Genomic DNA, 144,179 nt, shown 5'->3' on the forward strand with positions numbered 1-144,179 from the left:
ACGCAAGTCATAATACACCATACAGAGCTAATCGAGACTTTAAGCTACTGAATGGAATGCTAATTCTCAAAATGACCGATCGGGTCGTTATAAATACTTACTAGCCCAGACAAAGATATATGAGGTGTTATTCCTTTTTTTCATTTATTCTGTTTTTTTTCACTCTCATTAATTTGGTATTTTCGGCTAGTACATTTTTTTGTTTATAAACAAGTGCACCTATTCGGCCTTTCTATGGTTTCAATCAAAAGCTACCCAATCTCTTTCTTTACTCTTCTAGCTACTTAAGTGCTTTCGGAGGTAAATGTTCAACAAGATTTGATTAAGAACAAAAGGGATTCGGCTTGTAATGTGATTGCCAAAGAAAAGGTCTACAGGCTCAAAAGGGTTGACTACGGATAATATTAGCGCTGGTAGGCAAATAGGCTAAATGGTCAATCAAAGAAAACCTATATCACTTCCCAAACTTACAAGACTTAATCATTTCGCTTCGAATCACACATGGAAAAAGTTCTAAACTAGAAAGGACGACATAAAGTACACCAAAATATCACCTCACTAAATGAACATTACTCACTCAGGACGACTCGGACCTGACTCTCCAGTTAAAGTAACGATCACAGTCATCATAAAATTTCAGGACACGAAATTAATCGCACGAGTCAAAAATGAGTCTCGGTGTCAAAAGAAAGCCACACATATTGTCACGGTATATAATTATAGAGATCATGAAGAAAGTACTTAGTTCAAATGCTCTGGACCTAAACCTCGATATAAAACATGCCAAAACCACAAATTACTCAAGCTTCTTCTAATTCCATTGTTAGTTCAACCAGAAAACAAAATAAAAGAGAAAAAAAAATATTTTTATATTTTTTTTTAGACTTTTAGTCCCTCAAGAAAACTGTCTAGGTAGTCCATTGTCGGAAAAAGTCTACAAAGTTTTTACAAAGTTTTAAAAATCTACCTAAAAATATCCGGTTCAAGAAAATGGCATTCTCGGGAAAGAACTATGATTTAAAGAAAACCCGGGATTAAGCCACTACAAAAAAAATAATACAATTATACAATTGCAATGGCCATAAGTGTGATCATGAAATTTAAAATATATCACTAGAAATTAAGTACACCCCTACCCCACACAGAAGAATGTGCATTGTCTTTAGTTACACAATATCACAAAAATACAAATAAGCAAGATCAAAAGTAGAATGGGTGTCAGAAACTCCCTCAAAATCACTCGGGTCGTGGTGAGGACCAATAGTAAACCTCGGTCACAACGGCTAGTCCTGTATCTTCTTCAATAGTGCCTTCAGTAAAACACTCAAATCAACTATCTGGATCCCCTCTGCATCCGTCTGATGGGTGGCGTCGGGATGGACAGTGGTGGCGTGATGGAGGAAGGATGGGTATGTGCGTGTTTATATTTAAGTGAAAAAGAGAAAGAGAAAGGGTTTAAGAGAGATGGTGTGCATGTATTTTCAGTTGTATCCAGTCCTAGTCCCGCGAAGCCATGGGCACTTTGCTGCCCATTATATTTTCTTTCTCTTTTTCGGTCCCTGTCTATTGAAGTGAACATCGCTTTACAGTCCGGGACTTTTCTTTCCAGTTCTTTTTTTCCATCAATTTTTCTCCTATTTGATCACTTTGCTATCCGGGACTTTTCTTGTTTCTTCTGCTCTGGTCCCGGGCTGGCAAAGTGAACCTCGCTTTACAGTCCAGGACTTTTCTTTTCAGTTCTTCTTGTTCACCAATTTTTCTCCTATTTAATCACTTTTCGCATAAGTTTGTTCCTACACATTAAAAATACGTAATGAGTATATTTTCACTTCAAAAGCGGTGTGAACTCTCGCAACTCACACGAGAACTAACACACAAACATACTCAAAACATGCATTTTTCACCCTTTATCAATTTTTAATTTTAAACTTTAAATAATGAATTATTCATATTTTTAGTTTTCTATTTGTTTATTTTGTTGCACTAATTCTTTAGCATTTATAAGATTAAAATTTTACTATTTTTCTATAAATTATGTCCGTCCGTACTGAAATAGTTATTAAGATTAGATTGTTGAATGTCTTATTAGTTACTCCTACTAAATTATGACTTAGAGAATTGAGATCATTCATTGGTATTTTCACATACCATTTTTTATTTAATCTATCTTTTCTTAAGAATAAAAATTCAGTTACTTTTTCTTAACAGTATGATCACTATTTCTCTAATAAAAATATGAGATTTGGATGTTTTCGATCCTTATCTGTTAAACCGATAAGGATCGATAACTGACTAACTGATACCTGATAACCGATATCTTATTAATTCGATTACTGGTTTAACATATTTATAAACTGATAACTGATATGTCGAACCGATAACATAAATAAAACTGAACCGAACCGAACCGATAGATATTCACCCCTATTTACTCCTATGGTTTATCTCTTTTTATTTCACTGGAGTTTTCTTATTACGAGAATAATATAGTGTTTAAGTTTCTAGAATCCTTTATTTGAAGTGAATAAAATATTTAAGGACACCTAACAAAAAAAAAAAAAAAAAGATCAAACTTGTGTGAAGGTTTGGAAAATATGGTTTAACGTATAATGGGTTTGGAAAAAGAATTCCTTAAATTTGAAACTTTAGCACTTGACATGTACTTTTAGTTTTCATTAACTAAATACTTTTATATTTGTTGAATTTGATATATTTAAATCGTTAAAAGAATAAAGTACTTCTTAATTTTATTATATTTTACTAAAATAAAAACGAAAAATTTAATTATAGTCTTTTATAATAAATATTCAAAATTATTTATTTACTTAAATATGTAGGAAATTTATCTTGAAAAGAAAATCCTAGTTTAGTAAATTTAATCTGGCAAAGACTCCAACTGCAATAGTACCATTATAGACATTTTCTTATGTCAAGAGTCTACTTTACTGAAACTTGTTACAATCGTTCCAGCTTGTGGAACATTAGTGTGAGTAATCGCATGTAGCATTTGGCTTGGCGTATTTTAGTAATTCATCAAGTATTTGATCTTTGGCCAATGAAGACCTCTAAATATCAGTCTTCTCAAATTTATATTGGAAAATTTCACATGAAAATCACAAGTACCTGACATAATTTTCTTCTATCAAGTTTCATTTGGAATTTTCAATATTTTCACGTGGAAGTTATTTATGGGATGAGATTTTTTCTCCCACCAAATGTGGGGGATTGTTGGGATTTTAAGCTTGTGTAGTTTAAAGAGGGTGAATGAGAAATGGAGAAAAAATAAAATATTTGAGTTTTCCTTGGGAAAGGGACATTGTCCCATATCGGAGGAAGAAAAGGCTTTTGATGGGTATTTATATAATTGCTCTTCTTCTAGCTCTTAAAGAGTTAAGAAAAAGGCAAGCCTCGCGCTGTCGTCGTCGCTCGGCTACGGCTACGGCTACGGCTACGGCTACGGCTACGGCTACGACTTCCTTTCAATTAATTAATTAATTAATTAAATAATTAACGAAAAATTCAATCCGGAATAACCCATGACCCGCGACCCGGTTCGGTCAGGCCCGTTTTCTTTCTCGGATTATTTTAAATATATTTTTTCCGCAATATTTCAAACACCCCTTTTCAACAGCCATGGTTGTTTCTGAAAGGTTGCAAACCTTTTCAGAAACAACAACTCTATAAATAGAGTTTGAATCCCAAAATCTTTCCTTACGAAATTTTCTGAGCTTCTTCTTCTTCTTCTTCTGCACAATATTTTTCAGTGTGTTTTACGACCATTGAGTGGTTCGCAGTTCATCAGAGTTTTGGTACCTATACACTGGTGAGTTAAATCGTTCTATCCTGGGAGGATATATTCCAGCACCTCGGGTACTTGAGAGGAATAATTTCCTTAAGGACACACTGTGTATTCAGTGGGCTCGATTTATTCCTATACTGTTTTCTTGTTTTCGAGAATCTATTTCGTTAAACAAGTATTACTAACTTTCTGTTTTGTTTTTTCAGAAAGTTTAATTATTTATTACAGCAATACAGAATAATAACAATCTTAAGGAAATTAATTTTTTTATATATTTTGTATTTTGTTTGTAGAGATTAAAACCTGTGTGGTTTTCTACTCCTTCTGAATTTTACTATTCTGATTTGAAGATATAAAAACTTCATCAGAGTATTGAAAACCTGTGTGATTTTCTACTCCTTCTGAATTTTACTATTCTGATTTGAAGATATAAAAACTTCATCAGAGTATTGAAATTCGTAAAACGATTTGAAGAACATAAAAACTTCATCGTTTTTCTGTAAAACAGTATATAAAAACTTCGATTTTATTTATTATACATACTGTTTTTTTTGTTAATAACAGTATTGTGTACTGTTCTGATTTTGTCATTAATTGAACTCTTCTATTGTTTACAGTGAGAAATGGCAATTGACAACGGAAATTCTTCTGCGACTATTGCGGCAACGACGATAGCCTCGTCAAGCCGAACTGCTGTTCCACTGGCAGAGAAACCGGGAAAATTTTCCGGAGCCAACTTCAAAGGATGGCAGCAAAGGGTGTTCTTCTGGCTTACCACACTTGGTATGCAGAAATTCACTAGTGAAGAACCTCCAGTGCCTGCTGCGGACATGCCGGACAACGAGAAATTCATGATTGTTGAGGCGTGGAAGCAGGCAGATTTTCTTTGCAAAGGCTATATCTTAAGCGCTTTAGAGGATGACTTGTACAATGTGTACAGTGCGATGAATACTTCGAAAGAATTATGGGATGTACTTGAGAAGAAGTACAAGACTGAAGATGCATGCTTGAAGAAGTTCGTGGTTGCCAAGTTTCTAGACTATAAAATGATAGACAGTAAAACTGTTGGAACCCAAGTTCAGGAGCTTCAACTTATTTTTCATGACCTTATTGCTGAAGGTATGGTCGTGAATGAAGCATTTCAAGTGGCTGCAATGAATGAAAAATTGCCTCATTCGTGGAGAGATTTCAAGAACTATCTTAAGCACAAGCGCAAAGAAATGAAGTTGGAAGATCTTGTGATTCATCTCAAGATTGAGGAAGACAACAAAATAGCTGAGAAGAAGTCTCGTGGAAATTCAACGATCATGGGAGCTAATATCGTTGAGGAGACTGCTCCAAAAAGTAAGAAGAGAAAGAGGTCTTCTGGACAGACTAAGGAGCAGAACAAATAAAAATTCAAGGGCAACTGCTACAATTGTGGAAAAATCGGTCACAAAGTCCCTGATTGTCGTCTCCCGAAAAAGTATAAGAAGAAGGGACATGCCAACATAGTGGAGAAGAATTATAACATTGATGATCTGTGTGCAATGCTTTCGGAATGCAACCTAGTTAGAAATCTGAAGGAGTGGTGGATTGACTCTGGAGCCACTCGACATGTTTGTACTATCAAGGAAGCATTTGCGACTTACTCTACTGCTGGTCCCGAAGAAGAGCTTTCCATGGGAAATACTGCAACAGCCAAGATTGAAGGTTATGGGAAAATATTCCTGAAAATGACTTCCGGCAAGGTGTTAACGCTCAACAACGTTCTTCATGTTCCTACTATTAGGAAGAATTTAGTTTCTACTTCTTTGCTTGTTAAGAACGGATTCAAATGTGTATTTGTTTCTGATAAAGTTGTTGTAAGCAAGAATAAAATGTATGTTGGAAAGGGCTACCTCACAGAGGGTCTCTTCAAACTAAATGTAATGGTTGTTGACAGTATGAATAAAATTGCAGCTTCTTCTTATTTATTGGAGTCAAATGATTTATGGCATATTCGTTTAGGACATGTCAATTACAAAATCTTGCGAAAGTTAATTAATTTAGAAGTGTTGCCTAAATTCGAGTGTAATAAATCAAAATGTCAAATATGTGTTGAGTCTAAGTTTGTAAAACATCCTTATAAGTCTATTGAAAGGAATTCAAATCATTTAGACTTAATTCATACTGACATTTGTGATATGAAGTCGACACCATCTCGAGGTGGGAAAAATTATTTTATTACTTTTATTGATGACTGCACTCGATATTGTTATGTTTATTTGCTTAATAGTAAGGATGAAGCAATTGAAGCATTTAAGCAATACAAGAATGAAGTGGAAAATCAATTGAATAAAAAGATCAAAATGATTAGAAGTGATAGGGGTGGAGAATATGAATTTTCATTTGCAAAAATATGTTTGGAATATGGAATTATCCATCAAACTACTGCACCTTACACACCTCAATACAATGGAATTGCGGAAAGGAAAAATCGGACATTAAAGGAAATGATGAATTCTTTATTAATAAGTTCCGGATTACCGCAGAGTTTATGGGGCGAAGCTATCGTTACAGCTAACCGAATACTCAACAGAGTATCCTACAGCAAAACGCAATCTATTCCATATGAAAAATGGAAAGGAAGAAAACCCTACTTGAAATATTTCAAAGTGTGGGGGTGTCTAGCAAAGGTACAAGTTCCTTTACCTAAAAGGGTTAAAATTAGACCAAAAACTGTTGATTGCATTTTCATTGGATATGCTACAAACAGAAACGCATGCCGGTTTTTGGTTCATAAATCTGATAATCCCGAAATTCACATTAATACGGTAATGGAATCAGATAATGCTGAATTCTTTGAAAGCATCTATCCGTATAAAACTGAATGTGAGTCATTAAGTGAAAGACCTAAACGACCTCGGGAAGAACCAAAGGAAAATACTCCAAGTATAGAAGATCCAAGGCGTAGCAAACGTCAAAGAACATCTACTTCCTTTGGACCAGATTTTGTGACATTCTTGCTTGAAAATGAGCCTCAAACTTTTAAAGCAGCTATGTCATCTTCTGATTCAGCGTTTTGGAAAGAGGCAGTCAATAGTGAGATTCAATCAATTTTGGATAACCATACATGGGAATTGGTAGATCTTCCTCCAGGAAATAAGCCTTTAGGTTCGAAATGGATCTTTAAACGGAAAGTGAAAGCTGATGGCACTATTGACAAATATAAGGCAAGACTTGTTGTCAAAGGTTATAGACAAAAGGAAGGCCTTGATTACTTTAACACTTACTCACCAGTAACGAGGATAACATCTATTAGGGTGTTAGTGGCAATAGCGGCCGTGTATGGTTTTGAAATCCATCAAATAGATGTTAAAACAGCTTTCTTAAATGAAAAATTAGAGGAAGAGATTTACATGGAACAACCTGAGGGTTTTGTGGTAACTGGTAAAGAAAAGAAAGTGTGCAAACTTGTTAAGTCACTTTATGGACTTAAACAAGCACCCAAACAATGGCATGCCAAATTTGACCAAACAATGTTGGCAAGTGGGTTTAAAATCAACGAGTGCGACAAATGTATTTACATTAAAAACACTCCAGGTCATGAAGTCATTGTTTGTTTATATGTTGATGACATGTTGATAATGAGCAAAAATATGGCAGATATAAATTCTACTAAGCGCATGTTGGCTAGCAAATTCGATATGAAAGACTTAGGAGTTGGTGATGTGATCTTAGGAATCAGAATTCACAAGACTCCACAAGGTCTAGCATTATCACAGTCTCACTACATTGAAAAGATACTTGACAAGTTCAAGTATTTAGATTTCAAAATTGCCAAGACTCCAATTGACGTGAGTTATGCACTTCAAAAGAATGAAGGTGAAAGTGACTCACAATTGGATTATGCAAGAGTATTGGGAAGTTTGATGTATATCATGAATTGTACACGACCAGATATAACATGTGCTATTAGTAAACTGAGTCAGTTTACAAGTAATCCCAATCACATACATTGGATGGCAATGAAACGAGTTTTGAGGTATCTCAAACATACCCAAAATTACGCTTTGCATTATAACAAATATCCCTCTGTGATCGAGGGATATAGTGATGCAAATTGGATCACTAGATCATCTGAAGTTAAATCCACGAGTGGATATGTTTTCACAATTGGGGGTGGAGCAGTGTCTTAGAAATCATCCAAACAAACGTGCATCACCCGTTCTACAATGGAATCTGAATTCATAGCTTTAGATAAGGCCGGTGAAGAAGCTGAATGGCTCCGGAATTTCTTGGAAGATATTTCATTTTGGCCCAAACCTTTGGCACCTATTTGTATACATTGTGATAGTCAAGCGGCAATAGGCAGGGCAGGGAGCGTTATGTATAACGAAAAATCTCGTCATATACGACGGAGACACAATACCGTTAGACAACTACTCTCTAGTGGTGTTATCATAATTGACTACATAAAGTCAAGAGATAACGTGTCAGATCCACTTACAAAAGGCCTATCTAGAGAGGCAGTTGAAAGATCATCAAAGGGAATGGGGTTAAGGTCTAGGACAAGTCATCATGACGGTAACTCTACCTAGCAGACTGGAGATCCCACGAGCTAGGTTCAAAGAGATCAAACAAAGTTATGAATGACGGTTCAACATTGTCAAATAACTCAACCCATTCTCGTGATGAAGACAATGTTCAGAAATCGAGGTAAAGCATTAAGGCTTTTTGATGAGTCAACAAAGCTTAAAGGTTTTTTAATGATTTGCTAAGTCTGGCAGGATATGACCAGATAGTGTGTCTATAGGATTACACGTTTAGAAATCACCTATGTGAGTGTGAAGTGTAAGCCGCTTTAAGGGGAATGAAAGTAAAGGCCCATTCTCTAAGCACTCATGAAATCAGGCGGTGTTCATGGCTGAAACGAACACAACCGTGAGAACCATAGATGGTTAAGGATTGATTGTGTGACTTATGTTGTCTAGGTATACAACAAAGCTCTACGGTTCAAAGATATCAAATCTACCGATTAACCGAGTATATCCGATATAAGTTCACTACGGAAAGTTCAAAGGGAAACCTACTTATCCAGATGCAATTAATTCTTGCATGTAAAACGTCCGTGCATTCCTTTATTTTATAGCCATTCCCCATTCATGTGGGGGATTGTTGGGATTTTAAGCTTGTGTAGCTTAAAGAGAGTGAATGAGAAATGGAGAAAAAATAAAATATTTGAGTTTCCCTTGGAAAAGGGACATTGTCCCATATCGGAGGAAGAAAAGGCTTTTGATGGGTATATATATAATTACTCTTCGTCTAGCTCTTAAAGAGTTAAGAAAAAGGCAAGCCTCGCGCTGTCGTCGTCATCGCTCGCTCGGCTCGGCTTCGGCTTCGGCTTCGGCTACGGCTTCGGATTCGGATTTGGTCAAAGATCGATTGATTGATTAATCTTTTTGGACAAAATTCCTTTCAATTATTTAATTAATTAATTAAATAATTAACGAAAAATTCGATCCGGAATAACCCATGACCCGCGACCCGGTTCGGGCAGGCCCGTTTTCTTTTCCGGACTATTTTAAATATATTTTTCCCGCAATATTTCAAACACATAAATTAACGTATTTGAAAATGTTGAACCGTCATTCATAACTTTGTTTGATCTCTTTGAACCTAGCTCGTGGGATCTCCAGTCTGCTAGGTAGAGTTACCGTCATGATGACTTGTCCTAGACCTTAACCCCATTCTCTTTGATGATCTTTCAACTGCCTCTCTAGATAGGCCTTTTGTAAGTGGATCCGACACGTTATCTCTTGACTTTATGTAGTCAATTGTGATAACACCACTAGAGAGTAGTTGTCTAACTGTATTGTGTCTCCGTCGTATATGACGAGATTTTCCGTTATACATAACGCTCCCTGCCCTGCCTATTGCCGCTTGACTATCACAATGTATACAAATAGATGCCAAAGGTTTGGGCTAAAATAGAATATCTTTCAAGAAATTACGGAGCCATTCAGCTTCTTCACCGGCCTTATCTAAAGTTATGAATTCAGATTCCATTGTAGAATGGGCGATGCACGTTTGTTTGGATGATTTCCATGACACTGCTCCACCCCCAATTGTGAAAACATATCCACTCGTGGATTTAACTTCAGATGATCCAGTGATTCAATTTGCATCACTATATCCCTCGATCACGGAGGGATATTTGTTATAATGCAAAGCGTAATTTTGGGTATGTTTGAGATACCCCAAAATTAATATTTATAAATATAATGCCATAACATTATTCAAATATTTGACAAAACTAATCTATTAATTCTAACTAGAAAATGAATAACATGAAATGTGAAATAACAATTATAACACAATTTCAAAATCCAAAAATAGTTTAACATATGTCAATTTACAACGTATTAAAAATAAGTTCCAATACAACTTAAGATTATAAAACATAATAAGTTTATAACCTCATTCAACAGTGAAATTCTACTTTAAGAGCATCACACATTGTATGCGAAGTTTGTTAATAACTCATTATTTCTAATATTAGGAGGTGTAGTTTCAAAAATTAAAATAATAATGCATTTACGCAAAATGAAGAAAATAAAATAAATAAGAAATAAAATATACGGGCAATTACACGGAATCACAAGAAGTAAAGGTAGAGAAATAAAAGATAAATAATGTATATTTTAAAATTTAAAAGTAAAAATAAAATAAAAAGAAATTAAAATAATGAAAATAAAAAAGTTATAAAGAAAATAAATTAAAATAAAAATAAAAAGGAAAGAAATTAAAAAGCAACTTTGTAATTATATTGTGTAATTACTATCAATTCTCACATTCCTTGAGAATTGAAGAATATAATTATACATATTTAATTACACCTAATTTTATGCTGACTAAATAATTATTTGACCGGATAAATATGTCAAACTGTATAGTTAAATTCAAATTTAATTTTTAGGTGCCTTTCCAAACACGTCAGATGCCATCTTGGACCTCTCATAACTTTTCTGTTTTAGTCATTGCGTCCGCGTGTTTCTCAGTGCAAGTAAAATAGGGGACATAAGACAGAGCATAAACAATGGAAGTCCAAGTCTCAATAGAGTTTGAACGGGTTTTGATTATTCCTTTTCAAGAAGATGAGGGTTCCACGAAAACGACATGCTAATATACTAGCTTGTAGCTAGTGCTCTATTCCCTTTGTAATTTTTGGTTTCTTACTGGGTGTTTAGATATTTGTATTTGGTCTGATTAAATTTGAATTTAAACCGAAAAGTTTCATATTAAGAAATAAAGCACTCTACAACAAAAATAACTCCACTATTATTAACCAGATTTATACATGAAAATATATAAACTTTTATAAAGGTATATCATCAATCTATATGCTACCGTCACTATGATGGCTTGTCCAATTCCGTTATTAGACTGTGAACAAAAATACTTTATGACTTATAAGAAGTGATGATTTAATTTTTCGTATATAAGCTAAGAGCCCGTTTGGTTATAAAATTTTTTTTAATTTTTTTCGAAATCATTGTTTGGCCATAAAATTTTCAATTTTCACTTGAAGATCAATTTTGGAGTCGTTCGAAAATTTGAAAAACTCCAAAAAATTATTTTTCAAAATTTTCACTCATATCACTCACAAAAATTCAAAAACAACCCAAAACTATATTCATGTCCAAACACAACTCTAATTTTCAAATATCATTTTCACTTGAATTTTTTTTTTTTTTTTCTTTTTTTTTTGGATTTTTACAATTCTTATGTCCAAACGCCCACTAAAACTCTATGCACTAAATCATCTATTATATAATCAAGGACGGACAAATAGCCCCCGTCCCGGCCCCCACCATCTTAATAAATTGTCACGACCCAAAATTCTCATCCTCAGGACCGTGACGTCGCCTAATATTTCACTTGCCAAGCAAGCCAACGTAAGATTAGTTTTAAGCCATATATTTTTTAAACAAATCAAATTTAACTGATGGCAATTTCTAAAATAACTGAGATAAAACTGAAATAAAGTGCGGAAAGCCATAACAACTGAAATATCGAAATACATCCCCGAATCTGGTGTCACAAGTGCACGAGCTACTAGAATAATACCAATAAAGGTATGAATGAAAGTAAAGTTGTATGAAAGAAAATACACAGCTAAGATAAGGTAGAAGGGGACTTTAGGACTAAGAACGTCGAGCAGTTATACCTCAAGTCTCCGTACTAATAGTCAACCCGAGTAATCTATTGATCGTCGCTGGGACCGACTCCAAAATCTGCACAAGAAGTGCAGAGTGTAGTATGAGTACAAGCGACCCCATGTATTCTATAAGTGTTGATCCTAACCTTGACGAAGTAGTAACGAGACTAAGGCGATTCACCTACAATATAACCTGTACGCAGTATAAAATAATGGCAGAAAAGAAAAATACGAAAACGAAATAAATCAGTTAGCTCATGAAAATAACTCAATCCTAAAAAAAAAAACTAGTAAATACCAGAAATACCAATCCTTTGAGTCTCGTACGAAAGAACCGAAGCCAACACAATACAATAAGGAATAGAAAAAACATAAATTGTTGGGGCGCACAACCCAATCCCACCGTACAACAGTATCCTCCCTTATTCCACCATATAAATATCAATAATAATAATAAGTAAATATATGTTACGGCGCGCAACCTGATCCCACCATATAATCAGAGTCAATATCATAATTCACCTTTATTTTACCATATCAATCCACCCTTATTTCACCGGTTGCGGCGCGCAACCCGATCTCAGCGTATCAATATAAATCCTTTATTATTCCTCTTGTTGCGGCGTGCAAACCGATCCATAAATAAATCAATAAGTGCAATAAATTTAACAATTCGAATCACAAGAATCTCTACGATTAACGAATATGAAAGCTACAAATCAAGAAGGAATCTCGTACCAAATCATGAAGAGCTACAATTAATACTGAACAACAAAGCAAGTCAAATATATGACAGTGTAAGGATACAAGTAAGACAATTAAGGCAAGTATCAATTAAGCATTGGAGCATGAAAGGGGTTAACATTTGTAATGCGAGAATAATAAATGACAAGTAGCACGTTAAGGCATATGAAGCAATTAAGGCATGTAACAATCAAGACATGGAATGCTATAATTAATAAAATACAGGTAGACATGAAAATAAGTAATTGACGGCGTATAGACACTCGTCACCTCGCATATACGTCGCTACTCATGAAATTCACATAGCACATAGCTCAAGGGTTCCTAATTCCCTCAAATCAAGGTTAGACCCAATACTTACCTCACTCCACAATCAACTCAAAGTTCAACCACGGCCTTGCCTTTCGAACAAGCCTCCAAACCAACCAAATCTAGCAAATTATTAACCAAACGATTTAAAATAAACCTTTGAAACCACCTACGAATGAAAGAGGTTCAATTTAGATCATTATTGAAAAAGTCAACAAAAGTCAACCCCAGGTCCGCTTGGTCAAAATTCGAGGTTCGGATCAAAACCCGATCATCCATTTACCCCTGAGCTCGGTTATGCAATTCGATTCGAAATCCGACCTCAATTCGAGGTCTAAATCCCAATTTTACAAAAATTTCTAATTCTACCCAAATCCCTAATTTCTACCATGAAAATTCTAGATTTGATGTTGAAATCTTATGAAATGTAATGGGTAATTGAAAGAAATTAGATTAGAGTCACTTACCAATGAATTTAGGAAGAAAAGCTCTTGGGAAAATCGCCTCTAAGGTATTTAGGGTTGAGAATTTGAAAGAAATGAGCTAATTCCCATTTTCCCTTCTTTTGTCCTTGCACAGATTTTGCGACCTGGGTTCACAAATGCGAGAAAGCCTTCACAAATGCGAAGATCCCCCATCTCTGCTACCATCGCACATGCGATAGTTTTGTTCGCAAATGCGAACTTGGACTTCCGCAATTGCGACTATTTAATCGCAAATGCGAACTACCCTCCCCCAATACCACTTCGCAAATGCGAACTACTTGTTCGCGAATGCGAACCTGACAGAAGACACGAACGTTCGCAAATGCGAACACTGATTGCGAGGTCAGAGACCTGCACCAGAGCCAGATTGCACCAGCTATTTTCCTAAGTCAACAACCACTCCGAAGTCTATCCGAAACTTACCCGAGCCCTCGGGTCTCCAAACCAAACATGCACACAAGTTCAAAAATATCATACGAACTCGCTCGCGCAATCAAACACCAAAATAATACCTAGAACTATGAATCAGACACCAAAACGAATGAAATTTTCAATAAAACTTAAGAACATACAACTTTTCAACCAGACGTCCGAATCACGTCAAATCAACTCCGTTTTACACCAAATTTTGCAGATAAGTCATAAATACTGAAGTGAACTTATACCAAGTTTCGGAACCCGAAACCGGACTCGGTAGCAACAAAGTCAAACTACGGTACTTGGAATTTCTTTAAACATTTAAACTTCTAGTTTTCAACAATATATGATAAATCAAGTTAGGGACTTTCGAATTCGATTTCGGGCATACACCCAAGTCCCAAATCACGATACGGACCCACTGGAACCGTCAAAACACTAGTCAGGATCCGTTTGTTCAAAACGTTGACCGAAGTTAACTCAAATGAGTTTTAAGGCACGATTTCACATTTTCGTCAATTTTTCACATAAAAACTTTCCGGAAAAAGACACAGACTGCGCACACAAATCGAAGAAGGTTAAACGGGGCTATTCGGAGTTTCGAAATACAGAATTGAGGGTAAAAACTATAAATGACCTATCGGGTCATCACATAAATATATCTGGTGGCATGAGCGTAGAATTAACGAGTGATTAGTGTTGAAATCTAGAGACAAAGAGAAGTGAATTTAAACATATATAAATCTTTGTTCAACAATAAGTATATGAAAATCCATTTCTAACAGCCGTTTGTTGTGTTAATAAATCATGTTTTCCTTCCAAAAAGTTGTCCCTTGCTGTTGTGTGCTTGACCTGCTTTATACTTCTAAATGCTTTTCACATGTAAAGAGACATCCTCAGTTTTTTCTCCTTAGAAACAAAAAAGGGACCGCCAATTAATTTCTTTTTCTCCATCGTCTCTACGAGAAAAGGTTTCTTTATTGGAAAATTTTAGAGCATAGCCATCAATAAAAGTCGATGCAGTTAACCTAAAATCAGCCAAAGGTAAGCTCAACAAGGAAACCATGCAAAATAGTATTATTTAAGTCCCCAATTTTACGAAAGTTAATTTAACTAAACTTTGAAGCTAAATTTAATTAGAACTCAAAATTTTAAAACTAAAGTCTAAATATTGCACAACTATACAAAAAGTAGCATAAATTAGAATTCTTGTTAGGTTAATACAATAAAAAATACATTTTAAAATATCGGGGTCAAGTTCATACTTTTGAATTTCAAGAAGCGAAAAAACAATAAATAATTTGGACCGAGGGATCGTACCAAATAAAAAACATATTCATCAAAAGAGTGTACCAACCATCTGTATAATATATTCTTCAAATAAAAAACTAAAGTAAGTCTCATGAATTACATCTGATTTCGTCAAACACCTATTTTTGATATTACCCTTAAAACCTCTTGCTAACATATATTTATTAAAAGTATGTCACCAAATTATCTTCGTGTTTGGGACAAAGGCGTAGTAATTTTTGTCCCTTATTCCCTAATCATGTCCAAAGTGTCTCCCAAGCTGCATATACACTGTTATCTTCCAAAAACAGGCTGGTATTTCCATACTCATTGCTGCTAATTTCTTGAAATTCTGATACTTCCATGCAAACTAAGGCTAGCAAATTAGAATTTTGGCATTTTAAATTCAAGATTTCTGCTTGTGACTTGGCGAATTCTGCTTGAAGCTCACTTATTTGCTTTTGCAATTGGCAAATAACACCAGCACAACCATAAACTGGATCTCTGATTCTGGCATTTGCCTCATACACCATACTGTTCACAGCATCTGCTCTTTGTTCCTCTGGTAGCTCCTGCAAATTTCGAGGTTTTCAATATTCATCAACTTCAAACAATTTCTACTTTCTTTAAAAATTAAGATTAAAAAAATTATTGATAAATTGAAATTTGAGTTTAATGACAACCTCAATCTATATCAAGAATATTACTGATTTCAGCTATTTAATTAGTTGTATGCAACTGATCAAATAGGATATCTGATTTGTGTTACAAGAATATTATTAGCACGTCTAAATGGTAGAAAAGGCCGAGCAGAAGAAATTATTTATAATGTACGTAACACAATAAATCAAACACCATTAAATTTAAAATGAGGGGATGGAAATCTCAATCATTTTGTGTGCGTGTGTGTTGGGAGGTTTTTTGGGGGGGGGGGGGGGGTGATCTTGTTAGCTTATCAAAGTTGATCTTAAAGAAAAGGTATAAATCATTGTAATTAAAATTAGATCATGGAAAATTATAGCTACGTGTAGAATGTGAAAAAGAACAAGGCAAATGATAAAAGAAGTCTCACAACACTTGGCTAGCGTTTGGCCATAGATTCCCAAATTTATTTTGAAAAATCTGATTTGGGTGAAGTTTGGTTTGAAGATGAAAATGTGTTTGGACATCTATTTTGGGTGAAGTTTGGTTTAGAAAAACATGAAACCGACTTATTCCCACAAGTTCTAAAAACTATCACAAATACCCAACAATACCATTATCAATAACATTCATTATATTATCGCAAACCATAGTCCCGAGCATAAATAAATTTGATACAAAATTATCATTTTTATAATGAACTACATGATACACTATTAGATGACCGAGAAGACGAAGCAACATCGTTACAAAATAATAAATAGTGGGCTCTTTTATAAAATATAAAAGTTTGGGGCAATTTTTAAAAAATATAATAGTGATATTTTGGCCCAAAACCAGCTATTGAGCTGGTTTTAAGATTTAGGATTTGAGATTTGGCCAAAATATAGGCAAAATCTATGGCCAAACATGTGGTTGACAAATAAAATACAAATTTATTTTGTCAAAATCTATGGCTCTTTAAAAATGACCAGTTTAAGTCCAAAGAAGAAATGACCAACTAAAAGAAAGCATCATTATTGCAAATTAAAAAAAAGGAGGGTGGGGGGCAAAAATCCAAAAACGCCAAAAATCAAGAAAGTTCAGCTGTGTACTTGTGTCTATGTTCACATCTCAACACATGATGAATGAAAGTGAAAAGAGTTCTTAACTTTTATAACACTGATTATAATTATATTTATAAAAACAAAAACTAGTAACCGGAAAGATAGGTTGATTACCCTCCGTCTCATATTAAAATATACTATAATATAAAAAAATTCTTTACACTATATGTAAATAAAGTTAAAATCCTGCAAAAATCAAGAATGAAGCCAAGATATAAATACCTGCAACATTTTGATGATGTTGCTAGCACCAAAAACTCTATGAGCAATGGTAAATTTAAGGGGATCAGTGGGAGGAAAATAGGGTGCCAATACACATTTGTCAACACATCTCCTGCGCAGGATTTTGCAAGCAGCACAGGGAGTAAGAATCACTGGTGGTGGTGGTGAAAAAGGAGGAGCTGATAATATGCTTTTGGGAGATAATAATCCACTACTTGTTGTAGTTGCAGAAACAATATTAGGTGAGTTTTTTGAGGATGCAATTAGTGAAGAAATGGTGGTGGTTTTGTTATCACTGCATTCCATTTTGATGGGATGGAGGAAGTGTAGTTAAATAATGAACTTTATGTGGAGTCTATAATGATCACTTTGGTGAGATTTGAGAGTTAGTGTGATGACAATATATATAGAGAGATGGAGGAAATTTTCCTAGGGCCGATTGGGACTTTTTTGAAGAGTTTAGCTTCTATTCATCTTATAGATAATTATAGGTAGATGTTCATAAAAAGTGAAATTAGTAACTTGAAAAAATGAAATATGTTATCCGTTTCAACTGGCTGAAATATGTCGGTATTGGAAAAAAATAATTATACTGTTAATATATAAAAGATTAAATCCTTTTGAGAAAAATAAGTTTAATTTTTTATTAATTCACTTACATTGGTTGAATTTTCGTATTCTATAAAGTTAAGTTGTCGTACAACAACACATATTTTTGCTAGCAAGTATGATATATAACTTAATTAGAATTAAAATAAGATAATAATCTGTTATGGTCGATTGAATTGCAATGATCCAAAGAAAATTAAACTTACAAGAAAAAGTCTCCTTGGGCATTTTTCTTCCAAATTATTGAAAAAAACTTTGAGTGACCACAATTTCCTCATTTTTGAGGAATAATGACGTCATTTTGTGTCATTGGTTGACGTAATTTTTAAGGCAAATCACTAACATCCTACTATAGTTTGAACTTGATTTTTTTCTCAATACATATATTTTAACCAGCATCTGTATTTACTTTTTTGTGTCTCAATTAACAAGTTTAATTAGTTGCAGCTTAAAGATTAAAGAAAGGAGAATAGTTTCTAATTAGATAGATACTTGAAATAAATCTCGGATAATTTGTATTTGTATTAGAAATAGAAATATATCTCATCAAAGAAAAACCAAAAATTATAACATATAAGAGAGAAGAAGAATGCGGGAAGCTACCAGCTATGTCCATTTATAAGTAGCTTATTACAAAAATTGATCAATTCATAAAATATTACTAATTAGCCAATTAACTACTTGTAGCCAAAAAATATTAAATTTTTGCTTTCTTTCGAGTGTGTGTTATTAGGATAGATTAGGTACATCTTTAAAAGCTTGAATCTCAATTCTGGGATGATTTGGTGGAGTTTTGAGGTGGTTTGAATTGAAAATTCGAATTAGAATATGAACATGAAAAAAATGATATGTGTATCTCGTTGTGTATCATTTGTATATCACATATGTATCATATTTGTATCAAATATGTATCACATGTATACCTATGTGTGAGATACATGCGTGATACATGTTTGATACATGTGTCGCAAAAGAATTTTTTCAACTCGATTTTAACTACGAATTTTGATACCAAATCAATCCAAATCACCTCCAATCTTTCTCAAATTTTGTATATTGACTCATCTATATGTTTTTAATGATTTTCAACCATATCCGTTGAAAATGTTTCTTTTTTTGCTTAGATTTTTGAAATCTTGTATATATATTTTTTTTGTATTTCATCACTTTTGCTACCTCCTCCATGAAATTTCCTTTCCGTCTTGCATCTAATGTTGTTGATCATGCTTAAAAATATGAAAGGAGATCTTTGCGTGTAATTCTTGGAGAGAAGAATCTTATTTATTTGGATTTTCAATTTTTATATGTGCTTGGTTAGTTTTGGTAAGTTTATGATTAGTGGCTAGGGGTCGGTAAGTTGGAACTTATTTGAGACATTTTTGTAAGATTTCCTAAGAATGCTTTAGTTGAGTTATTGCATATTTGCCGGCACATTAGCTTTAAACGATCCTTACTTATAAGGTAATTAAGAGACCAACAACTTTTTAAAATGGAATTCCACATATTTTTAATATTTAGATTTATTTGAGTTTTGAATTATGAATAATGGTTAAATATAGGACACAAAAATCAAACATATTTTAACTCGTTAGAAGCACTAATGAAGGAGCAAAAGACCACGAAGTTGTTGATTGACTGATAGTTTTGTAGAATGGATATGAGAAAAAGGTAAAAACTTAGGGCTATATGATATTGATGATGTACCTATTTATATCAAACCAATAATTATCGATTAACTATAGTTAAATGATATATATTCTCATTTTAATTAGTTAGTGACTCTTAAGAGTAACTCATTAATTTAATGTAAACTGTGTATACGTATAAGTACTTATTTGAGAAAAAATGGTAAAATTTAAAAGTTCTAAGATTAAGAATATTGGACAAATCAAGATAAGCGGCAAAAAGGCAAGAAGAAAATCTCAACCTTTGTCACTGTTAGTGGTGGCAAAATAGATAAAAGAAAATAGTTATCCACCCATATTATCAATTAAAAAATAGGTTGGATAATGAATCTTTTAAAAATGGGTCAAATATGGATAAGAACCATATTATCAAATTAGAAAATGGATAACTTTCACATTTGTAAAGCATAAAATTGGGTGTTCTTCAAGTTTGGGAGACTAAAAATTATTCTAAAAGTGATCATTTTCAAGAAGTTATGGATAATATGGATATTCATATTATCCGCCAGTTAACCCGTCTTTTATCCTTATTAAATATGATTCAGGTCGGATAATTTATCTATTTTTACATTACCGATTTTGAGTTGCCCATATCCGACCCGACCCACCGGTTTGCTACCCCAAGTCACCACCAAAATTGTAGTGGTATGAATATGATTTCTACACTCTTAATAAAAGGTTTCGAGTTAAAGACTTAGAATCATGGGAATTAAAAAAAAATCGGATAGGAAACGCCATTGCCCTTTTATGGGCTCTACGCGGCAAAAATATATATATTTTTAAAAAAAATCTCAACCTTAGTCGAAAATGTGGACCGTCTAAATGTGAAAATGCTAAAAAGTGATGGATATCATTTAATATAAAATTTTCTATTATAGAACAAACCAACTTTGATTATTTTACTTATTTGTGAAAGCCTAACTATATTTGATTTCAGCTTTTCTTTATGTATTTCTGTTAGTTCTTTCTTTTAAAATAAAATGACTACTACCTAATATTCGATCATGTGATATACTTTAGTGTTAATGTAAGTCAACAAGACAAGTATTCTCTCTGAAAAAAAACATTTTTTTTCTTTTACAACTTTTTAAAGGCTCATGACTCTAGGCGAAATAAAATAATACGTTAAAAAGATTCCACTAGCGTCAGAAATCCAAGAAATTCTGTTTTATCATATACAGAATAATTCAAATTGGTTGTGAAGTGATGATATAACATTAAACTGGATAAACAATTCAGATGCACTTACCGTTCGTGATCTCAAAATTCTATTTAATACTAATAAGAACTTAAAAAAATTCATTTTATATACAGAAAAATTTATTCTTAAACCTTCTCCTCTTTCCCTTATTTACCATTGTCACTAAAAAAAACTACTCCAATTTACATTAATGTAATAATAATGCATGACATTTACATCTAATTGATGAAGTTAGAGTTATGTGTACCAAACACTTTCATTTTTAGCTGGTTGTTCGTCTTCTTTAGAGAAGCAAAATTCATAAATCATTTATTTTACACTAATTTTTAGTGACAAAATTAACAAATTAAAGATCAGCATCATATCCATTAATCTAAAAAATAGGTCTACAGAAAATTCAACAGAATTAAAAGTAGTTCAAGAAAATTTAATTTATTCAACTTTTTGTTGTATATACTATATACATGTGGCTCTTAATTAGCTCTATGTTTTATTTCCTATTTAGGGAAATTCCATTTTTCATTTTTCCTAGTTTCAGAATGTCATGACAGGACATGACATAAATTCCTCGATTAGTGCTAAGAAATTAATATAAGGAATGTATTTATTCTTCACCCCTACACCCCAAACTAGATTATTTGCATGACCAGCAGAATTCCATTTGGCATTTATTGATTGGACAATAAATAAATAAATCTTAAAAGCAGTTAAAGAATGCCACGTCGTCAAAAATTTGACCTACCGGAATTAAGTCGATTCCGGTGCCGACTTTTTACTAAGGAATTATGACTATTCAGATGCAGCCATATAATAATAGCTAATTAAACACCTTATTCTTCCAGCTACCATTTACTAACTATATTGATGACTTGGCCATTTTTTGAAAAGGACTTAAACGATTCTAGAAATAGAAGAAAAATACGAAAAAAAAGAATATAATTATTATACTATATTACAAAGGTCTTCACGTAGTTAAAGACTGTTGAGGCTCGTGTTTAACGAGTATAGTGACTGTATTTCTACTCCTGCACAGCTCGATCACTACCCTGATGGACTCGTTTAGTAGCGTACGCAAGACTTTAATGAGGTGTATTATTTATTTTTGCAATTCATTTCATATATGAGTTTGGGTTTGAAGATATAAAATATTAAGACTTTATTTCCTATTTTATCTTGGTATATATTTACTCGCACTATTTTTCAACTTGTATCGAATTGTACATATTTATGCTATTTTATTTATAAAGAAGGCTAAAATCTTAGATATTTCCTCAAACTTGGCACGATTTGTTGACATGATGGAGTACTTAGCTTCTGGTCCAAAATACAAACTTAGTGGCTAATCATGTAATAGAGTATTGTATTTATTTTTTGCCATTTCGGTAAAGAGTAGCTAATGGATCAAACTGTATGGTTAGAGGTTCATTTTGTATTGGGCACCCGACTAAGGCCCACTTTATAAATATATGGTGTTGGGTCTAACAGGATTCATCTGGCCATTTTCTCTCATTTTCATTTCTCGGGTTGAGCAAATTTCCTCTCTTCTTCTCTATCAAACCCTAATGAAATTCCCCCATTTCTGCTCGATCTAGATTGTTGTCATGGTACCAGAGCAGGTTTTCTGCCTTTACTCACGCTCATTCATTGCGCATCTTACCCCTCATTTGTTTCACCGGCATTTGGTGGTTTTCCGATCATCGGTGGTTGTCGAGACTTGAGTTGATTGTTCGATTTTTCTTGGGGTTTCTTCATTAATTTGTGGATTTTCATCTTAACGTTTGGATTATTTCCAATGTTCGCGTTTAGATTTGGTTTCTCTAGTGTGGTTACTTGCACGGTGAACGTGTTAGGGTTTGACTTGATTAACCAGTGGTACTCTTCTCTCTAAAGTTCGTTCTTCTCCTGTAGCGGAGAAGGCTGGAAAACTCATTCTTTTCTCTTGATCTTGATCTCTTTGAATAAAATTATATTTCTTTTGCTGTCGTGTTATTGTGTTGGTATATCATTCATTTGCATGTTTTCTGATTGAGACTTATCATGGGAACACCTGATACTTTTTTCCTGATCCTTCCAGTCCTTTGTTTGTCCATTCCACTAATATCCCCAGAATTTCCTTAGTACATGTTCCTTTTTTCGGAGAGTGGCTTTGGGGGGTGGAAAAGGAAGATTAGAGTTGCCTTGTCAGCTAAAAATAAGACAGCCTTTGTTGATGGTACATGCTCTTGGCCAAATATTAGTGGTCCTTAACAGACGATATGGGACAGGTGCAACAATATGGTGGTATCTTGGATGACTACTTCCCTCTCCCCTGAAATAGGAGAAAGTGTTCAGTAATCTGAGAAAGCTCAAAGTATTTGGACACAGTTACAAGGTAGGTATGAGACTGCAAATAGAACAACGATAAGTGAACTTAAACGAAAATTAGCCTATACTTCTTAGAGAGCATTGGATATAGCCTCCTACTTTAATAAGTTGAAGAAACTTTGGGATGAACTAGGGGTAATTTGCACCAATCGTGCACAAAGGTACATTTGTGCTGTTATGCGTGGTACTCAATAGGAGGATTAGGAAATAGGCTTTTCCAATTCCTGATGGGTTTAAATGAGATATATGTGGGAGTTAGGAGCAATCTACTTATGATGCAGCCTCTACCAAGTCTTGATAGTGCATATAACATACTCCTTAATAATAAAAAATAAAAATAAGTTCAGTCTAATTTTTAGGGTTTATTCATTATCTTTCAATGTTAATACCAATGCAAAGGTTGGTCCTAATCTTGGTGTCAGTCCTGTTGTAGCTTTCAATACTTCCCTTCCCAGGAAATATCCATAAAGGATAAATTTTGACCAGAACAAGCTGAATCTATTCTGCAAATACTGTAAGAAGTTTGGCCATTTAATTGATAATTTCTTGAAATTTCATTGGTTTTCACAAAATTCTAAAGTTTTCAAAGGGAAGAGAATTGTTGCTCATAGTGCTGCTGGTTTTGAACATGGTAATCTTGAGCACAATGGTCATGATTCTGCTACTACTTTCACTAAGGGTCACCAGTCAACTCATATTGTTCCTGCTGCTGAGAGTTAGCATTCAGTCATCCCAGGGTTGACCAAGCAGCAATATACTTAGTTGATTAGCCTTTTGCAACACTCAACTTTGGGAGAGTCTTCTAGTCCTCCATCCAATCTTTTGTATTCTGCTAACTTTGTTGGTACTATGCTAACCGAGTCTTATTTCTGATTCTAAATTCTGCATGCTTATACACATTGATTTTGTCATCTAGATAATAGGTTGAGAGGCAAATGATCATATGATTTCTAAGAATGATCTACTTACTAATATTGTGTCTTTATCTATACTCTATCTTGTCACCCTTCTTAGTTGTGTTATTCATTCATTCTCAATACAACTTAATTTTTGTTCTTAAGTTAATAAAATAATTACGTTGTATAGTCCTGTTTACTGCCACCTCCTGTCTATTGCATATGATATAGGCCCCTTCTTTGAAGATGCCTTTAGAACTTGGTAAAGAAGAAGCCGGGTTATACAAACTCTCTTGGAAGAGACCAGGAGACTCAGTTCCACTTGTTCTGCATTCTACCCCTGTTACATGCAATAATATCTCCTCTTGTAATTCTATTTATCTCATGGCTAGATAAACTAGGCTTCCCTTTACTGAAAGTTCAATTAATGCCACTACACATTTTCAACTAATACACATTGATACATAGGTCCCTATCACACACCGACATCCTCTGGTTCTAAATACTTCCTTACAATAGGTGATGATTTTTCTAGAGCTACTTGGACTCATTTATTAGGATCCAAAAGTAATTCATTTTCCTTAATCAAGGCCTTCTTAGCTAGGTTCACACCCAATTCAATGTGTCAGTCCAAACTATTAGGAGTGATAATGCTTTGGAGTTGGGTTCTAGCCATGATACTTCTTCCTTCCTTGCTGAGCATGCTATCATTCATCAAACTACTTGTCCTTACACACCACAACATAATGGTGTGGTTGAGAGGAAATATAGGACCCTTCTTGAGGCATATAGGACCTTGCTTTTCCAATCCAAACGACCAATTAGTTTTTTTTTTTTTGGGGGGGGGGGGGGGAGGGAAGGATTATCTTTTAACTTCTACATACTTGATTAATAAGATCCCATCCAGACTTCTTCAGAACAGATCTCCCAATGTATTTTTGTATGGGAAGCCTCCAGATTATTCTCATTTAAGGGTGTTTGGCCTATTCCACTGTCCCCATTCCCCAGAGGGATAAGCTCCAACCTAGAGCCTTTCCCTATGTCTTTCTAGGGTACTCTTTTGCTAAGAAAGGTTTTAAACTCAACAATCTCACCACCAAACAATGTTTTGTCTCCAGAGATGTCATATTTCATGAGTATTACTTTCCTTTTACCACACCACCTCCTTCATTTGTGCCTCCTCAACTATCTTCCATGCATGCTCAGCCTAGTGACACCTATTTTCCTACCTTCACCTCTTCTACTTCTAAGTCTCCTCATCTCCTTCTTCTTCTACATCTTTCCCTGTTTATCCTCTTTCTCCCTCGACTGGCTCTACCTCTTTCGCTGGTTCCCCTTCTCCTATTCTATTTAATACTGATATTCTTTCCCCCTCTTTGGCTTCTCCCTCTCCTGTACTTAGGAGGTTTTCTATACAATACACTACTCTTTCTTATTTGCAGGATTTTTTCTGCCAACTTTTCTCTTTTTCTGGGGTCGGTTATTCCTCTCAACCCTTAGAGATTAAAACTACTAGTTACTCTCAAGCTTCTTTAGTTCCAGCATGGCATAATTCCATAAGAAAGGAATTTAAGGATTTAGAATCTAATCATACTTAGGATGTTGTTCCTCTACCTGCTGGTAAGAAGCTTATAAGGTGTAAATGGGTATACAAATTAAATATAAGGCTGATGGTAGTGTTGAGAAGTACAAAGTTGGGCTTGTTATCAGGGGTGACACCTAGGTTGAGGGTATTGATTTTACAGAAACCTTCTCCTATATGGTTAAGATGTCCATTGTCAGGTGTTTAGTGGCTGTTAAGAAACATTGATCTCTCTCCCAATTAGATGTTATCAATGCTTTTCTCCATAGGTATCTAGATGAGGAGCTTTATATGAAGTTGTCCCGGGGATTGTTTGTGTCTACTCCCTTTGCCCCTCTTGTTTGTAAGTTGAAAAAATCCATTTATGGTCTCAAGCATGCTTCTAGGCAATGGTATTCTAAATTAAACTAAGCTTTGTACTCTAGGGGTTACACTCATTCCCTAAATGACTACTCCCTATTTGTTAAAGGTAGCCCAGGAAATTTGGTTCTTCTAGCTGTCTATGTTAGTGATATCATCCTTAGTAGGGCTGATACTGCTGAATTTCTTCTTTAAAGTAGTTTCTGGATTCTCAATTTAAGATCAAAGATCTGGGTTCTCTTCACTACTTCCTGGGCATTGATGTGTGTCCTATTTCTGGTGGGTTGTTCTTAATCAAAAGAAATTTGTTGCAGACTTGCTTCAGCAGTTTGGCTATGCTTCTGTCACACTTGTGGTTTGCCCTTTGGAGTTGAATACCAATTTGCATGCTGATTCTAATGACTTACTTCCTGCTCCTGAGTCATATAGAAGTCTGGTGGAAAAGCTGCTCTTCTTCACTCATACCAGATCTGATATTTGTTTTGTTGTCCAACACTTAAAGCCAATTTTTGAAGTCTCCTAAGGTCCCTTATATATCTGATGCTCTCTATGTTCTTAGATATCTCAAGGGCACTATGGATTTGGGATTATATTTTTTTGATTCACCTAACTTCTCCATTCATGCATATTCAGACAGTGACTGAGCTGCCTGCTTGACACTAGGAGGTCAGTGACTAGGTTTTGTGTGTTCTTCGGTGGTAGTCTCATTAGTTGAAAATCGAAGAAGCAACTTGTTGCCTCTTTTTCTTCTGCTGAGGCTAAATGCAGGGCTCTAAGTAAGGTGGTTATTGAGTTAACTTGGCTCTCTAGACTCTTGGTTGATTTTGATGTTCCTGTTTTAGTTCCCTTTTCTATTTTTTGTGACAATCAGGCTACTTTGCATATAGCCAAGAACCATGTATTTCATGAAAGAAACAAGCACATTAAGGTTGATTATTTGAAGTGAAGAGCTTTTTTCTACTAATGAGTACATATATGCGGCCTTAGTATTAGAAGAATATTTCATCCGGACAAAGCTTGGCGATGGTTTGATTCAGCTGTCTCATATTTTCACTTCCAAGCAGTTAGCTAATGTACTCACCAAACCTCTACCTAGCACTTCATCAGCAATTCTTGTCCAAGTTGCAGGTGGTATCCCCCTCCAACTTGGGGTGGGGTGTTGACATGATGGAGTATTTAGTTTTTAGTCCAAAACACAAACTCAGTGACTAATCATGTAATATACTATTGTATTTATTTTTGAGCATATCTGTAAAGAGTAGCTAGTGGATCAAACTATATTAGTTAGAAGTTCATTTTGTATTGGGAACCCGACTGAGGCCCATTTTATAAATATATGGTGTTGGGTCTAGAAGGATCCATCGAGCCATTTTCTCTAATTTTCATTTATGAGATTGAGGAAATTTTCTCTCTTCTTCTCTATCAAATCCTAATGAAATTTCCCCATTTCTGAGTTTGTGTTTTAGTCCAAAACACAAACTCAGTGACTAATCATGTAATATACTATTGTATTTATTTTTGAGCATATCTGTAAAGAGTAGCTAGTGGATCAAACTATATTAGTTAGAAGTTCATTTTGTATTGGGAACCCGACTGAGGCCCATTTTATAAATATATGGTGTTGGGTCTAGAAGGATCCATCGAGCCATTTTCTCTAATTTTCATTTATGAGATTGAGGAAATTTCCTCTCTTCTTCTCTATCAAATCCTAATGAAATTTCCCCATTTCTGCTCGATCTAGATTGTTGTCACGATTTTTTAGTTAAACTGGAGATACTCAAAAGTATAGCTCGCGACCACATAGCTCCCTTTCTTGCTCATATCTTATGTTGTTATCTTGCAAGATAACTAAATTCAAATATATATATATTGATCGTTGCAATCTAGGTCTATATCCTTTGTATGCTTTATACTTGTAAGTACTCCAATATATAGAACATTCAAACCTCTCTATAACAACATCCCCATATAACAGTCATTCACTATAAAATTCATGTTTTTCCCAGAATTGTTTTTTTAAATTATATTTTATATTTCTAAGCTTTTCACCTATAAAGCAACAACTATATTTATAGCAGAACGTTCTTTGTAAAATTACTCATGTATAAAGGCCATATAGAATCTATATGATTACTAATAATAGTTCTAAAAATATGCACATAGTCTTTTTCATTGAACAAAGTTCCATCTTGCAAGATTTAGAGATTTACACATGATATTTTTTTTATTGGACAAAAGCCAAAGAATATTTATAGAGGAAGATTCAACTATTATGCACTTAGATTGCCATCAAGGGGAGGCTATCAGATATCCTTTTGCTGAAAGTTTGGACATAAATTTTTGTCAATTCAAGCGTTATATCACTAGTAAGAGAGTGAAATCTACAAAATAAGCTAACGATAAAGTTTCTTCATCAATTTTGAAAGAATTTATTTTTTTAGTAGCTTCAGAATGTGTGGCTTAGAATTAACTCTTTGTACATTTATTTATAGATCTTTAATATTGTAATAATTTTTAATAGTTAATTCGTAAAATATGTATATATCTTTTGAGATTTTAAATTATGTTTTATATGTAACATTAAAAAGGAAAAAAAATGGATAATTTTTGTCTATAACAACAAAAAATATTTAAACGTCAAATGTCATTATAGGTGTATAACAACCATTTACTATAAAAACCAAAAAATATCGGAACAAACGAGGCTGGTATAGAGGAGTTAGCTTGATACTATTGTTTTTCAAACTTTCACTTCCTAAACCCTTGTTGTCAAAATAACCAACATCAAGTTCGTTCAATTGCCTAATTTGGAAACTTCTTTTGTAGTTTTATGTAGAAAGAGTATAAGAACCTCCAGCAGAGATTTAACTACCGGCCAGCTCTATCTATGGACCCGTGGGACATAGACTTTGGCTATTTGTTTTTATTAAAATAAAGGCTTAGCATGACTATATTGCATTATCTCAGAGAGCATAAATTACCTGTTTGATATTTAAAATAAAAATAGTCATTTTATCATATGACGACATTCCTAAGACTGGCAAAGAAGGTACAGAAGATCATGAGCAACATGCCTCTGACTTTTGGCATGAGACAGAATTAAACTGATGAGATGTTGCAATCAACATCTGAATACCTTTTTAAATTAAAAGAAAAACTAATAGTAATTCATAGTTTATGACCTCACTAATTCAGATTTGTGTTACTTAGGACCATTAAAAGTAAAAAAACGTTTATTTATATGGAATTGTGCTATTTCTGGAGCTCGAACGCAAGGCGAAAATCCAATTCATTCCACCACACCTCGGGCGGTCATCTGAACACCTCTTTAATATGCAAAATATAACCAAAATCACGCCATTCCTTAATATCTTTTAGAGCCCATTTAATTTATTAGCTTATTATTCTATTCTAAGTAGTAGCAATAAAATAACTTTACAAGAATTCAGATAATTATAGGAGTAATAACAATTATTACTTGGTTCGATTTATAACTCTGAACTCTTTTTCATTTTGAGCTGAAACATGCGGTAATTTATTCTTTTATTCTTTTTCAAGATAGCTTGTCTAAGCTAGACTAGTGACTAAGTACTGGATTTAAAGCTTTGAAGTCGTAACAATTTTGTTTTTTTTTGTTTTTTTTTTCCCGCTTTTATTCACTATCTTTTGCTGAAGTTCTAGCTTCCATATTTGTGGTATATTTAGTCGTGAGTTCCATTGCATAGTTGGATTCGTATTCTGATCCTTCACACGTGTTTCCTACTAGCTAAATGTCACTCATTGCATTATGATATGGACCTTCCAACTTATTGGGATTTCTCTATTGTTTGTCTTTACTTTTTTTCATGGAAAGAGAGAGGGAAACATTGGCATTATTACCTAGGAGTTCAACGATATTATGTATTTTGAATGGTAATTTTAAAAGTATAATGAATTTAGTGCCAATAACTTTGAAGGATGAATTCATCAAATTTAAACTTTGCAAGTTATATATAGACCTAGAGAGATGTCTCAACTAACCGTAACTATTAAAAGTCAAGAGTATATAGTATAATCTATTTGAGAATAACAATTAAAACATATGACCTCATTCATGGCATCACAAAGGGGTCCCAATCCTGTTGGAAAAAGAGATTTTCCATCTAATAAGTAAACTCAATTCTTCCGTCTAGAGCAATTAATTCCGAGACTAGTCAATAGTCTTGCTTAGTTGTAGAGGAATTTTATGAGTAAACTCAAGACTAGACTCAATGCCCGGACTCCCGGTTGATAAGAATGTCAGACTTTCAGAAGAAGATGCTTTTGAACTTGCTAGAATCTATCATCTTAAGAGCCCGGTTGGATTAGCTGATTTGAAATAGCTGATAAGCATTAGGTGCTGAAAAACACTTTTAAGTGCTAAAATTAATTTATTAAATAAGCAGTTATGTGTTTGGATACAAGTGTTGAAATTGATAATAAGCAGTTAAGTGTCTGCTCGGAAGCTCTTGATTTCACCCTCGCGTTGCTCGCTGAGAAGTTTATACACGTTTCTTTTCTCAGCAAGCTCTTTTTCTTTGGCCTCGAGTTATCTCTGCGCGTCTCGGTACTAGAGGAAGGTCTCGTGATGGAGCACTGAGACCTACAAATACGAGAAAAGATATTAGAATTATCAAAAAATTAGTTCAAATATCATAAGAAAAATTGGAATCATGAGGGATTATCACGAGTTACCCGGTCCAGCGCCTGTTGTGCTTCGTTGAATAGGCATGGCGAGTCTACCTCATTCATTTTAGCCTGGTCTTCCTTAGTCACCGGACATTGAAGGTAGTTGGCTATCCCTACAGAGGCGGAAAGAACCCGGGCATCCTCCAAAACGGTAATGATAATTGACCGCTTCCGACCAGGATCTGCACTCGGGGCAGGGATCCGGCTGACCATTCTCGGGCTCGAGTTAGGCCCACCTGCCCCGAGGACAGACTTTTTATCGGTACCTCTAAGTCACCTAACCCGGTTACATCCTTTGTGGTGGTGAAATCCACGCCATCAAAAAAATAATGAAGGGGATCGTCCACTCCATGGGCCCCCTCGTTGGGTCATTCTTTTACAGTTTGGGCCTCGTTGTACATCGACTCGGTAAAAGAGGGTGACTCGGTGATGTCTATTACACCAAGTGCCTTCTTTCGGGTACTCGGTAAACGGGTTGGATTAGGTGCCTTCATGACTAATTGGATTTTGGGTCGTGATAGAGACCAAGAATCAAAGATCTTTGATCAGTTGGAGAATACAGTGCAGAAGATTCAGAAGTCTACCCCTCAACACTTGCAGCAGTACCAAACTTTTTACCTTTTGTGAATTTGAAATTTAGTGAAAAACCATGTAATTTGTAGCATTTTTCAATTGTATGGCCAGGTTTCTTGCAATACGTGCAAGACAGAGTAGCCTTAGGCTAATCAAAATTGGATTTTTGATCGCTTGGATCAATGTTCACCCTTTGTGTATATTGTTTTGTAGATGAAAGTTGAGAAGGGAATCTTTTAACGTTGGAATTTGCATTAAAAGAGGGTGACTCTAAGTTAAACTGGGTATTGGGGACAGCCTGTCTCTGTTTTTCATCTTGCAACAAACTGTTGTAGACATTATCAAGGAATGACAATGGTTGTATCATCAAGATGTTGCTCCTAACCCCCACATAAACCTCATTTAAACCCATAAATAATTGGTGAACCATATCCTCTTCCTTCTCCTTCTGGAGACCCTCCTTAGCAGTACAAACACGAGAATTTGCATGGCTGGTACACATAACCCCAATTCGTCCCAGAGTTTTTAAGTTCGTTGAAATATGAAGCTATGTCAAGAGTCCCTTGATAAGTATATGCAAGTTCTCTCTTTATTTCAAACACCTTAGTTCCATAACAGTCCCATACCTATTATTCAATTATTTCCATATGCTTTCAGCGGTTTCAGAATATTGTACACTTTCAACTATATTTGGAGAAACTGAATTGATTAACCAGGATATGATCATATTATTGCACCTGTCCCACTGCCTTTACTGGGGAGAATCCACAGCAGGCTTGGAGCAAGACCCGTCGATAAAACCTATTTTATTTCTAGCAAACAAAGACACGATCATACTCATAGCAACCAAGGACACCACTGATACATCAGAAGGATGGAGAAATATTGGACTAAAGGGTTCAGGAGTATACATAGGGGAGGAAGAACTCGAGTTTGGAGTAGAATTAACCATGATAACAAAGTAAAATAACAAAATTTTACAGCAAAGAATGTTATCAATTCATGCAAGAGAACAAATAGAGATGAGTGTACCACACGCCTTCGCAACCTGAAGAAGAAAGGCCTTGAGAAACTTCAGTTTGAAAATAAAACTTAGCTCTAGCGAAGACCAACAAAATTCCGATAATCACTGAAAACCCTAGCTTTGGCGAAAAACAAGAGAACACCGATAAACACCAGTAAACTCCGACCAAAACAGAATCACACAGTTGAGGAAACTTCCTCAATTCGAAAATTGAACAAAAAACTAATGAAAAACTTTAGATTCTGAAACTCGGCCAAAATTGAAACGATGATGATAAACCCGATAAAATTGGATGAGGGTAACATCGGTCAATGTAGAATGTCGGGGACTACCATATTACCCGCTATGATACCATGTTAAGACTAGAAATCAACATGAATGAGCAGATTTTCGATTAGGGTTCATAAGGAAGAAAAAGGGGAAAGTCGTCTGAGAGAGAAAAATATCTTCTGATCACTTAACCAAATGAAAAATGGAAAGAATAGGCTAGAATGTCACTTAGCCCCTATATATATTTGGGCCTTTACAGTGTAAGAACAAAAGAAAAAGAAATGCAATGCTGATACAAATAAATAACGGGCTAGGCCCAATTGCTCCAACTCTTGTGTTGGCCCAGTCTTCGTGGCCCAAGTAACTCCAACAGTTCGGTCTACTTCTAAATAAGTACTCCGCTTTATTTAGTCTCTTTGTTCATGCAAGTTTACTAGTTGATCGAGGTCACTAATGTATTATTATTTCAGGACACTTTGTCAGGTTGTTCCTTAATGATCGACCTTGTGATTCTCGTTATAAAATGTAGTGCCCAACAATTTAAAGGAAGGGTGAAATCACAATTAGAAATTCGGGAAAACCCGACCAAAATCGGTCGGTAATGGCCAATAACCATCCGAAACGCGACCATTTACGCGTGGTCGGTATTTTGAAAGTCGGAAGAGCATACCGGCCAAAGTTGGTCGGAAATTACCTAACAATATTAGTCGGTAAGCTCTACACGACCATCTGATAATTTAATTGACTTACCGACCAATAATGGTCGGAATATTATTTTAATAATTTAATATTACCGACCAATGTTGGTCGGTGTATTAAATTTATTTATTTTGCTTACCGACCAACTTTGGTCGGTATTGGAAAATTTATATTTTTAATAAATAATTAAAATTTATAAATACCGATCAACGTTGGTCGGTAATCTGGATAGGGCGGCCAACTTACCAACCAAAGTTAGTCAGTAATGTTGAATTTTTGAGAATTCAATGTGCATTAACTGACCAACATTGGTCGATATTTTATAATTTAATTTTTTTATTAGTTATCAACCAAGGTTGATCGATTTTCTGGGACTAATTTTGGCAAAAAATGCCTATTTTGGTGGCTATACCACCTGCCAAAAAACAACATACCAATACTCCCAATTCACATCAAATAACCCCCAATTCACTACATACAACATCTAATTCACCACAAACCCAATCAAACATCCAATTAATACTTTAAAACTAACAAAGTTCAATTAAACATCACAATCCAAAACCAAGCAAAAACTAAGTAATTACAACAAGTTCAAAATATTTCAATCTAATTCAAAACTAGTTCTATTAGTCTAGTTCAAAGTATATCAAAGTATTGGTCAAGGGGTATTTTCTACAACATCATCACTATCTGATGAACTTTCATCTACAAGATGGTATAGAGAACAGTCTTGTGGAGGATAGGAAGAACGATCACGGGGAGGACGGGAGGAACTATCACGGGGAGGACGGGAGGAACGATCACGTGGAGGTCGAGCCTCTGGTATGACTCACGAGACTGGGGCAACAGAAAAGCTCCCGTAGAAAGGAGAGTTATGATCTGAGCTTGCATACCAAAGAATTGAGCATCTCTAAGCCTTTCTATTTTCTTGGCCGCTTGTAGTTCGGATGTAAGCCTTGTCACTATCTCTTGCATAGCCAAGTGGCCCTCCCTATTAAGTGTCTCGCACTGTGAGGAAATTCATATTCCTTGCATTCCACACATATAGCGATAGAATTGTTTCTCAAGATGCCCGTATACTTTCCCCCTTTTTGGACCACCAACAGCCTCCAACCATATTCGTTCAGCATCCTCGTCCGAAGGTTGGGTTGGCTCGCCCGATGCACCAGCTGGCTGACTACGAATGAATTATACCACGTTACTTTGGTAGCGACCCTACGTTATTTTAAATTAAATTAATATTTAAAAATTCTTATAAAAGTAAATTATAACACTTATAGAAAATTGGAAGCTTACATATGCAGTCTTTGCTCGGTTCTCGACCCACCTGTCTGCATTCCCCTCTTTCTTCTTCTTTAAAATATGTGTCTCCTTAAAGTAGCTCATCATGGCTCATTGGACGCCCATACTTCTTTTCCTGAAAATAAATTAATTTAGTTAATAAATAGAATTAATTACTCCTTCAATTTGATATGATGAAAGTGACATTGCAAGTCTAATAGAGTCATCAACCCCTTCTACAAAATCCTCTCACAATCCCCGCCGATTAGGATAATTTCTAATGTACATCCAAGTACGATGTTTCATTTATACAATAAAAACAATTGAGATATTTTCATAAGTATTAGAACTACTTAATTTATTCTACAATTATAAATTAATTAAATCATTTTTAGTTAATTAAGATAATTAATTTTTACTAATTAAATTATAGTAAATATAATTAATTATTATTCATTCAGTTTAAATATAAACTATAAGTTCAACACATACCCAAAATGTTCAACACTTATCCCTAAAAGTTCAATTCTCATCCAAAAAGTTCAACCATTACCCCTAAAAATTCAATTCATATCCTAAAAGTTTAACCCATACCATAAACAATTCAATTAATATCCTAAACAATTTAATTAACCTCACAAAATATAAGCTCTATCCGAAAAGTTCAACACTTACCCCTAAAAATTCAATTCATACCCTAAAAGTTCAATTCACAAGAATAAATCCTAAAAATACAATTCAATTCAAAGTTAAACATTCAATTTCTAACTAAACTACTCAAGTCAATACAAACTTAAATATTGAATTTACACCCTAGGTAATCAATTCAATTCAATTCAATTTTAACATGACCTAAACCCTAAATTTCAATAAAATTCAAAGTTAAACAATCAATTTAAACAATAATTAACTAATTCATAACTAAATAACAAAATATTAAAATTATACAAACAATGTAAGTTGCAAATCAAAACCTGAAATTTTTAGGAGGTGGAGGGGGAGGGGCAGTTGCGGCAGTGGAGGCAGTAGCAACGACAACGACAGCGGCGGCGGGAGGGGGGCAGTGGAGACGTGGGTTAGGGAATGGGATTTGTGTGAGAAAAATAGATAAGGAGTGGGGGAAAGGTGTTGTGTGTGTGGGGGAGAAGAGAGTAGGGAGTTAGAAAATTTTGAGAAGAGAGTAAGAGAAATAAGGGGGAAAGCCCGTTTTAGAGATGTGGAATTAAAGTTACCGACCGACGTCGGTCAGTAAAGTCGGTCGGTACACTTAAGTGATCGTGCGTTGACTGTGTTTGACCATTAACTGACCGACTTCGATCGGTTATTTTTAAAAAAAAAACTAAATTATTTTTTTTGTGTTATTATTTCTTAAAACATTATAAACTATAAGCATAGATTTTATTCACATATATATTTACTATAAATAATTATAAACTATAAGCATAATCTTTATAAATAATTATATTAACTAATCATTTTTAATCAATTATAAGCATATATTTTATTCACACATATATATAATTAATTCATCATAATAAGAAAATAAAGGTATATATATGAGACATTTATTTTATTTGAATTCCGCATTTCGTCTTATATATTCATTCATTTTATAACTAATTACAAATTATATAAATTAATAAATTCATCTATCTAAGTTAATTTTCTAAGTTATAATTAAGTATATAAGTAATTTTACACATACACACATTATATTGTAATTGATGATCAATCACATACATTACTATGTACGAAAACTTTATCAATTGATGAATTGGTAAACCAATATTATTCTATTTTAAATATGTTTAGTCGATTGTTATGTTAACTCGTTTAATTAATGCTAATAACTTCTTTCGTTTATTTAATTTGTGATCCATATATACATGTCAAAGAAGTTTAGTATTCTTATATAGTTCATTCATTCATCACTAATAATGCATGGCATAGATTAATAGATATAGGTCGAGACTTTTATTTTTAATATTCATCGATATAGGTCGAGACGTTTTGTTTTTAAAATTCATCGATGCATCTAAGTAAGTTATAAGCTGACGAATCACTTTAAAAATAGACATATTTGATGATGATCAATATACTAATTAGATTATTGTTTCTTCACAAGTCTATCCCCAAAAGAATTCGGCCCTGTGGCCCTAGCGCTTCGCTATACCTACACACACATACACACACACTCCTCGTTGTACTACTTTAACTATATATAGCTTGTTATAGTATATGTTAGTGTATTCATTATTTGTATTTTAAAACAAAGTGTTAACAGATTATATTTATATTATTTAGATAGTAAATATTAATGTGATTCAAAAGTTTGACCATGTTTGACCTATGAACCGACCGAAGTTGGTCAGTTATTTTCTACAAATTGCATTTACCGACCAAAGTTCGTTGGTAAAATATTCTCTTGTAATAACCGATCGACTTTGGTCGGTAAATTCAACTATAAAATTTATAAAATATTTTAAATAATAATATAATTATTAATATTTAAAAATATGGGTCCATATTTCCGACCGATGTTGGTCGGTAATCAAAAAGGTGCTTTGACTAAGCAAGTCTGACCATTGCGGTCAAAGTTTTGACCAATATACCGACCAATTTCGGTTGGTATATAATTTAAAAAATACATAAAATATTTTTTTGGTAGTTTCTGTCCGTTTTGGACGATTTTTCGGTCGCTTTTGTTGACCGACCAATGTTGGTCGGTATGGCAAGGTTGAAATTTTCCGGATTTCTAGTAGTGAATTTTGGGATCCGCTCTAGTCGAGTTGTTAGATGTCTCTCTCCGGAATCGCTCCTCTATCTTAATTGCTGATATATTTGCTCAATTTCAATAGATGAAAAGGCACGTTGGGAGATGGAATTCCTAGATTGTTCTCTATATGGTTGCAATTTGTCCAGATGGTTAGTTTGATAGGGAGAAAAAAGGTTAGTCCTGAAAATCGAGATAATGAGCTGAAAAATATAATTTTTGTTACGATATAAAAATAATTTAGTAAAACATGAACAAGAAATGGAGATAGAGAGAAAGAAGAGATTTTCTTCTTCAACTGTGTATATTTTTCTATCTATTACAAGGTCTTTATATAGGCATGAAAAGTGAAGAAAAATATATCATTGAATATGTCATTAAATATGTCATTAAGCATTTGAGAAGATCATGGAGGAAGAGTAGACATCCACCATAATTTAATTTTTCTTATAATACTCCTCATTGGATGTCCATAGATAATGTGTCTCGTTAAAACCTTATTAGGAAAAAACCTTATGGGAAAAAAATCTCAATGAAGGAAAAAGAGTGCACATGTTTATAAATACGTCTTTTGGTTGCCGCGTTAAAAACCTTGCAAGGAAAACCCACTGGGATAAAATCTTGTAAGGGAAAAAAAGTACAACGCGTATTAACTCCCCCTGATGAGAGCATCAATTCACATCCTTGAGCCTTCGCATCCCAATATTGTACACTAGTTTCTTGAAGGTTGATGTTGGTAGAGATTTGGTGAACAAATCAACTATATTACCACTTGAATGGATCTGTTGCACATTGATATCACCAATCTTTTGAAGATCATGTGTGAAAAATAACTTTGGTGAAATGTGCTTTGTCCTATCCCCTTTTATGAATCCTTCCTTCAATTGGGCTATGCATGTTGCATTGTCTTCATACAAAATTGTGGGTAATTTGTCACACTTCAAACCACATTTGTTTCGAATAAGGTGTATTATAGACCTCAACCATACACATTCTCGACGTACTTCATGAATAGCAATTATCTCAGCATGATTAGATGAAGTAGCCATGATTGATTGCTTAGGTGATCGCCAAGATATGGCAGTGCCTCTATATATAAACATATAGACTGTTTGAGATCGAGCCTTGTGTGGGTCAGATAAATACCCAGCATCAACATAACCAACAAGATCGGGACTGCAATCATTGCCATAAAATAATTCTATATCGGTAGTCCTTTTTAGATACCGCAATATGTATTTGATTCTATTCTAATGTCTTCTTGTAGGAGCAGAGCTATATGTTGTTAAGACATTAACTGAAAAGGTTATGTCAGACCTTGTAATGTTAGAAAGATATATTAGTGCACCAATTGCACTAAGATATAGTACTTTGGTACCAAGAACCTCTTCATTATTTTCATGAGGTCGGAATTGATCTTTATTTATATCGAGTGATCTCACAACCATCGGGGTACTCAATGGATGTGCTTTATCCATATAGAATCGCTTTAAAATCTTTTTAGTGTATGTTGATTGATAGACAAAAAATTCATCTTTTATACACTCAATTTGTAGACCAAGACAAATTTTTATCTTTCCAAGATCTTTCATTTCAAATTCTTTCTTTAAATAGTCTACTGCTTTAGGAAGCTCCCTAGGAGTTCCAATGATATTTAAATCATCAACATACACGACGATTATAACAAATTTAATTCCAGATCTTTTTATAAAGACGCAAGGACAAATTGAATCATTCTTGTACCCTTCTTTCAACAGGTACTCGCTCAGGCGATTATACCACATGCGCCCTAATTGTTTTGATCCGTATAAGGATTTTTGAAGCTTTATTTAATAAATTTCTTGGAAACTTTAATATGCTTCAGAACAATTTAAATCCTTCAATGATTTTCATTATACGCATCTCACAGTTTTTTTGTATTGCCAGATTAAAACCTGAAATGACGACATCTACCATAGGAGAACATGTCTCTATATAATCAATGCAAGGATATTTACAAATCTTCTTGTGACACAAGTCGTCTTTATGTCTATTGACTTGACCTTTTTTTCGCACAAGAACACATTTATACCTCCACTGGCTTTATACTTTCAGGTGTTGGGACTATCCGTCCAACTTCATATTTTTCAGGTGAAATCAATTTTCATTGCGTATTTTTTATTTGGCCAATCATTTATCTGTCCAAATTTTATGACAAATTTGAGCTCAAGATCCTCGTCAATATTAATAATATTGAGCGCTGCATTATATTAACAATATCGTCGACGGTCATTTTATATCGGTTCTACTATTACCCAATAAAGACATAACTTATTAAGATCTCTTTATCTTATTATTTTCAGGTACCCGAGCCTCTCCCATGAGATCTTATGAAGTGTTATGTCGTGGTGCTCTTCTAGAGCACTTTCCTCCTTATTATGATCATCTTGAACATTTTCTCCTCTCCTTATTCAAGGAGTTTTATCTTTGGAACCGATTAGTCTATTATGCTTCATGCATGCCATAGACTCTATTCATTATGAACTTTATTTTATTTGGAGCATTAGCAGCTGAATATGACATTTAGCTTTGGGTCAGCAAATACGCCTGACAATATTTTGCAAATGAATTATCACTTGAACTTCAAGTTCATATTTTCTCGTATGAGGATCTAGATGTACTCATAATAATTCATTATATGCATTACTTTTTTAGCTGCCCATTTTCTCCCCCTATTGTTGGGATCACCAACACATATCCCTAGCCTTATTTGGAGATCCATCTTTTTGCATTGTGGTGGAACAATTAAATCATATAGCACATTCATATTTATAGATGGAAATTATTTGGTTCCTGACCTTGAACCGATTATGATAGAGAGAACTTATCATAACTTGGCTAGATACGTACAAGTATTGTTGTATATTAAATAATACATCACATACCAAATTTTATTTTGGCAGTTTTGTTCTCATAACCAATGGTTTAGATATAATTGGAGGCATACATTTTCTGCTAAACCAACTTGGATTTAAACCAGTATTATCAAGATAAATCATCAAAATTTATATTCTGGAACTATGCTCTAATAATTTGGGCTATGAATCTTGCAAAAGCCAAACTACAAGTTGAAAACAAATGCACATGTGACCATAGAATAGATGCATCTATTAAAATCATCTAATAGTAAACAGTCCACATGGAAGGTGACTGGGCCCATATATTTATCACCTTTTATTCGTTCCAGAAATCAAGGGATTCAATCCCAACCTTAACTGGTATATTATCACGACCCAAAATCCTAACCTGTCGTGATGGCGCCTCTCTCGATACTAAGAAAGCCGACAACCTCAATAAACTACAATTTCTTTTAGGTTTGAAAATATAATATTTAAACACAATCCACAAGTCTCGCAAATACCGATACAAATACTCCCATAAATAATGAAACATGCTTCGACACGCAGCTCGATCCCATCAATATCCTCACAATTAGGCCCTCGATCTCACTCAGTCATCAACCTCTCCAATCTCTCGGGCTCTCAGAAATCATGATAAGCAACCCAACAACAATGATATGATGCATCAATAATGAATAAGAGAGACTGAGGTAAAAATGTGCAAATAGAACTGTGACTGAGTGCAAAGCAATAATTTAGCAGATAATTTCACAAGTACACGACCTCTGTGGTTCCCAACAGTGTAAACATATGATTTAAACATGATTCATAGATCAATTTCTCTAATATGGGGAAAATATACGGATATCAACAGATTTTTCAACTACACAGTTACATGGAATTGACCAAGTCATAATTCCTACGGTGCACACCCACACACCTGTCACCTAGCATGTGCTCACCTCCAAATCAATCACATAATACATAATCCGGGGCTTCATACCCTCAGGACCAAATTTAGAACTGTTACTTATCTCAAGCTTCTTTATTCTGCAATGTCTTTTCCTCGTGAATTGGCCTCAAAACGCCTCGAATCTAGCCACAAATAATTTGATTAAGTCAATAAAATTTATTGAAATTAATTCCATAAGAAAATATTAATTTTCCATCAAAATCCGAAATTTAGTTAAAAAATCGCATGTGGGGCCCACATCTCAGAATCCAACAAAAGTTACAAAATCTGGAAGCCCATTCAACCACGAGTCTAACCATACCAATTTTACCAAAATCCGACCTCAACTCGACCTCCAAATCTTTAAATCTTCAAATCTTATTTTCAAATCCCTAAGTTCAAATCCCCGATTTACACCTCAAAAATATGTAATATAGTCGGATTATTCGATGATAATTCAATATTATGAAATAGAAATGATCACAAGTGACTTACCTCAAGATTTTTCATGAAAACCTCGCTCAAAATCGCCCAGCTCGAGCTTGAAATGCCCAAAAAGGGCAAAAGCTCGGAACCCCTCTATTTTTATACTGCCCAGGGGTTTCCGCTTCTGCAGGATTTTGTGCGCATCTGCGGACACGCTTCTGCGAGGAGCTGTCCGCTTCTGCGAAGCTGCCTCACCAAGCGCCCTTGCACTTCTGCGATAAAACGCCCGCAGGTACGGGGATGCTTCTACGGCTACCTGTCGCTTCTACAATCGAAGCCCCAGCCACGCCTGGACATATCTACGATGGAAGGCTCGCTTCTGCGAGCTCGCACCTGCGATGAAAATTCCGCAGGTACGATTACATCAAATGGAAGAAACCTTCAGATTTTCTTCTAAGTCCAAATTCGATCTGTTAACCCTCTAAAACTTACCCGAGGCCCCCGAGACCTCAACCAAATATACTATCAAGTCCTAAAACACCATATGAACTTAGTTGAACCATCAAATTACCTCAAAAAATGCTAAAGCCATGCATCATACCCCCATTTCAAGCCTAATTCCACTACGGACCTCCAAATAATTTTCCGGACACGCTCATAAGTCCAAAATCACCATACAAAGCTATTGGAATTAATATAATTAAATTCTGAGGTCGTTTACACATACGTTAATATCTGGTCAATTTTTCCAACTTAAGTTTTCAATTATGAGACTAAGTGTCTCATTTCACTTCGAAATCCTTCTGGACCAAAACCAACTAATACGGTAAGTCATAAAATAACTGTAAAGCATAACTTGAGCAGTAAATGGGGAAATAAGGTTATAATACTCAAAACGACCAGTCGGGTCGTTACATTCTCCCCCTCTTAAACAAACGTTCTTCCTCGAACGAGTTTAGAATCATACTTGGAGTCTCAAATAGGTGTTGATATTTGCTCTGCATATCCTGCTCAATCTCCCAAGTAGCTTCTCCGACTGGCTACCTCTCCACTGTACCTTTACTGATGCTATATTTTTTGACCTCAGCTTCCGAACCTGCCGGTCTAAAATAGCCACCGGCTCCACATCATAAGTCAAATTACCGTCCAGCTGCACTGTACTAAAATTCAGAATATGAGACGGTTCCCCGACATACTTTCGGAGCATGGGTACATGGAATACTGGATGAACATCTGATAAACTAGGTGGCAAGGCAATTTCATAAGCCACCTCTCCAATTTTCTTAAGTATCTCAAAAGGCCCTATATACCGAGGGCTCAACTTGCCCTTCTTCCTGAATCTCAACACACCCTTCATGGGTGAAATCTTGAGCAGAACCTTTTACCCAATCATGTAAGCAACATCACGGATCTTCCGGTCGGCATAACTCTTCAGTCTAGACTGCGCCGTGTGAAGCCGCTCCTGAATCAATTTAACCTTATCCAAAGCATCCTAAACCAAATCAGTACCCAATAGCCTAGCCTCACCCGGCTCAAACCAACCCACCGGAGACCGACACCATCTCCCTTATAAAGCCTCATACGGAGCCATCCGAATGCTCGATTGGTAGCTATTATTGTAAGCAAACTCTTCTAGTGGCAGAAATTTATCCCAAGAATCTCCAAAATCAATGACACAAATGCGTAGCATATCCTCCAATATCTGAATCGTGCGCTCGGACTGTCCGTCCGTCTGAGGGTGAAATGTTGCACTTAGCTGAACCTGTGCACCTAATTCTCGTTGCACTTCTCTCCAAAACTGTGATGTAAACTGCATGCCCCGATCTGAAATGATGGACATTGGCACACCGTGTAGGCGAACAATCTCGCAGATATAAATTTCGGCCAACCATTCCGAAGAATAAGTAGTACCAATTGGAATAAAATGCGCAGACTTAGTCAATCGATCCACAATCACCCAAACAACATCAAACTTCCTCAAAGTTCGTGGAAGTCCAACTACGAAATCCATGGCAATACGCTCTCATTTCCATTCCGGAATTTCAAGTCTCTGAAGCAATCCTCCCGGTCTCTGATGCTCGTATTTCACCTGTTGACAATTTAAACACCGAGCTACAAACCTAACTATATCTTTCTTCATTCGCCTCCACCAATAATGCTGCCTCAAATCCTGATACATCTTTGTGACACCTGGATGAATGGAGTACCGCGAACTGTGAGATTCCTAGAGAATCAACTCTTGCAAACCATCTACATTAGGCACACATAGTCTGCCCTGCATCCGGAATACACCGTCATCCCCAATAGTGACTTCCTTGGCATCACCGTGTCTTTAAGGACAAGCAGGGATCATCACACTGGCGTTCTCTTATGCGATCATATAAAGAAGAACGAGAAACCATACAAGCCAGAACTCGATACGGCTCGGAAACATCTAATCTAACAAACTGGTTAGCCAATGCCTGAACATCCAAGGCTAAAGACCTTTCTGCTACCGGTAAGTATGCTAAGCTGCCCAAACTCTCCGCTTTACTACTCAAGGCATCGGCCACCACATTGGCCTTTCCAGGATGATAGAGAATGGTGATGTCATAATCATTAATCAACTCTAACCAACTTCGCTGCCGCAAATTAAGATCCTTCTATTTAAACAGATGTTGTAGAATATGGTGATCGGTATAAACCTCACAATGGACATCGTACAAGTAATGCCACCAAATTTTCAAGACGTGAACAATAGCTGCTAACTCAAGGTCGTGGACCGGATAATTCTTCTCATATACCTTTAACTGTCTGGACGCATAGGCAATCACCCTACCATCTTGCATAAGCACTGCGCCGAGACTAATACGCGATGTGTCACAATACACAGTATAAGACCCTGAACCTGTAGGCAACACCAATACTAGAGTTGTAGTCAAAGCTGTCTTAAGCTTCTGAAATCTCTCTTCACATTCATTCGACCACCTGAACGGAGCACCTTTCTGGGTCAATTTGTTCATAGGTGATGTAATAGACGAGAAACCCTCCACGAAGCGACGATAGTAACCGGCCAAGCCGAGAAAACTCTGAATCTCAGTAATTGAAGATGGCCTGGGCCAACTCTGAACTGCCTCTATTTTCTTCGAATCCACCTTAATCCCTTTACTGGACACTATGTGTCTCAAGAATGCCATCGAACTAAGCCAGAAATCACACTTAGAGAATTTGGCATATAGTTTCTCATCTCTCAGCCTCTGTAATACAATACCCAAGTGTTGTGCATGCTCCTCTTGGCTACGTGAGTACACCAGGATATCATCAATAAATACCACGACAAATGAGTCAAGATACAGTTGGAATACGCTATTCATCAGGTGCATAAATGCTGCTAGGGTATTGGTTAGCCCAAATGACATCACAAGAAATTCATAGTGACCATAACGAGTTCTGAATGTCATCTTTAGAATATCTGAATCCCGAATTTTTAACTGGTGATACCCATATCTCAAATCAATTTTGGAGAATACCCTCACTCCCTGAAGTTGGTCAAATAAATCATCAATACACGACAAATGATACTTATTCTTGATTGTAACTTTGTTCAACTGCCTATAATCGATACACATTCGCATAGTACCATCTTTATTTTTCACAAACAGAACCGGTGCACCCCAAGGCGACACACTAGGTCTAATAAACCCCTTATCAAGAAGCTCCTGAAGTTGCTCTTTCAATTCTTTTAACTCAGCTGGTGACAAACAATACGGAGGAATAGAAATGGTCTGAGTGCCCGACACCAAGTCAATATCGAAATCAATTTCCCTGTCGGGCGGCATACTCGGCAGGTTCGCAGAAAATACATCCGAAAAGTCTCTCACAACCAGTACTGAGTCAATAGTATGAGTATCTGCATCAATATCTCTCACAAAAGCCAAATATAACAAATACCCCTTCCCAACCATACGTTGGACTTTCAAATAAGAAATTACCCTGCTTGGAACATAATCTAGAGAACCTCTCAATTCGACCCTCGACAACCCTGGCATTGCCAACGTCACAGTTTTTGCGTAACAGTCCAGAATAACATGACATGGAGAAAACCAATCCATACCCAAGATTACATCGAAATCAACCATACTAAGCAATAAGAGATCAACTTTAGTCTCCAGTCCCTCAATAGTTACCACACATGACCGATGTACACGGTCCACAATAATAGTATCACCCACCGGCGTAGATACATGAACAGGTGAAACTAAGGACTCACGGGGCATATCTAGATAATGAGTAAAATACGATGATACATACGAATAAGTAGAACCAGGGTCAAATAATATAGAAGCTTTCCTATGGCACACTAAGACAATACATGTGATCACTGCATCTGAGGCAACGATATCTGGCCTGGCAGGAAAAGCATAAAATCAGGCCTGACCGCCACCTGGTCGGCCTCCCCCCTCTTGGGCGACCATAGCTGACTGACCCCCACCCTGAGCTGGCTGGGCGGGTGGTGAAGTAACTGGTGCTGAAGTCGTAGTCTGACTTCTCTGCTGCACTAGACCTCCCAAGCAACGAGTACATTATCTCCACATATGTCCAAATTCCCTGCACTCAAAGCAGCTCCCCAGTACTGGTGGTGGTTCTGACTGAATCGGGCCCCGAGAACCAGAATAACTGCTAGAAGCACCCGGTGCAAATGAACCCTGAACTGAAGGAGCACGGGACGAACTCTGGGCTGGCAGGGCACTGAGAGATGACTGGCCCTGATGAGAACTATATGAACCCTGGCTGGATGATTCACCATGGTGAACTGGATGACCCGACTAAGCGTGTCTGTAAGGACGACCCCTACACGGTAAAACTGACCCCCTAAAGGAACACCGCTGAAATCACCTGGACTACGAGGCCTCTTGGCCTCCCTCTCTCTACGCTCCTGGCTATGAACCATCTCTATCTGCCTAGCAATGTCAACTACCTCATCAAAAGTAGCACCAGATACTCTCTCCCGAATCATAAGTAACCGTAGCTGATATGCGAGGCCATCAATGAACCTCCTAATCCTCTCCCTATCAGTGGGAACCAACCAAATTGCGTCACAGACATACCATCCTGATGTAACTGCTCAAACTGTCTACGCAACACCTCTCTACGACACTGTAGCACAAACTTCTTCAAAAAGAGAATGAAGAATTCCTGCCATGTAAGTTGTACAGCACCGACCGGCCTACGTCTCTCATAAGTCTCCTACCATCTGAAGGCAGCTCCAGAAAATTGAAAAGTTATGAACGAGACCCCACTGGTCTCCAAAATACCCGTTATCTGAAGCATCCGCTGACACTTATCCGGAAAACCCTGAGCATCCTCTGACTCAGCACCGCCACATCATGGAGGTCAAAGCCTCCCAAATCTCTCAAGTCTCATCTGTTCATCATCTTCCATAACAGGGACTACCGGGGCCTGAACAGTTGCAGCCAGCTGGGTTGTAGTGCCCCCGATATCTGAAGTCCATGTACCACTGGATATGGAGTACGGGTAACAGGGGTTTGAGTACCTCCCCCTGCCTGAGAAGTGGAAGGTGCGGCCTGAGCCGAAACCACTTGAGCAACGCCAGTGCAAACTATCAATATCTGGGCCAAAGTCTCATGAAGGCCTGGAATCTCAATGGGCACGACTGGTGCCTGAGCTGGTCCCATCGGCTCAGCTATATCTGGAATCTGCTCCTAAGCTGGAGCAACTGGTGGTGCTACAGGTGCTACTCCAACAGTTGTGCGAGCTACACCTCGACCTCAACCTCGGCCCCGACCTCTACCACGGCCCTGGCCTCTCGCGGCCCTAGCTGGTAGCACTGGTGGCTGACCATCCGATTCGGTTGTACGTGTCCTCACTATTTCTGAGAGAATAGAATAATAGAAATTTAGTTTTTGGAATCAACAATCCGTACGACAGAATATAAGAAAGTGAAATTTTCCTAAGGGTTAGGCAGCCTCTCAAAGATAAGTACAAACGTCTTTGTATCGATCCGCAAGACTCTACTAAACCTGCTCATGACTCGTGAGACTTATGTAACCTAGGCTCTGATACTAACTTATCACGACCCAAAATCCTAACCTGTCGTGATGGTGCCTATCTCGATACTAGACAATCCGACAACCTCAATAAACTACAATTTCCTTTAGGTTTGAAAATATAATATTTAAACACAATCTACAAGTCTCGTAAATACCGATACTAACACTCCCAAAACCTGGTGTCACTGAGTATATGAGCATCGATACATTACAAGTCTGGAAAACGTGGTCCAAAATAATCTGAGACCAAATACAATAAACAAAAGGATAGGGAAGGAGAGACAAGGTCTGGAAAACATGACAGCTACCTCTGAATCTCCTCAAAATCGACAGTGTGAAAGAATCAACACCCAATGCATCCGGGATCACTTGGATCTGCACACGAAGTGCAGGGTGTAGTATGAGTACAACCAACTCAGTAAGTAATAATAATAAATAAAGAACTGAAAGTAGTGACGAGCTTCTCAGCTAAGTCCAAATATAGTACTTTCCAATATAAAAGAGTAGGCATGCTCTCAAGTTCAACATTTAAAATCTCACTGAAATTTCATATCAAGTTTGTCTGAAACAGAAAATATATTTTTTTTTTCAAAATTTCCAAAATAGTGATATATGACAGCTGAAATGCAGCAAATAATGGAATCAATGCATCCTCTCAGAGTAACAGTCACTCAGTCCTCCCATTCACTTCAACCTCACAGTCACTCTTTCCTCACAGTCACTCTTTCCTCACAATCGCTCATTCCTCACAGTCACTCATCACTCGGTACTCGTACTCAGTAGGTACATATGATCACTGGGGGTGTGTATAGACTCCGGAAGGGCTTCTTCAGCCCAAGCGCTATATCAAGCCAATCATGGCATATAACAATGAAACATGCTGCGGCGAGCATCTCGATCCCATAAATATTCTCACAATTAGGCCCTCGGCCTCACTCAGTCGTCAACCTCTCCAGTCTCTCGGGCTCTCAAAAATCATGATAAGCAGCCCAACAACAATGATATGATGCATCCATAGTGAATAAGAGAGACTGAGGTAAAAATGAGGAAATAGAACTATAACCGAGTGCAAAACAACAATTTAGCTGATAATTTCACAAGTACATGACCTATGTAGGTCCCAACAATGTAAACATATGATTTAAACATGATTCATAGATCAATTTCTCTTATACGGGAAAAAATGTACGGATATCAACAGATTTTTTAACTACACAGTTCCATGGAATTGACCAAGTCATAATTCCTACGGTACACGCCCACACGCCCGTCACCTAGCATGCGCGTCACCTCAAGACCAATCACATAATACATAATCCGGGGCTTCCTACCTCAGGACCAAATTTAAAACTGTTACTTATCTCAAGCCGTATAATTCTTTATTCTGCAATGTCTTTTCCTCGTGAATTGGCCTCCAAACGCCTCGAATCTAGCCACAAATAAATTGATTCAGTCAATAAAATTTATTAAAATTAATTCCATAAGAAAATATTAATTTTCCATCAAAATTCGAAATTTAGCTCAAAAATCGCTCGTGGGGATCACATCTCAAAATCTGACAAAAGTTACAAAATTCGGAAGCCCATTCAACCACGAGTCTAACCATACTAATTTTACAAAAATTCGACCTCAACTCGACTTCCAAATCTTCAAATCTTATTTTCAAATCCCTAAGTTCAAATCCCCGATTTACACCTCAAAAACATGTAATCTAGTCGGATTACTCGATGATAATTCAATATTATAAAGTAGAAATGGTCACAAGTAACTTACCTCAAGATTTTCCATGAAAACCTCGCTCAAAATCGCCCAGCCCGAGCTTGAAATGCCCAAAAATGGCAAAAGCTCGGAACCCCTCTGTTTTTGTACTGCCCAGGGATTTCCGCTTCTACAGGATTTTGTGCGCATCTGCGGACACTCTTCTGCGAGGAGTTGTCTGCTTCTGCAAAGCTGCCTCACCAAGCGCCCTTGCGCTTCTGCGATAAAACGCCCGCAGGTGCGGGGCCGCTTCTGCCGCTACCTGCCGCTTCTGCGATCGAAGCCCCAGCCACGCCTGGACGCATCTGCGAGCTCGCACCTGCGATGGAAATTCCGCAAGTGAAATTACATCAAATGGCAGAAAACAACTATAAAACATAACTTGAGCAGTAAATAGGGAAACGAGGTTATAATACTAAAAACGACTGGCCGGATCGTTACATATATAATGAGAATAAGCAGCACAAGAGAATTTTAAAGAATCTTATATTTCTTCAATATATGCCAATGTAATTCTCAATTAATTTTTCGCATCATAATTGAACCGAGATGGTCAACCGGTCATGCCAACTAATATTTATTTCAGTAAACCTCTAGTTTACTTGTGGCTTGTGATTGCATCATCATGCTTATATTTGTGTAGTACAAATAGAAGAAAAGTCAGGTAACCTTTCATATTTACCAGTATGATTATAGTAATATAAAGAATTCAATCTTCTTTTCATTTATAGTCTCAATATGCCAATCACTTTGGCTAATATATTTGTAAATCAAAATATTTCTTTTGAGACTTACTACAATATTAATGTCATGAACAATTTCATTCATCCGGGTAGTAATAAATTAGTTCTTTCAGAGCTCTTAACTTCTTTTGTACTACAAGATATTTTGTCACACCATCCATATAATGAATGTCTCCTTCACAAAGAAAATCATATCATAATAATTGTCATGTTCAAAATCATCATAAGCAAAATAATTTCTTGCTTTAATTTTGCTTTTAATAACTTTCATAAGGCATGACAAAATATTTTTGGCGTATCATATGTATGCGACCAATGATATATTCCTGTAACTACACAGTAATATTCATTATCTTTCTTTGTCTCAAACTTCCCTTAGAGATAAGTTGTAGTATTTATCCAACCATGCACAAGTACATTATTATACATAATATTTATCACATATATATTTTCACATTCACTTTCAGGAATGAGTATGCATTCTCAATGTTTATCACAAGTCACATTCTCTTCAAAGAATGGAGTATAATCATAGCGATGTCCTTTTATTTTTTTTATTTTTATACTAATTTGATGATAAATATTGTCTTGTTCTCCCTTTTTTATAATTACCATAGAGATAGCTATTATTATTTTGGCATTTCGCACGCCCACATTCATTGGTCAACCACTTGTCTTTATTTAGACTTATCATGCACTCCTATCACATTCACTTCAAGAATGGAACAAATCAAGTAAGACAAGCTTCATGATTTTTCATGAAAATACATTATTTTTCTTTAGTTATTATTATTATCAATATGGTGCATTAGGACTCAAACCCAATGCCTTGCCCATATAAAGGCATGCTAGGCCATAATGCGTTGGAATTTGAATCCAACGTCTTTCCATTAACATAGTGTGTTGGGACTTGAACCCATCATCTTACCCTCAATCTTTGGCATAATAGGTCAAAATTCACTAGGACTCACACCCGAGCCTTTAAAATATTATTACTTCATAATTATAGGCATAAGTAAATTAACTTTCAAGAAGGCCTATATAACTATTTCAATCTTGAAATAGTTCTTCTGCAACAAAAATGCTAGTTAGGATATATGCCATTTTTTTAAAATGATACAATCACTTTTACATTTTAATAAATTAATTAGGGGAAAGGTGCAGATAACCTATAACCACTTATATTTCAAAGACTATAAGAACTTTACCAAAAAAATCTAATAAAGAGGAATGAGCCTTATATTTTCAAGCAAAAATATTTAAGGCTTAATGCATAATCGTGACTATTATAAATTATAACTATAATGAGTTTATATTGATTGTATATTCGAATGTCAAATTTGTAAGGTACTATAAAATCGCCTACATATTTGATAATTTTGCTTTCAATGAAATACATCATGTGATGCTAAACATATTATTACTAAATTACCTTAATAATTATCTAACATAGTATGTAAACGGTCAGAACATATATATACGTTGGAATATTATCTTTGTCCTATAAGAGATGTAGCAAATAAAGACATACCTTTCCATTTCTTTATTTCACTGGATACAATTAGAAAAAAAATATTTTAACTAAACACTGCACATAAAGTTAATGCAAAGATATGAAAGTATGAATGAGTTTAGATGGATGTAAAACTTATCTTTGTATGATCATCCAAAATATTTTCATTGTACTGGATCTCATTGTCTGCTTATAATTTACATAGTCTTGACGTAGAAGATCATGAAATGAGTAATTCGTGCTGATATTGTGTTATGAAATAAAAATAATTTGGTAAAACATGAACATGAAATGGAGATAGAGAGAAGGAAGAGATTTTCTTCTTCAATTGTGTGTATTTTCCTATCTATTACAAGGTCTTTATATAGGTATGAAAAGTAAAGAAAAATATGTCATTGAATATGTCATTAAGCATAGAAATATATCATTGAATATGTCATTAAGCATTTGAGAAGATCATGGAGGAAGAGTAGACATCCACCATAATTTGATTTTTCTTATAACAATCTTCCGTTAATATAGCAATTATGTGCCATTTTCCTAAGTGGCTCACGTAAATTGTTCATAAGATTCTGTTTCATATATTTCTTTTTATTCAGCAGATATAACTTGTAAGCTTTGAGTTCAATCGAATCCATTTAACAAATATTATATTCTGAACTCATAATTTTAAAAGTACAATAAATTTAACAAGTAACAATATTGACATCACTCTACTCATGTTCTTCCTCCGATCCTTCTCTTACATAATATTGATAAAATCACGCCGATCCTAATTTAAAAATTACCCACAAGTATACAAAGAAAGAGATACAACTGATGACAACGACAGTAATGGCGAGACCAAGTGAATGTGCTAAAGTAGCATACATACCAGTTACAAATGCAATTACAACTGATATCAATGCCAGATGCTGCAACAAACCTGAGACGTCATAAAGTTTTTCTAGAACTCTATCCTCTACAGGTCCTCTACTATAATCCGCCATGAGGAAGTAGGTGAATACAGCACCAGCAGAACACATAAAGGCGATGACATCAGAAACAACAAATGCACGAAACGCTGTTTTCCTTATTAGAATCGCCATCCCTTTATTAGGGCTATTTGGATCATTGTCAAAACCTCCTGGCAATGTGAAACCAGCTGCAAACGTGACTGTAATTAGTAGAGTGGCTACAACTAGATGTATTTGTGCTGCCGACATAATTTCTATTTTTGTTGCATCTGCCTTAGCTTTTTCCTGATCAGCCATTCCTTTTTGATTAATTTGGGGGATCTTCTGACTCCTTAATTTGCTTTCTTCGGTTGAAACACTGTACATATATATATATATATATATATATATATATATATATATATATATATATATATATACTCTCGATGAATCTCCAAAGAAGAAAGGGATTTGTGTTTGCCTTGATCACAAGAAACGGATTTGGTGTTTTCCTTGATCACAAGAAAGGGAATATTTTTATGATTGGTTTTAGTGCCTGACTTCATGAGAAAATAAATGCTCTTGAACTTTGCTACAATCTATCATTCGAAGTCTACAAAACACATTTCTTTCTACTCAAAGAGTTTTATAGAACATTAACTGTGGAAAAAATAAAATTAATTTGAATGAAGTTTGCCAAAATGACAATTTTCTATGTCTTGTACTTTCCTCAAGAAAAGTGTCCAACCGAGCACGGAATTTAAAAAAGAAAAAAAAAATTAGAAACTTGTAGTGTTAAAACATGCAATGCGTGACATTTGGGTAGTTTTAAAATCATGTCATTAAGGGTTAAATGAAGTATTTAAAATTAAATTATTTCGAAATATGAAAAAAAATTATTTTTTAAAAAATATACTAGTAATTTGTGCAGATGGTTAGTTTGATAGAGAGATAAAGCGAGTCTCGAATACTGTGAAAATTAGCCTAATTTAGAACTGAAGAAGAGTTATCTTCAGTCCATATAACAATTTTCTGCCATTTCTCTAAGTGGCTTACCTAAACTATACGAAGTATGCCATTCAGTTCATAAGATTCAGTTTTTCATACTTCTTTCTTTTCCGGTGGCGGATGTAAGTTATTAGCCCAAATGTGGATACATATGTAAAAACTCACTAAATTTAATAAATATTATACTCTAAACCTATAATTTCAAAAGTACAATAAATTTAGCGCTAAAAATTTTACAAGTTAAATTCGTGAAATTTAAATCTCGGATTTGTCTGTCTTCATCTATGTCAGAATAGCACGTGATAAAGGGGCATTATGTACAAATATCACTATAAAATATATATATTTGATCATTAGCATATAAATCCAAATCTAAAGACGCGCGCTTAATACTTTTGGGACTTCAAGTATTAATAATTAAGTTTTAAATTTAATATTAGTCAAAATCATAGATAGCCCCTTAAACTTGGCACATTTTATAAAATAAACATAAAACTTATGGGGTGACCAAATAGACACTTGAACTCGTCCAAAGTGTAATTTTTAAACACTTATGTCCATCCTGGCATACCGGGTGTTGTATATTTACTGATGAGCGTGTGATACCTATTTTAAAGTTGTTGAGTCAGAAAATTAATGGTAAAAAACCTCTCTTTATAAAACCCATGCCCATACTACATTTTCCCAACGATTAAAAACCCTAGCCCCTAATATTCCTCTTCTCCGATCCGTAGGTGAAAACAACATTGAAGCCAAAAGATTTCAGAGGTCATTTTATGTGTTTTCTTCTACATCTCTTTTAAATCACAGTAAAGACTTTCATATATTTTCCTCTCTAACTCGTTATCTCCCTTCTCCAAACAAGTTGACGACGAGACTAAGTAATGTGGCTATGATCTGTCATTGTGGGGAAAAAGTAGTATTGCATACTTCTTGGTCTCCAAATAATCCCGATAGAAGATTTTATGGATGCAAATATGAATGACTAAGTACTGATTTTATGTTTCTTTCTTTTCCTTAAGTTTCAATTATTTTTTATATATATTAATCTTCTATTGCTTTGTGAATAGGCCGGATGTAAGTACTTTATATGGTACGATGAGCAAATATATCTGACCAAGCTCGGAGAGTTATTTGGGGCTTACTGAATCGAGTCAAAGAGTATGAAAAGGAAGAGCGTAAAGCAAAGATTGTGAAGAAATGTCTTTTTGTTCTATGTATTCCTGTCTTATTTGGATGTTTATCGTGTAACCTGCTGTAGGTTTTTGGATATAATCTTATGTTATTAGGCCTTTTAGATGTAATTCTTGAGAGGTATTATTTGGCTTTAGATCATTACTTGCTTATATGGAAAAGAAAATACACTAGTTAACACATTATTTGTTCATTTGCCATGTAAGTGGCATTTGGACCTCACACACAAAGTCTAACATACAGAAGTGTTTAAAAATTATACTTTGGACTAGGGGCGTTTAAAACTGAGCCGAAATCGAAAACCGAACTGCAAAACGCAGGGGCGGCCTAAGAAGATTGGTGGCCTAAAGCTAATTTTTAATTTGGGGCCTTTTAGAAGGAAAAAAAATTTATCATAACATCCATGATTCATTCCGATGTTCCTACACATAGAACAACACAATTTAGGCAATTGTCGCACAATAACTAACTTAAACCAACAAAATATAGGGCGAGTAATGTGCTAAAAGTATAGAATTTTGGCCTAACATCAGTTGTTAATAGTTTCTTTTATAAATAATTTAGTCTAACCTAAGATATTGTTGATCTTAGATAATAGAACCAAATTCATATAGATACCTCACTAATGATGTCACTCGTAAAATTTAAATAATGAAAAGTTTTATATTCGCGACAAAGGTTTAGGGGGAGTGATTCTCTTTCTGCATTTTTTGCTCAAACAGTTACATCACTACTAAATTAAAAATTATCTTGATTTTTTATAAAATATTTTATTTTTTATTTTAACATACCCAATATATTTAGACCCTACCTCTAAAGATTGTTGTGAGATGTATTTGATACAACTTACCTTAATTAAATATATTGGGTTCGAGTCTTGTGGTTAAAAAAAATCTTGTTAAAGCGTGTTCTCTGTTTTACTAGGCCTTACGCGGTACGAATCTAGATTAGTGAGGGTCTCAATACAAATACGAATAGAAAAATAAAAAAAAAAATTGGGCCCCTCAAAATTTGGGGCCTAAAGCCTTTGTTTTAGTAGCTTGACCTTTGGGCCGCCCCTGCGCAAAAGTGACTTAATGACTTATTGGTATCGGATTATCAGTTTAACGGATGGGGAACATATTGAAATTTTATTATTAACGGCTTATCGGTTTGGGGCGGATTATTCAATTTTCTTATCGGATATATATATATATATATATATATATATATATATATCCCTTCCACAGTTTCACTTATCCACTGTTGAAGAATTTTCATTTTTTTCTGCTGCTCAAACATATAACATGCCAACAATCTTCTTCTTTGCATGTTATAAATATATATGTTATTAATATATAGGTAAATGTGATCATAATGCCTCTAGATGGACCAGATTATTGGCCAAAAGGAAATAGTAACAAGCAACAGTGAAAACGGTGGGAATACATGCAAAGTAAACTGGGTTTTTTGTTTGTATTTACTAGTAACAGTGTAATACGAAGGACCAAAATAGGCCTCTGTAATAAAGATTCAACCAGGCTGATAAACCGCCCGATAATAGCTAAACCGATATCAATTCGCCTGATATTTTATCGGACAGCTAGCGGATTAATACATTTAAAAGCCGATAACCGATAAGCCGAACCATTAAGAATAAATAACCACCCGATCTGCCGGATAAGCAGCCCTATTTGGACAAGTTCAAGTGTGGTCAAATGTGGCAAGTTTAAGGGGCTATCTAATATTTTGGCCTTTAATATTTGTATTTTGTTTGAGCAAAAACTACTACGCCCGTGCATACATTTGCACTGCTCATCAAAAGATGATTCTACTGTTATAGAGGGCGAAATTTTTGACTTTACTATTGCAGTAGATAAAGTTTTGTGACTTTACTGTTATTTTGTGGATAAAGTTTTGTGACTTTATTATAATAGTGGGCAAAGTTCAATTACTCTAGGTGAAAAAAATAGCTTTGTGACTTTAGTGTGGCAAAAATTAATTCTGTAACTTTACATTATATGGATAACGTTTATTGGCCATATGTGAAATAAACGATTTTATTCTATAGGAATCTTGATTTTTAACTTATTCCATTCAAATGCATGAATTTCAATGCATCAAAGGAATTACGATTTAACATATGAGTGCATGTGATATAAGATACTATTCACATCACGGGTGACAACAATAGGTTGGGTTGTTTTAGTGGTGAGCACCCTCCACTTCCAACCAAGAGGTTGTGATTTCGAGTCAGCCCAAGAGCAAGGTGGGGAATTATTGGAGGGAGGAAGCCGATGGTCTATCGGAAGCAGCCTCTCTACCCCAGGGTAGGGGTAAGGTCAGCGTACACACTACCATACATATACCCCACTAGTGGGATTATATTGGGTTGTTGTCGTCTTCGTCACATCTTAACCACTACCTTGATACAGGCCTAGGTATCCATTCTGTCTCCTTTATAAGATCAATAAACCTCCATATATTAATATGCTCTATACATGTTTGATGGGAGAGCTTGGAAGCAAACGGATACATATTAATGTCAATCTCAAGAGTGTAGATGAAACAACTATTTATCATATTTAACATACACATTCAGATTGCGTGATATCAGTATGGCAATAGAATAAATCTTTATGAGAGGAACCTGACAAATGGGGTTGGAATTCGCTGCACTATGCTTGCTTATCTAGGATTGAAAGAAGTAGTTTCTGATATGCTGTGGTGGAAGAAATCCTTAGCCTACATTCCAGCAGGCAGTGAAAATCACTGGACGACAAGAATTCACATTGTAGCCAGTGAAGGTGATGTAAGTATGATAAATGAGCTATCAAAGCACTGCCCAGATTGCTGGGAAATGCTTAACAACGGTGGCTAAAATGCTCTTCATGTTGCCATATTGAACAATCAAGAAAAGGTAATCCTTACTAAAGTCTAAGAAGTGAGATAGCCTTGTTGATGAGCCAGATAATGATGGCAACACTCCTCTCCATTTGCTTTCTGCCTCGTGCCTGTAAAATTAAGAGTTCATCCCAGATCAAAGAGGATGTCATTTAACAAAGGAAACCAGACTCCACCGGACGTAGCATCATCTAGCACAAAGACGACGACAAACAAGAAAAGAATCAAATACAGCTTGGGACGCGGTTGGTGGGCGAGAAGGACGTCACTTCCCGAAGAGGACACCGCATCCAGATGATGGAATGGATCAACAGAGTGAGAATTTAGAAGCTAAGGAATGTGAAATAAGTATCAATGCCGTAATGCAGTGTTAGGATCGGGAACCCGGGTAGTGCGGAATTTAGCCAAACAACGGTATAATGACAATAACAAAGACAATGGAAGTTGATAATAACGGCAATTAAAGAATATAAAGAAGACACAAATTTAACGTGGTTCGGTCAAGGTGACCTACGTCCACAAGCGGAGAGGAGCAATTTTACTATAACAACAAGAGTACAAAAGATAGTACAAAATTAGAGTAAATACTCTAATTAATACCAAATACCCCAAGAGAATAACCTCACAAGATCATTCCAAAGAAAGGGTTCACACAAGTGTTTCCCAACACTCACTCTCTTACAAAATACTCTATAATGAAATAAAGGAGGAAAAAGAAAGACAAGAGTGAAAAGCTCTTGAATTGGTGTGTTTGCAAATGAGGAGAAACTCCTCTATTTATAGCAAGAAATACTTGGCCTAATAATGGATATTATATCATGGCAAATGTCATGATCCACAAATTTTGTTATAATGGATATTATGGCATGGCAAACGTCATGAAAATTTGGCCATATTACAAATCTCCACCTTGACCTAATTTCGGCTTATATATAGTAAATTTGCTCCACCTTCTCCGCAAAAACCCCCAATAGGAAAAATCGTTCTTCGTAAATACCAATCAAGTTCAGGCAAAGCTTGAACTTGGACACTGGAAGAGGTTTTGTGAACATGTCAGTAGGATTGTCTCTAGTGTTGATCTTCTGAACAAAGACTTTTCCTTCAGCAATGGTTTCTCGGATGAAATGATACTTTATATCAATGTGCTTCGTTCTCTCATGATACATTTGATCTTTAGTCAAGTGAATGGCACTTTGACTATCACAGAAAATGGTAATACTACCTTGGTGTAAACTGAGTTCCGCAAATAGACCATTCAACCATAAAGATTCTTTGATCGCCTCGGTCACTGCCATATATTCTGCTTCGATAGTAGATAAAGCTACTGTATATTGTAATGTAGCTTTCCAACTAATAGCGCAACCACCGATGCAAAATACATAGCCTGCCAGTGATCTTCTTTTGTCAAGATCACCTGCATAATCTGAGTCTACAAAACCAACCAAAATGTTAGTATTTCTCCCAAACTCAAAACATGTGTTTGAAGTACCTCGTAAGTATCTGAGAATCCATTTTACAGCATGCCAATGTACTTTACCAGGGCAAGTCATATACCGGCCAACCACACTCACTGCTTGTGAAATGTCTGGACGTGTACATACCACTGCATACATAATACTGCCGACTGCACTGGAATAAGGAACCTATGCCATGTACCTCTCTTCTTCCTCTGATTGCGAGGACTGAGCAGCTGATAACTTAAAATGAGCAGCAAGGGGGTACTAACTGGTTTAGCATCTTTCATGCCAAACCCCTCCAAGACTTTATCCAAGTACTTCTTCTGGGTCAGAAATAGCCTGTTGGCTTTTCAATCTCTTTTGATCTCCATGCCAAGGATTTTCTTAGCTGCTCCCAAATCTTTCATCTCAAATTCACCTCTCAGCTGAATTTTCAAATTGTGAATTTCTGTTAAATCCTTAGCAACAATGAGCATGTCATCAACATATAATAATAGGAACACAAATGAACCATCATTTAACTTCCAAAAATAAACACAACTATCATACATGCTCCTCGAATAACCATGACCCAACATAAAGGAATCAAACCTTTTATACCATTGTCTTGGAGACTGCTTTAATCCGTACAAGAATTTCTTCAACAAGCAAACATGATCTTCTTTTCCTTCAATTTCAAATCCTTCGGGTTGATGCATGTATATTTATTTCTCAAGTTCGCCATGTAAGAAAGTTGTCTTAATATCAAGTTGTTCTAATTCCAAATCATACATGGCAACGAAGGCAAGCAAGACACGAATAAAGCTATGTTTAACAACAAATGAGAAAATATTATTAAAATCAACTCCATGTACCTGATTATAGCCCTTCGCAACTAATCGTGCCTTATACCTCGCATCTTCATCCCCTGGAATGCCATCCTTTTTTTTGAAAAACCATTTGCAACCAACAATTCTTTTTCTTGATGGCGGCTTCACAAGAGACCAAGTACCATTCTTGTGGAGAGACTTAATTTCTTCATTCATTGCAATCACCCACTTGGCTGAGTCAGCACCAGAAACTGCTTCTGAATATTTTGATGATTCTCCAATTTCTTCAGTTTCCTGTGCAAATGAATAAAAAAATGCAACATAATCTCCAAACCTTAATGGTTGTTTACCTTCTTTTCTTGGTCTATGTCTAGCTATAGAATACTCCTCTTCTTCTAGTTCAACTTCAGGAGTCTCAACTTCAGAAATTTCAGCTTCTGTCTCAACTTCAGGAGTTTCAACTATATTTTGCTCCAAAGTTGGTGAGCTTGTCTCAGAAGGAATGTCAATATCAATCTCCAACTGGTTCTGTGTACACTTTCCTTTATCTGTATCACAAGAACTAGAAGACTCTTTTCTAGAATGTAACATAGAGGATTCATCAAATGTTACATCTATGCTAATTATAAATTTTGGTGCCATGGGATCAGGATACCATAGTCGGTATCCTTTCACCCCATAGGCATACCCAAGGAAAATGCACTTTTTAGCCCTTGGCTCTAATTTTTTATCATTTACATGCATGTATGCAGGGCAACCAAATATCTTTAAATTAGAATAATTAACAGGAGTACCTGACCACACTTCCTCTGGAGTCTTAAAGTTCAAATGTGCAGAAGGAGCTCGGTTGACAATATAACAAGCTGTAGAGATAGCTTCTTCCCAAAAGGCGTTTGTCAACCCAGCATTTGAAATCATGCAACGAGCCCTTTTCCAAAAGAGTTCTATTCATCCTTTCTACCACACCATTTTGCTGAGGTGTCATTCTCACAGTACGATGTCGAGCAATTCTTTCATTCTTGCAAAATTCATTGAATTCATAATTACAAAATTCTAAGCCATTATCTATTCTAAGCCGCTTAACCTGTTTTTCTGTTTGCTTCTCAATCAAAACTTTCTATTTAGAAGCTAAGAAATGTGAAATAAGTATCAATGCCGTAATGTAGTGTTAGGATCGGGAACCCGGGTAGTGCGAAATTTAGCCAAACAACAGTATAATGACAATAACAAAGACAATGGAAGTTGATAATAACGACAATTAAAGAATATAAATAAGACACAAATTTAACGTGGTTCGGTCAAGGTGGCCTACGTTCACAAGCAGAGAGGAGCAATTTCACTATACCAACAAGAGTACAAAAGAGAGTACAAACTTAGAGTAAATACTCTAATTAATACCAAATATCCCAAGAGAATAATCTCACAAGATCACTCCAAATAAAGGGTTCACACAAGTGTTTCCCAATACTCGCTCTCTTACAAAATACTCTATAATAAAATAAAGGAGGAGAAAGAAAGACAAGAGTGAAAAGTTCTTGAATTGGTGTGTTTGCAAATGAGGAGAAACTCCTCTATTTATAGCAAAAAATCCTTAGCCTAATAATGGATATTATGTCATGGCAAATGTTATGAAAATTTGGCCATATTATAAAACTCTACCTTGGCCTAATTTCGGCTTATATATAGTAAATTTGCTCCACCTTCTCCGCAAAAAACCCCCCAATGGGAAAAATCATTCTTCGTAAATGCCAATCAAGTTCACGCAAAGCTTGAACTTGGACACTGGAAGAGGTTTTGTGAATATGTCAGTAAGATTGTCTCTAGTGTTGATCTTCTGAACATAGACTTTTCCTTGAGCATTGGTTTCTCGGATGAAATGATACTTTATATCAATGTGCTTCGTCCTCTCATGAAACATTTGATCTTCAGTCAAGTGAATGACACTTTGATTATCACAGAAAATGGTAATACCACCTTGGTGTAAACTGAGTTCCGCAAATAGACCCTTCAACCATAAAGCTTCTTTGATCGCCTCGGTTAGTGCCATATATTCTACTTCGATAGTAGATAAAGCTACTATATATTGTAATGTAGCTTTCCAACTAATAGCGCAACCACCGATGCAAAATACATAGCCTGCCAGTGATTTTCTTTTGTCAAGATCACCTGTGTAATCTAAGTCTACAAAACCAACCAAAGTGTTAGTATTTCTCCAAAACTTCAAACATGTGTTTGAAGTACCTCGCAAGTATCTGAGAATCCATTTCACAGCATGCCAATGTGTTTTACCAGGGTAAGCTATATACCGGCTTACCACGCTCACTGCTTGTGAAATATCTTGATATGTACAAACCATTGCATACATAATACTGCCGACTACACTGGCATAAGGAACATGTGCCATGTACCTCTCTTATTCCTCTGATTGCGGGGACTGAGCAGCTGATAACTTAAAATGAGCAGCAAGAGGGGTACTAACTGGTTTAGCATCTTTCATGCCAAACCTCTCCAAGACTTTCTCCAAGTACTTCTTCTAGGTCAGAAATAACCTGTTGGCTTTTCGATCTCTTTTGATCTCCATGCCAAGGATTTTCTTAACTGCTCCCAAATCATTCATCTCAAATTCACCTTTCAGCTAAATTTTTAAATTGTGAATTTCTGCTAAATCCTTAGCAGCAATGAGCATGTCATCAACATATAATAATAGGTACACAAATGAACCATCATTTAACTTCCAAAAGTAAACACAACTATCATACATGCTCCTCGAATAACTATGACCCAACATAAAGGAATCAAACCTTTTATACCATTGTCTTGGAGACTGCTTTAATCCGTACAAGGAGTTTTTCAACAAACAAACATGATCTTTTTTTCCTTCAATTTCAAATCCTTCGGGTTGATGCATGTATATTTGTTCCTCAAGTTCGCCATGTAATAAAACTGTCTTAACATCCAGTTGTTCTAATTCCAAATCATACATGGCAACGAAGGCAAGCAAGACACGAATAGAGCTATGTTTAACAACAAATGAGAAAATATCATTAAAATCAACTCCTTGTACCTGACTATAGCTATTTGCAACTAATCATGCCTTATACCTCGCATCTTCATCCCCTGGAATGCCATCCTTTTTCTTGAAGACCCATTTGCAACCAACAATTCTTTTTCCTGATGGCGGCTTCACAAGAGACCAAGTACCATTCTTGTGGAGAGACACAATTTCTTCATTCATTGCAATCAGCCACTTGGCTGAGTCAGCACCAGAAACTGCTTCTGAATATTTTGATGGTTCTCCAATTTTTTCAGTTTCCTGTGCAACTGAAAAAGCAAATGCAACATAAGCTCCAAACCTTAATAGTTGTTTACCTTCTCTTCTTGGTCTATGTTTGGCTATAGAATACTCATCTTCTTTTGGTTCAACTTCAGGAGTCTCAACTTCAGGAATTTCAGCTTCTGTCTCAATTTCAGGAGTTTCAATTGTATTTTGCTCCAAAGTTGATGAGCTTGTCTCAGAAGAAATTCCAATATCAATCTCCACCTGGTTCTGTGTACACTTTCCTTTATCTGTTTCACAAGCACTAGAAGACTCTTTTCTAGAATGTAACATAGAGGATTCATCAAAGGTTACATCTATGCTAATTATAAATTTTGGTGCCATGGGATCAGGAAACCATTGTCAGTATCCTTTCACCCCATATGCATACCCAAGGAAAATGCACTTTTTAGCCCTTGGCTCTAATTTTTCATCATTTACATGCATGTATGCAGGGCAACCAAATATCTTTAAATCAGAATAATTAGCAGGAGTACCTGACCACACTTCCTCTGGAGTCTTAAAGTTCAAAGGTGCAGAAGGAGCTCGGTTGACAATATAACAAGCTGTAGAGATAGCTTCTGCCCAAAAGGGGTTTGTCAACCCAGCATTTGAAATCATGCAACGAGCCATTTTCCAAAATAGTTCTATTCACCCTTTCTGCCACACCATTTTGCTGAGGTGTCATTCTCACAGAACAATGTCGAGCAATTCCTTCATTCTTGCAAAATTCGTTGAATTCATCATTACAAAATTCCAAGCCATTATCTATTCTAAGCCGCTTAACTTATTTTTCTGTTTGCTTCTCAATCAAAACTTTCTATTGTTTGAAATTAAGAAAATATCACTTTTATTTTTCAGGAAATAAACCCAAACTTTCCTTGAATAATCATCAATGAAAGTTAACATATACCTGGCACCACCTTTTGATGGGGTACGTGAAGGACCCCAAAGATCTGAATGAATGTAATCCAAAGTATCTTTTGTTCTATAAATCGCTGGAGATTTGAAGCTGACTCTTTGCTGCTTCCCGAACACACAATGTTCATAGTACTCCATATTTCTGGTACTTTGGCCACATAAGAGACCTCTTTTGCTGAGGATGGACAGACCTTTTTCACTCATATGCCCCAATCGCATATGCCATAATTTGGTGATGTCAAAATCTGATTTATCTGATATTGAAACTGCAGGATCACCTATAACAGTAGATCCCAAAAGAGTATACAACATACTAGATCTGCGTGCTTTCATGATCACAAGAGCACCATGAGAAATTTTCGGAACTCCACCTTCACCTGTGTACTTGCACCCAAGAGATTCTAGAGTGCCCAAAGAGATGAGATTTTTCTTTAAGTCAGGAACATGTCTAACATCGGTGAGAGTTCTCACCACACTATCGTGTATTTTGATTCGGACTGTACCTTTTTCAATAACTTTGCAGGCAGCATTGTTGCCCATCAAGATAACTCCACCTCCAATAGATTCATATGTGATAAATAAATCCCGACTGGGACACATATGATAATAACAACCTGAATCTAAAATCCACTCATTGTTAGATTTGAAACTATTATTAGTTGCTAAAAGAAATAGTTCCCTCAGTTTCATCAGCAGCTACACTTGCTTCGGCTGTGTTAGTATTTTTGTGCTCATTTTTCTTTTCTGTATGCTTTTCTTTGTTTTTTAATTTAAAACATTCAGAAATAATGTGACCTTTCTTATGACAATATTTACACATGACATTTCTGTATCTGGATTTTGACCTTGATTTAGGTTTCTCACTACTTGAATCTTTCTTATTTGATCTACCTCTTATGAATAAGCCTTCCCTTTGGTTCCCACTAGTTTCCCCAGTAATATCTCTATCTATTTTTTTCTTTTGATTTCAAAATAGATTTGGTATCTTTATAAGAGATATTATCCTTTCCATAAAGCACAGTATCTCTTATATGTTTAAACGACTGGGGTAAGGAAACAAGCAATAACACAACTTGATCCTCATCTTTGATTTCAGCATCTATGTTACTTAAATCCATATGAAGAGAATCAAAAGTATCAAGATGATTAAGTATAGAGGTACCTTCAGCCATACGAAAAGTGTAGAGTTTTTGCTTTAGGTAAAGCATGTTTTCTACTGTTCTTTTCATATATAGGGTTTTAAACTTTTTCCATACGCCTTTGGCTGAGCTTTCTGCTGCAACTTCAAGCAAAATCTCATTTGAAAGATTTAAAATAATACCTGCTTTTGCCTTTTTGTCTATGACGGCAAAACTCCTCGTCTGTCATTTTATCCGGCATCTTCTTTTTTTCTTGCAGTGCCAAATCTAAACCGTCCTGAATTAGGATAGCTTCCATCTTTAATTGCCGCATTCCGAAGTTTGCACTTCGGTCAAATTTCTCAACATAAGACTTTGTTAGAGTCATTTCGGCTATTTAATCTAACCCGGTTAGATCTGGCTCTGATACCAATTTGTTAGGATCGGGAACCCGGGTAGTGCGAAATTTAGCCAAACAACGGTATAATGACAATAACAAAGACAATGGAAGTTGATAATAACGACAATTAAAGAATATAAATAAGACATAAATTTAACGTGGTTCGGTCAAGGTGGCCTACGTCCACAAGCAGAGAGGAGCAATTTTACTATACCAATAAGAGTACAAAAGAGAGTACAAAATTAGAGTAAATACTCTAATTAATACCAAATATCCCAAGAGAACAATCTCACAAGATCACTCCAAATAAAGGGTTCACACAAGTGTTTCCCAACACTCGCTCTCTTACAAAATACTCTATAATGAAATAAAGGAGGAGAAAGAAAGACAAGAGTGAAAAAGCTCTTGAATTGGTGTGTTTGCAAATGAGGAGAAACTCCTCTATTTATAGCAAGAAATCCTTGGCCTAATAATGGATATTATGTCATGGCAAATGTCATGATCCACAAATTTTGTTATAATTGATATTATGTCATGGCAAATGTCATAAAAATTTGGCTATATTACATGTAGTTATCTCAAATACACCTAGTTGTGGCCACTCTACTAGTTACAGTCACCTTTGCAGCTAGTTTTACATTGCCAGGAGGTTTTGATAGCGATCCTGGCCCTAATAAAGGGATGGCAATCCTAATAAGGAAAACATCATTTGTTGTTACGGATGGTATCACCTTTGCATGCTCTGCTAGTTCTGTATTCAGCTACTTCATCATGGCAACAAAATTTCGACCAACGTCCCAACAGGATTTGGTAGTTCTGCTATACCTTAATAGTGTCGCTACTTGTTTGTAGTTTCTGGCAATGGTGCAGTTGTAATTGCATTTGTAACTGGTGTTTGTGCTACTTTAGCACATTCAGTTGGTCTCGCCATTATTGTCTGTGCCATCAGTTGCATCTCTTTCCTTTTGTGCTACAGGGTTGTGCATCTCAATAGGAAACCGCAAAGGAACATATAAGAACATGAGTAGGGAGACATAAATGCATCTTTTTCCTTATGTACATTGCGTTAATTTCCGCTAATGTTGACATCATGATGCAGTGACTGATCCAGGATGTCCCTTGCCGGTTCACTTTACACTGCTCATGTAAAGTCCCTCTGGCAAGATTTCAGTAAGGAATTTCCGGCGAGAAATTTCATGGCTGACTGACAAACCCTAGACAGCCATAGAAAAAAAATAGTACTACGTCCATTCCAGTGTATGTGAACTTATTTCCTTTTTAGTTCGTTCCAAAAAGAATGACCCATTTCTAAATTTGGTAATAATTTAGCTTAAACTTATAATTGTACCCTCAATGAAAATCTTTTATAACCACACAAATATTCTGGGCCTATTTTTAACTTGTTTAGGACCACAAATTTTAAAAGTCTTCATTTTTCTTAAATTTCGTGCCCAGTCAAACAAGTTCACAAATTGAAACGGAGGGAGTAATTCTTTTAAAAAAACAAGAAAAGAAGATCCTGAAAACAATAGAGAAGATGAAAAGATGTTAAAGTGCAATAATGGTGGGAGCCCTTTCCGGAGCATTTTGTTGGGTATCCTTCTATTCCCCCTCTTAATTCCTTGTCTATTCTTGAATTCCTAAATAAAGTTGTTGGAATTTGCTGCTGATGTTTCATATTTTGATTTTGTAGATTTGTAAGGAAGCATATGTTGGATATGCGGAATAGGAGCAATGTCCGCCAAATGGTGAAATGGGGGGTCTCGAAGAGCAATGAAAGCCTCCACAAGTTACTCGAGAAAGCAAAAGGCTCGCCAATGAGCGCCGCTATATATTTTGGTAAGCTTTAGCTATAACTAATTTGGGTTTTGTAAGCTCTTGTTTCATAAACACTTGTCATCCACATTGATATTCTTTCAATTTTAACTAATATAAGGTTTCATGAAAAGAAATTAAGAGCAAAACCCAAACAACAAATCCCTTTCTTCAGGATTCATCAAGAATCTAATTAATTTCCTATATAATGTTTCATCCAGAGAAAGCAAAGTACTAACAAGATGATAATCTGAGAGATTTTGAACAAATCCCCAAATAAAGAAAAAGGATCCAACCTTGTACGATGCTGCATTGGAAAGCATTGTCGGAGATGGCGGTTTTCTAGGTCAATCACCTTTGCAGCTGGTTTTACATTGCCAGGAGGTTTTGATAGCGACCCTGGCCCTAATAAAGGGATGGCAATCCTAATAAGGAAAACATCATTTGTTTTTACGGATGTTATCACCTTTGCATGCTCTGCTAGTTCTGTATTCAGCTACTTCATCATGGCAACAAAATTTCGACCAACGTCCCAACAGGATTTGATAGTTCTATTATACCTTAATAGTGTCGCTGCTTGTTTGCAGCTTCTGGCAATGGTGCAGTTGTAATTGCATTTGTAACTGGTTTTTGTGCTACTTTAGCACATTCAGTTGGTCTCGCCATTACTGTCTGTGCCATCAGTTGCATCTCTTTCCTTTTGTGCTACAGGGTTGTGCATCTCATTAGGAAACCGCAAAGGAACATATAAGAACATGAGTAGGGAGACATGAATGCATCTCTTTCCTTATGTACATTGCGTTAATTTCCGCTCATGTTGATGCAGTGACGAATCCAGGATGTCCCCCTGCCGGTTCACTTTACACTGCTCATGTAAAGTCCCTCTGGCAAGATTTCAGTAAGGAATTTCCGGCGAGGATTCCATGGCTGACTGACAAACCCTAGACAGCCATAGAAAAAAAATAATTCTTTTGAAGAAACAAGAAAAGAAGATCCTGAAAACAATAGAGAAGATGAAAAGATGTTAAAGTGTAATAATGGTGGGAGCCCTTTCCGGAGCATTTTGTTGGGTATCCTTCTATTCCCCCTCTTAATTCCTTGTCTATTCTTGAATTCCTAAATAAAGTTGTTGGAATTTGCTGCTAATGTTTCATATTTTGATTTGGTAGATTTGTGAGGAAGCATATGTTGGATATGGGGAATAGGAGCAATGTCCGTCAAATGGTGAAATGGGGGGTCTGGAAGAGCAATGAAAGCCTCCACAAGTTACTCGAGAAAGCAAAAGGCTCGCCAATGAGCGCCGCTATATATTTTGGTAAACTTTAACTGTAGCTAATTTGGGTTTTGTAAGCTCTTGTTTCATAAACACTTGTCATCCACATTGATATTCTTTCAATTTTAACTAATATAAGGTTTCATGAAAGGAAATTAAGAGCAAAACCCAAACAACAAATCCCTTTCTTCAGGATTCATCAAGAATCTAATTAATTTCCTATATAATGTTTCATCCAGAGAAAGCAAAGTACTAACAAGATGATAATCTGAGAGATTTAGAACAAATCCCCAAATAAAGAAAAAGGATCCAACCTTGTACGATGCTGCATTGGAAAGCATTGTCGGAGATGGCGGTTTTCTAGGTCAATCACCTTTGCAGCTGGTTTTACATTGCCAGGAGGTTTTGATAGCGATCCTGGCCCTAATAAAGGGATGGCAATCCTAATAAGGAAAATATCATTTGTTGTTACGGATGTTATCACCTTTGTATGCTCTGCTAGTTCTGTATTCAGCTACTTCATCATGGCAACAAAATTTCGACCAACGTCCCAACAGGATTTGGTAGTTCTGTTATACCTTAATAGTGTCGCTGCTTGTTTGCAGCTTCTGGCAATGGTGCAGTTGTAATTGCATTTGTAACTGGTTTTTGTGCTACTTTAGCACATTCAGTTGGTCTCGCCATTACTGTCTGTGCCATCAGTTGCATCTCTTTCCTTTTGTGCTACAGGGTTGTGCATCTCATTAGGAAACCGCAAAGGAACATATAAGAACATGAGTAGGGAGACATGAATGCATATCTTTCCTTATGTACATTGCGTTAATTTTCGCTCATGTTGATGCAGTGACGGATCCAGGATGTCCCCCTGCCGGTTCACTTTACACTGCTCATGTAAAGTCCCTCTGGCAAGATTTCAGTAAGGAATTTCCGGCGAGAATTCCATGGCTGACTGACAAACCCTAGACAGCCATAGAAAAAAAATAATTCTTTTGAAGAAACAAGAAAAGAAGATCCTGAAAATAATAGAGAAGATGAAAAGATGTTAAAGTGTAATAATGGTGGGAGCCCTTTCCGGAGCATTTTGTTGGGTATCCTTCTATTCCCCCTCTTAATTCCTTGTCTATTCTTGAATTCCTAAATAAAGTTGTTGGAATTTGCTGCTGATGTTTCATATTTTGATTTTGTAGATTTGTGAGGAAGCATATGTTGGATATGGGGAATAGGAGCAATGTCCGCCAAATGGTGAAATGGGGGGTCTCGAAGAGCAATGAAGGCCTCCACAAGTTACTCGAGAAAGCAAAAGGCTCGCCAATGAGCGCCGCTAAATATTTTGGTAAGCTTTAGCTGTAGCTAATTTGGGTTTTGTAAGCTCTTGTTTCATAAACACTTGTCATCCACATTGATATTCTTTCAATTTTAACTAATATAAGGTTTCATGAAAGGAAATTAAGAGCAAAACCCAAACAACAAATCCCTTTCTTCAGGATTCATCAAGAATCTAATTAATTTCTTATATAATATTTCATCCAGAGAAAGCAAAGTACTAACAAGATGATAATTTGAGAGATTTTGAACAAATCCCCAAATAAAGAAAAAGGATCCAACCTTGTACGATGCTGCATTGGAAAGCATTGTCGGAGATGGCGGTTTTCTAGGTGTAGATCATCTGAAAAGGGATGGATTAGAAAATGGATACCAAGTCACTCCAAAGGGAAACATGGCCCTTTACGTTGCAGCCCTCTATGGTCAATCACTGGTCCTGATACATGTGAGCTTCACTTATTTCTTTTTGATGCAGTCTCAAATACAATGGAATCTTACCAATGTGCTTTGCCTATTCTGTTTTTGAACTTGTAAATAGAAAAAGCAAGAGACCATCACCATAAGTTGCTTCTTAAACACCAAAGTGAATATCATGTCTCTCAAAGAAAAGGCAAAGCCAGTAGTACCTTTTCGATTAACTGGACAGGAAGAGAAATAATTTAAGCATTTAGCTTTAAACTCTCTTACTTCTAGTAATATATTTTAATTTAACAAATCAGTAATTAGTCAATATATATTAATTAAATTAAGATGTGTGTGATTTTATGATTTTAAAACAAATCAGACCAATTGTGTAGCATGCATAAAAAGAATTTGAGGGAGGTTTGTGCTGAATACTTAATATTCAACAATTAAACGCACAAAAGGGTAGTTCTGGAATAGAATATTAATTTTATCAATTGAACCAGCATTTTTACTGAAAAGCAATAATAATAAGGGAGGATGAATGTAGTATCTAAGATCATAGAAGTTAGTGTAACAAAGATACATTTGGAGGGAGGTCTTTGAAATTATCCTTACATTTTTTTATTTGTTCTAACTAATTTTTTTTTCTCTTTTTGAAAAGATATTTTGGAAAAATAGAAATTAATAAGGATATGGGATGTTAGTAAAACTTGATTTTCAGATTTATCTGGACTCATAAAAATATTTTTCTTGTTCTATCATTTTCTTATTTAATTACTCAGTCTTGTTTGTGTTGAAAAAAGAGAATCATGAGACGAAGTAAATCTTAAGATATAAGTAATATTTTGGTTTTGTTAGATTTAGTAGTAAAAAACCGTTTTTATTCATGTTGATATTCTTTAAAGTTTGACAAATAATTAAAAGGCAATAGAAGAAACAGCAAAGATAAACAAGAAATTCCTTTCTTCTGAACAAGGCAAACAACAAATCCCTTTCTTTTGGTCAAAGACAAAGATCAGTGGTGTTCAGAATATTTCTATATAATGTCTCATCCAGAGAAAGCAAAGGACAGACAACATAATTCAGGAGATTTTGGATAAATTCGCTAATAATTAAAGAAAAAAAAAATGGATCCAACCTTGTATAATGCTGCGGTAGAAGGCAATACCAGAGATAGCAATTTTTTACTTGCTGATCATCTGAAAAGGGATGAAGAAAATGGGCACCAAGTCACTCCAAAGGGCAACACAGTCCTCCACGTGGCAGCCCTCTATGGCCACTCCCATTTTGTGGGAGAAGTCCTTAAGATTACTCCGTCATTGTTATGTCGTCAGAACAAGAAAAATGAGACTGCACTTCACATAGCAGCTAATGAAGGGCACAGTGAAGTAGTTCATGTGCTACTTAGTATAACTGGAGAGGAGAATAAGGAGAGACTCATGAGGATGACAGATGACAATGGGGATACAGCACTGCACAAGGCCGTGCGGAGCCGACATCAAGATGTTGCCAGACTTTTGGTTAAAGAAGATCCTGAATTCGAATTTCCGTCCAACAAGGCCCAGGAGACACCACTATACCTGGCGGCGGAGTCTGGTCTTCGTGATGCTTTGGTTGAAATCTTGGTATCCTGCAACAAACCAACTTTTGCTGCAGGTCCATTTAATCGAACACCTCTGCATGCAGCAGTAATTCATCAACACACGGGTATGAACGTATTTTTTGTTACTCTCCGTCATTAACATCTAGCTTTAGTTTGATTTTTCCATACCATTGTCTACATTAACTTGGAGTATATAATCATTTCAGATATTCTCAGTAATATAAAATTAATATTCACATCACTCATTTTGTGAGACAACTCTAAAGACTTATTTCTAGTTAACCAATAACTTTTGATGTAGTCCTAGGTAGCCATATCAAAATCCATAAGTGTTTGATTGGTTGTGGAGGAAATCACAAATCGGCTTGGTAACAATAATAATTTTCTCGTAATTAATTAGTTTCCCTTTAAATGATTAACTCAAAAGTCAAATTTTAACTTTGATGGCTCTTCATACCACTCTTGAACCCTTGACCTAGTGGAAGACTTAGAAATCAGTAAGTATTCAATCAATAACCACCAAATCCAAGCTCTAGGATTGTGCGAGAAGTATGAAAGAGGAAGCAAAAGAATAAATAATTTGAAGCTAAGCGCTTTTGAATGATCTCATAATTTGTGATGAATTAACTCCCTATCATCATCATCATATTTGACACATCCAGATTGCGCGAGATTACTGTGGCAATGGAATAAATCTTCATGTGAGGAAGCTGACGTGAGTGGTTGGAATTCGCTGCACTATGCTGTTAATCTAGGATTGAAAGAAGTAGTTTCTGATATGCTGGGGTGGAGGAAATCCTTAGCCTACCTTCCAGCAGGCAGTGAAAATCGCTGGACGACAACGTTTCACATTGCAGCCAGTGCAGGTGATGAAAACATGATAAATGAGTTATTAAAGTACTGCCCGGATTGCTGGGAAATGCTTGACAGCAGAGACAAAAATGCTCTTCATGTTGCCATATTGAACAATCAATATATGTTAGTTAATTCCTTATTAAAGTCCACGAAGTGGGATAGCCTTGCTGACGATGCAGATGATGATGGCAACACTCCTCTCCATTTGCTTGCCGCCTCTAGTTATTGGGCCCATGTGCCTGTGAAATTAAGAGAAAATCCCATAGCAAAGAAGATGTCATTTAACAAAGAAAACCAGACTCCGCTTGACGTAGCATTGTCTTGCATAAAGAGGACGACAAACAAGGAAAGTATCAGTGACAGCTTGTATTGCGATTTTGCTAACATTGGTCGATTGGGACGACGTGAGACTCCGGTGAATACACTGGATGAAATTGATATACAGAGGGAGTTTTTGAAGCGTGCTAAGGAACGTGAAACAGAAATCAAAGGCATCATGTCGGCAGCTCAAATACATCTAGTTGTGGCCACTCTATTAGTTACAGTCACCTTTGCCGCTGGTTTCACATTGCCAGGAGGTTTTGACAGCGATTCCAATAGCCCTAATAAAGGGATGGCGATTCTAACAAGAAAAGCAGCATTCCGTGTATTTGTTATTACAGATGTCATCGCCTTTGCATGCTCGGCTGGTGCTATATTCAGCTACTTCGTCATGGCAACAAATCATCGACCAACGTCCTATCAGGATTACAGAATTCTATCGGCTCTCAGTAGAGTCGCAGGTCAGTTGCAGCTTCTGGCAATGTTAGCAGTGGTAATTGCATTTGTAACTGGTATGTATGCTACTTTAGCACATTCACTTGGTCTCGCCATTACTGTATGTACCATCGGTTGCCTCTCTTTTCTTTTGTACATGTTTGTAATGTATCTTGTTGGAAGAGATATTACTTGAGAAATAGAGAGAGAAACATAAATGCATCTTTTTCCTTTTTTCAGTGAAATTAATTCAAGCAGTACGGCCGAGTAATAGTACTGCAGTCTGCATGCATCAGTATTTGTTTAACAGATTGTTCAGTTCAGCATCTCTATTTTGCTTTAGCTTGCCTTCTCGCATACCTTATGTACAGATGCATTCTTAAAGATGATGTGCAAGTTTTGTAGTTAAAAAAAAGAACTGTCAAATTAATTCAAAATAATTACGAATTGTTTAATATTGTATAGTATTATATGTTATCTTGGTTTTTATTTTCATTTATATGTTAAAGTAATAAGACGCCTTACTTAAAAAGAAGTAGCTTAATTACTTTAGAAGTTACGTGCTTATATGCACGTGAGCACTCTCTACCATTGGTTTCTAATTAATTTCTAGTTTGAGCGATGAAAGCTGTCATTTTCAAAAAACAATGTTAGTTTCTACTCGCTTCTATCTTCCATTTGCCTCCGGTTCCACGTGTCACGAATATTTAATATAAATCAATTTCACCCTATACAACAAGTTGTCTTTCACTTTGATTTTATATAAAAAGTTAAAGTGAGGTAGCTGGCCACACCATGTGAAATGGATGAGCATGAGACTTGTATTAATATTTATATATGTTAAAAAAACAAAAGACTTAGCAAAGACTTCGTCAAGAGTTTCAGTAATTTCCTATACCACAAGATCATTATTCCAGGGATTTTTGATAATCATATCCCCTAATTAAATAAAAAAGAATAATGGATCCCACCTTGTATAATGCTGCAAAGAGAGGCAATACCAGAGATGGTGATTTTCTACTTGCTGATCATTTGAAAAGGAATGATGAAAATGGGTACCAAGTCACTCCAATGGGCAACACGATCCTCCACGTGGCAGCCCTATATGACAAATCCGATTTCGTTGGAGAAGTCCTTAATCTTACTCCAGCAATCTTATGCTGTACGAACAAGAAAAATGAAACTGCACTTCACATAGCAGCTAAGAGAAGGAACAGTAAAGTTGTGAGTGTGATACTTGATGTAGTTGGAGTAGTGGGGGAAATAGGGAGACACTAATGAAGATGACAGATGATAATGGAGATACAACACTGCACAATGCCGTGAGGAGTAAATGTGTTGGCATTGTCAAAATGTTGGTTAAAGAAGATCCTGAATTTGAATATCCAGCAAACCAGGCTGGGGAGACACCACTGTATCCGGGGGCGGAGCCAGTGTTCTGGGCGAATCCATTAGTTTTGGTTCAAATCTTGTATTTGCATTGAATAATTTATTGATTATTTAAAATTTAATAATTTAGAACTCAATAATTTAAAATACTTAGAATTTCGAACTCATAAGCTTGAAATCTTATTTCCACCTCTGATTGTATCTGGCGGCAGAGTGTGGTTCTATTGATATTTCGGAAATCTTGGAATCGGCCCCAACTTATGCTGCTGGTCCATCTAATCGAATGCCTCTGCATGCAGCAGTAATTCAGGAACACACCGGTACATAATACTACTTGTATTAACATCTAGACTTAGAGGCAGATACGGGATTTAAACTCTACGGGTTCTCAATATTTGAGTTTTTTGGCATTAATGAATTTATATATATATATTATGCTCTGCATCAAAAGTACTGGGTTCAGATGAACCCGACACCATAAGGCTAGATCCCCCGCATCTAGCTTCAGTTTGATTTGCCCATAACTAAGCAGCTAATGCATGGTTTCTTATTAGCTGCTTAGCTACGGAGTTACCTTAAGGGCTCGTTTGGTTGCTGGTTAGAGTTATGTAAGTATTATTAATATAGGAATAAGTTATGCATGGATTAGTTATGCAAAGATTAATTTTGCGGGAATTAATTATGCAGGAATTAGTTATTCGGAGATTAATTATAGGATTAGTAATATAGAAACATAATGTGAATATTATTTATTGTTAGTCTAGTTTATTCGATTAAAATTGTTAGTATATTTTAGATATATTTTCTTGAACAAAAAAATATATAACAAGTTTGAATAGATGATATTCTTGTCATTTTGAGTTTTAATATAGGTATTACTAATACATGTATAAGTTATTCCATCTTCTACCATGCATAAATAATACATAGATTTTCTCATAACTTATATGTATATTAGTTATGCGGAAAAGAAAAACACAGAGCAAACATTGTACTAGCAATGCGCTACGTTTTATGTGGAAAAGAGAAAAAATCTAACCTAATATTATATAACCTATACTAGCTAGATTCTATGTGGAGATTATTTTTTCTCATTTTTGTAACCAAACAAGGTATCAAGTTATCACGATCCAAAATCCCAATCCGTCGTGATGGCGCCTAACACACCGACTAGGCAAGCTGAAACATGATAACGAAGGCAACATAGTAACGAAATTCATAGAAATAGCATAAACCTGAGGTCTCAATACAATAAAAACTGCTAATATAAAGTAAATCTCACCCGGTATAAGTTAAAAGAAAGAATTGAGCCTAGGGAATAGACAAAGGATTAAATTATCAGAAGATTGTATCATGGATATTCCATAACGCCCATGAAAGGCTAAAGTAATAACTAATACCGTGAGCCACAGATCAGAAGATAGCTTAAGCCTACATAAAGGCTGAACAGAAGGAAGAGGAAACTAAAGAGTTAAAATAACGAAGTAAATCAGGAGTCTGATTATTGGACCCAGAAAATTATAGAAATCGTTATTGAGAATATTGTAGGATCGTTCTTAATATCAGAGGTACAAGAGACAAAGTATAGTAGTCATATTCTATAATGGTCTACGATAAAGTCAGTTAGAAGAGTACCAGCCTCATAAGAAGTCAATATGAAGCTCCCACCGGAGTGTGTATGCACTAGAGGTGCAAGTATTATAATAGAGCTTCAAGTCGCGGATGTGAATTATACCTATGTGGAAGGGAGGTTGTCGGGACCAAACACACTCACGCAAGTATACGTGGTCGTCAAATAATAGAGTAGTGAATAGAGTATCGTTCCCACGAGGACTTATGATTAACTTTTGACTAATTTAAACTCAAATAGCTTATCGATTCAAGCGATTTCTTATAAAATAGATAATTGTCTAATTTACTACCTAAAGACTATCAAGTAATGAAATACTAGAAATCAACACAACACTTAAATAGTTTTAAATAACAATCAATGGGAGATAATATTCCAGGGTCACGGGTTATTTAACAATCATGTTCCATTCTTAGCTTAAAATAACTAATTGATTTATCTGGATTGTTGGTTGAAAGGGTTGATATTACTTATAAGACTCTGTCGAGCCCTTACTCGCATATTCAAGCTAACTCAATACCTATATGTCTATGGACTTAAATTTAACAAGAACGCATTTACAATTCCTATATTGTAACCGAGCAAGGTAATTAGGTATATGTCTATCCCAATTGCGAATCCTTTTCCCGATGTCCGGGTTTAAGAACTTGCTCTATTTAATTCTATATGCAATCTAGAGTTCCCACTTTCGAGTTCAACTCTAGATTCGTAGATAATATTTCACTGTTAGCTACTCAGCAAAATAATTAAAAACAGAATTAAATAAACAACCCAATATGATAAAATCAACTTCGTCAAATTAAACTTCAAACATCAACATTCATGTATACCCATGACCCTAGAACAATAGGGTTCTTAGCCACTCATATTCAGGCAATCATCAAAAATTCACAAGAGTGCATAAGAATCGATAAAAGAAAGAGAGAATAGGAACTCAAGACAAATTCCGTCGTTTTTAGAACTTTGTTGTGGCTTTTTCCCCTCTCCAATATGTTAGATGACCTAAAGGAGGCGTTTTTGGCTTATATATTGCGTACAAAAGTCGTGGGCCAAAGCTCTCCTATTCCTAGTCCAAATCGGCTTCAGGGATTGATGCTAAGGTGGATGCGACGCATCTACCTCGTCCTCCATTTCTCAGCTTCACATGCGAGGGTGGATGCGACGCATCCACCTCGTCCTCTATTTCTCAGCTTTTCATGCGAGGGTGGATGCGACGCATCCAACCCTTGTTCCTCCATCTCAGCTTTGCCCAGGTGCGGATGCTATGGCGGATACTGTGGGCCGACTTCACTGCTAAGGGTGCACGAAATTTGATTTTTTTTCTAGATTGGAAGCGACGCATCCAATCTCTCTTCCTCTACCTAGAGCACCTTTTCTTCATTTTTTTGCACTCCAAACACCCTAATTCACCACACACAACTCAATTAGTCATAAAACTAATAATTAAACCATGTTGGGCATTTTAAAGATCAAATAACATCAAGAAGCGGTTAAAACAAGGGTAAAGTAACATCAACACATATCGAAATATGCCAAACATCACTACCCCACACTTAAACCTTTGTTCGTCCTCAAACAAACCATCACTATAGTAGACGAAACAAAATTAAGATCTTATCATTCAAAGCACACCACACCTATGACCATGGTCATTTGCCACAATTAGGCTCTAGAATATGCATCATATGCACTTACCTTTACTTGAGTCATTCTTTTAAAAATATTCAAACAAAGACAACATGCTCACAACAATCCTAACCTCAAAAACCGACTCAATGTCACTATGCACTCATGGCTTGAACACCCAACATCATAGAGAAGTCTAATAACGTTACCTATCCCTCGTAAAACCATGTGCCCTCACAACAAGAATAAGAGAGCGAGTTCAATCCACACATTCGAATCTCATGATCAAATATATTTTAATGACTCACATATATCAAAGAAAATCGCTCACTCTCACAAAGAAGTCACATGCATGCAATTGGTACCATAGGCTTGTCCTTAATGTAAATCTCTACTAATGTAAGCTCGCTCGATCTAGAATCAATTAGGACTTTTTCATGGTTATAATGTGGGCTAAGGGACGGGTAGGATATATTTTAGGAATAGTGACTCAACCTCATAAGCACTTTAACACATCACCAAATAACTTAAGCGCAAATTCTTCAACACCATTTCAATTTCAAAAATAATATCATCCCCAACAATATTTCCTGTTTCTTTAAGCACTACTTTAATTCATACCCACTAGCAAGAACAAGACAACAATTTATTCATCTATATTTTTTCTTTTTTTTTCTTTTTTTTCAACTATTTTTTTCAATTTCCGCTAGTGGTGTATTATTTTACAAAACAAGTGCACCTTTCTTCCTTTCATTGGTTCCACTCAAAAGCCACCCCACACTTAGTTCCTTCTTACTTCTTTTAGCGCTCATCTAACAACTAAAGTGCTTCAAGAGGTAAAAGGATCAAAATAATGTCAATTAAGAATAAAAAGGGTATAGGCTTGTAATGTGGGTACCAAATAAAAGTCAATAGGCTCAAAATGGTTAACTAGGGATAGATTTTATTTGTGATAAGCAATAAGCTCAAAAAGATCAAAGAAAGTCTAAAATCATTTTTCAAACCGAGCATCACCTTAAATTTCGCTTCTACTCACATACCGGGCAAGTTCTAGACACAAGTACAATATATGAACAACACAAAAACCTCACCCCACATGGCACATGACTCACTAAGGACGATCACATTCCGACTCTCAAACAATGTAAGTATTCACGGAGTAACGAGATATTAAGCATTAAGCACAAAGTGAACAAAAGTCATGTAAACGAGACATAGGTGTCACAAAACATGCTATCCAATTTATAAAGGCTTCATGATCAATTTTAAAACATAGGAAAGGCACTACACATGCCAAAGCCTGAATATGCTACTATCAAACAAGTCAAGAGCCCCCTAGGAATCTTATATTTCTTCCTCCATTTATTTTCTAACTCTAATCTATTCTAAAAGAAAAAATTTACTACCCGGTTCAAAATACATCCCATGGAAAAGAACCGATGCACATAGAAAAACCACAGGGGATTATTACTACCTACACAAAATTTTTACTAATTACTTAAGGCTACTACTCTAATTTTTTTTTTTTTTTTGGTCAATCTCCTAATACTAACACTAATTTCAAGAATCAACTGAGAGTTACTCCATATAGATGAATTTACTACTATTACATGCCATTTGCCATTAATCCAGTGAATATTACAGCCCCCAACAGTCAAATTGTAACAGTTAAGTACATTCATCCACACAAAAAAATATGAATAACCCCCACCCCACACTTAGAACTATGCGTTGTCCCCAATGCACACAAATAAGGTAAATTAGGGTGAGAAGAAACTCCCTCAAGTCAAGGTGGAAGGCTCATCCGCAATCTGTGGAAGAGCATCTGCATCCATGGCATTCATCAAGACCCCCTCCGGCCTTGCAATATCATCCTCACGCATAGGGAGAGCTGTCATTGTCCTATCATCACCAACTGGAGCTGATTCTGTAGCAGGTGGTACAGCGACCTCAGTAGGCCTGGTGTGTGGAGCCTTAGGGAGTATAGGAGGAACAGGAGTGGATGGTCCGACAGTGGACAATGCAATCAGCTGTGAGATGTATATATCTGCACGTTGAACTAGAGCTTTGAGGAGTAATGATATCTCCCTCATCATCGTGGCTTGCTCAGTCTGGACTCGGCTTAGATCCGCACGAGTCTGACTCAACTCATCCCTGGTGGCACTCAACTCGACACGAGTCGCTATCAACTCAGCCCTGTTCTCTTGCATATCTGCTTGCATCTGCTCAAATAACTGTTGAATGGTGAGCTTAGAAGACCTTCCCTTGTTTGGCTCTAGAACATGAGTAACATCGTATGGTCCTGGAGCTTTAGCCTCAATGTCGTCATTCTCCTTGTCCCATAGTACTCCCATCTCGGTCAAGAAAGCCGATAGGGTATTTGCAAAGAACAGCCTCTACTCGTAATTCATCCTGGTGCACTGCATTTGATCATGCATGATGGCTCCTAAGTTGAGCGGTATCCCCTCCAATAAAGCATACAATACTAGTGCGTGGTGTCGAGGGACATCAGTTTTGTGTTGGCATGGAATCAGGCGGTTGCATATGAAATTTAGAGCCACATGTGCTAACGCACTCATGAATTCCTTGGCTATAGAATGGTACTCCATACTCCCATGCTTCCAATTTGCATCCTTCCTGGTAGGGCATAGGACAGACTTAATGTGTGCATAATCTAGTGTTTTGCATATGGAGTCAAACCTATCTGTTAGTATGTGTGGCACCCCTAAGAAATTATTTAGAGCTTCAGCTGACACATTAATATCTACTCCTCGTACTCTCACAATGTTGCCCCTAGAGTGACGCCAATTGGCGTAAAGCTCTCTAACGATAGTGAGGTTGGCTTTGCCGTGACCCTTCAAGATGGGTCCCCATTGTTGCACCTCTCGAATTGATTTTAGAAACTCTGGGTACTTTTTCTTAAGTGTTCCGATGTTGATCGGCTTTTCTGGAAAGTACTTCTTTGAACCCAGTATCTTATTATAGGCTCGGAATGCCTTCTCATTAACAAAGTTCTTCTCCCAAGCAACTCGGTCTATGGGTTCACCCTCATCTTCATCACTCATGTCGACATGTAGAAGGTCATTATCCGAATCGGATTCGGACTCAGATTCTGCAGTAATCTTCTCCTTTCCTTTATCAGTCGGATCACTCTTTTTGGAGGCTTTTCTCTGGTATGTCACAGGCTCTCTTATCTCTATCCCTTTGCTTGGTGGATTTAATGATGTTGTTGTAATACCCTTCTTCACTGTCCTCCTGACTAATGGTTCCTCTTCTTCTTGCTCTGAATCATCAATTAACTGCATAGGCTGCAGTTCCTTTTCTTTGTCAGTATGCTTCCTTTTTTTCTGTGGATTTGGAGCACATGTTGCCTTTCCGGTGGGCTTTTTGGGTGGTTGTTTGTTATTATCTTTGTCTTGTTGCTTGGATGGTTTACTCGTTGCTGCCATTTATGAACCTGAGTACCAGCAATGCAAAGAAATCAACAATTAGCGTATAAAACAGTGAAGTTTAGCTATAAAGCAGTTGCAACAGCTTGCACTTCCAATTATGCGCAGAGTCATGCCATTCAATACTTCATGAAACTATAGCTCATGGCTTTCAGCAGGGATGTGATACTCTATTCAAATTTTACAAATAAGCATTGCGCTATATAGATATCATTATGCCCAACATGAGGTTTATCCGAGTGACGCTCACTAACCATGTTCAATTGCACATAATACCTCACTCGACCCCACATTTATTCTCACGACATATCATTACGCATAGCGCTCACACAATTTAAAACGAGTAACACTTTATAATTCACGATGTCTAGCATGTGCCGGATGTTCAATTTATTTAGACAATATATCATAGGCTCAAATCATTGTTGTACACAATCAACACAAACGACCTCACACTTATTCACTAGCATAGACTAATGTTGCTCGGTTACTCAGACTTCACTGACGCCTAAATTTACCTCTCCGGCAACGGCACCAAAAACTTGTCGGGACCAAACACACTCACGCAAGTATACGTGATCGTCAAGTAATAGAGTAGTGAATAGAGTATCGTTCCCACGAGGACTTATGATTAACTTTTGACTAATTTAAACTCAAATAGCTTATCGATTCAAGCGATTTCTTATAAAATAGATAATTGTCTAATTTACTACCTAAAGACTATCAAGTAATGAAATACTAGAAATCAACACAACACTTAAATAGTTTTAAATAACAATCAATGGGAGATAATATTCCAGGGTCATGGGTTATTTAACAATCATGTTCCATTCTTAGCTTAAAATAACTAATTGATTTATCTGGATTATTGGTTGAAAGGGTTGATATTACTTATAAGACTCTGTCGAGCCCTTACTCGCCTATTCAAGCTAACTCAATACCTATATGTCTATGGACTTAAATTTAACAAGAACGCATTTACAATTCCTGTATTGCAACCGAGCAAGGCAATTAGGTATATGTCTATCCCAATTGCGAATCCTTTTTCCGATGCCCGGGTTTAAGAACTTGCTCTATTTAATTCTATATGCAATCTAGAGTTCCCACTTTCGAGTTCAACTCTAGATTCGTAGATAGTATTTCACTGTTAGCTACTCAGCAAAATAATTAAAAACAGAATTAAATAAACAACCCAATATGATAAAATCAACTTCGTCAAATTAAACTTCAAACATCAACATTCATGTATACCCATGACCCTAGAACAATAGGGTTCTTAGCCACTCATATTCAGGCAATCATCAAAAATTCACAAGAGTGCATAAGAATCGATAAAAGAAAGAGAGAATAGGAACTCAAGACAAATTCCGTCGTTTTTAGAACTTTGTTGTGGCTTTTTCCCCCTCTCCAATATGTTAGATGACCTAAAGGAGGCATTTTTGGCTTATATATTGTGTACAAAAGTCGTGGGCCAAAGCTCTCCTATTCCTAGTCCAAATCGGCTTCAGGGATTGATGCTAAGGTGGATGCGATGCATCTACCTTATCCTCCATTTCTCAGCTTCACATGCGAGGGTGGATGCGGCGCATCCACCTCGTCCTCTATTTCTTAGCTTTTCATGCGAGGGTGGATGCGACGCATCCAACCCTTGTTCCTCCATCTCAGCTTTGCCCAGGTGCGGATGCTATGGCGGATGCTATGGGCCGACTTCACTGCTAAGGGTGCACGAAATCTGATTTTTTTTCTAGATTGGAAGCGACGCATCCAATCTCTCTTCCTTTACCTAGAGCACCTTTTCTTCATATTTTTGCACTCCAAACACCCTAATTCACCACACACAACTCAATTAGTCATAAAACCAATAATTAAACCATGTTGGGCATTTTAAAGATCAAATAACATCAAGAAGCGGTTAAAATATAGGTAAAGTAACATCAACACATATCGAAATATGCCAAACATCAGAGGTCATGAAAGAGATAGAAGATGTGATGCGAGATTTTAAGGTAAGTAAGGTAAAGGTGAACAACGTACGAGATACTCAAATGCAGAAGATTGTGAATAGTCCATACTTCGGATAGAAGGCTAGAAGCATTAGGATTCAGTATCCAGGAATGATAGCGGCATCGCCAGTGGCATATATCTTCCAGCCTATGGTTTCTAGGTACCTAGAAGCCTAGTTAAGAGAGTAAAGAAGAGTTTGAGACGATGTGATGTCTCGCTTGATGTTCCAAAATAACACAAGGAAAACTATAGTGCAAACAAGTTGAAAGAAGTTTGCGAGTAGTATAACTAGATATGTGTAGGTCGCAAGCTAAAGTATGGTAAAGCGACAACGTTTTAGGAAGACAGGAGTAAGGATAAGAAAGGGAGAGTGAGAAGGTGATGAGAATGGATAAGTCCTTAGGATTAAGCCCATGAAAACAAGAGAGCTGATGGTTTCTCTAAGTTATAGAAATCCCAGTATAGCCTGAATGAACTCAAAGTGAGTCTAAGACTAATAGCATTTAAAAGAGATGGAATGTTGCCCTGGTAGTAAAATGAGGGTATACTTGTGATAAATGAAGGATGACGTTTGGACCTTCGATTGAGTGATGATTTGAAGGGATTTCATAAATTGTACAGGATTAAAATACCCACGTAAGTGAGTCACATTGGGATGCTATAAAGTACGGTTATTGAAGTACAGTATCGCCGCTAAGTAGATCAGGAAAATCACTTCGAATATTCCTCGATGCAACGTAAGCCCTAGTGGAATTTTTTTACGTAAGAAGTTTCAAGATATCAGTGGTAGATTGTAGATCAATATTGAGGTAAATCAACAATGAATGGATAGAAGTTACAAAGTACGAAATGAGATATGGCAATATTCGTAAGTTCGATAAAGTACCGACCGAAGAACTTCAATACACCTATAGATGCCTAGAGGGACATCTTATCAAGTTCTGTATATATTCCCAAAGTGAGGCTTAAAGATTGGCTAAAAGATGAAGGGAAGAGTCGCATAGGAGCACATGCAAGGAAAAAGTCCTACAGGCTGCACGGCAGAAGGTAGCAACAGTTACGAGATTGGAAGGATTCCGACCACAAGTCGTGGTGTGAGAAAGAGGCCTAAAGGGAGGGGATGCCCTGGCCTTTGGAATTATTCACAGAACAGCTGCCTAGATGGCAAGGAGAATACTAAAGTATTCAGAAGATATAAGTTATGATAATGATATGTGTATCAGTCAACATTCGAGGACGAATGTTCCAAAGGGGGGAATGATGTTACACTCCATGTTTTCGTACGTGAAAGTATGCCATAAGTGAATTGATGAAAGCTCGGGAACGAGATATTACATCCCGCATTTTTGTACGTTAAAATTTCGTCGTAAGTTAATCGACGTGAATTCGGTAATGAGGTTATTTTGAAATTATAAGCATTATGCTATTTCAAATACGTGATGAGTAAATTCGTGAAGGAGAATGGGTAAGCAAATCGAAGAAAATGAATTTAGTCGAAGTTTGACATTTTGGGATAAAATAAGGCCCGAGCTAAAACACCCAGTATTTATGGACTAATACTATACAAGGTACCACATGGCCATGATAGTGAGGTGTATAAAGCGTGTTAAAAGTCAGTAGTATTTTAAGTAATTTGAGATAATTCTTAATTATGTGGGTAATTGATTAATTATTAGTTTAATGGGAGATTAATCATGTAATTAAGGAATTAAGTGGATAATTGTTGGATAAGTCTAAAGGGCTCAACGTGGCAACAAATCAAATTGGGAGATAAATGACTCTTTGGTTTGCAAACTATATGGCATAATTAGAACAATGGTTGAATAAGTCATCCACATAAAGTGTGGCCCACATCATCTCAAACATTAAGATTTTGTAAGTAAGATGGGTAAGTAAGATTCTGTAAGTAAGACTTTGTAAGTAAGATAGTAGGTAATGTAAGTAATTCATATATGCATCTGTGTATATCACGTAAGCATGTAAGATCTTCAACAATTCCAAGCAATGTGAGATTTTGTAATTATAAGGGAGTACGGTGCAATCTTTCTCACGGTATCTTCTCATCTGTGGCTTACAGTATTAGTTATTACTTTAGCCTTTCATGGGCGCTATGGAATATCTATGATACAATCTTCTGATAATTCAATCCTTTGTCTATGACCTAGGCTCAATTCTTTCTTTTAACTTATACCGGAGTCTTCTACGGCTGTATGAATGTCAACATATATAGTGCATGGATATCACTCTAAAGTCTTAAGTGCATAATCCTTTTTGTTCCCTCTGAGCTTCCTTTAAACGTAAACTATTACTTTTTCCTGGTGTTTCTGCCCTTCTGTTGCGTGTATACTTAGCTTATCTTAGTTCCCACGCATGCCAAAATTTTTGTGCAACTCACATGGTCTCGAATATTACTTTTGATTTTTCTTCCCGTTCCTTAGCCATGGTAGGTGCCACTTTCTCATAGAGTGCATACGATATTGTAGTGAGACTGTTTTTACATGACAATTTCCTTTTTAGGTCATTGTGCTTAGGTCGAAGCCTTTTTCCTTATTTCCTCAGCTAGTCTTTCGTTGTAGTACTTAAGGAAGACCTTCTGACTCTTGTGAAGCTGTGAGCTTATTACATCGTATACTTGACGGAATTTTTGATGTTCTTCCTTGCCTATAATTATTCGTAGTTACTTATTTCCACGCCCTTGTGCTTGTAGGGTTGCTCCTGAACTGAAGTTTTGACTGTTTTCCCAGTGAGACTATCTTTTATTTCCATAACATTCATACGGTACCTTTAACTACCCCAACTCCTATCTGAATATTTCTCAAGTATTACAATGTCATATCTGCGAGACTAAATTCCCCATGTTGGGGTTCATTATGTTTATCTTGCACGATCTGTTGATTTGTCTGTATCCTCTTGTCTAGCCATAACTAGGCTCTTCCTGAATCAACTACTAACTACGCATTGGCTCATTCTCATATCAATATTATGCGTAATCTTTCATGGGTCATTTCCTTTATCTTAACATGTGTCCCGCACTGGCTCCTCATCTATCAATAACATCTCAGGCAGGAACCCTTACCTCCTCTCCTTGACGTCGTGTTTACTTGCAATTTCCTTTATCATTTATCTGATTTAACTGCATATCACCTCTATATGCCAAGTTATTGTCTGAGCAGAGTATTTGAGAAATTGTACACATACACACACAGATGTTTTCATACTACACTTTAAGATTTGATTTCAATATTATTCTGTATCGGTTTAAAGGATGAAACTACACGGGTGATAGCTAGTATCATTAATAATTTGTGCTTCTCTTACCTTGTCGTGTTTACATTGGGTCGGTTGTACTTATGCTACACTCTGTACTTAATTGTGCAGATCCAGGTGTGGGGACCAGTTATCAGCAGTAGGCTTGCTTGTTGGACTATCTGCTAAAGGCGAGGTAGAGTTGCATCCTTGGTCGCAGTTTGACTTGTCTTTTCCTTTCATACTGTTGTTGCTGTTCATACAGTGTATTTATTGTTCAGTTTTAGACTTGTATTCCATTGTAGAAGCTCATAACTCTGTACTTACCAATTTCTGGGGGAGATTTACTTTGTATTAGCAGTTTTTATTGTATTGAGACCTCAGGTGAAAAACTCTCCAAAAATCGCCTCTAGCCGAGCTCCAAAACTCAAAATAATGAAAAATAGACCAAACCCTTGAAATTATATTCTACCCAGCTATTTTCGCTTTTGCGGACTATAATCGCGCTCCTGCGGCTCCACTTATGCGCAGAAAGTCGCTTTTCTGTGATTTCACTTAATCCCCCGGCCATCCGCACCTGCGCTCCATCATCCACTTCTGCAGAAGCACTTCTACACATAATGCATCGCAGAAGCGACATTGCTTCTGCGCAATACCTTTCGCATCTACGGACTCTACCTCTTCCAGTCATACTCCGCTTATGTGCCCTATTTCTCGTGGGTGCCACTTCGCACCTGCGCACCTCTTTTTCACAAGTGTGAGTGCACCAGACTTGCCACCAACCAGCCATGCACAACCACGCTTCAGGTGATTTGAAATCTATCTAAGCCCCTCGGGACCCCCCACGAGCATACCAACAAGTCACAAAATACAGAACAAACCTATTTGAGGCCTCAAATCACACAAAATAACATCAAAACCATGGGTCGCACCTCAATTCAATCATAATGAACTATCAAACTTCGACTTTCAAAACTCATGCCGAATTATGTCTAACTAACTTGGAATGACCTCAAAATTTTTACACAACTTTCAAATGACATAAAGAACATATTTAAACTTTCAGAATAATAATTCGAACCCGATAACATCAAAGTCAACTCCCGGTCAAACCTATAAATCTTCTAAACCTTCAACTTTCCAACTTTTGCCAAAAAGAGCTAAATCAACCTAGAAACCGTCAAATCCAAATCCGGAGATACGCCTAACTCCAAAATCACCATACTAATGTATTGGAACTATCAAAACACATTATGGGGCCATCTATATAAAAGTCAAACTCCGAACAACCCTTTATAACTTAAACTTTCAACCTTGGAACTAAATTTTTCAATTCAATCCAAAACTTTTCCAAAATCAAATCAACCATCCCCGCAAGTCGTATAACAGTAAATACACATACGGAAAGTATCAAATAGGAAAATGAGGCTCAAATACATAAAATAACCGGCCAGTTCATTACAATAACAGTTGCCTTTGGAGAAGGAACCTATTTCTAGAAGGTCCACTAGACTGACCAAGACTCATGGGTAACTGCATGACTATGTGCATGGCCCTCTTCCTTCCAAATACACCACTGCTACTGGACCTTGCTTGTATCCTATGGCCACTTATATGTCATACACTTCTTTGTCTGACTCTTATTATAAGTCCATTTGTAATTATTCTTCCATCAGGGAGCCATATTCCTATGCAGAACCTATGCATGATAAGAAGTGTGTTGCAGCCATGAATCAAGAGCTTCAAGCATTTACTGATAATAAAACATGGATTCTAGTTGATTTGCCAACTGGGAAGAGGGATATTGGTTGCAAGTGGATATATAAGGTGAAGTACAATGCTCAAGGGGAGGTGGACAGGTACAAAGCCAGACTTGTGGCCAAAGGCTACACACAATAAGAAGGTTTGGACTATCAAGAGACCTTTTCCCCTGTTGTGAAAATGGTGTCACCGAGGGTTGTCTTGTCTATGGCTGCCATGTATGGATGGAAGCTGTGCCCGATGGATGTTTTTAATATCTTATAAGGTGATTTGATGGAAGATGTGTATATAGTACAACCTCTTGGCTTTGCTAGCAAGGGGGAGCAATTCAAGGTGTGTAAGCTGTAAAAATCCTTATATGGATTGAAGCAGGCTTCCAGGCAATGGAACTTGAAGTTGTCTGAGGCTCTCATGGTTGCAGGCTCCATTCAATGACTATTCCCTCTTTACCAGAAGAGTTGGTGATCACATTATGATTATACTGGTGTATGTAGATGACCTTCTGATCACTGGATCATCTCATGTCCTTATCTAGGAGTCCAAAGACATGCTCAAGCAACATTTAAATATAAAGGGCATGGGGGAAATGAAGTACTTCCTTGGTCTTGGAATAGGCAGAAGCAAACAGGGAATATCAGTGTGCCAAAGGAAATTCACTTTGGATTTGATTTCTGACCTTGGCTTGGAGGGTTCAAAACCTGCTAGTACACCTTTAGAGGTCAATCAGAGGTTGACGAGTGTAGACTTTGACAAAGGAGATACAATCAAGGCAGATACACATGATGATCTTCTGAAGGATCCCCACCAGTTATTAGAAGTTGGTCGGGATATTGATTTACATTATAATGACAAGGCCCGATATATCCTATGCAGTACAAAAACTTAGTCAGTTCATGTATATGCCTAAGAAGTCACATGTGGAAGCAGCTCTAAGAGTGGTCAGATATTTGAGGAATGCACCTGGTTTAGGGATTTTGCTATCATCCAAAGTCTCGTGTGGGATGATAGTTTACTTTGATGTAGATCGGGCTACTTGTCCAATGACAAGAAAGTCTTTGAGTGGATTCATTGTGAATCTTGGAGATTCTTTGATCTCCTAGAAGCCAAAAAATAAAACACCATATCCAGGAGCTCAGCAGAAGCTGAGTATAGAAGTATGGCCAGTGCAGTAGCAGAGGTGGTATGGCTTGTCGGACTGTTCAAAGAAATGAATCTGAATTTAGAGTTACCAATGGCGCTATTGTGTAATAGCAAGGCTGCCATGCTGATTGTTGCTAATCCAATTTACCATGAGAGGACTAAGCAAAAAAAAATTGATTTCACTTTGTGAGGAAAAAATTGCAGGAAGGGTTGATTAAAACCTGACGAGGGCAAAACACACACTTAAATATGCTCCCTATATCGTATCTACAGGGATTGGAGTTAAAAAGTATTATCATAGTTTTTAGCTAGATTTCTATCCAAGATAATCAACAGTTTAGAATTATGTGATTAAAAACTAAAATTAACTAATAATCTAGAGCTAATTGATGAATGACTATCGAAACAAAAGTAAGCAAGGAAGAAATCAGTGGGAGAAAATAGGGATTGCTTGGATGGGTGCAAGATAAATGTATGAGGTCTAACTCTAGTTAATTCACTTCTAATGTTCAAGTGAGTCTCTCGAATTCACTCAATTATTAGTTCAAACATTTAGTAGAAACTTCTCTCTCGATTAAGTCTCAACCTCACAATCTGAACCAATTTAAGCTCGGTGAAGATATGCACGACTTCGTGGTGGATTGGTCTTTAAGAGAACCTCTCTCGATTATCCTCCTAACTAGGTTTAATCAATAATTCAACTAGCTTCTTTTGATTACTAAGAAGAATTAATGAATTCAACCAACAAGATAATGTACAAACATCACAAGTTATGCCTCTCTCGATTACATGAACATGTGAATATAGATGCAACAATTAAAACACCCAAAATGATTCAATACATAAAAACTAGAGTTAATATCCACAAACAATCATCAAAATACCAAATCCATCAATCCCTAAAGAGAACTACTCCATAGATATGGAGTAATTCATCACAAATATAAAGAAAAGCATAAAACGATCCAAACTCTTGTCTTGAGTGAGGATTGAATGATGAATTCCTCGTGCTTTTACTTCTCCACCTCCTCCTTAGCCTCATTAGGTCTTAGATGAGTCAAAAGTCCCGAAATTAATGTTTTTACATGTATTTTATACCAAGTAGGGTTGGGCCCACATGAAAACACCTTTTCTTACGCGAAATAGGACTGTGGCTCTGTAAAAACAGCACAGGAGTGCCACATGGGGCGATGCGCCAGGCGGGGCGGTTGTGGGGAAATCCAGAGAGCTTGTAATTTGACAGGAGCAGAAAAATGTACAGCTGCAGCGTGGGGGGCGTCGCACAGTGCGGCGCTTTAGTGGCCATTTCCAGAGAATTGGCCAATTTCAATTCATCTACTACTTTGTCTTGTGTAATGATGAATTGGGCAGCTACTTCAATGTTTCACACGTCACTTGCATGTCTCACTTTGGAGGATTAAATTCCTTAACTTAGAGAATTGTGTCTTCATGGTGCACGTCTTCCAACAAGCTGTGATAGGTCATTTGTTTGGCTTTGGGCATTTTTCTTTCACTTTTTATATACATACGCGGTACTCGACCCCCGAACACGATCCCGACTTAGTCCTTTGGGCTTTTACTCAGACTTCAAAGCTTCAAATGGCTCGAATTAGCTCCATAATATCTACATCACTCAGAATCACTCTTACAAGACATAAAACACAAAATAAGTACAAAACACTAGTGATTAAAAATAAAAGTGCAGTAAATTAGAGTGCAATAAGCGACTAAAATACGAGATTATAGCCTACCATCAACACCCCATACATAACTATTGCTCGTCCTCGAGCAATCAAACTACACTTTATAAAGACACTGAGGTCTAGCGTTGAGGATGAATTGGCTGTTGAAGCTGAAATTGCTACCTCAGCTGATTTTGGAAAACAGGCGCCCCTTGTCCCTGAGGTCTGGCGTTATTTTATTTCCACGCATTTGTTGTACCCCAGGTAAACTCCATGAAAAACCAGGGTGCCTTTGACCCATTGCATTAAAATTGTAATTTCCAACAGCATTAACTTCCTCAGTTGAGGCTTGACACTCATGAGTAGGGTGTCCTCTTCCACATATATCACATGTTGCATGAGTCTCACTCAGTATTAAAGCTAAGGTCAGCTTCCTTATTTCCTTCGCCATAGCATCAAGCTGTACCTATACAGATATGTTAGCATTAACCGGGTGAACACCATTCGCCTGTCTTCTTTCAACACTTTTAGAGGGCCGCTGATTTACATCTTCAGATAATTCATCGAGAATAGTGACTATCTCATCTGGTGTCTTTTTCATTAACGGACCTCCAGCTGCATTGCTCAACATTCTGCGTGAGGCCGGTGTCAATCCATCCCAAAACTCCTGGAGTTGCATCCAGAGTTCAATTCTGCTATGTTGACACTTTCTGACTATTTCCTTAAACCTTTCCTAAGCTTCAAAAACCGTTTTAGTATATTTCTGGCAGAAGTTATGGATCTCTCTTCTAAAATTGCTCATTTTAGCCGAGGAGAAATATTTATCAAGAAATTTTCTGGTCATCTCCTCCCATGTTTTAATCGATCCATGGGGCAAGCTTCGAAGCCACTGCTTCACATCATCTTTCAGTATGAAGGGAAATGTCCTTAAGTAAACTGCATCTTGTGACACACCATTATATTAGAAGGTGCTCATGATCTCCTCGAAGTCCATTAGATGATTGTTTGGATCTTTGTTCATCTTTCCTCTAAAGACACAGCAGTTTTGCAGAGTTTGAAGCAACCCTTGCTTCAATTCCAAATTATTTGCTACAACTGGAGGTGGTCGAATGCTTGACAACCCTTAGTTTTAGACCGGTCTAGAGTAATCACCAAGTGGTCTCCCAGATTCGGGAGCTATGTTTTTTAACTGGCTTGCACCCAAAGGTTGATTTTGATTAAGTCTGTAGCCCCTCTCTTCTTCAAAAATACGTTGTGCATCTCTAAAAGTTGCTTCTTCAGCATCTCGTGCAACATTTTCTCTTTGTTGGGTTACCTCTCTCGCAACCAAATCTACATTATCTTCATCGTTTCTAGACATATCTTTGGTTAAGGATTGCCCAACCTTTTCTAACGTCTCGGCGATCTTTCTTTACTTCCTCAATTGTCGCAGTTGTTTTTAAATTTCCGGCTCGTATGTTAGAAATTCCTTCCCAGAAGATCGGGTCATGCACCAATCTGACCTGTAACCTGCGCACAGTTAAAGAACGCCAACCGTATAAATGAAAAAACAAAATAAAATAAAAAAAATTCCTGAATTAGCACTACAAACTATTTCAAACACTATTGATTGCCAATCCCCAACAACGGTGTCAAAATTTAACGAGCGCAAAACATACACTTAAATATGCTCGCTAGTCGAATATAGTATAATATAATATCGTATCCACAGGGATTTTAGAGTTAAAAAGTATTATCGTAGTTTGCAGCTAGATTGTTATCCAAGATAATCAATAGTTTAGAATTTTGTGATTAAAAACTAAAATTAACTAATAATCTAGATCTAAAGAATCGAAATAAAAGTAAGCAAGGAAGATATCAATGGGAGAAAATAGGGATTGCTTGGATAGGTGCAAGATAAATGTATGGGATTTAACTCTAGTTAATTCACTTCTAATGTTCAAGTGAGTCTCTTGAATTCACTCAATTATTAATTCAAATGTTTAGTAGAAACTCCTCTCTCGATTAAGTCTCAACCTCACAATATGAACCAATTTAAGCTCGGTGAAGACATGCACCGCTTCGTAGTTGATTGGTCTTTAGGAGAAACTCTCTCGAGTATCCTCCTAACTAGGTTTAATCAACAATTCAACTAGCCTCTTTTGATTACTAAGAAGAATTAATGAATTCAACCAACAAGATAATGCACAAATATCACACGTTATGTCTCTCTCGGTAACATGAACATGTGAATATAGATGCAATAATTAACACACCCAAAACGATTCAATACATAAAAACTAGAGTTAATATCCACAAACAATCATCAAAATACCAAATCCATCAATCTCTAAAGAGAACTACTCCATAGATATGGAGTAATTCATCACAAATATAAAGAAAAGCATAAAACGATTCAAACTCTTGTCTTGAGTGAGGATTGAATGATGAATTCCTCATATTTTCGCTTCTCTGCCTCCTCCTTAGCCTCCTTAGACCTTAAATGTGTCAAAAATCGCAAAATTAATGTTTTTACATGTATTTATACCAAGTAGGATTGGGGCCACACTAAAACATCTTTTCCTACGCGAAATAGGACTGTGGTTCTGTAAAAAATGCAAAGGCACATCGCATGGGATGACGCGCCAGGCGAGGCGATTGTGGGGAAATCCAGAGAGCTTGTAATTTGACAGGAGCAGAAAAATGTGCAGTCACGGCGCGGGGGGCGTCGCACAGTGCGGCGCTTTAGTGGCCATTTCTAGAGAATTGGCCAACTTCAATTCATCTACTACTTTGTCTTGTGTAATGATGAATTGGGCAGCTACTTCAATGTTTCACACGTCACTTGCATGTCTCACTTTGGAGGATTAAATTCCTTAACTTAGGGAATTTTGGCTTCATGGTGCACGTCTTCCAACAACCCGTGATAGGCCATTTTTTGGCTTTGAGCATTTTTCTTTTACTTTTTATATACGTACACGGTACTCGGCCCCCGAACACGATCCCGACTTAGTCATTTGGACTTTTACTAAGACTTCAAAACTCCAAATGGCTCGAATTAGCTCCATAACAACTACATCACTCGAAATCACTCATACAAGGCATAAAACACGAAATAAGTACACAACACTAGTGATTAAAGCACAAACACAATAAAAGTACACTAAATTAGAGTGTAATAAGCGACTAAAATACGAGATTATAGCCTATCATCAATACCAAGCATGTAAGGACACACTACTAGAAATTCGATAAAAATCGACCAAAAAAATCGACCAAAGTTGATCGGTAATGGCCAATAACCGATCAAAACGCGACCATTTACGTGTGGACGGTATTTTAGGGATCGGTTGCAAAAAAAATCGACCAAAGTTGGTCGGTATTTTAATTATGTAATCAAAAGATTCACCATCTGGGAATCGAACCGGGGTCTGTACTATGGCACGATACTATTCTACCACTAGATCATTGGTGCATTTTGTTTTAAGATTGCCTTTTATTTGATTTATACTCTTTAATTGTATTTTTGCACGAAAATAACCGACCAAAGTTGGTCGGTTTTATTAAAAAGTAAAATTACCGACCAAAGTTGGTCGTTTTTTTAAATGACCGGCTGAATTAACCGAACAATTTTGGTCAGTTTTTTTAATATTAATTTTTATTTATTTTAATTGAAAAACCGAACAAAGTTGGTCGGTTTCTTGAAAAATAAATTTTGCGGGACTCAAAAATAGTTTTCCGCATTTTTACGCCAAAGAAAATCGACCAAAGTTGGTCGGTTTCGTAAAAAAAATTAAAAAATAAAATATTTTGAAAAACCGACCAACTTTGGTCGGTTTTTTGGTCGATTTTTTGATCGACCAAAATTGATCGGTCGAATTTTGCCAAATTTCTAGTAGTGACAGAGCTTCAACTAGCAGACATTTTGACGAAGGAACTTGGTCGAACCCAACATGAATTCCTATTGTCCAAGTTAGGAGTGTTCAACTTGTTCACACGGGGGTGTTGAAGGGTGCTAAGTTGGAATTCAGTTAGTTGTTAGGATATTAATTATAATCAGTTAGGATTAGCTAGTCTATAAATACGTGACTTGTATAGTACATTTCTTTTGTCTAAGATAAATGAGATAGATATTCCCCAATTCCTCTGTCTCTCTTTCTCTCTCTTCGACCATTGTTATAATGCTTTTCCACCATTGTTGATAGCTTCGAGCTCACTCAACACACACACACACACACATATATATATATATATTTAAATTTTCAAATTTATTTAATACACATATGGGTCAGTTGTTATTAAAAACAAGTTAGACATGAATTATAATACAAGAATTTTTAATATAAAGATTAGTAATGCTTGAATTATTTTCTTCTAGCGTTTGGGTCATTGTATTAAAAATTGGATACACAATGTATAACTTAAACTTGTGTTTGGTTTAGAACTGTATAAGGATTTGAAAAAGGGTTTGCATGAGGAGACCCATAAGGAGAGGTTTGGCAGTTTGAACGCGTTGTCCATGTATAACTTAATCATAGTATTGTTTTACTACATTTGTCTTGGTATAAAATAATACATCAATTGGTGTATTAAATCACTCCACGATTAGTTATACATGATTCAAAAGCTAAACCAAACATTGGAAAAAACAATACATAATGTTATACCAACCCTTCAACCCAAACGAGCGCTTATTATCTAATCTATCATGTTTAGTATTTGATAGAATAAGAAGATAATACTAAAATTGTTTAGTCCTATAGAATAGAATATTAAGAACAAAATTCCAAAACCTTTTGCATATGATAAAGAAAAACTATTACTCTAATATGATGAAAATATGACCAATGATCAGGAGTGATTTCAAAATCCGGCTGATTTGCCAATTTTGATCCTGCAAGAAATTAAAGCAAGCCTTGAACCATCCTTAACTATAGCTTTGCATTTATAGAACCAATGTTTCTGGGATTTTGTCAATTCTTGATGTATGGTGTTTTATGTGTTTGAAACTCATATATATGTTGAAAGGATACAAGTAAAAACTGCATTCTATTTCGTCCTCTGTTTATCTTTCACCTGAATTTAATTTCACATCATATCATTGGTCCCTAAGATAGCGACTCCAACAGCTCAAATAAAGGGATGGCGATTCTAACAAGAAAAGCAGCATTCCGTGCATTTGTTGTTACAGATGTAATCGCGTTTGCATGCTCAGCTGGAGCTGGTGCTATATATTCAGCTACTATATCATGGCAGGAAATGCAGCAACACTAAAGGAGTTGAAGGTAATTAGGTGGCTTTACGGGGTCGCAGTTATTTTGCAGTTTTTGGCAATGACAGCAGTTATAGTTGCATTTGTAACTGGTATGTATGCTACTTTAGCACATTCACTCGGTCTCGTCATTACTGTCCTTGTCATCAGTTGCAGCTCTTTGCTTATGTACTTGTGGATTATGCATATTTGTCTGATGAGAAGCGGTAAAGAAACAAGAACTCAATGAGTAAAGAGCATGAATCTCCTTCCTTGTCTACTTTGCCTTCTGCTTATATATGTTGATACACCAACTCAGTTAATTTGAGTATATATTGGTCGTGATCCAGAATGTTTAAGAGTGATTCGGACACTTAAGTTGCATACTAGTTAAGTTTAAAAAAATGAGTTGTAACTAGCTTCGGTATCATGATTTAAAAGTTTCAAAAGGTATGCATGATGATTTTGGACTTCTCCGCAAGTTTTGGTTAGATTCCGATGAATTTCGGATGGATTTGGATTATGTCGCACTCTTATCGGAGTTGTTTCTTTTGGCATAAAAGTTACCATATTGAGCAAACGATCGTTTGGCATATCGTAAAGATGTGCAAGTTTTGTTGTTAAAATAACTTCTACTAATTCAAAATTATTATGGGTTCTTCATTATTGTATAATATTATCTGGATTTTAATTTGTTTTCATGTATTAAAGTAAGACGTCTTAATTACTTTAAAAAGAAATTCGTTAATTACTTTAGAAGTTACGTGTTTAACTAAAGTTAAACTGCTCTATAACAGTCTCGTTTGTTCCCAATATTTTTGGATGTTATAGCAAAGTGTTGTTATAGAGAACACATATTATAACATAACATGAAAATTAGTTCCGGAAAAAATTTGGCTTTTATAGTGAAATATTGTTATTTCAGCTGAGTCTAACGAGGCTCAGGTGCGGAGCCTTCCACTGTGGACCGAGACTACGCAAAGGTAGAACACCATGGAAACTTCGCTGACTTTATCATCAACCTTGATTTCGCTACGCTCAATAAGAACCCGGAATAGCGGAAATAGGTTCGTGTTCCGCTTCCAAAGTCAGTCGTCTTTGCCCAAGTGTGAACTGCAGACGACTCTCCAGTGGTTCCATTCCTTCTTACTGTACTTCTGGGTCAACCCAACCCGAATGGGAAGAAGAGGGTCAGCCAAACTGCGGTCCACTTTGTACGTTTGCTGAGCAGACCACTCAGGCATTTTAGAAAAGGGAAGGGAACTTCTCACCCCGAGGGAGGCGGGAAGCGGTAGCTTCTAGAATGGAAGCTTCTCCTTTACTTTTTTAGAGCGTATCGCTATTTTGAAATAAAAAAAAGGTTTATGGATGAAGTAATCGGAAAATGGCACAAAATTTCTATATGAACGGAAGATTACTCTTCTTCAGTTCTAAATTAGGCTCATTTTCTCAGTATTCATGGTACCGAAAAGAGTACAACCGATTAAATTCCGTTAACTGTAAAATTAGTTTTCATTATGACTATATATTTGAAGGTCAAATATGAACCAAAGTGCATATCATTTATCATGTTTCCTTAACAACTCAAGATAACAACTATGATTTAAGGAGATACGGTAAATTCTTTTTCTAGAATTTTTTTTAATCATTCATGCTAAGTTGCTTATCTTTTCACCTTATAACTTGTACCATACATTGTGCAATCTTATACCAACTTTTTTACTTTCGAAAAAATCAACATAAAGTATCTATATCCATGTCACATCCGATGCGGGCACATCCAAATAAATGAAATATCCATCCAATATAGTTGTTTGCCAACAACAACAAACCCAGTATAATCTCACATATAGTGTAGTGTGTACGCGGTCTTACCCCTACCTTGTGGAGATAGAGAGGTTATTTTCAATAGACCCTCGGCTCAGAGAAGCATAAGCACCACGTTAAATTGAGAAAAAAACAGCATTATTTTTCTCCTAGATAAGAACTGCTTGTGAAGTTAACATCCAAATGGCATGTCATTTCACACGAGTAGAAGAATGTTGCATACCTATGACACCATTATGCAAAAGGCAATAAGAAAGTTCTATACAGAGATACACTTGCCTTCCAAGATGCTGCACAAGAGTCAGGGACCTACGTATGTAACAACTAAGGTAAAATTTGTGAGTCAAATTACTCCAACCATCTAAAAAGAATCAAAAATAAGTTTGGAACAGAGCTGGACATCGACATAAAGCAATTGAATTCAAGAAAAGAAAATGTGAGCACTATGTTACCTTTTAAAAAAAAAAAAAAAATTGTGAGCACTCGAATTTTGTAAGAATTTAACATCTCTTGAAAAACTGAACGACAGCCATAAGTTTTCAGCCTCACCGTCTCGCCCTAACTTACTAAGTTTCATATGCCAATCAGCAGAGGTTTTTGAGAGCATCTTACTGGCATAATCATCAACTTATCATTTATATACTGAGGTCTGATAGCCCAAGGAGCAAAGCTATACATACTTTTTCTTTTTCTGTCTCTTTCTATTTTAAGAGAACTTTTCATAATAAACTCCGAGGGATTAGACGTAGGTTATAGGAACTTATTCAAGGTATTGGCATTTCAAGGACCACCACTTGCTTTTATAGAAACCACCGGCGCATGGAAGGAACTGCGACTAATCAAATGAGAATCTAGAAACAAAACTATGACCGTGATATCGTCATGAAAATGTCGCCTCACTCCTCTATCTATCCTTTTCAGGTCTGCATATCTCATTTCTCTTTTCTTTGCTGCTTCCTGAAGAGCAGCTTTTACGAGTTTTCTAGCAATTCCCTGTACAAATTTGTAATATGTTAGTTTTAGTAGAGAAAACAGCTGACACAGTAATTTAATGCAAGTTCCAACAGTCAGTCAATCACTGTTTCTTGAAGTAGACAGGTCATGAAGAAAACAAAACTTACATGCTCAACTGCACAAATAGTCATAATCGAATATGCAAGAATCTAGTGTCGCTGTCTAGTGAACACATTACACAAGTATAAGCATACGTGTGGAAACTGGATGCCCGTTGAATCAAGAATAAAACCACAAAAAGGAAAAAAGTTACAAGTAATACTTTAGACCTCTAAAATTTCTCTGAAGGAATTATCGCATTTAGATCCCCAAAAGGTAACCATCATGGTAAAAACCCCTCAAGTATCAATAAATGAAACAATTTTAATAATTACAAAAATAAAAAATGCTTTCACTGAGTAATATACTTGATGGATGCTCAAGATTGAAAGAAAGGAAGCAATCGGAAAGGAGAGGATCAAGATGGTAAGGTTTTCCCCAGTTTGAATTGTAATGTAATTGTTACAGTATATTTTAACCAGATAAGGCTATATACAAACACCAGGTGTGGTTAAGTTTGGCAAGAGATAAGAATATAGGGGAGAAAATTTCATTAACACGAAAACTTAAATTTCACTTCTACCCGGGGATGAAGTGACCTACAGTGATCAAACAAGTGGGCTGGTCTGCTCATTATTTATTTTGTTTTCGTCATTTTTTTTCACCAACTTGAAGTCTGATTTGAAAATCTCTCTAGCTAGAGCACCATTAATTAGTCTATTGGTAAAGGAAACCCGGGAATTCAAGATTTTGTTCAGTCCTACCAGACGAGACTCCCGCGCGGTAGGAGCGGACTGAGTCGAGTTCTCTTAGATATCATTGCATTTTTTGACTCGTGGAAAGTGGAAAGGCAGAAGTGTCAGTGGAATTCCAGGGTGTCTTACTTAGATCGCATTTGCTTTCTGGATACGGCAAAATCATTCTATAAGATCAAGTTGAGGTCCCTTTTCTCTAACTAAATGACAAGCTGGACGTTTCCAATACCGACAGCCTAAGTTGCTCCGACATGGCAGTTTAGGTACCGCACCAGTGTCGACACGACACTAGTATGGGTGTGGATATGGAATCCGTACAGGATCTGGTCAAATAATTTTGGGTACTTTGTCCATGGCGGACGGAAAAATTTGAGACGAGATACAATTTGATTCCCGAAATCACAACTAAAACTAAAGTAAATTTGAAGAAAATAGCATAACTTATCTAGGAAATCAATCTTTTACTTATCTACAACTTGAGAACAAAACAAATACGCACTTTACAAGCTATACGTAAGCATTCTACAAAATTTCTCATAATTTAGAGATATTTCTATATATTTATTTTTCTGAATTATTTTTAATCGGATCCCCGCACCCGGATCCGTATAAGGATCCATATCCCCGAATCATAGAATTTACATCTCGAAGGATCCAACCACTAGATCCGCACTAGTGTCAGACACCCACACCTATGTCCGGGCAACTTAGCCGACAGCAGCTCCCGCTGAAGTAGCCTTTCGTCGCCCTACCAAACGAAAGAAGTCACGACGAAGGATCATGATATTTCAAGTGTGATGTCTTAGGCCATGGCTTCTTTTTAAGTGCTGGGAGGGAACGTATCACATTAGAGGTGAACGATCGAAGGCTTCTTTGTAAATATATTGATAAGACACCAAGCTATCTTATCAATAAATTCTTTTTTCTATGAAAGCAAGAGGTAGAAAGTTTTTGTAATGCCAAAAGAGACCTTAAAATTATGACTATAATCTATGTTGCGCAGACTATTCAAAACAGCTGCCGCACCTGTGTCGGATCCGACACGCACCCGCCAATATTTTCGGAGAGCCCGAGCAATATAGACTATAATATGTATTGTTTTTGATAAGTATATAAAAATAATACATATTTAATTCATAATCTCAAAGTTCTCTTTTGTAATCAGAGGTATTAATGTCAAGGAATGCCTGCTACTTCCTTTTCTCTTTAGGTAAAAAAACCAAAAACAAGAAAGTGATATCCCTCTCCTTTCCTTTCTTTTCTTTTGCAAGGTCTCTGTTTCTTTTTCCCTTCATTGCGATCTAAATCATCTTTAAATGCTATTAATCTAAGGTTTAATCATGAAAGTGGCTAGTTAAACTTTTTTTTAATAAGTAAAGGAGTTTTTAAAAATGTACCAAGATGGTACACCAGAATACAAGCAACTTTCTTTACATCCCCAAGAAATCACATAACTCTATGAACTGAGTTAAATTTTCAATCCTACAATTCCTACACCAAAGATAAAGATTCTACAAGCATCTACTCTTAATAAAAGAAACATGGGGTTTTTTATTAACTTATTAACTAATCTCATTTTTAATTTCATATATTTCTTGTTTTGTCCTAGTTTTAAAATTAAAATATAAACACAGGTACATATCTCAAAGCACACAAAGAGCAGATTTACTAAAGAAATTCAGATTCCTTGCAAGCAAACAGAGAACTCACAGATAACACAACAGTGTTCTCCGAAGATTGAGGAACAGGAAAAGGTCTATTAAGAGAGAGATTTAAACTAGAGAAAATCATAACAGCTGCATGTAGTCATTGTAACATCTCTCCCCCCCCCTCTCTCTCGTTAACAAATCAGAATGATATGATAACTAGAAAAAATAGAAGATTTGACAAACAAGTAGATAGATTCTTCCTTATCAAAAAGAAATGAGGACAATCTTACATGGTGTTCACAACGACTGACAATGTCCACGGCCTCTTGATTGCTTAGATGCTCCCATAAGCCATCAGACGCAAATATGAGAAACTGATCTTCTGGAAGGAGCTTCTGTACAAATATTGATGGCTCAGCTAGGAGAATTGGCTTCAGGAAGGTTCCAGGAAATCGAAATTTAGGGAGCAAAGGCTCTCTGTTAAACTCTGCTCTCTTCAAATATGCATCACCAATTGATCTTGACACCTGCAAGTGCATTAAAATTTTAGCAATAATACTATCGAGTTGATATCATCTGCTTCACACAGCTCAGATAAGTGTAATGAATAACCTTACAGTGAGTCTGATAACATGGAACTTAAATACCTGTATAATTCCCTTCACGCGCCAAACCTTGTGCTTTAAAACTACTACATGCGGATCATCAGGATGCAGTGAACGCAGTTCCTCACGGACAGACGCCAAACTCGCATTGTGTTCAGAAGACAATTGAATTGCTTTGACCTCTTTCATAGCCCTCTCCCGTTTCCCTAACACCGCACGAGAATCTCCAGCATTTGCGATGTATAATATCCCACTGCATATAATACCCACTAAGCAGCATGATCCCGCAGAAGCAATTTGGGGTTTAGTTTGCCATTGCTTTCTCACTAAAGAAAGGAACTCCTCTTCTGTTTCCAAATATGCCTTGCTTATAACGTCGGCTGACATAACTTGATCCTCTGAGGTGAATTCTGCATCACAAATAGCTGTCAAGTAAGTAACATATGCATTAGTAATCTTCAAACAGTATAAAAGAGTGCGTACATGTCAAATGAGAGAGAGAATCATGAAGCTTTCTTCCCTCAAACTTTTCTTTTTTTTGGGGGGGGGGGGGGGGGGGCAACCAGTAGGATGATCTAATCCTATTTTACAGAATAAGCCTGATGGCTTTAACAAACTTTTCTATGACATATTACATGAGCGAAGAAAGTCATACATGTACGTTAGTGCTATATGTATAGATGTGAAAAGCATTGTCATACAGCAGTGTGCTTGTAGTGGGTGGTCTTGCATTGATTTGGAGTACAATGGGTGATGTGACAAGCACAATAAAGGAGGTAATGTTTAGTTGGGTTTTCAGAAGTAGGAATAGAAGACATCAACATGTTCCCCCCCCCCCCCAACCAAAGCGCTTATGTGGGTAGTTTGGAAGGAGAGAAATAAAAAGGCATTTGAAGGGGTTGAAAATGATTTTGTGGATATGAGGAATAGCCTTTAGTCTCTGGTTTCCTTTTGGTGCACCCTTGAGTTCCCAGTTTGTCTAGATAATTGGATGAGCTTTGTATAGAACTTTTTTTTTTGTGATAAGGTAAAGTATTATTGATAAAAAGAGTACAAAACAGGGCAGACAGCACCTACAGAGATCACTCTATTACATCTTTCCCAACAAATCCAAAAATTCCAGAAACTGATCCATACTATCTAATAAACACCTATTACACCCAAAAAAATAGATTATGCAAACATTGTTTTACGGTAGGTTCTCTACTTTCCGGCTTACAGCTAGTACACGTGCATTTCGCCAACATAAGATTATTTACCTTACAAAAGAATTACATGAGCGAAGAGATCTATTATCGGATCTAGAATTTGATCTAAAGTCCAGTTTATGGATGTGTTCACTCAACATCCATAGGCGGGAGGCTACAAGGCATTTTAGGAAGTGCCTTCCATTCAGTTTTCTCCCCTTTAGGTATTCATGCGCTAGAACTTTTAAGATTATTTAACGTTGTTATCCTTATACCAGATGGTGAGAACACAAGTTTTCCAGTATAAGATTAGATGTTAATGCTCCTGCTGCATCTGAAGAAGCAGCGGTGAAGCAGCCCTGGGAGGTAGGGGCATAGGTCGAGGTAGAGACCATCTAAGTTGCTCCGACATGGCAGTTTAGGTGCCGCACCAATGTCGACACGACACTAGTATGGGTGTGGACATGGGATCCGTACAGGATCTGGTCAAATAATTTTTCCATGCCGGACGGAAAAATTCGAGACAAGATACAATTTGATTTCCGAAATCAGAACTAAAACTAGGGTAAATTTGAAGAAAATAGCATACCTTATCTAGGAAATCAATCTTTTACTAATCTACAACTTGAGAATAAAAAAAAATCTACACTTTACAAGCTATATGTAATTATTCGACAAAATTTCTCAAAATTTAGAGATATTTCTATGTTTTTATTTTTCTTAATTATTTTTAGCCGGATCCCCGCACCCGAATCCATACAAGGATCCGTATCCCCGAACCTTAGAATTTACATCTCGAAGGATCCGACCTCTAGATCCGCACCCGTGTCCGAGCAACTTAGGAGGCCATGGTCAAGGTAGGAATTGAGAGAATGGTGCAGCTAGAGCTAGGGCTCCTAGAGCTGCTAAGCAGGAGGAGCTAGTACTCGAGGAGTAGCAGGTGCCAATGCCAATTGCTCTGGTGCCAGCGGTTTTACCAGAGGGCGTTCAGGAGACGCTCCTGGGGTGGACCAGGTGATTAAGCTATTGCTATGAAATGCAGCTGATCAAGTAGAGAGAGTCTAGGTTGGCTCAAGAAGGGGATAGAAATGCCAGGCCAAACAGGCAGTGAGAGGGTATTTGTGACCATTTTTTAAAGTAAACGCTATGATGACCCTTAGCAATTTCTGGATGACATCCATAAGGCATTAGCGGTGGTGGGTTGCAGTCATGTGCGAGCTATTGAGCTTGTAACTTACCAGCTGAGGCAGAGATGTTACATATTCATGGTCTAGAACCTTCTCCACCAGTCCCCTTGTAGTGCTTTACCTTTGACCTGGGATGAGTTCGGTACAACTTTTAGATTTTTGCCTATGGATTTTTCTTTTTTTTGGAGTAAGATTTTTGCCTATGGATCTTAAACCAAAGGGACTTGTCATGCTTCATAATAGACTTCAATTCTCCCTAGGTCATACAACATAGAGTCATCATGAAGGCTTCACATTTAGTAATACAATATTTGTGGACAAGGCACATGTAAGATCTACATTGCTGACCCTAACACCATGAGTACCGTCTCTAATGCATGGCTTATGTCTTTCATTCTTTTTTTCCAATCAGGTACATATAAAGGAAAGAACAATCCAGACCTTTCTCGGCCTTTTGGCTAAGATCAAGTGTAGTAAAGGAACGAGCAATCCTTGAACTAATCCATACAGATATATATCATCTTAAAAGGAAATTATTGCTAACATCATTAATTGACCCGTCTCAAATTCATCAGAACCTTATAGATGTTGGCAGCAATGGCTATTAAAATTCGGAGTTTCCTCTGTTATAATTGTTCCTTGCAGCAAGTTTATTGGAAAAGCTGAACAAAAATCTTACAAAGGCCTTTTAGTACTGAAACGAAGACCCAAATTCAGTATTTCCCCATCTTTGGACAAGGAATCTAAAAGATCAGATATTTATGCATAGTTGAACCTCACACAATTCGCTTCATCTCTAATCAAACATTCACTATTTCCTCTCTCAATCCTTTCTTCAGGTGATTTAAAAAGGAAAGGACATTCTTCTATCAAGTAATCCATATGGCCAGGATACAGAGCTGACTTTAGTTCTCTGTCACAACTTGCAAACAGCCAAACACACACCTAAAGGGGAGTAATTCCCAACAAGAGAGAGATGCCACATGTCCCAAATCAATCATAGCCTTGAATGCATCAGAAATTACCAGAGAGCTATCCTAAGTGTAATTTTAGTATCTTTTTTTATATAATCAGAACCAGAATCCTGCTTCTAAAAGTTCTCTGTCAGTAAGGGCATTATAAACAAGAATGATAGCATAGTGAAAGTGTTTGACCTAATCCTTCATCATAAATGACAAGAACTTACTGTTTAATCTTATCCAAAATGTGTAAAGCATTTAAAAAAAAAGGCCAGAGTTTGTTGGAACTTGGAACTTTCAACAACAGATGAAGAGGAGAAAAGGATAGAAAAGGAAGAGAGAAGAAAAAGAGGGAGAAAAAGAATAAGTAGTACCAAGTAGTAATAACAGGGAATACAATACTTGAGGCGAACTAAACCACATGACGTAATAAAGATCTAAGAATATGAAGGAACATGAGTGCTACTAAAACTACTGGTAGGAAAATGAGAAACTTTCAACTACCTACTAACATTCTACCGTAATCATCTACCTCCACACCCTCCAATCAAGGGTCATGTCCTCAGTAAGCTGAAGCAGCGCCATGTCCTGCCTAATCACCTCTCCTTAGTACTTCTTTGGCCTACTCGACTTCTTCTCAAATCTTCCATGGTCAACCTCTCATACCTCCTAATGTGAGCGTCAATGCTTCTCCTCTTAATATACCCGAACCATCTCAACCTCGACTCCCGCATCTTGTCTCGAACAGCTTCATTCCTAATCTTATCTCTCCTGGCACACCCACACATCCATCTCAACATCCTCATTTCGGCTACTTTCACCTTTTGCACATAGGAGTTCTTGACTGGCCAACACTCAGCCACATACAGCATAGTAGGTCGAGCCATCACTCTGTAAAATTTACCCTTAAGTCTTGGCAGCACATTCTTATCACATAAAACACCGGATGCAAGCCTCCATTTCATCCATCTTATTCCAATGCGATGTGCGACATATTCGCCAATCTCCTCGTTACCTTGGATAATAGACCCGAGATACTTGAAACTACCTCTCTTGGGGATAACTTGAGCATCAAGCTTAACATCCACGTCTATTTCATGAGTCCCGTCACTGAATTTGCACTCCAAGTATTCTGTTTTGGTCCTGCTCAACTTGAAACCTTTAGACTCCTTTGTCTCCAAACCTCCAACCTTGCATTAACCCCGCCTCGCATCTCGTCAATCAACACTATATCATCGGCAAATAACATACACCAAGGCACCTCCCCTTGGATGTGTCGCATCAGCACGTCCATCGCCAAGACAAATAAAAACGGGCTAAGATTCGATCCCTGGTGCAGCCCCATCACAATTGGGAAGTGCTACGAATCACCTCCCACAGTCCTCACCCGAGTGTTAGCACCATCATATATATCCTTAATCACCCCAGTGTACGCTACCAGAACGTCGCAAACCTCCAAACGCCTCCACAGAACCTCCCTCTGAACTTTATCGTACGCTTTTTCAACACATAGTGCAAATAAAGCGTGCTTCACTAAAGAAAAGGGTGTGCGTACATGTATCTTTTAGTGACGCCCTTTTCAAGAGCCCCTGGACACTAAGGCATATACATTAGCACATTGGTGTTGCTCGGACCCTTCAAAATCCCGATCGCACCCATGCCTATCCGACGCAATTTAGGTGTGGGTGTGGGTGTGGGTGGGAAATCCACATGGGATTTGGTCAACTTAACTTGGGTACTTTGACTACTTTTTTTTTATAAGGTAAATTGTATTAATCAAAAGGGAGAAAAAACTCCCGTATACAAGAAGTATACCAAAAAATAGATAATTTACATCAGAACATGATTCTCTACAAAAGACGCCCAATCTTCTACACAAGTAGGGGCTATATGGGTGTACCAAAAAGCGATCAAAGATAAAAGACTTCTTAAGATGTGAAAAAGGAGACTCAATCCCCTCAAAAACTCTCTTATTTCTCTCTCCCCAAACTATCCACATGAGAGCTAACGGGGCGAACTTCTACGCCTTTTGCTTGCTTCTTCTTCGGAAACCGGCCCAGCTATATAGCATTTACTTTACAGTGCTTGGCATCACCCATTAAACACCAAAAAGATTCAGGATTGCCCTCCACAAACCCAAGGACACAAGGCAATGCAACAAAAGATAATCAACTTTTTCCCCTGAGCTTTTACACATGTAGCACCAACTAACAAGTGTAATTCCTCTCTTTCGCAGATTTTCAGCAGTCAAGATCACTCCCCTCGCCGCTAGCCATGCAAAAAAGCACACATTCGTGGGCGCTTTAGGAATCTAGATCGAGGAGTATGGAAAAGTAGCCTACTCTCTCACCAACATATTCTGGTAAAAGGACTTTACGGTGAACAAACCATCGCCACGCAACACCCATCTCCAAGAATCACAAGATGGATGGGGCATGTCTTGCCTGTATAGCAGTGCCAACAAATCTTGGAGCTCCGCAATCTCTTAATCTTGCATGTTCCTTCTAAAAGAGAGGTCCCATATTACCTCCCCCCCCCCCCCATTCATGCTCCTTGCGAATCTGTTGTACTATCAATTCCTTCTGATTTGAAACTCTGAAAACGTGGGGCAAAGAGACCCTCAAAGTATCCTCTCCACACCACATGTGATTCCAAAAGCTGATTATCCTTCCATCTCCCACCCTGTAAGTGATGTTGCCATTGAAGGCTTCCCAGTTCTTCATGATGCTCCTCCACATGCCACACCCGAACGGTGTTGTGATTGCCTTGGTCCTCCAACCCCCTCCCATGAAATCGTACTTTTCTACTATGACCTCCCTCCATAGAGCATGCTCTTCTACCCAGAATCGCCACAGCCACTTCCCCAGCAAAGCTCTGTTGAATACCCTAAGATCTTTTACTCCAAGTGCACCCAACTTCTTTGGGGAAGTGACTGTCTACCAATTCACTATATGAAATCCATCCGCCGCATCCCAAAGAAAATTCCTTTGAAGCCGCTCAAGTTTATCTGTGAGCATCACAGGAACTTGCAACAGGGACAAGAAATAGGTAGGGATACTCGACAAAGTGCTTTTGATAAGCACTTCATTACCACCTTTTGACAAGTACCGTTTCTGCCAGCCTGCTAATCTTTTTTCAACCCTTTCAATTACTGGATTCCAAACTGTAGTATCTTTATGCGAAGTACCCAATGGTAGACCCAGGTAAGTAGCGGGAAGAGAGCCCAACTTACATCTGAGAACATGAGACAAAGCATCAATGTTAGCAACCTCACCCACCGGAAAAATCTCACACTTGCCGAGGTTGATTTTGAGTCCTGATACTATCTGAAACCACTGTAGGACCTGCTTCAGGCAGGTCAACTGATCCATATCGGCATCACAGAAAACCAGTGTGTCATACGCAAAAAGCAAATGAGAGACTCTTCGGGCACTAAGCACCCCGATCGGAGCTGAGAATCCTCTCAAGAAGCCTCCGCCCGCCGCACGATCCATCATTTTACTCAGAGCATCCATTACTAGAATGAATAGCATGGGGATAGAGGGTCACCTTACCTGAGACCCCTGGAGCTGCCAAAGAAACCACACGGGCTACCATTAACCAGGACAGAGAATCTGACTGAGGAAATGCAGAACTTGATCCATCCCCTCCATCTTTCCCCAAACCCCATCCGCATCATAATGAAATCCAGGAACTCCCAATTGACATGGTCGAAAGCCTTCTCAAGGTCCAACTTGCAGAGTAAGCCGGGTTCTCTATTTTTTCTTCTAGAATCTACAAGTTCATTTGCCACCAAAGCAGCATCCAGGATCTGCCTACCTTCTACAAACGCATTCTGGGAGGACGAAACAGACACGTCAAGAACCTTCTTGAGTCTGTTGGAGAGCACTTTAGAAATAATCTTGTAAATGCTCCCCACGAGAATGATAGGCTTGTAGTCTCTGATACAAGATGCACCTTCTTTCTTAGGCACAATAGTAATAAAAGAAGCATTGATACTTCTCTCGAAAACACCATTCACGTGGAAGTATTCAATGGCTTCCATCAACTCCTCCTTAATGGTGTCCCAACAGAACTGGAAGAAAGCCAAGGAGAAACCATCAGGCCCGGGGGCCTTATCGCCAGCACAACTCGACACAGCCTCGTGCACCTCCTCCTCCTCGAAAGCCCTTTCTAGCCACTCACTGTCTCCTTCCCCTATGTGGTTGAACTCTATTCCCCCAAAGTAAGCCTCCAACTAACTTCCTCTTTGTATAAGTTCTCATAAAACCCCACTATCGCCCCCTTTACCTCCTCCTCTCCCTCAATCCTCACCCCATCCACAACTAAGGACTCTATGAAGTTTCTCCTTCGATTTGCGACCGCAACCCTGTGAAAAAACTTGGTATTCGAATCCCCTTCCTTTAACCAGAGCGCCCTCGATTCTTGCCGCCAACTAGTCTCCTGAGCTATTGCTAACTCGACTATTTCCCTCTTAACCTCCTCCAATCTCGCTTTCTCAGATTCATCTAGCTCTCTCGCCCCTTCCCCTATCTCTAATTCCCCCAATTCATGCATAAGCTCCATCATTTTAACCTCTACCCTCCCAAAATCCTCCTTATTCCACCTAATAATATCTCCCTTGAGCAATTTGAGTTTCTTCGAAAGACGGAACGAAGGTGACCCTAATACCCCGAAGCTTGTCCATCATTCTTTCACTTTGTCACCAAATCCTGGCACTTTCAACCACATGTTCTCGAATCGAAAAGGAGCACGCACCCCGCTCCCTCTGCATCCATCTAGCAAGATAGGCAAATGATCCGAAGTCAGCCTAGGTAAAGGAATCTGCAGCACATTCGGCATCAGCTCATCGCAGGAGGGCGATATCAGAAATCTATCAATTCTAAACCTTGAGTTAGAATCCTCCGCCCTGGCCCAAGTAAACCTTTCCCCCGACAGAGTAAGATCAATAAGAAAGTGATTATTGATGAAGTCAGAAAACTCCTCCATGGCCCTCGAAATCAGACTACACCCTAATTTCTCCTCCGGGAATCTAATAGAGTTAAAGTCTCCCTCTAGAACTCATGAAATGTCCCATTCCCCCATAATATTGGCCAGTTCCTCCTAGAAAGATATCTTGGACCCTTCTCTTACTGGTCCGTACACTCCCCCAAATCCCCACTCCACCCCACTCACTCTATCTTTGACGAGAGCTGCTAAAGAAAAAACTCCTTTCTTAATTTCCTTTACCTTCAAGCTTCTATCATCCCACATAAGAAGAATGCCCCCTGCACTTCCCGCTGCTAGGACCCAGTCATATTGGTTTCCTGCTGCTAAGACACTTCTTACAATCGCATCCGACAAAGCTTCCATTTTGGTCTCCTGAAAACAAACTAGGTTGGCACCCCACTCTCTAACTTCCACTTTGATGATGGCCCTTTTGTTTGGGTCATTCATCCCCTCACATTCCATGAAAGAATCTTAACTTCCATAAGTAACAATAGCCCCCTTTTCCCCACCCCCCTAGCCGAGGTCTCTTTCTCCCTGTCACACACCCGGCCCCTTCTCTGGTACACTACTACATCCCCTAAATTATTTTGCTTAACACATTGACCCAACTCCCTCCCTGCACCTTCATAAAAAGACTGTTGCTCAATCTCCCTCAACAGTTCTAGCACCCTATCTTCCTTCCCTTCAAAAGAAACACCTAAGAACTTCACGAAGTTTAATAGTTTATCCTCCATCCAGAAGGACATATCCCCTCCTCCAATCTATGACGAAATTGGGTAGGCGTCTTCTGTATGTTACCCTTTCCTTGCTCCTACCGAAGGAATACAAGACCATAGCATTGCTAGCAATAGGAAGTTTAGGTGCCGGGAGGATCTCATCATTACCAGCAGGGTATCGAGATGGAGCCCTTGGCGGCATATTAACTGGTATTACTGGCCCGCCACTGACATCAATTTGGGAAGGCGCAACAATCTCCCCAGAAGAAGGAGCTTGGAGTGTAACCTCAGCACAGCTAAGCAAAGGGGAAGATGGGGGGTGATGGAACTGGGTCCATCCGAGGCGGGAGGCCGTGGAATAACACCACCAGCTTTAGCCGGTGCTGCCCCTGGAGCAGCGGCCGAAGAGGGGCGCAGGTCACTAGAGCTCGGTGAAGAAATACTACTGTGTGAAGCACCATTGGCAGAAGAAGAAGGAGCGACTGCTCCCATATGCTTAGGAGCATTACCAGACGCAACTTGATATAATTTGGGCCACTTGGGATCAATTCTAATTCTATTGGGAAAAGTTGATGGGCCCATGTGTGGAGGCTCATGCCTATACTTGCTGAAAACTTGCCCGGCCCTATGATAGTTAAAAGGGGACCGGCCCATTCTGCCTTTCCAGCCCGCATCACTAACCCAGGGGCATTCACGTCTTTTCCTCCCGATAAAATTTTGCCTTCTTCTCCCAAATTCAAACCTCGCGTCTCTTCTCGATCTAACGTCTGATTCCGGCTTAGTCCACTGGTCTGGTGAGTCCTCCCCTCCCTTCAGAGACTGATTTTCCCTCCCCTCCCTTCTATTTGACCTTCCCTTTTCTTCCGCAACTACCACAGGCATAAATATAGGGCGAAATTCAGGGCTCAACCAAACCCTGTAACTCAAGTAGCCATCTTCCACCACAGTGGAGACAGGGATTCTGCCCCTTTTCCTCACCATAATCGTCATTCGCGAGAGATCGTGTAGGCTACAAGTAACATCAATAAAATCCCCCACAGATTTTCTCAATCTTCTTGAATAGGTCAAGACACCAAAGATGCACCGGGAGACCCACCATGTTGACCACCTATGTTTTGCCGGGGAAACGAGGGTCGAGACACCCATCGTGCTCCACCCATCTGTCATAACTTTAAGAAGTTCCCATCAAACCACTGGTTTCCTCTGACAAGAGTTTCTGAAGCTTGAGACTTGTCGACAAATCGAAAGAGATATTGCGTGTCCCCCAGTTGCGATATTTTCAGTCCGTCCTTGACATTCCATACCTCTGCTGCCCAGTTCCTAACAGCCTCTGGAGAACCAACATATTTGGAGAAAGACCCAATCAGACAAGATTCCAAGAAACCCTTGCGCCTGAGGGTGTGCTCCTCAAACAGCGAGAGAAGTGCGGCTCTTGCCCTACGTCGAGCTTTCGATGGCATCTTCCCCCAAGTTCTAGGGCTGGCCAAGAGGCAGCTTTGATGAAAGACATGTTTTCCAGCTTTCTAGATTTTAGGGAGAAGTAGGAGCTTCTCTCTCTAGAGTCCATCATATCTAAATTCGGCTGTCCCAAAATACTATTTGTAGCTCCGGTGTTGCATGATGCCGGAAAATTCATAGAATGCCGCCTGAATCTGAAGATTTTCGCCGGAAAATAGAAAAAATCTTCTGATTTAGGAGGAACTGGGATGGGAAGGCACGGAAAAGCCTCGCGAAGAGGCTGACTAAAGAAGAACTAGTGAGGTCTGGTCGGAGAAAGCCTCACCTGTCGCCGGAAAATGGTAAAGGTCGTCGAAATCTGGATATTCTTGGACGGGAAGGCTCGGAACAGCCTCGCGATGAGGCTGTCTGAAGAAGAAAAAGTGAGATCTGACCGGGATATGCCTCACGCGCCGGAGTGTGGCTGAGAAGATGCCGGAACTGGGCCGCGCGTGACGGCGCGTGGGTGGTCGTACGCCGGAGATTCTAGCTAGGTTTTGGTCGCGATAGGCTTGTCTCTTGGAGGGTGGTGGTACAATCCTAGGATTCATGAAAGAGAAATGTCTCGGGGTAAGTGCCTGAGAGCATTTTTTCTGGAAGAATGCTTTTAAGTCTTGACAGTGCTATGATAAATAATTGGGTGCTTTGACTACATCTTGACCAAGTATAGATTGATCCGTTATTTGGTTTGACTTTTGGGTTTATGTCATATATATAGTTATAGAACGCTTTGTTATTACACGAGATATCTTATGAATAAAATATTAGGTGTTTAAATTTTATTAATTTTAGTTCAATAACTTGTATTAATCGTCGTAATAATAGTTATTGGTTGTATTCTAGCACCCTTATGCGCATTCAGATCCATACCTCTAGATCCTAAAATTTATGTGATGAAGAATCCAATATCGGGTACCCGCACCTAGTTTGACGCTCCGAGCAACATAGAATGAAACACATCCTAAATCACGCGAAGTACTCAACCTATACACCTAGCTTTAGTGTCTAACCACACTAAACAACAGATTTTTTTTTGATAAGATGCAATAACACATTTAATAAAGATTTAATACACTATGAAAGAGCTACATAATTGGGAATACATGTGTGTCATATATGAGTGTGCATGTACAGAATAGTCACTACAGTACCTAGAGTACGTAAGTAGAAGATAAGGCTTTGTTTCAGAAGCACATATATGTAAGTCACAAATGAAATGCCACAGATACAGTTGATCTTTAAAGCATAGGAAAGAAGAAAAGGCATACTCTTGACGTTCTTGAACAGGCGGTCATTTATAAACCGGGCAGCTTCTGCACCTGCATGGCCATCATATATTCCCACAAAGGTGCCCTGAAGACCTGTGTTGACCGAACTCATCGGCCCCGATTCAAGCTGACTGTGATCCTCCAATGTGTTATTCGCTTGAATTACAGCCATCGAGAACTCCCCATTAACATGGTGTCCCGAATCTTTATACCACCACAATCCATCAACACTGCCGTCCGGATCTTGGTCTCCTCCTCTACTATTGCTATTTTCACCTTCATTATTTATAGAAGGCTTCCAACAAGGGTATACAAACTTTTTCCATGTAGTTGTCACCATCTCTTTGCATGTTACTGTTATTATGAGTCACTCATATGATCCAGCAATCGAGTACTTGTCAAACCAAGATTACATCGAAATCCTAACCCCAGTTTTATAAAGCTTGCCAAAAGTTCCACACTTTGCACATATATCAAGCAATGCAACACCCAAAATGATCCAGCAATCAAAATACCTATGTTGTAAATCTTGTGAAAAGTTCCAAGAAATGCATATCACTAATCTGCTTACCGAGAAACCATTAGCTAACTAAATAAATGATATGTACCCAAAGCCTGCATTACAGAGACGATAAATAAGCAATTGAGACAAAAAAAGATAATGGGGTTTCAAGATTATGCACAATACAGAGACCAACCTATGCAAACACAATTAATCTGCATACCTACATAAACAAGAACAATCTAAACAATGATGTACCCAAAAACTGCATTAAATTGAACAATTTGAGACTAAAACAAATAATACCTATTTTAATTTTCAAGATTATTATACAGGATAAAGAAATCAAATACAGAAAAGAATTGCACATTCATATATCAAAATTGGATATTACATTGAATACCTTGTATCAGATATTCCCAATTGAGGTGGCAATGGAAGACCCCTTTATTAGATTTTGATTATTAAAATAAAAAGGATGTACTTTCTCTTGCGACGAAAGAGAAAATTGTTTCTTTACAATGGGGAAAAGGGTGATAGACAGAGGGCGTGAGGAGAAAAAATGGGGTTGGGGTTGGGGGGTGGGGTGGAGTGTTCTTTTGGTTTTTCTTCGTTGTAAAGAAGCTGATGCACAAAAACTATTTTTTTTAAAAATGCAAAAAAAAAAAAAAAAAAAAAGTAATTGGGTTTTTTTGGCTTCCCTTTTCACCCATACATATTGGACTTTCTGTTTACCGTTTGGACTACAAAGCAATTTAGCCCCACAGACTTCGATGAACATAGCACCTTTTAACACATTTGACCAACAAACTAGTAAAATCTCACACATAAGATTCAGGATGGGTAGCGTGTACCCAGATCCTACCCTTACACCGAGCAAAAAGAAAAAAATTATTTCTGATAAACTTTTGGTTCAAGAAGACGAAAAGATACAATATATCAGTATCATCAACAGAAATCATAGAAATATACACTTATTATATATAAAATATATTTTATATTTTATATTAATAAATAAAAATAGTACACTTAAGGCTATTATTTTCCATGGCAGTTATATTGTGTAAAATCCCAATATTCACAACATTCACTTATGCCTTTGTAACAATGGCGCTAATTTTGTGTGCACGCGCATATATTATATGTGTATATGTATAATAATATTCAGTTATATATCAATCAATGAAATCAAAGTCTCTATTGCAAGTCATGTTTTAATTATCTTTCTCAAGTCTTTTGACTTCCTCTTTATTATTTGAATTAAGAGTTTGTCTACTTCTTGTATTTAAGTATGCATGGTCATTGGTAGGTTAGGTTTATTACTTCTAGCTTGTTTGACCAAATTTCTTCAATCCTAGAAGCATTTTTTTAAAGTTGATGTATTTGGCAAAGCTTTTGGAAGAAAAAAAATTACTTTTGAGGAGAAGCAAAAATAGTTTTAGAGAAGCAGAAAAAAGTAGTTTCTCTTCAAAAGCACTTTTTTGAAAAATATTTTTGAGAAAAATACACTTAGAAGTAGCCTTTAAAAGCTTGGTCAAACACTAATTACTACTCAGAAGCGCTTTTCAAATTAATTAGTCAAACACAAATTGCTTCTCACCAAAAGTACTTTTGAGAAAAGCACTTTTTAAGAAAAATCACTTTTTAAAATAAGCTGATTTTTGCAACTTGGCCAAACGGGTTATTATATTAACTTCCTTCATGTATGTCTGTATTTCATGTTATGCTTTTGTTAAGATGTTTTTCACTTTTTAATCCAAATTTTTTATTAATCATTTTACTCTAAACTTTAGCTATATGCATGCAATAACATTATGGTTGTGTTTTGTAGGTATATTCAATTCCATTTCTTCAAGTTCTTGCGACCAACATTTCGGATTTCTATCTTTTCCGGTGACTGCTCCGCCGCCATTTCTTTAATTCTTTGACAACTCCCTTTCGAAAAATCTCATTGTTCAAAACATTGACTATTTGTTCGAAGGAGGTGAAAGAGAGATTTGATTTGATTTTTATTTCTAAGATTTGAATTTGAAATTTGGAATTTGTGGTGTACTAGAAGAATTTGAAGATTCGCCAGTTCAAAATTCTCCAAAAAGTTCAGAGTTCGAATTTCTCGCTTTTCCAGTGACTGCGCCGCCGCCTTGTTCTCCTTTTCCGTATAGACAATTAGACCCAGCCAATTTAGAGAGCATTTGCGTGACCAAAAAAAAAAGCCTACTCAAACTTTCAACATTGAACAAATAATTAAACGGCAGTAGGTCTGGAATTTCAGTTGCTGATTCTTTCCTCAATCCTAGTCTTCTCCAGTTTCTTCCAACTTCCCTTTCTCTCAAGATTCCGGTCAATTCTCGCTGGTAAATCCCTCAGATACCGGCAATCCATCACGGCCAAATTTTTGTTAACTTCAAGGGCTCCAATCCAGGTTCTATTGTTCCTCTAGATAATATTTTAATAGTTTGATATTTTAGTGTAATTGTATCTTCTTGCCTGCCTATTTTGTTCTTGAATCTTAAGTTAGTATTTGCCCTAGAATTATCAAATTAATTGCATTAGTGATAGCTTTGCCTACTTGTTTATATTGTTATCTACTTGTTTACATCTTTATTTTGAATCTTTATTTCAAATGTTCCCTAATAGTTCTGTTATATTTTTGCACATTTTTTTTGTAATCTTTAGTTGTAGATTATAGCCCCCTTTAGCTCTTGTATTGTATTTCTTCACCTATTTTTCTATCCTTTAGTTGTAGATTATAGTTCTTCTAGTTCCTTTATTTTATTTTTTCACCTATTTTTCTATCCTTTAGTTGTAGATTATAGTTCCTTTAGTTCCTTTGTTTTATTTCTTTACTTGTTTTTCTGACCTTTAGTTGTAGATTGTAGTTCATGTTAGTTCCTTTATTTTATTTCTTCACCTGTTTTGCGACCTTTAGTGGTGGATTATATTTCGGTCATTTATTTTATTTTTGTCGCTTGTTTTCGGGATAGTGTGTAACGATCCGACTAGTCTTTTTTGCTATTACAATCTTGTTCTCCCATTTACTGCTCAAATTGTGATTTACGATTGTTATTTGGCTTGCCGGGGTAATTGGTTCGGGTCCGGTGAGGTTTTGAAATGATTTAAAATACTTAGTTCCAAGGTTTAGAACTTAAGTTGAAAATGTTGACCGGATGTTGACTTATGTGTAACGACCCCAGAGAATTTTTGCTAAGGAAATTAAGGTTTGTGGTGCCAAGGTAGATCAATTAGTACAAAGGTTATATGTGGCTCGGACTTTTTGGGCTGAACAATGCACTGAGGAGTAAAGAAAAATTTTCGGCAGAAGAGGACATTTCTGCGGCCCACAATGCGGTCGCAGAATCACTCTGCGGATCGCATAATGGCCGCAGAGTGAAGCAGATGTGAGGCAAGATTTGAGAAAAATTTGCGGTGCATTATGCAACAGCAGACTTGTTCTACGGTGCATTATGCGACCGCAGAACAGGTATGCGGGCCGCATAATCACCGCAGACCTATCCAGGCGACCCTCATTTTTGAGCTTCAATTTTGCGGTCAGTTAGCGGACCGCATATGTGTTATGCTATCGCATATGCGATCGCAAAATCTGCGTTGGGGCTTCAATCCTTTCTAATTTTTTACCCGACCCAACTTCGATTTATAGCCCTTGAAGCTCATTTTGGAGCAAAAATCTGACATTTTTAGAGAGAAGAGAGAGTGTTCTAGAGAGAGGAAGAAGCTCAAGTGCTTTATTCATCAAGATCTTGTTCAAGCTTTGAAATCCAGCAAGGAAATATCACAAGATCTTCACCCAAGAGGTAAGGTTCTAACCCCTAGTCTTCAATTTCGAGTTGGGTAAAGATGGGTGATTAAGAGTATGATTCTTGGGTGTAAGTGTATTAATTATATATATCAATAAGGTTTATGGAAAGATTATTGAGTTCAAATGGGTAAAGATTGAGTTGAAAAAGGTAGAAATCTTCATAGACTTTAATTGAAGATTTTAGGGTCGAGTTGATATCGGAATTTTGTAAAATTTGTATGGTTGGACTCGTGGTTGGATGGGCGTTCATATTTTATAATTTTTGTAGGGTTCCGAGACGTGGGCCTCACGAGCAATTTTTGAGTTAATTTCGGATTTCTATTGGAAAAAAATTAGTATTTTCTTATGGAATTAATTACAATAATTGGTATTGACTGAATCGAATTAATTGTGGCTAGATACGAGGCTTTCAGCTACCAATTCTCGTGGCAAGGGCATAGATAAATAAAGAATTATACGGGTTGAGGTAAGTAACAATTCTAAATTTGGTCCTGAGGGTATGAAATCCTGGATTATATGTTATGTGATTGGTTTTGAGGTGACGCACATGCTAGGTAACGGGCGTGTGGGCGTGCACCGTAGGAATTGTGACTTGGTAAAATCCCATGGAACTGTATAGTTGAATAATCTGTTGATATCTATACATTCTCTACGTGTTAGAGAAAAATTGAGCTGAGACTCGTATAAAAATCATGCTTAGACATATGATATTATTATTGGTACCCACTGGGGTCATTTCTATGGTTGAATTATATGTTCAAATCGTAATTTTACACTCAGTCATGTTCATTCATTTCATATCATATCTCAGTCTCTGTTGCTATTTATTGATGCATCATATTATCATTTTGGGGCTGAATTTCATGACATCTTGAGCCCGAGAGATTGGAGAGGTTGATGACTGAGTGAGGCCGAGGGCCTAATTGTTAGGATATTTATGGGATCGGGCTGCACGCCACAACATGTTTCATTGTTATATGCCATGATTGGCTTGATATAGCGTTTGGGTTGAAGGAGCCCCTCCGGAGTCTGTACACACCCCCAGTGAGCGCAGGTACTTACTGAGTGCGAGTGCCGAGTGCGAGTATCGAGTGATGAGTGACTGTGAGGAATGAGTGACTGTGAGGAAAGAGTGACTGTGAGGTTGGAGTGAATGGGAGGATTGAGTGACTGTTACTCTGAGAGGATGCAATGATTTCATTATTTGCTGCATTTCAGCTTTTATATATCACTATTTTGAAAATTTTCAAAAAATATTATTTTATGTTTCAGTCAAATTTGATATGAAATTTCTGTGAAATTTTAAATGTTGAACTTGAGAGCATGCCTGCCCTTTTATGTTGGAAAGTACTATATTTGGACTTAGCTGAGAAGCTCGTCACTACTTTTAGTTCCTTATTTATTATTGTTACTTACTGAGTTGGTTGTACTCATACTACACCCTGCACTTTGTGTGCAGATCCAGGTAATCCCGGACACAGTGGATGTCGATTCTTTCACACAGTTGATTTTCTGGAGATTCAGAGGTAGTTGTTATGTTTCGCAGACCTTGTCTCTCTTTCCCTATCCTTTTGTTTATTGTATTTGGTCTCAGATTATTATAGATCGGGTTTTTCATATTTGTAATGAATAGATGCTCATGTACTCGGTGACACCGGATTTTGGGAGTGTATTTATATCCAGTATTTATGGAATTTTCTCTTAAACTTAATTATGATATTTTTCGTATTTAAAAGAAATTGTGGGTTATTAATGGTATCGGCTTGCCTAGTATCGAGATAGACGCCATCACGACGGGTGAGATTTTTGGATCATGACATAGTGCTTGTGTAGTGACTCCTAGATTATAGTGGCTTTGGTGAACGATGGTAGGGTAAGGTCTTATCCTTGGGGGTGTCAGCGCGGAGGAGGGGTAAGAGGGCTAATGGAGCTACTAGGCTGAGAGTGGGATCTTGAAACATAGGAACTTTAACTGGAAAATCTGTAGAGTTAGCGAAGATTCTCGAGAAAAGAAAAATTAATATAGCTTGTGTACAAGAGACTACGCGGGTAGGAGATAAGGCGCGGGGTGTGGGTAGATTCAAACCTTGGTATTCTTGGAGGGTGGGGGCAAGAACGGGGTAGGTATCTTGGTTGATAAGGACCTTTGTGAACTAGTGGTGGAGGTTGGGGGGGGGGAATGACATGCTGATGACTATTAAGCTAGTTGTTGGAAGTTTTACTTTGAACATAATCAGTGCGTACGCACCCCAAGCAGGCTTGGATATGGCTGTCCAACGGGACGGGATGGGATGGGACGGGACATAATTAACGGGACGGGACGTGACAGGACGACATTTAGCCGGGACGGTGGCAGAACGGGACGAAATGGGACGGGACGAAACGGTAGTCCCATCCCATCCCGCTAACAAACAGGACGGGATGGGACGGGACGGACGGTAGGCCCATCCCGTCCCGCTAACAAACGGGACGAGACGGGACGGAATGGGACGGGATGGGACGGGACGGGTTCGCTGGCCTTAAGTGTCATTTAAAAAAAAAATTATTTAAGCATTGAGTTTGGAAACCGTTATTCTTTTGACAATTACTAAGTTTTTAAAGTTTGCAACAACTAGTTTTTTGAGTTATTTAATAAACTTAAAAATTCAACGGAAATTAGAAAACTTAGTAGAGAATTATAAAATATTAAAACAAAAGACTTGTAATGAAATATTCTAGTAATTATAAATTTATAATAGAGTTATAATTTATTTAATATAATTTCAAGCCACTAAGTAACTAAGTAAGAGTGTAAGACAATTCATAAAATTAATTCAACGCTTAGAGCCTTTTATTTTATTAATAGAACTTTCAAATCTCACATACAAATATAATTCTTTTGAAGAGCACCTAATCTACGGCTCTACGCAGCCACCTTCTAGGAAGGGTTCTATTTGAACTAGGCCTCTTACTAGCCAATTACAAATTATCATACTAATATTTGTAAGCTCTTATATAACTTCGTTGTAAGTTGTAACTTATCTATAATTTCTCTTGGACATTGTTCTTGAATTGGCAATATTGATTGATGTTCCATGAGTTCCATGCCGTCATAGCTCCCGGTGCTAAGTATCTCATTGTATTCTTCTTCTTCCCTAGTTTCACCACTTGGTGTTTCCATAGATTTATATTTATCAAACATTGATCTAACATAAGAATATATGTTAGCTTGACAGTCTTCGAGAGATGGTTGTTCATTTTGTCGAAATGTTAAATTCTCATAAATTTTACGAACAAGTCCATTTGCACCTCTTAATTTTAAAGATGGGTTAAGTATAGTAGAAATTAAATAAACTTGGGGAATAGGGAAAAAATACTTTTTAAATTTTGCAATCATTTCATTAATGGTCGGTGCATAAGTTGGATTAATTTTGCAATAATTTCATTAAGCTAGTTGTTGTAGTTGTGTTAGCACTTAGCAGAAGCATTATCTAAGGTGATAGTTAAAACTTTATCAATGAGTCCATAAAAATAAACAATTTATAGAACAATAGTTGCAATATATGCTCCATTGTATCTTGAATCAACAAATTTATAACCAATAATACGTTTTTGTATGTTCTAGTGATGATCAACCCAATGACATGTAACAGTTAAATAATCACAACCATTAGGACTATGACCTATATCACATGTGATAGGCACTTTACAATCTAAGTGAAACAATATACAACGAATATACTGAAGATATTCGGTTTGAAATTTAAAAACATCATTTCTAACAGTGGTCTTAGGAAAACCTTCAAAAGCAGGATTATAAGTTTTTTGTATATAATGCAAAAAAAAAGGACGTGGGACAGGCGGGACGGGACGGGACAGGATGGGACGAGATGGGACGGGACAAGCGGGACAGGCGAGGCGGGACGGGACAAGACGGGACGAAATGGGACGGGACAAACGGGACGAAATGGCCATCCCGTCCCATCCCGTGTCCCATTTAACATGGGCCCATCCCGTTTAGAATTAAGCGGGACGGGATGGGACGCGGGACGGGACGTCCCGTCCCGTCCCGTTGGACAGCCTTAGGCTTGGATGAGGAAGTCAAGAGGCGTTTCTGGGAGGATTTGGATGAGATGATGCATGGTATCCCACATACCAAGAAGCTTGTCATAGGAGGAGATTTTAACGGCCACATTGGAGCGACGTCTGGGGGGTATGATGATGTGCATGTTGGCTTTGGTTTTGAAGATAGAACTAAGTAGGAGGAATGTCTCTACTGGACTTTGCTAGAGCATTTGATTTGGTGATAGCAAACTTGAGTTTCCCAAAGAAGAGGGAGCACTTGATCACCTTCCGAAGTTCGGTGGCCGAGACTCGGATTGATTATTTACTCTGTAGGAAGTCCGATAGAGGTCTTTATACAGATTGCAAGGCCATCCCGAGTGAAAACCTCTCGACCCTTCATAGGCTCCTGGTCATGGACCTTGAGATCACGAGGAAGAGGAGGAAGAGGGCGATGTATAGCCAACATAAGATAAAGTGGAGAGCCTTGATGGAAGCTAAAGCGCAGGAGTTGGGGGTCAAGCTGGTGACTATGAGGGCTTGGAGGAGTAGTAGTGACGCAAGCGTTATGTGGACCACGACTGCGCAGTGCATTAAAAAAGTCGCGAGAGAGGAATTATGGGTCTCAAAGGGTTACTCTGGTGGTCACAAGGGAGACTGGTGGTGGAATGGAAAGGTGCAAGAAAAAGTGAAAACCAAGAAAGCAGTGTATCTGAAGCTAGTGAAAAGTGTAGATGAGGAGGAGAAGACAAAGTTGGCTAAGAAAAAGGCAAAGCTAGCAGTCACGACGGCCAAGACTGCAGCATTTAGTCATTTGTATGAGGAACTCGAGGGCCGAGGTGGGGATAAGAGGTTTTTCAGGTCAGTCAAGGCATGAGAAAGGAAGGTGTGTGACTTGGATCAAGTGAAGTGCATCAAGGATGAAGAAGGTAGAGTTTTGTTGGATGCGGGGCTTATCTGACGGAGATGGCAAACCTATTTCCATAGTCTCTTGAACAAGGAGGGGGACAGGAGCATTGTACTAGGTGATTTGGAACTCTCAGGGAGTCATTGTGACTTGGGATATTGTAGGCGGATTAGAGTTGATGAAGTTGAGGGGGCTATGCGTAAGATGAGCAGGGGCAAAGCGACCGGGCCGGATGAAATCCCGGTGGAGTTTTGGAAGAGCGCGAGCAAGGCAAGCTTGGAGTGGCTCACTAGGTTATTTAATGTCATTTTTAGAATGAAGAAGATGCCCGAATAGTAGAGGTGGAGCACAATGTTTCCTGTATACAATAACAAGGGTGATGTCCAAAATTGCAATAACTATTGGGGTATCAAGCTGCTTAGACATACTATGAAAGTCTAGGAGAGAGTGGTAGAGCTAAGGGTGAGGATGAGTATGTCTATTTCCGAGAACCAGTTCGAGTTTTTTTTACACCTCACAGTATTACGTCGATGTTACGCTCCACAGTATTTTGACGATGTTACACCCCGTAGTATTGTATGTTGGATTTGTTGTAAATTGACATGAGTTCAAGGACAAGATTATTTTGAGGTTATTAATATTACGCTATTTCAAATAAATGATGAGTAAATTCGTGAAGGTGAGAGGGTAAGAGAATCGAAGAAAATGAGTTTCGTCAAAGTTTGACAATTTGGGATAAAATATGGTCCGAGCTATAATACCCCGTATTTATGGACTAGTGCTATACAAGGTACCACATGACCATGATAGTAAGGTATATAAAGTGTGTTAAAAGTAATTAGTACTTTAAGTAATTTGAGATAATTCTTAATTATGTGAGAAATTAGTTAATTATTAATTTAATAGGAGATTAACCATGTAATTGGAGATTGGTGGATAAGTTTGGAGGAGACAATACCCCCAACGTGGCAACAAGGGGTTTAATTGCTAAGACTAAGCAATGACTCTTGGTTCATAAGACTAGGTGACATATTTAGGAAGATTTTTGGCTAAGTCATCACAATAGTAGGGCCCACAACCCACAATTTTAAGAGACTTATATCATTAAGAATGAGATGTATGTTGCTAAGTAACGGATGTAGTCTCAAAAAAATGAATTTGTATGAATCTTCATAATACTATAACAACGTAAGATTTGCGATTCTAAGGAAGTACAGTGCAATCTTTCTCAAGAATATCATACAGATTTTTCCTATTTTGATCTCCCCGTTACGTGTTTTGTCGCGATTGGCGTGTGTTAGAGGGATTGCCAAGAGAAACGGCTCAGGTATATTAAGGATATCCCTTCTTTCTTTTTGGCATGATTCATACGATACAAACGAAACGAGCAAACACACAGCTTTCATAAATGACTCTATTCATAGAAGTACTAGGGGTATCTATGTTCTTGATTCCCCATGTGGCTTATTATTATATCTTCTATTTATGGGTCTCAGAAAAATACGTAGTTAATAAAGTTTATTCGAAGACATATTGATCTTATAACATTCTGAGAAATCGTATTAACGTATTTCTTATGCATTTCATTCATTTATACATGTACATTGACCCATGACCAGATGGCGTTATATACGCGTATATTATATGTATTTGGGATATGAAAAAAGGTTACGGCGTTATATACGCACCACCACCTGATCAGCTGGTATACGTTGATGATCTTGCCACAATGGTCGAGATGATATAATGGGATGCTCTCAGAGGCTTGATGATGTTATATACGTATATACCTATGCATGATATGATATTTATACACATATGCATGACATTATAAATGTTTCATGATTTACAGAGTTACTCAGACTTACAAGGTGAGTCCTTTACTCCATGTTTCTTTTATGTCTATTGTATACGGCTTTTCCTGCCTTACATACTCGGTACTTTATTTGTACTGACGTCCCTTTTGCTTGGGGACACTGTGTTTCATGCCCGTAGGTCCCGATAGACAGGTTGAGAGTCCTCCAAGTAGCCTATCAGCTCAGCGGAAGATGTTGGTGCGCTCCATTTGCTCCGGAGTTGCTTATTTGATCAGTATGATTTGGACATGTATTGATTGGTATGGTGGGGCCCTGTCCCGAACTTTATGGCATTTATCTACTCTTAGGGGCTTGTAGACAGATGTCATGTATATGGATACTTGTTTGGCCTTGTCGGCCTATGTTTTGAGTATATAAAGCATCGTGTCGGCCTTATAGGCCCATATGTCATATGTATAAGTCGGTACATCATCTTGGGTCATCCTATGTCAAGTATTTCCTCATATTTTATTCTATTTATCTCATGACAGCCTTTCCGGCTCATTTACCTATAATAGTATGATACGAAATATACATTATATTGGTACTCGGTTGAGTAAGGTACTGGGTGCCCGTCGCGACCCTACGGTTTGGGTCGTGATAGGTTTATGCCGGGGCGTTCGACTACAGAAGCCATCTACCTTGTTAGGATATTGATGGAGCAGTACAGGGAGAGAAAGAAGGACTTGCATATGGTGATCATCGACTTAGAAAAGGCGTACGATAAAGTTTCGAGAGAGGTTTTGTGGAGATGTTTGGAGGCTAGAGGTGTACCGGTTGCCTACGTTAGGTTAATTAAGGACATGTATGATGGATTAATGACCCGAATGAGGACGGTGGGTGAGGACTCAGACCATTTTCCGGTTATGATGGGGTTGCATCAAGGGTCGGCAATCTACCCTTTTTTGTTTGCTCTGGCGATGGACGTACTGACGCGCCACATCAAAGGGGAGGTATGGAGACATACCCTAGAATCTAAAAGTTTCAAGTTGAGCAGGACCAAGACAGAATACTTGGAGTATAAGTTAAGTGGAGAGACTTAAGGAAGGGAAGATGAGGTAAGGCTGGACTCACAGGTCATCCCTAGGAGAGGGAGTTTTAAGTACCTTGGGTCTATTATTCAAGGGGATGAGGAGATTGATGAAGATGTCACCCATATTATTGGGGAGGAATGGATGAAATGGAGACTCTCTTCGGGTGTTTTGTGTGACAAGAAGGTGTCACCGAAACTTAAGGGTAAGTTATACAGAGTGGTGGTCAGACCAACTATATTGTATGAGACTGAGTGTTGGCCAGTCAAGATCGTTCATGTCCAGAAGATGAAGGTAGCAGAGATGAGGATGTTAAGATGGATGTGCGGGCACACCAGGTTAGCTAGGATCAGAAATGAGGTTATTCGCGATAAGGTAGGTGTGGCCCCTATTGAGGACAAGATGCGAAAAGCGCGACTTAGGTGATTTGGTCATGTGAGGAGGAGGAGCACAGACGCCCCCGATGAGGAGGTATGAGAGGTTGACATTAGAGGGCCTACGGATAGGTAGATGTAGGACAAAGAAGAGGTGGGGAGAGGTGATTAGGCCAGACATGGCGCAACTTCAGCTAACCGAGGACATGACCCTTGATAGGAAGGTATGGAGGTCGAGGATTAAGGTAGTATAGTAGGTAGTCTAGAGTGTTCATTACAGTAGTATTGGCACGCAGTCTTGCTTTCTATTGGTAGTAGATTTTTATGACTAACCGTTGTTTTCTTTCATTGTTGATCACCATACTGTCTTGTTATTTTTATTCTGCTTTTATATGACTTTTTGGTACTGTCCCTTCTTGTCTATATTTTCATTAATGTAGTGCTTATGCTTTCCTGAGCCGAGGGTATATTGAAAATAACTTCTCTATCCTCACAAGGTAGGGGTAAGGTTTGTGTACACACTACCCTCCCTAAACCTCACGGTATGGGATAATACTGGGTATGTTGTTGTCGTAGTCTAAAGAAAGAAAAAAAAGGATCAAACGCGAAGCTAGCTTGTGACAGGCGGTCAATTCCATCATTCAGTAAATTATAATGCGTAAATAGAGCAAAAATAAATATTTTTATTATATACAAATTGCTGAATTCCCTTAACATATGTGAAGATTCTGATTTAGTAAAAGCCACAAGTCTAAATTCTAGATGTGACATTTTAATATTTTTTTTGAATTTCTAGTATGAATTTCTGACTCTGCAACTTGCAACTGAACAAGAATGAAGTACAAGACCAAGTCAACAACCTCATCACTTTTATCCCATATTAATGAATTCCACCTTATACTTGTATTTTATAAGTCCTTTGATTATATTATGTTACCACTACTATCTCTTGACTTGAAAGCCAAAATGGCAGAGAAAGTGAGTAGTGCATTGCCGGAGCAAAGTTTATCGACGGCAAAGGACTATCACGAGCCGCCACAAATATAGAGAAGAAGGATTTGCAACTGATATGATTTCTATCAAGAAAATTGTATTTGAAATGAATATCGAACCTGAATTTCATAAAAAAATATGTGACATATAGGAAGAAACAATTTGATGAGAATGTTGCTAATGAAATCTCAAAATCTCTCGAAAAGTCATTTAGAATTGATTACTTTTTATACATAGTAGACAAGACTATATTTTTTACGTCAAAATAGATTTGAATAATTAGAAGCATATGAAAATATTTTTGGTTTTCTATTTAGCAATAAAAAACTGAGATCACTAGATGATTAAAATTTGAAAACATATTGACTTAATCTTGAATGTTCCTTAAAGCATAATGATCAATCTGATATTGATCGTTTAAATTTATTTTTTGAATTAAAAGTGTTAAGAAAAACAGTACAATTAGAAGATGACAGTTTAATTGATATACTCAATCAAATAAAAGATTTGATTCTTTTCCAAATGCCTATATTGCTTATAGAATAATGCTAATAACTCATGTTACCGTTGTTTCGGCGGATAGAAGTTTTTCAAAATAAAATTTGATAAAATTTTAGCTAAAATCAACAATGTCTCAAGAGAGGGTAAGTGGATTAGCTATATTTTCTATTGAGAAAGACTTATTAGGAGAAATTAATTTTAAAAAAATTATTAATAACTTTGCATCTTAAAAAGGTTAAAAAAAAATAGACTTCAAATAAAAAATATTTTAAAAAATAAAAATAAATAAAGTCCCTCGTAAAATTTGGATTTAGGCCACAAAATTTGTTGAGCCGCCTATATGGGTGCTGAAAAAGTGGTCTTTGTATAAGGCCATGATTGGAGCGTTTGTAGCGACTCTTTTGTTACTTTACACTTGAGTGATGACCATGGAGTTGGGTTTATTGGGATTGCTTGGGCCTTTGGTTAGTGGCATAGCCAACCTATATCAAGGTAGTCGAGCGCACACCATTCGCCGAAAAATTATATTGTGTATATAAGTTAAATACTTCCTCTGTTTTAATCTATATGAACTCAGTTAACTGGGCACGTAGTTTAATAAAAAAGAGAAAACTTTTGAACTTGTAGTATGAAATGAGTTACATATATTTTGTGTGACCATAAATCATTGCATAAAGATAAATTATTTTCAAATATGGAAAGTGGTCATTCTTTTTATCATATACTAAAAAGGAAATAGGTTCACATAAATTGAAACGAAGAAAGTATTACTATATATGATTATATGTTATATTATTATCACCCTTAACACAGTTGAGTGAGCCAGTTCAGCAGTTCAAGGTGTTCAAAGTGACATGTTATTCACAGGTTCAAAGTTCCGCTCATTTTATTTGCCAAAGCTAAACGGAGACCACCATGTGTGTTCTATTTGATTATTTCTCAATCTAAAAAATTTTCTAATAAAATAACTCTTAAAACTTAAAATTTGTGTAGAAATAAACAACTAATCTTAAAAGTAATTTTTTAACTAATCTTAAAAGTAATTTCTTAAATAAAAATTATAATTTAAAAGTCAAACTCTACAAAAATTTCTTCAATAAAGCTCTCTACAAACTACAAATCCTCTCGACTCTCTCTTTCCTTTAGTTTTATGCTTACTTTAATTAGTAAAATTTTTAATATTGTCTTTTTGTTATTTTAATTTTGATGTATAAAACTATAGTTCTAGTTAATATTTTTTTATTGTTTAGATAAATATTGCATATTTTGATTTAAAAATTTGGTACACGTCTCACCAGTGCGACTTAGATAAAGACCCGCTCAAGGTTGGAGTAGTCTCTTAAGAGGTGAAGGGCAAGGTCGCTGAGTCATTGAAGATCAAGGTCAAGGAGTCACTGTGGATCAAGGTCAAGGCCGAGCATTCGCCTTGGACAGGATAATAACGGCTAGTTTTTATGATAAGACATTAAAAAAATATTCTAGTGGATATTCTATGTACTTGTACTATTAGGGTTTTTGAGTTTATATTCCCTATAAATAGAAAGAGACATAATTATATGAGACATAAGATATTCATTTGTAAAGAAACACATTGACTTTCTCTATAGAATCTGACTTTATTGCAAACATACAACATATACCTTTTTCCTAAGATTCTTGCCTAATCTTTCCACTCGATCAAAGAACAACCTAAATATTCGATGCTCATCAATCATTCATCATTATCAGAAGAAATATCCACAAATCACACTCCTTTTCGGGTGACTCACACGTTCTTAATTACTTAAATGTCATTCGTTGTTATTTAATGTTATCCCCCTCTTTTTGGGTCATTTAATATTGTTAGTGTTGTCAATATTTATTGTCATTCGGATAATACACATGTTATCTTATTACAAAATCAGTTAACATATCATTTGGACATTAATATTGGTTAAGATTGACTCTATTTTATTAAATATAATTGGTTAAGCCCAGATCTAAATTTTGGGTCAAACACATTTATCGACAAAAAAAATATTAATTTATTTAAAATTTGAACACTCTTGACGTAATTCCTGACTACGCCAACTTAGACGAGCCAAATTGGGTCAAGCAAAAAAATACATCATGATCCAATCGTTCATAATTTACTTGGATCAACATGGATTGTGTTATGAAAAAAAATGAATTAGCTCAAATAATGTGTCATAATCTAACTCGTCCATGATAGAGGAACCTTCATCTATTTCTAATGTGAGCTTCCCTTTAACAGTATACTTGAATCTTCTAATCTTCTCTTTTGTCAAGAGAATTTGACCATTTATATTAATCCTATTTGTGTAGTATAAATTCGACAAATGGTTTTGTGTCCACCTAGTTCCGTCACCGCTTGAGAGTACAGTGATCCTGAAAGCAAAGAGTGTAGATCTAATTAGTACTTCTGTATATTGTATGCTCTAAAGATAAGTTCTATGATTTAGATTATACTAATCTTTCATTTTTCTTTATACACCCACATTAAATAAAAAGAATATATGGATGTAAGGCTGTTATTTGATCTTTATTAATTAAAGTTAATAATCATGACTTCTCACGAATTTCTTGTTTACATGCATAGATGCTTCAATAGATAATATAAGTTCATCCATTTGTTCGTTTCATGATAAAATTTATATTCTATTGACTATGAAAAAGAAATTTCTACATTGCTAGTAATAATCCAATGGATTAAATTTGTATTTCACGTGGGGAAAACATTCTACAACACAAAAAAGGGACAAAATCTGAAACCAAACAATTTGACTTGGTTTGATTTGATTTAGTTTGTGCATTTAGTAAACCCTCAGCCAAACTAAAACATGTGAGTGTCTTTATCTGCTTCATACATCATAGTAACAACTTAAAGGAATGTTTTACTGTTCGAATTGAGACTTTTCGGCGCAATCATGCCCTAAAACAAATACCAAACACTTGAAGAACTCAAAAGAAAATATTTAAAGAAAAGGTACAATTAATTGAAATCAAGCCTCCTAATTTTCAAGAATTAGTCACTTCAATAGATTTCGATGTTTCTCTTTTTTGTTCATATTCCAAAAAGGTATTGAGCAAATGTAAGACCAAAATATTCAGAGGACTCTTTCAACTTATTTTCTTTCAATTAAAATTGAGATTTTTGCCGAATGCTGTGTATTATGCTCTTATATACTTTCTGATAACTAGACTTTTACTATTTCCAAGTTTACGCAATCAACTAACTTGATTTCTAGGGTTAATATTGAAGGTGGTCATATTAATCCAGCAGTGACTTTTGGACTATTCCTTGCTAAGAAAGTGTCCCTAAGCAGAGGATTATTGTGTATTATAGTTCAATATTTGGGAGCCATTTATGGTGTTGCTTTAGTGAAGGCCATATATAAAACTCGTTATGACCTCTACAGTTAATCAACTAGAGGCCCTAAGAATGCCAGAGATTCTCCTGTCCCCGTAAGTAATGTTAGTAATTGAGCGTTCAATTTATATATTGACGGTATAATATATATTTATACAATAATATCGGTTATGAGATCATCACAAATAAGTTGTTAACCTAATAAATGTACACACATGATTTTCTTGAACTCTAGGTCTTGGCACTTCTTCCAATTGGATTTGCGGTTTTCATGGTTCACTTGGCTACTATCGCAATCACCGGCACCGGAATCAACCCTGCTAGAAGTCTTGCAACTGCAGGGGCGGATCTACCTTATGAGGTAGGGGTACCACGACACCCGCTCGCTTCGCTAAAATTCTTACTATGTACATAATATCTCTGTGGAGAAACGTATATATGGATAGAGTGGCACCCAGAAGTCACAAAGTGGAAGCGTGTGCCATTGGTTCAGCCTTCCCTTTGAAGGCTTTCTTTGGCCTCATGAATGCAAGTTTGATTCCCTGTTGGAGCAGCTCCGTTGATTTTTCATTTTTTCTACTTATTAAGATTTCCTTTGTTTTCAGTTGAGCCCTAGGGCCTCACCTCTTTTCCTTCTTTTTCGGCTCTTTCTCTCCTTTTCTTCTTTTTATTACTTGTTAAGTCTTTCTTCTTCATTTTTTTAACTTTCAGTCCTCATTTTGTTTCTATCATTATACCTTACTTTATGAACAATTATTTTCTATAGGTAATTGGAATTGATTTTAATTAGCATATAATTTTTTTTTTAATGAAACGATATTAATTTATATATTGGAATATAATTTGAGCAATATCTTCTACTGGGTTTTGAAAAAAATTAAATGGCTTGATTGATAGTAGTTTTGAGTCGAATATCATAGGTTGAATGTTGAAGGTTTTTCTTTGAAAATAATTGTTATATAACTCAACAATTAAGATGGAAAAATAAACAAGAACAATACAAGTAAATTAATCTAGTCAAACAAAGAATATATAGTGTAGTTAAGCTACTCTTTAAGCAAATATTTATATTGAAGGCGCTCTTTCATGAAATGTTATTTTTCTTTTGCATTTTTATTTAGAATGTGTTTAAATTAAGCGTTAAAAATTTGAACTAAAATAACTTATTTGCTTTGTGAATGAAATGCCTATTCAAATTAACCAAAAACTAAACGAACCGACCCAGTATTCATAATCTGTCTTTGTAGCTACTGACATATATACTGTATGCATAACATGGTGGTACCCGCAACCTTCGAATCCTGAATTCGCCTCTGTGCAATTGCAGTCATTTACAATAAACACGAAGCATGGAATAACCTTGTTCACTACTAAAAAATGACAGTTTTCCGACCGTCAATTTGCGGCTGAAAAAATTTAGTTGGAGTTTCCGATTGAAACGGTTGAAAATTTGCTAAAAAATATATTTACTACTTTTTAATAATTTTAAGATTGACACTGCGACTGAGCCCGTCGAAAAAATTGACGGATAAAACCGCAAAAGTTTTTTGCGAGGTTTCCGACCGTTTTGTCGGAAAATAAAAAAATTAAAATTAAAAATTGGAACCGATTTGCAATTAATTGCCGCCTGACACGTTTGACTTCGTTGACCCGCTTGTGCGATTGCTTTCCCCCGAAAATATTTTATTTGGCCTCTTTCACTATTTGTTTTTTCCTTTCCTCCCAACTCCTCCCCCATCCCACCCCACGGTGGAACCCTCCACGGCAGGTGCCATTGCAGACAAAGGTAATGCAATTCTTGCTCTCCTTCTCTTTATCCCTCGTCCTCTCCTCTTCTTCTCATTTTCCTATTTCAATTTTTTTAGTAGCGGGCAACAGTGGTGTGTAGCAGCAACGGCGGCGGTGGACTCCGGCGACATTGTCTTCCTCTACATTCAGTGGCGGTATTGTAGTGGTCCGATTGCAAGGTTAGTAAAAAATTTATTAAATTTATTAAATTTATTCAAGTATTTAGAAATTTATGATAGAAAATAGATTGATTTTCAATTTTATATTTCTCGTAGTATATTTAATGATTTATTTGTTTTGAAATCATAAAATTGATTAGTTGGGTTAAAAATTATGTATTTTTCATAGCACATTTAAATTTTGTATTTCTCATAAATATTTTGTAGTTCTAATAGCACACCTAAAAGTTGCTTAGTTGGGTTAAAAATTTAAAACTCGTCGATTGTAGTTGGAATCAAGATTGGGAGCAACCTTATAGACTTTAAGTTTTCCTTTTACCTCTCTTCCTCTTAGTAAAAATATTCATAAATGATAGTAATAAAAAAAAAATAGTTGGTGCAATTTGACGAAGCACGATCTAATGAATCACAATCACTTTAGTAAAAAAGATTTCCGAGAATATGACAAGAGGATAAGTAACACTAAGCTAATATTTCTACTTTTATACCTATACAAATAGAAGCCTTAGAAATTAAATTATTTAAAATTGGATTCTTAAAAATTAGCTTATTGTGTAATGCTATTTAACCTTTCAAAATAAGAACCTTTAAATGAAATAATATTTAATATTTTTGTGTAGATGGAATTTGGGCATCGTAGATAGATGTATAATAGGAATCATCTGAATTGTACGGGCTTGCGGGATAAATTTATAGAAGGGGTTGCTGGCTTGATGTAAGACCCGACCGGTCGTTTCGAGCACTTGTACTTCGCTCAATAGTTTGAGGGCATGAGTAGCTCCGTATGATGTATTATGACTTATGTGAATCGTCGGTTTTGGTTTTCAGGTTATTCGAAATCGATTTGAAAGAATGAATTTCATCATTTAAGCTTTAAGTTGGAAGAGTTGACCAAGTTTGACTTTTGTGAATTTCATCATTTTAGTGTTGTTGGATGTGATTTGAAGACTCGACTAAGTTCGTATGATGTATTAGGGCTTGTTGGTATATTTGGTTGAGGTCCCGAGGGGCTCGAACGTGTTTCAGATGGTATTCGGATTATTTCCCTTCATTTTGGCACTGCTGGTAGCTGCTGTTTTTTGGTGTTTCAAACCTTTTTCGCGATCACGAAAACCCTCTTGGATAAATTTGAGGATTTGAGGGTCGAATTGTCATCGAAATTTAGTCATTTTGGTATGGCTAGACTCGTGGTTGAATGCGCATTCATATTTCGTAACTTTCGCCGGATTTCAAGACGTGGGCCCCACGAGCGATTTTTTTAGTTAATTTCGGATTTTTATTGAAAATATAGTATTTTCTTATGGAATTGATTCTATAATTTTTGTTGACTGTATCGAATTAATTATGACTAGATTCGAGTCGATCGGAGTTAGAAAATCGAGGAAAATGCATACTACTTGATTAAATTGGAGCAAGTCGAGGTAGGTGACTTGTCTAACCTTGTGTGGGGGAAATTCCCCTAGGATTGGTATTGATGTAATAATTGTAATGTGTTGCAAGTCGTGTACACGAGGTGACGAGTGTATACACGGGCTAAATGTGGAAGATTATATTTTTAAATTGTGTAGATTACTGTTGTATATTAATTAAATTATTTTATTTTGTTATATTCTCCATCATTGATCTGATTTATATACTTTAAATTTGCTTGACTTTCTCTTGCTAATTGTTTTTACCTATTTAGCTGAAACTTAGTTTCTTTTATTCTGTGCATTATTTGAAGGTGGAATTTCTTTAATTTAAATATTATTAATATGAAGTATTTGATATTTTAAATTTGGAACTGAGGCAACGTATCAAAAAATATTTTCTTTAAAATTAAATGTGAAGGCTCCCGCGGTGATATAAGAAAATGAGATATTATAAATTTTATTTATGATTTAGGACTACGAGGCGGTACCTCGGGAGTGCCGTTATTGATATTGATTTATGGCCGCAGTTGCCTTTGATTATTGTTGTGATTTTCTTAAAGTTGAAAAGAATTCTGTTTTGTTTCCTTGAGGTATTATTTGCCGTTATTTTGCATAGTTAATTGGTGACATACTACTTACTTGATTCATTTCCATTCTCATTTCATTTTATTATATTGTTAAACATTTTACCTTGTCTTTTATTAATCCAGTAGGGCCTGACCTGACCTCGTCACTACTCTACCAAGGTTAGGCTTGAAACTTATTGGGTACCGCTGTGGTGTACTTATACTACGCTTCTGTACATCTTTTTGTGCAGATCCAGGTACATCCTGCCAGTCCAAACATCAGTAAGCTACCTGTGTACGGAGATTTCGAGGTATATCTGCCAGCGTCCGCAGACTCTAGAGTCCCCTTCTATCATTATTATGTTGCTTCCTTATTTTTCTTAGACCCTGATATATATAGATACATTGAGGATAAATTCTTAGAGGCTTGTGACTTATTTCTACCAGGTTTTGGGAGTTGTAATTATGTGAATTGTAGATTTATTTATTTCATATTTCAATTGTTATTCCGCATTGATAGGCTTACCTAGTCTTAGAGACTAGGTGCCATCACAACATCCTACGAAGGAAATTTGGGGTCGTGACAAGTTGGTATCAGAGCTCTAGGTTCATAGGTGTTATGAGTCATAAGTAGGTTTAGTAGAGTCTCGCGGATCGGTACGGAGACGTCTGTACTTATCTTCGAGAGGCTATGGAACTGTTAGAAAATATTCACTTCTTTGATTCCTTATCGTGTGCATTTGTTGACTTCAAAATTTTAAACCGTTGTCTTTCTATTGTCTCACAGATGGTGAGGACACGCACAACTGGATCCGATGATCAAACACCCATGCACCCTGTTGGATCCGCAAGAGGCCGGGGCAGAGGCCGTGCCAAAGGCCGAGGAAGACCACATGGTGCGGCCAGAGCACCTGCTCGAGCTGCTGCAGCAGAGCCACAAGTAGCTCCAGTTAGAGAACGGGCACCTGAGACGCCTGTTACTACTCCTGCACTTCAGGAGACCCTTGCCCAGGTTTTGAGCATGTTTGGCACTCTAGCTCAGGCAGGGTTGATTCCACTTGTTCTTGCCACATCTCAGGCCGTGAGAGGAGCACAGACTCCCGCCGCCCCTACTCCCGAGCCACATGCCCAAGTTGCCAATGCCCCAGATGCTATACCAGTTCAGCCCGAGGTTAGGGCAGCAGTTTTAGAGGGGGAGCAGCTCAGGCTCGAGAGGTACAAAAAGTACCGCCCTCCCATATTCAGTGGTTTAGCTTCAGAGGATGCTCAGGGTTTTCTGGAGGAATGTCACCGTATCCTTCGTACTATAGGTATTGTGGATTCCAGTGGGGTTTCTTTCACGGCATTCTAGCTCAGAGGAGCAGCCTACCAGTGGTGGCGGACATATGAGTTGGATAGTTCGGTTGAGGCAACTTCACTTACTTGGACTCAATTTTCTGATATGTTCATGAGGAAATATGTTCCTCAGAGTCTTAGAGATGCATGGCGCGCAGAGTTTGAGCAGCTGCGCCAGGCTTCTATGACCATGTCGGAATATGCGGTCCGATCCAGTGATTTGGCTAGGCATGCACCAGCCTTAGTTACTACCGTTCGAGAGCGGGTTCGCAGATTTATTGAGGGTCTCCACCCTAGTATCAGATTCAGTATGGCCTGAGAGCTAGAGATGGACATCACATACCAACACGTGGTGTCAATTGCTAGGAGATTGGAAGGTATGCGGATACGGGAGAGGGAAGAGAGGGAAGCTAAGAGACCCCGAGATTATGGCACGTATAATAATTCTCGTGCCCCAGCTGCAACCCGTCATGGTAGAGGTTATGTGTGCCGTCCTATTCATTCAGCACTTCCAGCTTCCAGTGGTATTCCGGATACTCCCAGACCTCATGTTCCATATTATGCACCGCCAGTGTTTTCTGTACCTCCTGTACGGGGTGCCTTCAGCGGGCAGTCTAGTCGATCAGGCCCGAGCCAGTCCCAGCAGCCACATCCTCCGAGGGTTTATTTTGAGTGTGGTGACACTCGTCATATCATGAGGGATTGCCCCAGACTTAGGAGGGGTGCACCTCCACAGGTTTCTCAGGCCCCACCTATTCCACAGGGCCCTCAGGCTTCTCAGGCCATGATTACTGCACTAGCTGCCACTCCACATGCACAACCAACTAGAGGTGGAGGTCGGACAGGTAGAGGTCAGACAGGAGGGGGAGGCCAGGCCAGATATTATGCCCTTCCTGCTGTGACAGAGGTCGTTACATCCGATTCTATTATCACAGGTATTATTCCGGTATGTCATAGAGATGCATCAGTCTTATTTGATCCAAGCTTCACTTATTCTTATGTGTCATCTTATTTTGCCCCGTATTTGGGCGTATCCCGTAATTCCTTGAGTTCTTCTGTTTACGTATCTACACCCGTTGGTGAATCTGTTATTATGGATCATGTGTATCGGTCGTGTTTAATTGTTATCAGTAGTTTTGAGACCAGAGCTGATTTATTATTGCTCAATATGATGGATTTCGATATTATTTTGGGCATAGACTGGTTGTCGCCGTATCACACTATCCTTGATTGTTACGCCAAGACGGTGACATTGGCTATGCCAGGTATACCGCAGATAGAGTGGAGAGGTACCTTGGATCATGTTCCTAGCAGGGTTGTTTCATTTCTTAAGGCTCAATGAATGGTTGAGAAGGGGTGTGATGCGTATCTGGCCTATGTGAGAGATGTTAGTGTTGATACTCCTACCGTGGAGTCAGTTCCTATAGTAAGGGATTTTCCTGATGTATTTCCAGTGGATCTTCCGGGTATGCCACCCGACAGGGATATTGACTTTGGCATTGATTTATTACTGGGCACTCAGCTCATTTCTATTCCACCATATCGTATGGCCCCAACAGAGTTGAAAGAATTAAAAGAATAGTTACAAGAGTTGCTTGATAAGGGCTTCATTCGGCCCAGTGTATCACCTTGGGGTGCTCCTGTCTTATTTATGAAGAATAAGGATGGTTCTATGCGGATGTGTATTAATTACCGCCAGCTGAACAAGGTTACAATGAAGAACATGTATCCATTGCCATGTATTGATGACCTATTTGATCAGCTTCAGGGTGCCAGAGTATTCTCTAAGATCGACTTGCGTTCAGGCTATCATCAGTTGAAGATTCGGGAACCAGATATCCCGAAGACTGCTTTTAGGACTTGGTATGGTCATTATGAGTTCCTTGTAATGTCATTTGGGCTAACCAACACCCCAGCAACATTTATGCACTTAATGAATAGTGTATTTTATCCCTATCTTGATTCTTTCGTCATTGTGTTTATTGATGACATTCTGATGTATTCCCGGAGTTGGGAAGATCATGAGCAGTACCTGAGGATTGTGCTTCAGACTTTGAGAGAAAAGAAGTTATATGCCAAATTTTCAAAGTATGAATTCTGGCTTGATTCAGTGGGATTTTTGGGCCATATAGTTTCGTGCGAGGGGATCAAGGTAGATCCAAAGAAGATTGAGGCAGTGCAGAGTTGGTTCAGACCGTCCTCAGCTACAAAGATCCGAAGTTTCCTTGGTTTGGCAGGGTATTATCGCCGATTTGTAGCGAGTTTCTCTTCTATTGCTGCACCTATGACCAAATTGACCCAGAAGGGTGCTCCGTTCAGGTGGACCGAGGAATGTGAGGAGAGCTTCCAAAAGCTCAAGACAGCTTTGACTACAACCCCAGTGTTGGTATTACCTACAGGTTCAGGGTCTTATACTGTGTATTGTGATGCATCGCGTATTGGTCTCGGCGCAGTGTTGATGCAAGACGGTAGGGTGATTGCCTACGCGTCCAGACAATTAAAGGTACATGAGAAGAATTATCTGGTCCATGACCTTGAGTTAGCAGCTATTGTTCATGCCTTGAAGATTTGGCGGCATTATTTGTACGGTGTCTATTGTGAGGTCTACACCGATCATCGGAGTTTACAATATCTATTTAAACAGAAGGATCTTAATTTGCGACAGCGGAGATGGTTGCAGTTGCTTAAGGATTATGATATCACCATTCTCTATCATCCCGGGAAAATCAATGTAGTGGCTGATGCCTTGAGTCGTAATGCGGAGAGTTTGGGCAGCTTAGCATAGTCGGTAACAGAGAGGCCTTTAGCCTTGGATGTTCAGGCCTTGGCCAACCAGTTTGTCAGGTTGGATATTTCCGAGCCGAGCCGAGTTTTGGCTTGTGTGGTTTCTCAGTTTTCTCTTTATGATCGTATCAGAGAGCGTCAGTACGATGACCCCCATCTGCTTGTCCTTAAGGACACAGTTCAGCACGGTGATGCCAAGGAAGTCACTATTGGAGATGACGGTGTATTACGGATGTAGGGTAGGCTATGTGTGCCTAATGTAGATGGTTTGCGTGAGTTGATTCTCTAAGAAGCTCACAGTTCACGGTACTCCATTCATCCGGGTGCTACAAAGATGTATCAGGACCTGAGACATCACTATTGGTGGAGGCGGATGAAGAAAGACATAATGGAGTATGCAAGTCGGTGTCTCAATTGTCAGCAGGTAAAATATGAGCATCAGTAGCTAGGTGGATTGCTTCAGAAGTTAGAAATTCCGGAGTGAAAATGGGAGCGGATCACTATGGATTTCGTTGTTGGGCTTCCACGGACTCAGCGGAAGTTTGATGCCGTTTGGGTAATTGTGGATAGGCTGACCAAGTCATCTCATTTCATTCCTGTGATGACTACCTATTCTTCCGTGCAGTTGGCTCAAGTCTATATTCGCGAGATTGTCAGACTTCATGGCGTACTGGTATCTATCATCTCTGACCGGGGTACACAGTTTGCCTCACGGTTTTGGAGGGCTGTACAGCGAGAGTTGGGTACTCGTGTGGAGTTGAGTACATCATTTCACCCTCAGACAGACGGGCAATCCGAACGCACTATTCAGATATTGGAGGATATGCTTCGTACGTGTGTGATAGATTTTGGGGGTGCTTGGGATCAGTTCTTGCCACTTGCGGAGTTTGCTTACAACAACAGCTACTAGTCGAGCATTCAGATGGCTTTGTATGAGGCCTTGTATAGTAGGTGGTGCCGGTCTCCAGTGGGTTGGTTTGAATCGGGCGAGGCTAGGCGTACAGACTTGTTTAAGGATGCTTTGGATAAAGTTAAATTGATTCAGGATCGACTTCGTACAGCCCAATCTAGACAGAAGAGTTATGCGGATTGGAAGGTTCGTGATATTGCATTCATGGTTGGTGAGTGGGTCTTGCTCCGAGTTTCGCCTATGAAGGGTGTTATAAGGTTCGGAAAGAAGGACAAGTTGAGCCCTAGGTATATTGGGCCTTTTGAGATTCTTGAAAGAGTTGGAGAGGTGGCTTACAGACTTGCACTACCACCTAGTCTCTCTGCAGTTCATACGGTATTCCATGTTTCTATGCTCCGAAAGTATTACGGCGATCCGTCTCATGTGTTAGACTTCAGTTCAGTTTAGTTGGACAAGGATCTATCTTATGTCGAGGAACCAATGGCTATTTTGGACAGACAGGTTCGAAAGCTGAGGTCAAAAGACATTGCTTCCGTGAAGGTTCACTGGAGGGGTCATCCGGTCGAGAAGGCGACTTGGGAGACCGATCAGGATATGCGTAGCCGTTATCCTCATCTTTTCACCACTTCAGGTATGTCTCTATGCTCGTTCGAGGACGAACGATTGTTTTAAGAGGGGTAGGATGTAACAACTCGGCCAATCATTTTAAAGGTTATAGCCTCATTCCCCTATTTACTGCTCATTATGTGCTCTATAACTATTATGTGACTTGCCGGGGTAGTCGATTCAGGTCCGGTAAGGTTTTGGAATGAATTGGAACACTTAGTTCCAAGATTTAAAGCTTAAGTTCAAATAGTGACCGAATGTTGACTTATGTGCAAACACCCCCCGGAATAAAATTTTGATGATTCCAACAACTCCGTATGGTAATTTTGGGCTTAGGAATATGTTCGGAATTTTATTTGGAAGTCCGTAGTTAAATTAGGTTTGAAATGGCTAAAATAAGAATTTAAGTTTGGAAGTTTGACCGGGGAGTTGACTTTTTTGATATCGGGATCAGAATCCAGTTATGAAAATTTTCATAGCTCCGTTATGTTATTTATGACTTGTGTGCAAAATTTGAGGTCAATCGGACTTGATTTGATAGGTTTCAGCATCGAATGTAGAAGTTAGAAATTCTTAAGTTTCATTAGGCTTGAATTGGGGTGTGAATTATGATTTTAGTGTTGTTGGATGTGATTTGAAAACTCGACTAAGTTCGTATGATGTATTAGGACTTGTTGGTATATTTAGTTGAGGTCCCGAGGAGCTCGGGCGTGTTTCAGATGGTATTCAGATTATTTCCCTTCATTTTGGCACTGCTGGTAGCTGTTGTTTGCTGGTGTTTCAAACCTTCTTCGCGCATAGGCTTAGTTGAGGTAGTGTTGATTTTGTTCTTCGCGATCGCGTGAGGTCAACCGCAATCGTGATCGCATGGATGAGTTCGTGATCGCATAGAGCAAATGTCTGGGCAGAGAGATTAAGTTCTGAAAATGGGACTTAGCCCCATTTTCCATTTTTGACGGATTGGAGCTCGAGAAGAGGCGATTTTTGGGAGATTTTCAGAGAAAACATCGGGGTAAGTATTCTTAACTCAATTTTGGTTAGATTACCCGAATCCATCACTGTTTTTAACATTTAATTGGTAATTTAAGTTGAAAAAATTTGAAAACCCTTTTGGATAGATTTGAGGATTTGAGGGTCGAATTGTTATCGAAATTTAGTCATTTTGGTATGGTTAGACTCGTAGTTGAATGGACGTTCATATTTCGTACCTTTCGCCGGATTCCAAGACGTGGGCCCCATGGGCGATTTATTTTTAGTTAATTTCGGATTTTTATTGAAAAATGTAGTATTTTCTTATTGAATTGATTCTATAATTTTTGTTGACTGTATCAAATTAATTATGACTAGATTCGAGTCGATCGGAGTCGGAAAATCGAGGAAAGGCATACTACTTGATTAAATTGGAGCAAGTCGAGGTAAGTGACTTGTCTAACCTTGTGTGGGGGAAATTCTCCTAGGATTGGTATTGATGTGATAATTGTAATGTGTTGAAAGTCGTGTACACGAGGTCACGAGTGTGTACACGGGCTAAATATGGAAGATTATGTTTTTAAATTGTGTAGATCACTGTTGCATATTAATTAAATTATTTTATTTTGTTATATTCTCCATCATTGATCTGATTTATATACTTTAAATTTGCTTGACTTTCTCCTGCTAATTGTTTTTACATGTTTAGCAAAAACTTGGTTTCTTTTATTCCGTGCATTATTTGAAGGTGAAATTTCTTTAATTTAAATATTATTAATATGAAGTATTTCATATTTTAAATTTGGAACTGAGGCAACGTATTAAAAAAATATTATTTTTGTTGAGTTATTTATTCCCGAATATTTTGTGAGATTTTGTACTCATTGCAACTGAGCCGTGAGCTCCATGTTTTGGAAAGTATTGTTGATGTTATTTATTTTGGCAAATTGAATTATTTGGGTACTTGAGGTGCAAATTGTGATATATTGTGATATTGATACGCATGCAGTGGTATAAGGTCTGGGTATTGAAACGTATGCGGTGAGATAAGGGTGGCTTGCTACGCGTGGCTAGTAGGGAAACTACTAGAAGTCATGCGGTGTGATAAGGGTGGCTAAAACGCGGGATGCTATTTCGGGAAAAAAATATATTTTCTTTAAAATTAAATGTGAAGCTTCCCGTGGTGATATAAGAAAATGATATATTGTGAATTTTATTTATGATTTGGGACTACGGGGCGGTACCTCGGGAGTGCCCTTGTTGATATTGATTTATGGTCGCAGTTGCCATTGATTATTGTTGTGATTTTCTTAAAGTTGAAAAGAATTCTGTTTTGTTTCCACGAGGTATTATTTGCCATTATTTTGCATAGTTAATTGGTGATATACTACTTACTTGATTCATTTCTGTTGTCATTTCATTTTATTATATTGTTAAACATTTCACCTTCTCTTTTATTATTCCAATATGGCATGACCTGACCTCGTCACTACTTACCGAGGTTAGGTTTGGCACTTACTGGGTACCGCAGTGGTATACTCATACTACGCTTCTGCATATCTTTTTGTGCAGATCTAGGTACATCCTACCAGTCCAGACATCAGTGAGCTACCTGTGTACGGAGACTTCGAGGTATATCTGCCAGCGTTCGCAGACTCCGGAGTCCCCTTCTATCATTATTATGTTGCTTCCTTATTTTCCTTAGACCCTGATATATATATCGATACATTGAAGATAAATTCTTAGAAGATTGTGACTTATTTCTACCGGGTTT

At 37.2% G+C, this 144,179-nt stretch overlaps 6 protein-coding genes, 1 long non-coding RNA gene and 1 other non-coding gene across 12 annotated transcripts in view; 4 read left to right on the plus strand and 4 right to left on the minus strand.

Moving 5' to 3' along the window:
• Positions 1-15,297: 15,297 nt before the first annotated feature.
• Positions 15,298-17,634, minus strand: LOC104105177 (LOB domain-containing protein 1-like). Its single transcript, XM_009613433.4, has 2 exons — positions 17,197-17,634; positions 15,298-15,798 (listed from the first exon to the last, which is right to left on the minus strand). The coding sequence occupies exons 1-2, from the start codon at positions 17,500-17,502 to the stop codon at positions 15,484-15,486; spliced, it is 621 nt and encodes a 206-aa protein (XP_009611728.1). The 5' UTR covers positions 17,503-17,634; the 3' UTR covers positions 15,298-15,483.
• A 12,635-nt stretch (positions 17,635-30,269) lies between these two features.
• On the minus strand, positions 30,270-32,680 carry LOC117278985 (uncharacterized). Its single transcript, XR_004509376.2, has 2 exons — positions 30,607-32,680; positions 30,270-30,514 (listed from the first exon to the last, which is right to left on the minus strand). It is a non-coding gene; the product is annotated as an uncharacterized lncRNA (long non-coding RNA).
• A 19,625-nt stretch (positions 32,681-52,305) lies between these two features.
• Positions 52,306-52,797, minus strand: LOC117278986 (protein ACCELERATED CELL DEATH 6-like). The gene has a single exon (XM_033658430.2). The coding sequence runs from the start codon at positions 52,795-52,797 to the stop codon at positions 52,306-52,308; it is 492 nt and encodes a 163-aa protein (XP_033514321.1).
• A 17,423-nt stretch (positions 52,798-70,220) lies between these two features.
• On the plus strand, positions 70,221-73,941 carry LOC104105178 (protein ACCELERATED CELL DEATH 6-like). Its single transcript, XM_018773806.3, has 2 exons — positions 70,221-72,108; positions 72,667-73,941. Exons 1-2 carry the CDS (start codon positions 71,529-71,531, stop codon positions 73,809-73,811), a joined length of 1,725 nt encoding a protein of 574 aa, XP_018629322.1. The 5' UTR covers positions 70,221-71,528; the 3' UTR covers positions 73,812-73,941.
• An 18,290-nt stretch (positions 73,942-92,231) lies between these two features.
• Positions 92,232-92,338, plus strand: LOC117279752 (small nucleolar RNA R71). Its single transcript, XR_004510167.1, has one exon. It is a non-coding gene; the product is annotated as a small nucleolar RNA R71 (small nucleolar RNA).
• A 6,662-nt stretch (positions 92,339-99,000) lies between these two features.
• LOC104108905 (probable protein phosphatase 2C 38) lies at positions 99,001-115,554 on the minus strand. 4 transcript variants are annotated; one of them, XR_011407736.1, is made up of 6 exons: positions 115,370-115,554; positions 114,465-115,079; positions 102,704-103,086; positions 102,347-102,583; positions 99,083-99,592; positions 99,001-99,042 (listed from the first exon to the last, which is right to left on the minus strand). XR_011407736.1 is itself a non-coding variant. In XM_018775143.3 (5 exons), exons 2-5 carry the CDS (start codon positions 114,802-114,804, stop codon positions 99,380-99,382), a joined length of 1,173 nt encoding a protein of 390 aa, XP_018630659.1. In that variant the 5' UTR covers positions 114,805-115,027; positions 115,370-115,554; the 3' UTR covers positions 99,001-99,379. The 4 variants fall into 4 exon arrangements, 3 of the variants coding, with proteins under 3 accessions (XP_018630659.1, XP_009616353.1, XP_009616352.1); XM_018775143.3 differs by having other exon boundaries at positions 99,001-99,592; positions 114,465-115,027; XM_009618058.4 differs by having other exon boundaries at positions 99,001-99,592; positions 102,704-103,071.
• A 7,475-nt stretch (positions 115,555-123,029) lies between these two features.
• On the plus strand, positions 123,030-123,701 carry LOC138892076 (uncharacterized). Its single transcript, XM_070175771.1, has one exon. It carries the CDS (start codon positions 123,030-123,032, stop codon positions 123,699-123,701), a length of 672 nt encoding a protein of 223 aa, XP_070031872.1.
• Positions 123,702-133,433: 9,732 nt separating this feature from the next.
• LOC138891471 (uncharacterized) overlaps positions 133,434-144,179 on the plus strand; it is a 10,804-nt gene continuing 58 nt past the window's right edge. Inside the window, exons 1-6 of one of the 2 annotated variants that reach the window (XM_070174767.1) lie at positions 133,434-133,642; positions 133,722-133,823; positions 136,053-136,112; positions 136,589-138,071; positions 142,784-142,851; positions 143,978-144,179. The exon at positions 143,978-144,179 is cut by the window's right edge and continues 58 nt beyond it. In XM_070174767.1, coding sequence (XP_070030868.1) covers positions 137,465-138,071; positions 142,784-142,851; positions 143,978-143,983 — 681 coding nt within the window. In that variant the 5' untranslated portion in view covers positions 133,434-133,642; positions 133,722-133,823; positions 136,053-136,112; positions 136,589-137,464 and the 3' untranslated portion in view covers positions 143,984-144,179. Of the gene's footprint in view, positions 133,643-133,721; positions 133,824-134,651; positions 135,391-136,052; positions 136,113-136,588; positions 138,072-142,783; positions 142,852-143,977 lie in introns of those variants that run through there. The other variant, XR_011407737.1, reaches the window with a different exon arrangement.

This window comes from Nicotiana tomentosiformis, chromosome 5, assembly GCF_000390325.3.
Source record: "Nicotiana tomentosiformis chromosome 5, ASM39032v3, whole genome shotgun sequence".
In the NCBI taxonomy this organism is placed as follows: domain Eukaryota; kingdom Viridiplantae; phylum Streptophyta; class Magnoliopsida; order Solanales; family Solanaceae; genus Nicotiana; species Nicotiana tomentosiformis.

Excerpts from the sequence above, each read along its gene's own strand:
- LOC104108905 (XM_018775143.3), bottom strand. The coding sequence starts at position 114,804 with ATGGTGACAACTACATGGAAAAAGTTTGTATACCCTTGTTGGAAGCCT. Across the intron at positions 102,584-102,703 it reads GCGTGAAGGGAATTATACAG|GTGTCAAGATCAATTGGTGA; the intron begins GTATTTAAGTTC and ends ATGCACTTGCAG. Across the intron at positions 99,593-102,346 it reads TCAGTCGTTGTGAACACCAT|GGAATTGCTAGAAAACTCGT; the intron begins GTAAGATTGTCC and ends AAATTTGTACAG.
- LOC104105177 (XM_009613433.4), bottom strand. The coding sequence starts at position 17,502 with ATGGAATGCAGTGATAACAAAACCACCACCATTTCTTCACTAATTGCA. Across the intron at positions 15,799-17,196 it reads ACATCATCAAAATGTTGCAG|GAGCTACCAGAGGAACAAAG; the intron begins GTATTTATATCT and ends CGAAATTTGCAG.
- LOC138892076 (XM_070175771.1), top strand. The coding sequence starts at position 123,030 with ATGTCTCTACTGGACTTTGCTAGAGCATTTGATTTGGTGATAGCAAAC.
- LOC104105178 (XM_018773806.3), top strand. The coding sequence starts at position 71,529 with ATGGATCCAACCTTGTATAATGCTGCGGTAGAAGGCAATACCAGAGAT. Across the intron at positions 72,109-72,666 it reads AGTAATTCATCAACACACGG|ATTGCGCGAGATTACTGTGG; the intron begins GTATGAACGTAT and ends TGACACATCCAG.
- LOC117278986 (XM_033658430.2), bottom strand. The coding sequence starts at position 52,797 with ATGGCTGATCAGGAAAAAGCTAAGGCAGATGCAACAAAAATAGAAATT.